The sequence below is a fragment of the Coenobita brevimanus genome, chromosome 29 (genome assembly GCF_032717465.1).
Source record: "Coenobita brevimanus isolate Jiangsu-jjx chromosome 29, ASM3271746v2, whole genome shotgun sequence".
Taxonomy (NCBI): Eukaryota; Metazoa; Arthropoda; class Malacostraca; order Decapoda; family Coenobitidae; genus Coenobita; species Coenobita brevimanus.
Window position 1 is genome coordinate 23,631,551 of NC_136982.1, and position 144,179 is coordinate 23,775,729.

Below are 144,179 nucleotides of genomic sequence, written 5' to 3' on the forward strand. Positions count from 1 at the left end.
GCCGGAGAACCTGTACCTCCCGCTTCAGTTCGAGAAGCTCTTTCTTTAATTCAAGGTATTTCCTCTCGAAACTTGCAATGGGGACATAACTCTCCGTAGAGGAAGCCATCACACACAAATTCACACAGGTATATCACAGATCACTACAACACACTAACAACACTGTCACAGGTCACTAGCACAACACTATCAGGTCGCTAGTACAACATTATCACAGGTCACTACTCAATAGCACAACACTATCTCAGGTCACTAGCACGTCTGAGCAGACTGACCTCACGAGAGCGACTGAGCAGACTGACCTCACGAGTGACTTTTTATTCTTGCTGCGGTCAGACGATTTGATTCAGCTTACAGAGAACCTTAGTTAAGTCCAAGTGCTCTCAGTAATACGGCATTTTATTCTTGCTGCCACCGGACGATATTTACTCAGTTTAGGGGAAACCTCTGGTTGTGATGAGGTAGCTAGTTGCTATCATTCCCTTCAGTGCGGTAACTACTTAATTCTTGCTACTGCCAGACGATTATTTTCAAGTAAGCCCTCTGCTAGTGATGACACAGAAACAATCCCCATTAACGCCTAAAGTACGATGACTTTTTACATGTGGGAGCACCAGCACCTCTAGGAGCGGTCTGGTCCGTCAGTTGCACCTACAGTTTTCACATGCAATGCTGTTCACTCTAACGAACTCCCATGTGGTGCTTCACGTTAGCTCCAGCCCCCAAGCTGTTTCACATGCAAGTTGCTTCTCTCTAGTGAAGGCCCACATATTGCTTCACTCTCTCCCAAAGGATATTGACACGAAAAGTGCAACACGGTGCTTCACATTAGCCAAACGTGCGTGTGGATAGCACTTCTGTGTTAGTACCGCAGCATTACTATATTCAGCGGAAGGGACGCTTCTGTTAGTGAAGGGGTAGAAACTATTAACTCCTTCAGTAGATGCCGCGTTTTATTTATTCTTTCCTCCGCCAGGTGATTTTATTCAGGGAAATGGATATACATTATCTCCAATAACCTATAGAAAGTTGACGTATTTTCAAATGACGCCTACTTCTGGGTTCAGCGTCTCATTCACTCACTCACCCTAGCTCATTTGTGCATATCTCGCTTCCCTCACTCACTCACTGGCTCACCTTATCTCGTTTGTGCCTTCCACTATTCCGTCACTATCTCGCTTACCCTTATTCATTCCTTGTTTCTCTCTTTCTCGTCTCGTTACCAGCCCGTCATTCATACCACCTTACTCATTCACCTACATATTGTTCATTTACCCTCACTTTCGCTTTGTCACTCATCTCTCTCACCCACACTAGCTCTCTCTCTCTCTCTCTCCCGCTACATCGTTCACGCTTCTCACTCTCCCTTTTCACCCATCACCAGCTCAGTTATCGTTGTCGCTCACTTTCTCTTCATTTTCACTTTGTTGCTCCTCTCTCACACCATACCAGTTTTTTTTTTCTCTCTCTCTCTCTCTCTCTCTCTCTCTCTCTCACACACACACACACACACACACACACACACACACACACACGTTTTCACTCTTTTTTCTCCATATTTCACCTTGCTCACACTCATTGTCACACTCATTCTCTCATTCTTTCACTTAATCACTAATTTCGTTACTCACTCACTTTCTCAATCTGTCATTCTGACTCTGTCTCAGTTAGACTTTGCCATGCACTATTGTATGCACACCATCTCTATTTTTCACCCATTCACTCAGACACTCATTCTGTCACTTATAGTCACTTATTCTTGGTCTCATTCACTCCTTTCCATACTTGTCTTACTTTCTCACTCACTAATTTGGTCAACCATGTTGTCAATCACTCACTCTGTCATACACACATTCAGTGTCTCATGCACCCGCTGCCACTCCAGTGTTGCCCCACTCAGTTACTCATCCACTCACGCCTGCAACCCCCATCATACTCATTCGCTCACTCACTCATTTACATACAGTACTTGCATGCTCTTTCTCTCACTCTATTTTGGCTTCTCATTATCAGGATTTTTTCTTCAGTTTCTTTTCGCTCCTTCCATCTTGCTTTCATCTTTTTCCCTTCTTACTATCTTTGCTGTTTTCTAGTCTTCTCCCCCCCCCCCCTCTCTATTGTCTTGCTGTTTTCTAGTCTTCTTTCCCCCCCCCCTCTCTCTCTCTCTCCACGCACTACTTTACTCTCTTGCCTCCTCCTCATACCTCTTTCACTCTCCCTCTCCACTCACCCTTGCCTCACCCTAACCCTTTCACTCTAGAGCTCTCTCGCACCCTCCCTCACACGCCACTTTTCTTCCTGTCTTTTCTCCCTTCATTTTCACAGTTTTTCCCTTCCTTTTCTCTTATTTTCCCTTTCCTCTACACCTTTTCTCCTTCCATTTTTCCATAATACCAAAGTTTCCATTCTCTTTCCTTCCCGATTCTCAGAATTCTTCTCTATCTCCCGTCCTGTCGGATTTTCTCATTGTATTTACTTTCCTACAGTTTTCGCTTTTCTATATAATATATTTTCCTTTTGGTCTTGTTCTTGTTCTTGTTCTTGTTCTTCTTCTTCCTCTTCTTCTTCTTCTTTTTTTAAATAACAGAACAGAGGAAGGAAAAAAAAATCCATGCACCAGATTACGTGTGTCCTCTGTTCATAAAATATCTGTAACAGACTTCAACAGCAGTAGGTTGAAGTTTGGAGGAAAACAACTCTGGGGAAGAGAGTTCCAGAGAGATGCAGTTCGGGGAATGAAAGAATTCTGATAGGCAGAAGTTCTGCAGTATGGCTGAGTGACATTCCAGTCATGAGCGCTGCCAGCTCCCCGTGTAGCACGAGGGAAGGCATGGAGAGGTGGCACCATGGACGCAACTTCGTCTGAGCATTTGCTATTGAAACATCCGTAAAATAACGCAAGGGAGGCAACATTCCTTCTTACTTGCAGGGGAAGTAGTTTATTAGTAATAGCAGGGTTATCAATAATTCTAAGCTTTGTTCTGAAATTTGTCTACTTGTTTTAATGCAACCTCTCCACATCCACTCCACAAGGGTGAGCAGTATTCGAGCTGAGAGCGCACATCTCATAAATTATAACTAACTGCTCGTCAGTGAAGAAGTTACGGACTCTGTACAATAATCCAAGTTTCTTTGAGGCGGTTTTAGCAAGTAACCTAACAGGAGAGGTCCAGCTGAGGGCATTGTTATGCGAGATGCCGAGAATTTTAATACTTTTGGAAATGGGAATATTTGTAGCATTGAAGGTAATATACGATTCTGGCAATACCTGTCGATTAGTAAATTGTATATATTTAATTTTACTAGCATTAAATGAGAAGGTTATTTTGTCCCCATTCACTGATCGTGGATGTCTTGATTTAAAGACATGGCTGTACTGAGTTGAGAGTTAGAGATATCGGACTTTGTAAATGGATGTCTGAGTGTGAATGAACTATGAAGTGTTGAGTCATCTGCATATGAATGGATGGGACTGTGGGTGACAGATAAGAGATCATTAATATGAACGAGGAACAGGGTTGGTGCCAGAACTGATCCCTGCGGCACGCCGGCGTTAACTGAGTGGAAAGTGGAATATACATCATCTACTTTTACTCTTATTTTTCTATTACTGAGATATGAGGAAATCAAAGGAACAAAAGAGTTTAGTCCATAGCCAGGGAGTTTGGACAACAGAGAACGGTGCCACACTCTGTCGAAAGCTTTACAAAAATCCAGGGCTACTGCATGAGTTTCACCATGTGTTGGTCAACTGATTGATGGATGGTATGAGTACGGAGATTGAGTTTGTCAATGGTGAATCTTGGCGAAAACCATATTGTCTATCACTAATTAAGTTGTTGGATTCAAGATGTTTAACTATGTGCTTATTAATTACAGTTTCAAAAACCTTACCAAGAGAAGATGTGACAGCTATTGGTCTGTAATCAGAGAGGTCAGAGGAACTTCCTTTCTTTGGAATTGGGTGGATATTGGGTTCCTTCCATGAATTAGGGAATGAAGAAGTACGTATGCACAGTCTGAATAATTTTGCAAGAACAGAGGCAAGTTCTGGGGACACTTTTTCAAAACAATTGGCGGAATTCCATCTGGGCTTGGAGCTTTGTTGGTAGGTAAATTGTCTAGGATGGATTCCACGTACAGCTGGCCGCACTCCCGCGAGGGCCACAGCGTTGTCAACGCTGGCCAAGATATTGACTCTGAAACACTAGTAGAGAGATGCGTTCGAAGCATCCACAGCCAGGAAGAGAGAGTCGTACAGAGAGAGTTTGGGGGGGAGGAAGGGGGTTTGAGGAGAGTGGGGGGATACCTATGCAAGAGAGGTGAGGGATAACGTCTGAAACAGATGAGTGGAAGGCTGGAAGCTATATATAATAAAAATCTACAATACCTGGTAACAAATCATATATTTTAATACCTTTATTGTCAAGTTATTACCGCTGTGAAAAGTGGCACAGTTAATGCTTGGAAACCATAAAGCATAATGCTAATGAATATAGCAAATGTGAATCCTTAATACTGCATGCGGTAATTGCTGACACCCCTAGCACACACCTCCGTATCCTCCTTATCAAGCGTTTCCTAACACCCGACAACAAACACCGCATTTAGGGATGCTGTATCACTCTTTTACCTTACTATTTTTTCTACATTCTGATTAATGATACTAAACGCTAAATGCTATAGTCAGATTTTGCTATGTAAAAATTTACATAGTACGAGATAGGCAGAGGCACGGACACGATGGCAACAGATGGTTGTTTGTAAAAATGAAATTATGGGCGTCTTGACCAATGAGGCTTTAAACAATTTGTGATCTCTCTCTCTCTCGCTCTCTCTCTCTCTCTCTCTCTCTCTATCTATCTATCTATCTATCTATCTATATATATATATATATATATATATATATATATATATATATATATATATATATATATATATATATATATTTAATCTGCTATCATGTGAAGGTGAATGGGAGCCCTGATAACTCCACGATGCGATGACGCAAAGATGCGATTTTAAACTGCTTGTTACGTAACGCTAGATATGGGCGATGTTGATATGTGCCAGTGGTGTCAGCAGCTGCCACATTCCGGATGAAGTTACTTACATTTGTTACATGTGATTAATAAACAGCATTCTGATTCATTATTTTCAGGCAGTTTTTGTCTGTATTTTACAGCGTCCATTGCTTGGAAACGACAATAAAATAAAATACGATTAAAGTCTACAATTATGAATCTTGATCGGTTGTCTTTGTTTTGCAGTATAATATTTAAAGTTGATCTTTTTACTTTTCATGATGGCAAAAGTAACACCGAAAAAAAAAAAATTTCTTTTAATATTACACTTTTCTGTCGCCTCAACAATCGTCATATCTCGCCTCGTGTACAGGCACCCACCTACCCACCTCAAACCCGCTCCCTCCCTCAGTCCTGTGAATGCTTCGATCAGAGCTCACTACTAATGATTCGCGGTTACTATCTCGGCCAGCGTTGCCAACACTAAGGTGGCCCTCGCGGGAGTGCGGCCAACTGTACCTTGTCTGTATTCTCCCCCTCCTCCCCCTCCTCCTCCTCCTCCTGGACATCATTTTTATCATTATCTTCATGGCCATCATCTTCATCAACATCGTTATCATAATCATTCATTCTCTCTTTCTTTCTCTGTCTGTCTGTCTCACACACACACACACACACACACACACACACACACACACACACACACACACACACACACACACACACACACACACACACACACACACACACACACACACACACACACACACACACACACACACACACACACACACACACACACACACACACACATTCCTAAATCGCAGTTTTCCTTCTGTGTCACCTTCCTCCCCATGGTTCCCCTCTACTTCCCCACATTATTTCCTCTTCGTTCACCCTTTATTACTTTTATTCTTGCCGTTTATACTATTTTCAGAGTTCAGATCACTGGAGAGGTAACGCAGACCGGATATTAGCACAGAACAGGGCCATATTTTTTGGCAGCAGGATCAAGTGGGCAGAAAACATAAACAGCCGACATGAATAACCCGACACAGCATTTAATTCATTTGTATTCAGTGAGGCTTATACATGACAATTTTAAGCCCTTTGCTTCTGGGTATATAAATGCAGTTATATATTTGTGATGGATGGTAAATGAGTACCAATGTGTATGGAGTGTGGAATGGTGTGAAGGCATTGTGTGGATAACAAGTGTTATCGTAGGTGTCTCTGTACCTCATTGTTGATGCAGCCTGAGGTGCCTGTGTGTAGGTGGATGAGTTTTGCCTTCTTTGGGGGGATATCAGAGATCATACCAGAGTGCTGATACTGAGATGCCAGTGTTGCTCCAGCGAGTGTGATAGTATCTCAGAAATGATCTACAGTATGTGATGTGAGTAAAGGAAATCTTTGACTCCAGGCCAGACACCTTAATGTGGTCATAGCAATCAGGTACATCATGGTTCGATAAGCTATCTGATAATGATTCCGGGATGAAGTAGGACAGAATGTGAATAGTTGTGTGAGAAGTCTGACCGCCCCCCTCGTTGTCCCAGGTGTAAGTCTTCTTCAGTAGAGACGGGCTTCCTTAGTTAAACAATGTCTGGGTAAGATGTGCCAAATGGTTCCCGAGTGTACGGCTCTTCGTTTTCGTTGATGGACTCACTGGACGATGACACAGATGAATCGCGAGACAAGATTCCCTTTTCTAAGCTTATAGTGTCAATATGTATACTTCTATAACCCCAGGTGTGGTGGTGAAATATAGGTTAGGAAACTGGAATGCACACACTGTATTCAGGAATACCGTATAGACTTGATGGCTTCGACTGAAGGGAGGACTGGTAGAAGCCCGGATGAAATTAGATCTAAAGTGAACTGAGATCATCCACGTATTTCTGTCTCACTTCTCGGGTCATATGCTGCGTATCTGTCGGCGCCCTGTTTTATTCACACCATCACACTTCTTATATTCTATTCTCTTTCCTTAAAGTTTTCCTTTTTATTCACTGACTTTTTCCATTAATTCTCTATTCATCTTCATTTATATCCATCTTCTGTTTCCTTTTTCCTTCTTTTCTTTCCTTCACTGGCTCTATATTTTCATCTCTCCCTTCTCTGCTATTCTTTCTCTTGCCACTTTCTCTCATCCCCCATTCACCCTTCCTTCCCTCTCTCTTTTTTTACAGTTTTCTTCTGCCTTCTCTGTTTTTGTGTTTGATTTCATTCTTCTCTCTTTCCCCTCCATTTCGTTGTTCGTCTCCCTGTCATTTTTATTTCTTTGTTCTTCCGCCTTCACCCTCTCTCTCTCTCTCACTGATGGGAGTGTAACTATTAGGAACAGGTTTCAGGTTCGTGAAGATAAAGTGCAGGATAAGCCTAGCCTCATGCTTGTCGCGATTCACTCACTAGGCACCAGGAGGAGTTTTGTGTTTACGGTTCTGGGAGTGTTTTTATTTTCCTCTGTGCAGGATACAGGACGTGACTATGAGAGTTGATGAGTTATTCAGCAACACTTTAGAGGATTCGATCTGCCACTGTAGTAGGAACGAACACCGTAGCTTCAGGCAGGTCAGAATAGATACTTAGGAGGCATGGGGACCTTTTCAGGATGACTGGGGAAAGTCGTGGGAAGTTTGTTATCTGTGGTTTGTTGCCAAGGTTTGACGCAGGTTCTGTGATCATCAGCAGAATGACAGGAATCAACAGTAGGCTAGGAGGTCTGTATAGGAAGGAGGGTGTGATGTTTGTGGATGTTTGGGACAATTTTTGTCATGACAGGAACTTGTATTGTCGAGACAGGGTTCACTTCAACACGATGGGAAAAATTAGAATTGGTAGGGTTCTGGATGACATGTATGTTTTAGAAAGTCAGATGTGGAAAGATGGACAGTGAATGGCACAGCTGTTAGCAGTTCAGTCAATGAGGCTAATGGTGGCAGGGTAAGTGAGGTGAGGACAGAGCATCAGGTGTCAGATAGACATGACCTCACCTCAAGTACGGGTGGACAATCGGGATTTCCTTGGGGGGAGGGGTTGTCACATCAGTTGTTCGTATGAGTGTTGTAATCTCAATTGAAGATTTAATCGATTAAACGGGGCTAATTTTTATGTCAGCAGTATAAGACCCAACTGTAATATCATGTACACTCGCAATCCCTAATCTCTGACCCGCCTCAGAGGCAGGGAGAATGGACTCAGGGGTCTTTGTATCTGACGTGTCATGAGCTGCAAAGTACAAACGAACACACCGAGCATGGAGCAGGGGAGGTTCGAAGTTCGAGCAGCTTTGATTCACCATGTGGGTAGGATGTTGGTATAACTGTTACTGTCTTTCCATAGTAGTTTATCATAAATGTTTCTTATTGATGATAATATACAAAATTTCTCAGCATTAATCACTTGACTTTATATTTACTGTTATGATCATACCAAGTTAAGTCATTGATCAAAACAATGATTACAGTAGTGTTATGCGACATTGTTTTTGTATAATATGACCATTACTAGATTATTTTAACTAATACTATAACTATATACTCATACAAAATGGCAATTCTTTTCACAACCCTTCAGTGTGCTAAAGATTTTTTATTAGGACTCATTCAGTGAGATGCAAGCCCTGGTCACCGTGTGTTTATCCCTCACTTGTTATCCGACTTAATACCACATCTATTATTAGCAGTCCCAGACCTCCATCGACCACTACCACAACCCGTTAGTGTGAAAGGGTTCATCAATTCTCCATAAAGTGTTAGGCCTACTTTCCGTTTCAAATGTTGCTTTGTTAATATTTCGTAAGACTAAACTGATTTACAAGTTAAGAAGGGAAAAAAGTTCACAATCTTATCTCACTTAATCATATTTATAATGCCTCTCACTGACAGGCAAGATAAAATGGGTGTAGGACATGCACACACAACTTTAGATGCCCTCCAGGTCCCTGAATATCTGCTTTCCTGGACACGGTAGGCAAACATATTTTGAGTTAAAGAAACACAGATGGATCCGGAGTTGATCTCACCACTCAAGGATAGTCGGACTTCAGTCTACACTCAGCTCGTGTAATGGTAAATTCTATACTTTGTTTCATCTCCTCTGATCAACGAGTGGAGATACGGCACCATCGAATTGCCAGTTCGTTGACTTGTTGGTATAAACATTTAAATTAACACTTCATTAATTTAATTGTATTATTCTAGGATGAAAAGAAAAATCTTATTATTTCATATATGCAAATCATGGTCATCTGCGTCGACGATACAACACACACACAAGAAAGAACAATCCAAATCAAACTCAACTATCTTCAAACGTAACGAGCATCAACATTCCAGTCATTTGTGTCTCCCCATTTTACTTAGATGAATAGATATCTACCTTCAGACTACTCTTAAAAAGTATTCTAATATTTAGTGAATGGAAATGGCATGAGTATTGTTATAATATAGGCAGAAATACGAGGTGAACTTGCAATGCAATGTTTTCCATTTTACAAAATACCCCAATACCTTTAGTCAGATGAGATGAAACAGACAGTAACAACTCACTCATCTTACTCGTGTAGCTAATGTAAAATAATAATGGAAAAATATTACGTATGGTGTCATTTACCAATAAATTAACGAAAATTACACATTCACTTCGTTTACTATGTGGTCACGTTCCAGCTTGTCTGCCAAACTGCATTTTATGTCTTCTTCCTGCCTGCCTGCCTTTTGCCTGCCTTCTGCTTTCCTGCCTGCCTGCCTGCCTTTTGCCTGCCTTCTGCTTTCCTGCCTGCCTGCCCTCCTTCTGCCTGCCTGCCTTTATCAGTGAGTTGGTAAAGAAATTTTATTTGATAACTCGATGTTGCTGTGCAATAGGCTATGGATTGCCCACATACACTATTTGTTAAGTAATATCTGTGTGCTCCACTGTTGTTCATATCCTCCCCTCCCTAACTACTTCCTTTGCCCATTCGTATCTCTGATGTGTGTATGGCTGTCCCTTTTTGTTGCTCGGTAACAGAATAACGAAAATTACACAATCATTTCTTTCCCTTTGTGGTCACGTTCCAGCTTGTCTGCCAACCTGCATTTTATCCCTGACTGTCTGCTTGCCTGCCTGCCTGCCTTTTGCCTGCCTGCCTGTCTCCCTGCCTCTATCAGTGAGTTGGTAAAAATTTGTATTTGATAACTCGATGTTACTGTGTAAAAGACTATGGATTGGCTACATAGACTATTTAAGTAATATCTGTGTGCTCCACTGGTGTTCATATCCTCCCTCCACTACCTACTTCCTTTGCCCATTCGTATCTCTGAGTTGTTGCTTGGTAGACGTCAGAGACTGACTTGAATCATTGTTAGTTCTACTAGCCAACTAAGCGCCCTCCGGCGCTGTCTCCTAGATTGTGCAGGCTGCGCATGCCTGGGAAATATTTATAAAAAGACAACAAATATTACACCTTGGACTGATATTGGACTCCAATGTGAGCAACAAACATCTCCCTGGGCCTGTCATGAAAGTTTGGCCCCACTTGACCTTTTATGGTAATCATTCTCCAATTGACAGTGCAGCTAAAGTTGAGCATTAAAAAATTGTGTAGAACGTTGCGTAATACTACAGTGTTTGTGCATGGTAATTATAGTGGCAAAAAAGGAAAAAGTCAAGTTTTTTTAAGCATGAATGTTTTAATCCTGAAGGGGGAAACAAATTTATATTCTGAGGCAGAGAATTAGTTCAAGGTTTATATATTGTTTGGTAACATTATTTGGACGACTGTTATTTAAGTTTAATACGGAATGTGTATTAGATCTGGTAAACAATTACTAGGTATTAATTTAGTCTTTTATTTCTAGGTATGGAAGCCAGGCCACGTGGTCGTGCCCGGGCAGCGAGGACACGGGCCAATCGGCCAGAGGTCATAATGAATAGAACTTTGATAGTAGGTTATCACGCAGCAGGGAAGGGGATAAGGGAGATAAGTCGGTTAATGGGCATCTCAAGAGCGACAGTGCGACTGTGGTTTAGGAGATGTGAGGAAGAGGGTCACGTGTTAACCAGACCTCGACCAGGAGACCATGTGTTACCACCAATGAGGACGACGAAAGGCTGCGAAGGGAAGTAGAGAGAAACCTTAAGATAACGGCAGTCACCCTGACGAGAGAAGTAGAGCTACCTTGTCACGTAGTAACTACCAGGCGACGGCTGTCGGAGGCAGGGTTGCGCTGTCATATCCCTGCCCGAAAGGAGACGTTGACTGAAGCAAACAAACAAGGTTGGCTGAGGTTTGCTCAGACTTATGCCAGGGTAGGCGGAGAATTCTGGAAATCGATGATCTTTAGTGATGAAAAGTGTTTCTCGTCTGTGTCTGCTCAAGGTCGCCACTGCTGGAGGTTGAGAAATACCAGATTTTCTCCCATAAACATTGCAGAAAGGACGAGAAGCGGGAGAGTGGCAGTTTCCGTTCATGGCTGGATGTGGTGGGAGGGACCAGGTGAACTGGTCACCATTGAAGGTAACCTGGATTCCCAGCAATACATAAACATTCTAGAGACCTCCTTCCTACCTTCTGTGCGAGCTTACGCTATTCCTGAGCCCCAGCCTATATACTTTGTCCAGGACAGGTCACCCATCCACACAAGTCATGCAGTCAGCAATTGGTTTAATGCACACCCAGAAATTGTTTTAATTGACTGGCCATCAAAGGGGTGCGACTGCAACCCAATAGAAAATCTATGGGCACTGATGGTTCAGGAGTGGGAGGTAGAGCAGAAGACGAAGGAAGCAGTGGAGAGAAAGACCAGGGAAGTATGGGAGGGATCCGGCGAAGGGTGGACCTCTGTAGCAAACTTGTTGATTCTATTCCAAGAAGACTACAAGAGGTTATTGAGGCTGAGGGAGGTTGGACCAGGTATTAGAAACCTTTAATATAGGAGACAGGAAATGATGAAAATGTATGAATTTCTGTTGTGGTTACTATTACATATGGTTTTGTAAAGGATGACAGTGATAGCTATTTTGCCTTTTTTTGTTTGAAAATTTTGTGTGCTCTATATTTCTCTAATTACATTCAATAAACTGTTATTCACCATGCTTGACACATTTTGTCACCCAAACTAATCTGAAATAAAAGAGGAAAACCTAAATGAACGGTCAATGTGTTGATAATGCCATTAAATCCTCGGCTTGGATTATGAATCCACGTGTGAGCTTATATTCCAAAACTAAGATGAATGGTTTGAAATTTAAGTTCTGTTAAAATTGCAGCCTACTTAAATCTCGTATGAAGGAAAAAAAACACAGTAGGGAAGGAGAGACAGTTGAGAAAGTAAAGTTGAGTGGCTGGCTATACGTTGTCATCCTCAGAACTAATCGACACATAGCCCGAAATGCTTCAGTATAAGAGTCAGTGTATTAGTTGTGCGTGGATGTCCTACACCCATTTCATCTTGCCTGTCAATGAGAGGCATTATAAATATGATTAAGTGAGATAAGATTGTGAACTTTTTTCCCTTCTTAACTTGTAAATCAGTTTAGTCTTACGAAATATTAACAAAGCAACATTTGAAACGGAAAGTCCTAACACTTTAAGGAGAATTGATGAACCCTTTCACACTAACGGAGTTGTGCCCGACAGAAAAACAATGTAAACACAAGAAGTTTGCTGGTAGTGGTCGATGGAGGTCTGGGACTGCTAATAATAGATGTGGTATTAAGTCGGATAACAAGTGAGGGATAAACACACGGTGACCAGGGCTTGCATCTCACTGAATGAGTCCTAATAAAAAATCTTTAGCTTTTACTGAAGGGTTGTGAAAGAATTGCCATTTTGTATGAGTATATAGTTATAGTATTAGTTAAAATAATCTAGTAATGGTCATATTATACAAAAACAATGTCGCATAACACTACTGTAATCATTGTTTTGATCAATGACTTAACTTGGTATGATCATAACAGTAAATATAAAGTCAAGTGATTAATGCTGAGAAATTTTGTATATTATCATCAATAAGAAACATTTATGATAAACTACTATGGAAAGACAGTAACAGTTATACCAACATCCTACCCACATGGTGAATCAAAGCTGCTCCAACTTCGAACCTCCCCTGCTCCATGCTCGGTGTGTTCGTTTGTACGTTGCAGCTCATGACACGTCAGATACAAAGACCCCTGAGTCCATTCTCCCTGCCTTTGAGGCGGGTCAGAGATTAGGGATTGCGAGTGTACGTGAATGTGAGAAGTACTATTTCAAAGTGAGACGAATTAATTACTCATGAAGTTGCCACAAATCTCAACATGATTATGATTACAGTATCATGATTTTTTACTTGTGTTCTTCCAACAAGGTCCAAATATCGCTTCCATACGTTGGAGCTGGTATCACAATACAGCAACTTTTTTACTTCCATGCTCAGGCGGTGGCTGAATCGGTAGAGGGGTGGCCTGCAGTCCTAATGGAACCAGGATCGAATCCCGGCTGGGGCAGGGAACAGTTTCAGGATTTGAATGTCCTAAAAACAGACTTTCCTGATCTACCAGATAACCTGCTGACATGTCGTAAAAATACCCCCGCTAATGCCAGTACACCAATCCTGCATGAGACAGTCCTGGCATGTATTCAATATGGATGGTGGGTGTTAGCGCCGAAGTGGTGACATGTGGAGGTGTAGGAGGACTACTGGGCATTGGGATAGGTCACAGTCCCAGAGAAATAGGCTCTGAAGCCTTTGCCCAGGGTCGGGCACTTAAAAATATATATATATATATATATATATATATATATATATATATATATATATATATATATATATATATATATATATATATATATATATATATATATATATATATATATATATATATATATATATATATATATATATATATATATATATATATATATATATATATATAGATATATATATATATATATATATATATATATATATATAGATATATATATATATATATATATATATATATATATATATATATATATATATATATATATATATATATATATATATATATATATATATATATATATATATATATATATTTCTTGTTACTGTTTTCAATGAACCAGCGACCTATCTTCCCTGTTGTACCCTTTCAAGCATTTCACCCTTTAAACTTCCATCCTTACTCATCACTCTACCCAAATACATGAATGCACTCACATTTTCAATTTCCTCGCAATCCAGCTTCACTGTGCAGTCAGTGACAATTTTAGTACAGCAGATATCATAAAAATTGTGCACAAGTTGATAAAAGCATGGAATTTCCCACATTACATCTTTAGGTCCAAGAGATCATTTTCAGATAAGGAACCACCTTGAGGGTCTAATCCTGTGACCTTGGGTGACCTTCAAATTCTAGGTCAGAGAAACATTATATTAGGGTAAGAGGTGTATCTCTCATGGCTGTTATCTTTTACATAATCTTGATAACTTATTAAAAAACACCCAGTCTTCTCTTGGTTGTAGTTCTCAAGGTGACCTTGAATGAACTTTAAAGGTCAAGTTCAATGTCATACTGATATTCAGTGTAGAGAAGGAAGCTTGGCTATGATAACATGGAGATAAAATGCAATATTTTATTTGGTGTTGGAACTTCGATGACCTTGCAGGGTTAATATCAACTACCAAGGTCAAGGTCACAGTTTTATCAGCAAAGCAGTAGCATAAGTCTTCAGTTGTCATAACAGTTCCCTGAACATGCACACAGGGACGTGCATCTAAGTTCTGCTTTGGAGCATCTACATTGTCCAATGCAGGATGTTTTACAACTTCAGTGAATCAGTTCATAGCAGGACTGTGATGCCTGGGGAAGTCTTGACCAACGTGGCTTCCATCCAACTTTGTCCTTGACCCAGCCACAGTCCACTGTATCTGGCAGCTGCTTTACAGGATCAGTGGCCTTGATCCAGATTTGACCTTGCAGACTGGCACACTTGGTGTGTTCCTGTAGAGCTGCCTTTGTGGGAAGAATGTTCTGTCCAGTCCTTGATTTTCTGGTGAACATCTCCTTCCTTGCTGCGTTGATGTCAAGCAACTCACTTGTCCTGTCATACATAATGGCGCGGCCACACTGCAGGGAAACTTGCTTTGGTGCATGTCCGAAGCACTGCCCAAGTCATGGTCGGGTTCATGTTCGACAGATTTCGTTTGGACGTTCAAACCCCCGGACATGTTTCGAGACTATGCAGTGTGGACATTACTTGGCCGGGAACAAGCGTGCGAGCAACCCACTTGTGAGACCATTCCCTACTAGAGCAGAAGTAGTACACTGCGTTGCTATGGAGTGACCACGGGACCTGGTACTCCGCTTAATTGATTTGTACCATGCTAATCCTACACTATGGGATCCTACCAACCCGAATTATAAAGACAGAAACAAGAAAAGTGATGCATGGAAAGCAATAAGTGCCGAAATAAGTGTGGACAGAGTAGACGTGGTAAAAAAAATTGAAACATTAGTTGGACAATTTCGAAGGGAAGTAAAGAAAATGAAGGCTAAATCTGGAGCTGGAAGTGATGAAGTGTACAAGGGCAACTGGTTTGCCTTTAACAGCTTGAAGTTCTTATTGGACAAAATGAAACCAAGGGAAACATTAGATGCTGGAATTAAGGTAAGTAACATGCAATATACCACTAATATTTATTACACATTTGTGTTTACCTCATACATTAATGTTGATACATCATAATTAATTATGTATATGAATGTATACTGTATACATACAAAGAAAAACAACATTCAACAGAAATACTTATAAGCAATAATTAATGTCTCTTCATGTAAATTAATTAAGGGAACGTGATACACATCCACATGTATAAAGTGGAATAAAAAACAAATTGTAAATTGATATTTTAACTCACTTGTTAAGCTGCACAAGGAGTTGGTAAAGTAAAATTCTAATATAGTAGTGTATGTAGGGAAATGCGCTGTAAATTGGCATTGATGTCTATGCAAACCGATCTTGCCAGAATACATGACCTTCATTGGAGACAAAATATTCTTTAAATTCATGGCGAATATCGTGCCCAATAAGGATATCACCCGGATTAATTGCTACGTAGTCCCTCACAGCTGTGTCAGATGAGTATAATCTCCATGCCCCGTTAATTATGGTTGCAGTATCTAAATCCTCCATATCATATGTACCAGGTGGATTATATGCCATTCTTGACGTTTCCCCTTTCCTGAGGAAATTATGCAAATGAACGCATGCCATTGTAACATTCTTTGCTTTGTCAGATGAGAGGGGAATAGGCTTGTCAAACACTCGAAAAGCAGCTGCTAATATTCCAAATACATTCTCAACTATACGCCTTGCCCTGCTTAACCGATAATTGAATGCTCTTTCGCCAGATCCCTTATCATGCTGCCCAGGATATGGTTTCATTAAGTTCTCTGATAAGGGAAATGCATCGTCGCCTGACACGTCCTTCTGACGACCAGGTAGTGGTTGTGGTGTAGGTAGGTTCAATGTACCGCTAGTAAGTGCTCGGCCGAATTCTGTATTGGCAAACACTCCACCATCAGAAATACGCCCTTGACAACCAACATTTGCATACATGAAATTGTAGGATGCATCAACTACGGCAAAGAGAACTATGCTAAAGTAACCTTTGTAATTAAAGAAATCACTCCCACTGTGTGGTGGACATCGTATGCTGATGTGTTTACCATCTACTGCAGCAACACAATGAGGGAAGTTCCACTTGTTACGAAATCCCCTCTCAGCTTTGCGCCACTCCTCCGACGAATCAGGGAGCTGAAATAATTTGTAATAAAGGAAATGAATGTTATTAATTGCATATAATAATTCTGGTCGACTAAACATATTAATTGTAGCCGTGAATACGTTTTGCGTACAGCCATGGCTGATAGTCCTTGACCAGGTGGTGGTGGTAGTGGGGAGTGGAAGATCAACTTGTTCGAGCACTCTGTTTACTATTCACTGTGGCTCTCCACCACCACCACCACCTGGTCAAGGACTATCAGCCATGGCTGTACGTTATATTTTACACAGCTAAAAATTATGTGGAAAAGTAAGTATATAGTCTTCTGTGTGTCCCGCTTGGCCAACGATGACTGACACTATTACTCTATCTCTCGCTCTTAATCTTTCTCACACTCTCCCTCTCGGAAGCTATTACAGGTAGTCCATTCCGAAGCGACAATCCGCCCGCTTGAGGCCAGCTAACCGCACCCACATCTCTCAAACGTCACCATGTATTCATAACAATATCAATTATACTTCGCATACCGTTGTTAATGCTTGCTACGTGCCCATTGCAGAGTACTGGTGAGGAAACTTCTACGCATAGTCACAGTGATGTGGCTACACGGGATGACCAGAATAATGTCACTACAGACGTGGATCAAGTGGATCAAGGAACCAGCATTAGAAGTAATAGGGAAGAATTGGTCGCCGGTATTTCACAGCCACCCAGGCGCTCTATCCCTAAACGAAAGCACGAGGACATGGTAATGGAAGCGTACACAGTTATGAAATCCTTGCAGGAAAAAAAAGTACGAGATGAATACCAATCCTTCGGTGACCTAGTGGCCTATAAAGTTAGAAAACTAAGTACACCACATGCTAGGAACAAGGTACAGAATATGATTCTAAATATACTGTTTCAAGCAGAGGAAGATATATATGATGATCCTTGAGGCGTTTACGACCATTCACAGCCATGTTCTAGTTTGGGACAATCACAAAATCCTGACCATGATACTCATTTATACTCCATGCAGTAGTCAAATATGAAAACAAATCTATAAACGCCATCATTCGAAATGCTTATCATGTATATAAACTATTACATAGTACGATAAAATAGAATTTTTTTTAAGTGATATACACCAACAGGATTAAAATATCTGTTTACCTTACAAAATTAAGGTATTATTATAAAATATACATTGTATTTACTTTTCACCAGCTGATTTGTTTGCCTTAATTATTTCTATGCAAATGTTCAGTCGCAATCAAAAATTTTTATTCAGGCCTTGTAGGGATGCCAGTTGGCACATTACATTCATTCTGGATAAATTACGGTTTAGTTTGGGTAGGTTAAGTTTCGCAACATTAATGGAAGACTCAACAATATACTCTGACAGATATGGGCCATGAATTAAATTGTGTTGGTACTTATTTTTGATTGCTACTGTACACGATTGTAGTGATATATGTAATAATGACCATTATAATAATAAACAATAAAACGTATCTGTAATTATTCCTTACCTTCACATAATCACTTAGTGCACTAATTAGTGCTAAGCAAACTTCGGGAACAATTGAAGATATTGATTGTTTAGAGATCTTGAACATGCGGCTGAGACTACAGTATGAATCCCCACTTGCCAAATACCGTAGCGTTACAAGCAACCGATCTGTGGGTGTTACTGCCTTCCTCATAACAGTGTCTTGTTTCGTAAGAGTGTTACCTACTTTACCAAGTAGCACCTCAAAATCTGTTGAACACATACGGACGAAGTTTCTAAATGACCCACTGTCCTTGATTTGTTCAGGCAATAAATCTTCGTCTTCAAAAACCATCTCCTTGTACAACAACTCCCTGTGTTCAGTACCCAACTTGAATGATGGCCGCACCCAGAATCGGCGACGCCGTTTGTGTTTGTAGCCACATATTATCACTGTAGCAGCCGCTGCTAAGATGTCTTCCTCCTCTGACATGTCGACAGTAACTGCCAGCTGTGCCCTCGTGTGGACAGTCATAAGTTTTGGACATGTCCGAAGCAGTGCTCAAACAATTTTCAAAATTAACTCGGGACAGTATGCCCGGTTCATGTTTTGGGCTTGTTCCGATTCATGAACGTGGCATGTTATAGACATGCACCAGGTCCATGTTTTGTGCAATGTTTGGGTGGCCGTGTGGCCGCGGCCTTTGGATGACAAATCTCTCGATAAGGGACTCTCCTTTCTCAGAGAAGTTCTGTGTGTTGCTCAGCTCATGAAAGGCCTCAGTAGCCTCGGGGTAGACGTTCCATGTATCCCAAGCCGTCTTCTTCCCTATTCCAATGAATGCCGAGGTTGTGTCACAACCTGTGACTGCATGAGAGGTAGCACATCAGATTTCTGAGGCCCCAGTGCACGAGAGATCTCATGAACAGCTATGAACCGGAAATTTGAGCTTGTTTCAAATGCCACTCACATCTCCTCAGGATTGAGGACGTCTGTATGGGCTACTGCGATGGCCACAACATCTGTATCCACTGTACAGGTAACTACCTTGGCACATCCCTTGCTGATAGACTCTGCCCCATGCACAAAGATGCGGCTGTCGGCTTTTTCATGGAAGCGAGGAGCCAGGCCTGTTAGATCTGCCGTTGTCAATGAGCACACAACTGACTCGGCTAGAGTAGCATACACTTCTTTTCTCTCTACTGCTGCAAGTTTCACTATTTGCTCTTACAGAAATGTGAAGAATTCATTCTTGTTCTCATCCACATGTAAAAATTCTTCCACTTGTTCGGGAGCCTTGATGAAGGCAGAACTCTTCGCCGGGTGCCTAAGCCTCTTCTTTCTCTCGTAAAAGCTTTCAGGCTATTAGAGATATATACATCCCAAATGATGTCTAGTCGGCTGCAGGTCTGGAGCTGTGAGGCTATGTGGGGAGCAAACACCTGCTCAAGATAGTCCTGGAAAGTGCTTGCTGTGCCAGTATTGAGCATCTGCACCACTACAGAACCATCCAGCACTTTGACATCGACGTCAGGGGCATTACAGGAGGTAGTGTTGTCTCCACGTTCCAAGCATTTCAAGAGAGCTGCCTTATTTGCAGGTCGGAGCATGCCTGACTGTGACAGTGATGGTAGGACTGCACTGTTCTCATGTGTGGAGAACTCTGGAAAACAGATTGCAATCATTTTTCAGTGAGTCCAACTGCAATTTTCCTTTTGATGGTGACTTCTTTGGTGGATCATGGTCATTGTCGTCAACAGTTGAACATTATCACCTGTGACACTGTCCATGCTGCTAATGTAGCTTTTGCACTAATTTCTGCTTCCTTCATGAAGCTTGCACCATTGAGGATCATGCTAACTGAAGCAAGGAGGGAACTTGGTATATCATCTTGGCCCTTCTGGAAGGAACCATTGAAGGAGTAAGCCTAGTTGAATATATCTCTCCGAACAAACAGAGCTGCTTTTGCCAAATGGACTGATTCGGTGTCGTAGTTACAGGCTTTTCTAAGGGCCCCTCCTATGTCTTTGTTGAACGTTAGGAGGATATCTCTACCTTCTGGATGTTCAGGAAGGTCAGGCAGTGCATCCAAGAGCCTCTTGTTCAGCCGCGTGCTGTGGGGTGCGATCTGCTGTGTCCACAACACCGAGTTGTTTTCGCCTAAGCTGGTACAGTTTGACAAGATCAGCCAACTTAGACAGGTGCAATTTCATCCTCACGTGCATATCCCATATAACTCACCAGTTCAGCAAAGGCAATGCTGCGCAGATGGTAATCTGCACTTTCTTCCGGGCCTGAAGCTGCCTCATAACTTCTGTGTCTGTTGTAGAAGCGGGCAAGACATTCTGCATGGTACTTTGCCTCTAATGCAATCATGTCACCACCAGCAAGTTTGGTCAGAAGGGATGTATCCTGCAGATCTCTTGCATATTCACTTACCCGACCATCTACATCATACGCTGAAGCTTCGTGAAGAACACCTTCTTCATCTAAGATATCACAGAAGAAACAGACTGGCCCTTTCTCCTAGGGTTTGAGATTTATCTCTGACTGGAAAGTCTGCCACTTAAGGGAGAGTAAGCTGGTGGAGCTACATTCTCCAGAGGTTGCTTTTCATTCTCGGCCCGGTGGAATTTGGTCTTGTTGACTTTAGCACGACAGGACTTGTGCCAAATGGCCTGGTGCTCTGCCGTTGTGGATGCTGAGCCAGAACCGTCATCTACTGTAGTCTACTGAAATCAATTTGAAGAAGCAAACAATCCTTTTGTTGCAACTCTAGCAAGTCTTTTGCCAAGGCTGAGTAACCAGTGCCTCTGGTTTCTGGGTTCTTATATCTGCCTGGATATACCGTGGGTTCCCCAGTGTCAGACTGGCACAGTACACACAGTCCCCAGTCAATGACGGAAGTCTCTTGGTGCTTTGCTCCTTTTGGCTGTGAACTGTTTAGAAACAGAAATCGCTTCAATGACATGATGACAACCTGGCAATGTCCAACTCTTACTTGAAAGCATGGGGTTCTAGGAGCAGAAAACTTGTAATAACTGTCCACAATAGCATCTATGTCCCTACACCAAACTGTAGAAAAAATATGATTGTTATATATAACACAAACATTCCGATTCTCATGAGAATTATTATATCTCGTCACTGGGTTGAGCAACTGAACTGAACTGAACTGAACTAACAATGGGAACTTCTTCCATGTGCCTAAAAACAAAAACCAGAAAGTTGCCAGCTCAGTCAAAGTCGCCAATTTCTAGGGCAAGATTAGGCTATAACACGTTAATTCCATAACAAACTGAGAGCACATTGTGTGATTATATGACAACACATATAATTATCATTCCCATGACATCATACATGGTACAGCAGTACTCTAAATAATGCAGAACTTTACGGAGAAAAAAGGTTCCTTCCCGGAAATGATAAATACACCGAATATCAGTATGACCTTGACCTTGACCTTTAAGGTTCATTTAAGGTCACCTTGAGAACTACAACCAAGAGAAGACTAGGTGTTTTTCAATACGTTACCAAGATTATATAGGAGATAACAGTCATGATAGAGACACCTCTTACCCTAAAATAATGTTACTCTTGACCTAGAATTTGAAGGTCCCCCAGGGTCACAGGATTAGACCCTCAATTGGTTCCCTATCTGAAAATGATCTCTTGGCCCTGAAGATAAAATTTGGGAAATTCCATGCTTTTATCACCTTGTGCACAATTCTTATGATATCTGCGCTTAACGACTGTACTATTTCATATAAACGCACAGAAAACGAAGATGATGATACCGAATATTTTAAATTACTGTACAACGGCAACCAAGGCCAATATACTGAGTGGGCCCTGACGGCAACATACTGATCTGGAAAGCTCAATATACTGAGTGGGCCCTGACGGCAACATACTGATCTGGAAAGCTCAATATACTGAGTGGGCCCTGACGGCAACATACTGATCTGGAAAGCTGAACGAGACTATGAAGCAGAAATTCTCATGAAGCAAAGACGAACTCTATGAGATTTTTTGTTTATATAAAGAAAAAGAAAAATGTAAAAGACAGCATGGACCATCTGCTGAACTCGGAAGACGATTTCGTTCATGATAACCAGACATTAGCAACAATATTGAACGACTCCTTCCACAGTGTTTTCACAAAAGAAAATAGAGTAATCATTCCCATCCCACAGTCGGTTTTCTCAGGACCAAAAGGTTATAAATTATCAATCAAGGAAGTGACATGCAGAAATGAATATTTATTTATCGTCAGGAAGTCGACCGAAACAAATCAACAGGCCCAGAAAAGATCTATCCTCTCATACCGCGTGAATATTACAGTCTTGCCTATAACGAAAATATTCAATAAATCATTAATTGAATGTACTGTAGAGTACCTAATCAATCGCAGTTCGCTAATATATCACTTGTCATTTAAGAAGGCGATTAAAGATGACTCACAAATTACTGCCCAGTATGCCTAATCTCAGTATAAAGTAAACCCGTAGGAAGAAGAAAAACTGTTATAGTTTAAAATTACTGTGTTCCTCAACAAGTATAATCGTATCAGAGATAATCAGCAAAGTATCGTAATAAAACATGTCTTACAATTCGTTTTTTTTTTTTTTTTTTACAGACATACACGATAACTGGTACTGAAAAAACACCGTCAGATGTCATCTACCTAGATTTCCATTACGCGTTTAAAAGGCCACCCATCTACAGTAAGACTTCTAGAAACCCAAGGCCTTAGTAACAAATTAATTTCATGGTTTGGTGACCAGTTAACAAGCAGCTAGACGGAACAAGCGAAGGGTGAGTTGATGAGAGGAAGAGCTGGAGCTCCCGATTCATCAGCCCTCGGGGCTAGCTTCTGACCATCCCCTTTTGTTGAACTTTATCAGTGTTTGAGTAACACAGAGAGGCCGGCAAGCTCTCCAATACATTTTCCTCTACCTGTTAACACGAAACTACATGCACATTACACACTACACTTATTCCAAATTTAATAAAAAATTGCATTTCATCAAGCCTCAGAGCCTCTGAGGACCATCAAAGCCCCCACCATCCGCCCCTCTCCTAGTCACGACCAAACGAGATGTCTGGAACCACTGTCTGATTCACTTCCTTATTTCTGCAACATTCGTGGCCTTTCCTCTAACTTTTTTCTCTGTTGAACACCACCTCTCCTCCTCTAAACCTCACCTTCTCTTCTTCACTGAGACAGCTGTCTGAGTACACAACAACATATCTTGCTCTCGTGTTCCTGAACTTGATTCTTTTGCATTCTCTAATCTCTGGGGTCGGCTATTCTGTCATTCCCTTAATTCTACTGACTATGAAAAATTCTTAGACTAAAGATGGAACACATCCTATTTGTTTTTCCTTTCTCTGAAACCTCCATTCTAGGTGATTTCAATGTTCACCACCACTTTTGGCTCTCCTCTCCTTTCACTGATCCACCTGGTAAACAAGCCTACATCTTTGCTATTCTTAATGACATAGAACAGGTTATTCAAAACCCTACCCGTATCTCTGACTGCCTTGGAGAGACTTCCAACATACTTGACCTCTTCCTTACAACAAATCCTTCTGCTTAAGCTGTTAATCTTTCCTCTCTATTGAGTTCCTCTCGTCACAACCTTATCACATTAACCTGTCCTGTTGCTCCAGTAAGGCTTGTGGACCCTCCCAAGAAGCAGTATTGTGTGTGTGTGTGTGTGTCCGACTCTGGGCATAGGCTTCACAGCCTGCTCTCAAGGCCCAGTAGTCCTCCTACATACCATACACCTCTACATACCATGTCGTGGCACTTCAGAGCTGCTGATTGGGATGCCCTCAGGCAGTACTTTTTTTTTTTTTTTTTTTTCCCTGGAATGAATATTGCTTCCGTGGCCAAGAGCATTCTGAGTGTGCCTTGCAAATTATGGGGGCTATTCTCTCAGCCATGGAAGCAAATATTCCTCTCTCATATCCTGTGACTAATGCAAACAAAACTTGGTTTAATCACGTTTGTTCTAATGCCGTCTACAATAAGGAAAAGGCCTACAAAAGGTTCTGGAGTCAACCCATCCCCGAATCTCATCTTTTTCATGTTTCAGCCCGGAATCATGCTCTACTAAGAATAATTTCATTCACACTAGATGCTCGAAACTTTCCAACTCAGATTCTTCCTGCTCCTCCTGGCACCTTGCCAAAATCTTTCTAACAACTTTCCCTCATCATCCGTCCCTCCTCTTCTCCACTCTGATGATTCTGTAGCTATTTCTTCTATTGATAGGGAAGACCTCTTCGCTCAGATTTTCTTCTCCAGTTCCACCTTAGGCGATTCCAGTGCTGTCCCTCCATCACTTCCCTCCCTTGACTTCCTCACGGCTGACATTAAAATTTCTTTAACTATTGTATTTCCTGCCATCACTGGCTTCAATACTAACAAGGCATATGGGCCTGATGGAGTCCCTCCTGTTGTCCTCAAGAATTGTGCTTCTGTGCTTACTCCCTGCCTAGGTAAACTCGCCTTTGTCTATCAATTGCACCTTTCCCTCTAGCTGGAAGTATGCTCTCAGTCAGCCTGTCTCAAAGAAGGGTGATCATTCCCAGTCTTCTATCACCCAACTACTGTAACGTTCTGCTTTCCAAAAGTTTTAGAGTTTATTTTTAACAAAAAAAAAAAAAAAAAAAAACTAATGCACCTTTCCTATCACAACCTTCTTTCCGATCGTCAGCATGGATTCCGCCGCGAAAGCTCCACTGGCGATCTTCTCTCCTTCCTTCCAGACTACATGTCATCCTTCTTTCGGGACTTTGGCGAAAGCTTTGCCATTGCAATTGACATCTCGAAGGCTTTCGATCGGGTCTTGCATAAATATTTAATTTCCAAACTGCCCTCTTACGGTTTCTATTCTTTTATCTGTGCCTTCTTCTCTAGCTTCCTTTCTGGCCGTTCTATAGCTGCTGTTGTAGACGGCCACCGTTCTTCTCCTAGAGCTATCAATAGTGGTGTTTCTCAGGGCTCTGTGCTATCACCAACTCTCTTCCATCTTTTCACCACTGACTTTCTAAGCTGTACATCGAACCCCATCCCCTCATACAAGGATGACTCCACCCTTCACCTTTCCACTTGCTTCCTGCAGCGTCCATCTCAGCAGTTACTTCAACAAACAAAGGATGAGGCTATAGAACACCTATTGTCTGACTTGGCTCATATCTCTGATTGAAATAAAAGTAATCTCGTATTTAATGCATCAAAAATTCGGTTCTTACATCTTTCAACCCGACAAAATCTTTCGCCGGAGTATCCTCTACTTCTTAACAATATCCAAACTCAATCTGGCATCATTTTTAAACATACTTGGGGTTTCATTCTCTTGGAATTTATCTTGGAAAAGATTGTTACTTTTCTTGTAAAATCTGCTTCAAAGACATTAGGTGTCCTAGGCCGACTTCGTGCCTTTTTTACCCCTGCGCAGTTGTTGACATACATGGGTTTTATTCGCCCCTGTGAAGGGTACGACTCTCATGTGTGGAGAGGCTCCCCACATACATCTCTTCTCAACACTGTGGAATCAAAGGCTTTTCATCTCAGTAACTCTCCTCCTCTTACTGGCTCCCTTCAACCTCTGATTCTTCGCTGCACTATTGCATCTTCAGCTCTTTTCTGTCGCTACTTCAATGGCCACTGTTCATCTGACCTGTCTGCCTGCATTCCTCCACCACTACGGCGGGAGAATAGCAGCCGTCTAGCAACAAACTCTCATCACTTTTCTGTCCAACTCTCTAATGTAACTGTTACCCCAAGCCCTTCATGTACGCTGCAGGTCAACTCTGGAACTGTCTCGCTGTCTGTATTTCCTACTGTCCATATTCTCCAGTCTTTCAAACACAGTGTGTCCATGCATCTCAAAATGAATGGATCTTGAACTTGGCTCTAACTTGTTTTTTTTTCTTGGAGGGAACAATATTGCAAACTCTTGGCTGTTGGTTCCATCGTCCTTGCATTAAAAAAGAAAGAAGTTCTTCCAGGGACATTTCTAGGACCAATTCTTTTCACTAGTTATATCAATGATCTACAAAGTAGACTGAATCTATGTATAACGACCTGGATAAGTTAATAAACTGGAGTGGAAAATAACATTTTTTTAAAAATAACGAAGAAAAAACATGAATAAAAAAAAAGATCCATACACCAGATTACTGGTGTCCTTTGTTCATAAAATATCTGTAACAGACTTGAACAGCTGTGGGTTGAAATTTGGGGGGAAACAACTCTGGGGAAGTGAGTTCCAGAGAGACGCAGTTCGGGGAATGAAAGAATTCTGATTGGCAGAAGTTATGCAATTTGGCTGTGACATTCCAGTCATGAGCGCTACCAGATGCCCGTGTAGCACGAGGGAGGGCATGGAGAAGTGGCACCATCGACGCAACTTCGTCTGAGCACTTGCCCTAAAAATATCTGCAAAATAATGCAAGAGAGGCAACAATCCTTCTTACTTGCGGGGGAGGTAGTTTATTTTTGTAATGGCAGGGTTGCTAATAATTCTAACAGCTTTGTTCTGAATTTGTCTACTGTACTTGTTTTAATGCAACCTCTCCACATCCATTCCACAAGGGTGAGCAATATTCAAGGTGAGAGCGCACATGAATCTTATAAATTACAGCTAACTACTCATCAGCGAAGAAGTTACGGACTCTGTACAATAATCCGAGTTTCTTTTAGGCGGTTTTAGCAAGTGATCTAACATGAGAGGTCCAGGTAAGGGCATTGTTAAGTGAGAATTTCAATACTTTTGGAGATGGGAATATTAGTAGCACTGAAGGTAATGTACGAATCTGGCAATATCTGTCTATTAGTAAATTATATCTATTTTGTTTTACTATCATTAAATGAGACAAGGTTGTTCTGTCCCCATTCACTGATCGTAAATAGGTCTTGATTTATGGAGATGGCTGTACTGAGTGGAGGTAGAGATATTAGACTTTGTAATGTAGATAAATGTAAGGCAATGCACTTCAGTGACAAAAACATTATATATGATTACAGCATGATCGCTACCACACTGACATTAGTACAAGACGATGAATATTGAAGAATTAGTATCAGTAACGACCTTAAAAACTACAAACAAGGAAAAAAAAGTAACAAGGCAAAAAAAGTGATCGGGTTCGTCACAAGGAACTTCAAAAATATAATATCCGATGTAATCTCTAAGCTTTATACTTCGTTAGTTAAACCACATCTAGAATACTGTGTACCGCACTGGTACCCAAACCTTGCTATGGATGAAAATACACCCAAGAGAGCGCCGCACAGTCTCGACAATGATCCCATCGATGTGAAACTTACCCAACGAAAAGCGAATATAGAGTTCAAATCTCTCTCTCTCTCTCTCTCTCTCTCTCTCTCTCTCAAAAAAAAAAAAAAAAAAAAAAAAAGAGAGAGAGAGAGAACTAATACTATCACCGGTATTAAAAGTTTTTATCAAATTCAGCGACGGTAGATATGATAATCTGTTCGAAATTTTGAATGATACTGTGACCAGAAATAATGGAATGAAACTCAAAAGCAAGAGATACAGCACCAACATAGGGAAAAATTACTTTAATATTCGCGTAGCGGACCATGAAATAAGTCACCAGCAACAGTAGTAAGTGCAAAAACTACCGATACGTTAAAAATTCTGCTTGACAAATATTCCAAGACTGTGGGCTATTCTAACAGTGTTGTTTATTTCCAGGTTGAACTGTATGCTGACGACAGAGAAACATTTGCTTAATACTGAGAATATTCGGCTGTTTGTTCTTTCTTTTACAGATCTGTGTATTAGAGATTACACCGTGCATAGTTATTCCTTTGCCTCTCCTATAGATATTTTCATGTTAGTTCTTTTAGACAAGCATAGTGTCTTTTCTATTGTTTTCCTGCTTCTTACACGTTGGTTAGATCTTAGCAGAATTATTTTTTTAAAATCCAACAAAAAGCCTCGTCATGGGCCAATAGATCTCCATTTATCTGTACTTACCCCCCTTACTCTCTCTCTCTCTTTCTCTCTCATTTTTTTGCCTTTCTTCCTCTGCCATCTTGATATCCACTTTCGATTTTTTTTTTCTCGCTTTCTCATTCTCTTTGTTTATCATTCGCTTTGCATTCTCATTCTCTCATTCTCTCTCTCAGTTTCTCTCTGTTTTGAATCTTATTCCCTGCTTTCTCTTCCTGCTACAATAATATTTTCATCGTCTGTCTGTCTGTCTGTCTGTCTGTGTTTGTCTGTTTGTCTCTGTCTGTCTGTCTGTCTTTCTGTCTGCCTGTGTCTCTCTCATCCATCCATCTATCTATCTATCTATATACTTGTCTTTCATCCTGTTTTCCCTATTATTCTTGTTTCTATAATTACTCGTTTCCTTCTCTCTCCCTGCCTGCCTCCCTCCCTCCCTACCTCTCCTATTATTCTTCCCCCCCTCTCTTTCCCTCCTTTCCCCCTTCCCTTACCTATCCTTCACCCTCCTTCTTCTTCTGATTATTGTCCTCCCTTTCCTTCCCAGCTTCCGTTGTGGGGTGGTGTATGAGATCTCTTGTCCCTCACATCACCAACCCCACAACACGTTACTGTACAGCTTGACAGGTATAGGCACTGTAACGCCTCATTTTTCTTATAATATTGTACTGTCAAACCTTTTATCACATTACAACCCATCACCCACAGCCTTAAAGCATCGCACTCAACCTCACAGTGCCTCACGTCTCTACAGATATGGCTACTGTAACACCTCATATTAATTTATATCCTCAAAATGTCAACCTCGCATCACTTTACAACCCTCTTGTCACAAAATTACAGCACCTCACACAATCTCATAGCATTTGATTTCACAACTTTAAACTGTAACACTTCGTAATCTTAATAATTCTGTGTATCTCATCTCACATCACCTCACGGCCTCAGTCTCACGATCACACTGCAACTCACAACCTCACACCCACAACCTCACAACCACACTGCAGCTCACAATATCACAACTTTCCAAAATACTGACATATCTACACCGTATCACCTCACATCACCGTAAAACCACACAGCATAACACCATACATCATCTCACAACCACACAGCACTTCAGAGTTCATCGTCTCCCTCCCTCCTCTCTATATCAGTCCTCTTCTTCCCCCTTCCTCTTTCTGTCTCCTTTTACCCTCTTTTTCTCTCCCTGTCTCCTCTCTTTCTCCTTCCTCCTCTCAACCTTCCTTTCTCCATCTTCCTCCTCCCACCTTCTCTCCTCTCTGCCTCCTTGTCTTCCTTTCCTCTTCCACATTATGAGGAAGAATGGACCGTTTTCATTTCATTTCTCTCTCCTTACTTTTCCACTCCCATTCTCCCTCTTTACCCCTCTCCTTTTTGACATTTTTACTTTTTTTCTACTTTCCTGTCTTCCTTTCGTCATTCTTCCTCCCTTTCCTTCTTCCTTTCTTATTTCTTTCCTTTCGTCCGCCTCTCATTCTTCAACCTTCCTCTCTTCCTCTACTCCAATTTTTTTTTCCCTCGGTCCGTCCTTCTCTTCATCTTCTTTATCCCCTCCTTTCTTCCTTCTTCCTCCCTCCATCCTTCCTTCCTTGTCCATTCATCCCTTCTTCTCCTCTTCCTCATCCTCCTTCTCTCTCTCTCTCTCTCTTTCTCTATCTCTTCCTCACAACCAGACTAAGGTGGACACATTATGAGGAAGGATGCACCACTCTCATATCAACCCATCCTCCCTACATCCCTCTTTCCCAAGTCTTTCCATATTATTTTTTTACTTTCCTCTCTCCCTCTTTTTCTTTCCTTTCATTCTTCTTCCTACTACTTTCTCTCTCCAGTTTCTCCTTGACTCTCTTTTTTGCCTCTTTCTTTTCCCTCTTTTATCAATTTTCTTTCTCCTCTCCTTCCTTCTACAGTCCGATATTTCTTTCCTCCTCCTCTTTCTTTCTTTCTCTCCTCCGTTTTCTCAACCCTCTCTTTCCATTTCTTTCTTTGTCCTCTCCTTTTTTCTTCCTTCCTCTCTGCCCTCCTCCTCCAGTTCATCCTTATTTCACACTCTACGTCCATCCTCTTACCCCTAACTGTCTTTTCTTCCTTCCTTCTTTCCTTCTCTACTTCTTTTTTCCTCCCTCCCTCACTCCCTTTTCTCTTCACTGCCTCAGTTAATCGCTTGTCTCTGTTTTCTCCAACAAGGAGAGTATGTTTTTTTCCCCTTTTTGTTTCATTGTTTGTCTGTTCGCAGGATGACTCAAAAACTAAATGAGGGATGGAGCAAATTTGGTCGGTAGATAGCCCATGCTCCAGGGAACAACCGATTAACTTTTGATACCGACCCGAATTGTATTACAGATTCTGCATCCGAAAAACACTTTTTGCGAAACCCTAATCACTGATGAGAAAACTTAACCAATTATGAAGAGTGGTTTGGAAATTAAGTTTCCCTTGTCGGAGAGATGCGCTCCACTGAGTGCCCTCTAGTTTTTTTTATTTTTTTATTCTCGCTCTTTCTATGTCATTTTTTTCTTCCTTCCCTCTCTCTCCTTTCTTCCACGTTCCTTCTTGCTTCATTCCTCTGTTTCTCTCCTCCTCTCTCTTCCTCACAGACAGACTATGGTGGACACATTATGAGGAAGGATGGACCATTTCCCTCTCAGTTCTTCCCCTCTACATCCCTCCTTCCTCTCACCCTCTTCCTCCCCCCCTCTCTCTCGTTTTCTTTATTTCTGCAAACTTCCATTTTTTACTTAAAGTTTCCTCCATCTCTAACTTGCACCATCTGTTTTCCTTTCTTCCTCTTCCGTCTCACATTATTTTTTCTCTATCCTTCTCGTTCATTCTTCTTCACCATCTTTTTTGTTTTGTTTTTACAGAGGAATGCGAAAGGTGTTGAGATTATTATGTACATGGACAGACAGACAGACAGACAGACAGACAAAACAGACAGACAGATAGGTATACAGAGACAGATAAATAGATATGTGGATGGATAGTCATTTTGCTTGGTTGTATAGTGGTTTAAAGCGCTGCTCAGGTGGAGATGGATAGGCTGAAGATAAGATGAACGTAGGCTGAAGATAGGATGAAGGTAGGATGGCGATGGATAGGATCCCAAAGTAGTAAAAACACAACCTCATATGGACAGAACGCAAGACATTCCCTCTGATTCGTCAACATCTGCAATTACCTTGTCGACACGGAACACATTCATATAAAATATTTCTTTGGTGTGTAAATATACTGCGAAGGTGAAACATGGCGCGCTGACGCCGTAGAATTGTTGTGTTATGTATTTCAGTATTCTTCAATTGGACTTCATGTCTGCGGGGGGAGGGGGGGGAGGGAGGTAAAGACCATCCAATAAACTCACTTTGAGATTTTGTTGGGTTGGGCAGAAGAGTCGCGCTCAGTACCATCATAAGCCGGAGTAGTATGTCTTACATTTTGAAACAACGAAACGTATGAAAAAAAAAAAAGTAACATCAATAGTGATACCTGGCAAATAATTTAATCAGGATGGCATGAAGAAAGAATACTACGCAATATATAAGGTAAAAAACTAATTGAGAAATATTCTTCAGAAAAATGTGAAATGCAGCAGCGCTCCTTGTGAAAGCATCGGTCACCTGTGTGTGTGTGTGTGTGTGTGTGTGTGTGTGTGTGTGTGTGTGTGTGTGTGTGTGTGTGTGTTTAACCCATTGGATCCCAAGGGTGCTGGGCGAGGCATGGCACTGGGTGGGTACTAAGCGTACCGCCCTCCACTTATCGGCTCATAGTCGCGAAGCTCATAAGTCCCAACGCGGGGGTTCCCTACTCTATAAAGACATGAAAAATCCCAGTCTTGTCCAATATTCCGGACACCGGGCTCCAATGGGTTAAAGAGGCTGATAGGTTTGCCAGTCATTAACCCATTGGATCCCAGGGGTGCTGGGCTAGGCATGGCACTGGGTGGGTACTAAGCGTACCGCCCTCCGCCTATCGGCTCATAGTCGCGAAGCTCATAGGTCCCTACCCGGGGGTTCCCTATTCTATAAAGACTTGAAAAATCCCAGTCCTGTCCAGTATTCCGGACACCGGGCTCCAATGGGTTATATATATATAGATAGATAGATAGATAGACAAAGATAGATGGATAGATAGATATACTGATCGAGTGTACAGCTCCGTTCAGAAGTTCGTACTACACCCAAAGTGGAAGGCACAAGCCTCGGTCAGCTCTTCTGGACGACATGTTAATACGCCGAACCGCTCGCCACCACAGACAGAGCAGCAAGTACCGGAACAGTTTCAGTCACACGACGAATGCGAAAATTGAGATGAAACGGATATTTATACAGATATTGGCATTATTACATATTAATGAAGGAAATACGTGGACATTATGCGGTTGTGATGAAAATATGTATACAAGTAATAAGTTACAATACACAAATAGAGGGAAATGAAGAACTCTGATATGAATCAATAAGTGATTTGTGAGATGACTTTTCTGCCAATGAAACACACACACACACACACACACACACACACACACACACACACACACACACACAAACACACACAAACACACGCACACACAAACACACACAAACACAAACTCATAAGAACAACAACAGTAGCAACAACAGCCACCACCACCACAATCTCCGCCACTTGCCACCCACCACAACCACCCATCACCACCAACGCCGCCGCCGCCACCGCCCACCACCACCGCCGCCACCCACCAACACCCACAATCCACCATCACCGCCGCCGCCGCCGCAACCACCGTCCACCACCACCGACGCATTAACAAATCGCATACTTGTGGAGGAAAAGACATTGCAATAGTTTACTTCATCCGTCCTGTTTGTGTGGGAAGGCCAAGGAACACATTATATTTATTACGTGTGAGTAATCTTGCATCTAATAGGAGATGGATAGTATATAAGCATAATTATACGGAAGTTTTCAGACAAAAAAGACAATTTTATTTTTATTTCTATTTTATAGTCAACAATATATATATATATATATATATATATATATATATATATATATATATATATATATATATATATATATATATATATATATATATATTGTTACGGAACAGAGAAAGATAATGTACACTTTAAGTGAGAATACTAAAAATCACTACTGTCCCGTAAAATTCCAGGTTCAAAACAAAGAGTTAGGTAAAATTACAAGTTAAAGTTTAATGTTCAAACTAACAACAAAACATTCAGGACTCATAGGGATAATGTAATGGCAAAAACAGGTTAAATATATGGTTAACTGCAATAGCCTCTATTAACATGAAATTAGCAAGGGTAAATTTACCTAAGTCAGCCCTGATAAAATGAAAATACACTGGGTAATGCTCAGTTAATGCAAGATAAATTATTACAGATACAAACTATTATCAAAAATGACTGACAATAAGAACTTTACATGAATTACAAAAAATCCTCACTAGGCCTAAGAATCAACCTTATGCTACACAGTACAAGAAAAAAAATGCAACAACAGTTATACTCAAATTACACAGCTGCTAGATGGTTGGAGACTTCTGGAGCACTCACAATAATAATAAGAGTACAGGGGAGGACAGAGATGTGAACAAAATGAGGAGTAGATCTAAGTGGCAATGATGCAGAGACTGAGCTCATTATATAGGGGCCGGCAGAGCTTGATACAACTTGTAAGAAGGACGCGCAAATGAAGCCATGGGGACAAAGAGTTGACAATCCCGCTCTAAACAGAAAGGACGACTTACTCTACTATAACGGTAGAAGGGGGGGACTGAGGCAGAACACGCTCGTGATCAAACATGCAGCATACTGTGCGTTAAAATTACACAAAGGATGATGAAATCATAGGCTATGTAACAATATATATATATATATATATATATATATATATATATATATATATATATATATATATATGACAAAAAAGACAATTTTATTTTTTCTATTTTATAGTCAACAATATATATATATATATATATATATATATATATATATATATATATATATATATATATATATATATATATATATATATATATATATATACGAGTATAATCTGTATTATACCATAGGGGTATTTGCCTTCTTAGTGTGACTGGTAAAATATATGGTAGAATACTCATTGACAGGGTGAGGCATATGACAGAGGAGCTAGTTGGAGAAGAACAAGGGGGATTTAGGAAGGGAAAAGGGTGTGTAGATCAGATATTTGTTCTAAGATGTTTAGTGGAGAAGTATCTAGAGAAGGGAAGGAAAGTGTACGCTGCCTTCATGGACTTGGAGAAAGCTTATGACAGAATAGATAGGAAAGGTATGTGGAAGGTATTAAGAATATATGGAGTGGAGGGGAAATTGTTGAGTGCTGTGAAGAGTATGTACGAGGGAGCTAGGGCTACGGTGCGAGTGGATGGAGAGCTGAGTGAGTTCTTTGATCTCAGTGTGGGACTGAAACAGGGGTGTGTAATGTCTCCATGGCTGTTTAATATATATATGGATGGGGTCGTAAAGGAGGTACAAGGTAGGGCAGTGGATGTCGGGGTGGCCCTAATGAATGAGGGTGAGATTTGGAAGCTTCCGGTGTTGCTGTTTGCTGATGATACAGTATTGTTGAGTGAAGATGAATGGGAGTTGCAAGGTTTGGTGAATGAATTTGGGACAGTGTGTAGGAGGAGGAAGCTGAAAGTTAATGTAAACAAAAGTAAAGTTATGGTGTTTGAGAGGAATGAAGTCACAGAGTGTGCAGTGAGGTTGGATGGTGAGGATATGGAGAATGTGAGTGCATTCAAGTACTTGGGTAGTGTGATGAGTAAGGATGGAACTTTGGGGGATGAAGTACGTGAAAGGGTACAGCAGGGAAGGAAGGTTGTTGGCACACTGAAAGCAGTGATGAGAAATAGGGAGGTGAGTATGGAAGTTAAGAAGTCACTGCATGATGGTATTGTGATCCCTACCCTGACGTATGGAAGCGAGGCGTGGACCTTGCAAGAGGGGAACAAGTCAAGAGTGAGAGCAGTGGAAATGAGTTACTTGAGAGGAGCATGTGGAGTGACATGGAGGGACAGGTTGACGAATGAAGAAGTGAAGGAACGTTGTGGGGTAGATGTGGATGTGGTTGAAAAGATTAGGAGAAATACACTGAGGTGGTTTGGACATGTGGAGAGGATGGAGAATGAAAGACTGACTAAGAGGGTGTATGTAGGTGAGGTGGAGGGAGGGAGAGGGAGGGGTAGACCGAGGATGAGGTGGAGGGATGGAGTTGAGAGGTATATGAGGGAGGGGGGGTGAGTTGGGGGGAGGGGAGTCAAATGGTGGGTGACAGAGTGACTTGGAGGCGTTTTGTCTGCGGCCACCCTTTGCGGGATTAGGGCGTCGGGCTATAGATAGATAGATAGATAGATATCTATCTATATTATTTCTATATCTGTCTCTATACCATATCTAATTATCTATATCATATCTATATCTACATCTTTATTATATCTATCTATCTATCTATCTATCTATAATATATCGTCTGTTGTAACTATTATATCTATCTATTGTGTCTATTATATCTATCTATCTATCTATCTATCTATCTATATATATATATATATATATATATATATATATATATATATATATATATATATGCATACATATCCTTAATATAATAACTGTTTCCCAACTTTTCACATCAATATCGGGTCCAGCCTCCCTCTTTCTCAATCACTGCTTGCAACCTATCAGGCATGGAGCTTACAAGGCCACGGATGAAGTGTTTGCGCCGCCAAAGTTCCTGCTGGGCGTTTACGTGGTCGAGATCATTTCTTGTCCTCTCGTCTCCTGGCTGCCAGGTATTAACCATGTCAGCCCAAATATGTTACATTTAGATTGGCCCCTTTGGCGGGCCAGTCTGAGAGGTGAAGTGTGTCTTGTCTCTGAAACCACTGCCGCACTACGCGTGCGGTGTGGATGAGGCACCGGTCATGCATGGAAATTACAGGTCCATCTTGGAACGGGAAACCCTTTGCACGTAGAGATGGCAGGGAACGTTCCTCCATGATATGGACACATTGGTCAGCAGTAAAACGCCTCTCGATGCTGAACCCAGGCCTTGTAGAGTCAGGTATCCCCAGATGTTACAGGTAACGTGACCCGATCGTGCCTCCTCACAGATGTCGATCCTCTCGCATCTGCATGCGAAATGTTTTCTTTTTTTTGTATTGTTGCAGCCATTAGACAGAATACTAGTTGATGACATGCCCCTCCAACCTTATTTTATTTAGAACTGATCACAGTTTTTCTCAGCACTAATGTCTTTATACAAAGAAAACAGGGGCAACGTGTAGAAGGACTCATATCTTTTTCCAGGACAGTATGAACAGAATAAGACCAAAACAAGGGATCCTGATTATTTTCGATGCCTGGTCATATTGCCTTTAAAAGGCTGGAAATCAAGGACGGAGGGGTATGCAGACTGCGGAAGACAGCTTCATTATTGACCTATTCCATAGGTGAAAGTCTGAATATCGGTTAATTATTGTAACAGCGAGGTGAACAGAAAACAGATGACTGCAACGAAGACAATGCCTTGAGGGAGGGAATAACAGTACGGAATTTTAGCAGTAATAAAAATGGTAATATCATATACCTAGCGTTGTTTCTTCTCCAGCAGTGAACCCTACCATGCGAGGTGGAGGAGAAACATTTCTCATCAGTGAAGATGACTCGCGACCAAAAGTCTAGATTCTTCTGAAAGTAGCATTGAGCAAAGGCTAACCTCCCCTCTCTATGTTGTTGTATCAGGCTTTCCATCATTGCTAGAATTCTATAGTGTATACCAGCGTCATGCAGCCTTCGCCTGACAGTCAGCGCGGACACCTCTAACTGAAGACTGTCCCTTATGGCCACCGCGATCGTAAGAGGTGTTTCCCCTGCTGCTGCAACAATAGCAGCATCTCCAGCCTGGGTGGTTCTTCGAGAGGCTCCCGTCCTTTCTAACATGAAAGTATTCTCTATTAGTAAATATGGCACTAATAAAAATCAACGCCGAAAGTCTAGTTTGGGAAAACATTACAAGTATGTATACTTGTGCTGAAATATATTGTATGATATGAAAATACTGTTACAAGGGCAACAGTTGTACTAAACAAACTGCTGCCTATAAAGATAGTGGCGTAGCGAGACTAAATGCAGCTCAAGGCCGGATGTCCTAGTTTCACCCCATCACTGCACGGGACAGCCCTGCAGAGGCGATTGCTTGACCGTGGTTCAAGGCTCTGCTTGGCCAGACAGACCAGGGTTACACAACTACAACAACAATATCTACATCAAGAAATGGGAATTGAAGTCTCGTTCTTAGATTGACTAGGACTGATTTGTATGTGACCATCATAAATCAAAAACCTGTCAGTTCCATCCAAAGAAACGTAAACACAAATATCCATTTCATTGAGATGCCTGGACGCACAGCGTTCGAAATAATGTGGCACTATGCACTGGAAAAAGACATCCTAAGACATTTCAGCAATTAACTAGTATACAAGAAAGGCAGATTACTAGTTAACAGATGCATCACAGAGCGGGTGAGAGGATGGGGCAAGGCTAGTGCCTCGTTTCAGTCGTAATGGGGGAGAGAGACAAACAGAGAATTCGGAGGAACAGTGGTGTGTGTGTGTGTGTGTGTGTGTGTGTGTGTATAGAGGGAGAGAGAGAGAGAGACAGGGATGGCCCGAGGAGTATGTGATTGGGGGGGAGGGTAAGGACAATTTTGACCAATTTGATCCGTTTGGCGTTACGGTTTGACCAACTAAATAGATGAAAACAAACCAAATTTATGAGAAAGTATTTTTTATTGTAACAGACTTACAGTATTTCCTGGAAAGTAATTTATTTACTGGTGACAAATTTAAACAATCTCTCATTCTGGATTTCTGGTGCATATAGACACAACTTAATTCAAAATTGCACTACTGTTCACTGATTTTCAGTCATACAGTGAGAGATACAAGATGCTTAAACTTACTACTTAAAAAAAAAAATAACATACACATACACAAATCACACTTGGTAAGTCAAATAAGGAAAAAGGTGAAAAACGAATGTTGAGTCAACTTGAAGTGAATGTGGATAATGGATTAATAAGGATTGAGCAGTAACAACCTGTATATAGAGTGTGTGTAATGATAATGGCTTTTAGAATTTTATTCATGTTTTCATTAGTTTCCACCAATTTGCAGTTTTTTTGAAGATCTAACTGATCAGTTAGGTCACTTTCACAAGCTAGAACCATCAGATAATGTAAGGTTTTTTCTTTGGTTCGGTTTCGCAAATAGGCCTGTTTTTAAAAGCTTAAGCCTGCTAAATGACCTCGATTTATGACCAACTCAGTAATTCTTTGACCAACACAAAACACACACTGGGGGGGGGGAACCCCCCTCTCCCGGTCGGGCCATCCCTGGAGAGAGAGAGAGAGAGAGAGAGAGAGAGAGACCGAAGGGAGTCAGCAGAGTTAAGGAGACGAACAAAGCCTAAAGAATAAGTCCAGTATGCATCAAAATCATTATTATAGATCACTTTCATCAAGATGCAAAATTATTTCCAAAGATCATATGAATACGTGAGACAGTTAATTGTTGTAGCTCAGTACCCATCTCACCCTTGCAATTTCAGGTTGCATCACCGCCATCCAAAAATAAACAAACGAACACTACACAGAGTATCTCAGCAACATACCCCCTTCTCCACCCAATAATACAAATCACAGATCACCCAACACTACAAATCACAGACATACAGTGCATAAACACAGCCATTAGCCACCACAGCCATCCAAACCCATCAGTCAAACAGCATCCTTCGTGAACCACCACCAGACATACACTCATCAACCCTACCCAGAAAGACACGAACACACCTATACTCATTTTTTTTTTAAATTGAGGCGAAGATGCACTTGACAGGTTGGTGATGATTGGCTGAATGCAACATGTCCGAATAAAATCCTCGTATTCAAATAATTACCAGGTAATGTCACATTACTTGGTAATTATTTGAAATACACCTATGTTACTCGGACATGTCGCATTCAGCCAGTCATCATCAACCTGTCAAGTGCATCTTCGTCTTAAAAAAAAAAAAAAAAAAAAATAAAAAAAACAGTATAGTCAGACTGCGATGTGGTCACCACTGTTCCCTGCTACGGTTCCGACACAAAATACAACTCAAAAACAAGTTACTTTGCCCACACTGCAAGGCAACCCCCCACACCACAACACATTCATTCACCACATGCACATCACTATTGCAACACAGTCTTTAAATATAACCTCAAAGACTTTTGGAAACGACGGGTAGAAGCTTCTGATTTCCATTGGGATCGCAACGAGATGAACCTGGGGTTGCAACAACAACAACTACAACATCCAAACCTCCGCCGACTTTCAAACTCGACTTTACTTTTTCACCACATCATCAAGATCCATTCTCTCTTCATGACCACACCAACTGTATATCATTATATGTTATCAATAAGCCTCCTCACACCAACAATTTTTCAGTTCCTATTATTCTCCATTCTCTCTTCATGACCACACCAACTGTTTATGTTATCAATAAAGCTCCTCACACCATCAATTTCTCAGTTCCTGTTATTCATTATTTAACCCACTTTGCACACGCCACATATTCCAAAACTGTCCCATTTCCAGTGCCATTACTCCATAGTTTTTGTCCTTATGCCATACAAAGAGTTTGATTACACACTCACACCAACACCCAAACACACCCATAGCCAGACACACTCACACCCAGACACAAACACATACACACACATACACACATACCCACACCCACAAATCCTACACCCACACACCCACACCCATACCCACAGCCCCACAACTCACCCATATCCCCCCCCACAGGCCTACACCCCCACACCCCCATACTCCCCCACTCCCCCCCCCCACTCCCACAACCCCCCCCCACACACACACTGTGTGGACAATGCATCACTGAACCGAAGTCTGATATTTTGTGAAAGATCAAGACAAGGTTCAGCAAACATTGGCTGGGAAAGTATCACTGAACATTATATATTGCATGTAAATCACGACTTTATTAGGCTTAATGAATATTCGGATGTGAGGTGTGTGAACGTGAAAAAAGCAACAGAAGAGGCGAAGTGAACATCGGCCACCGTGCGTGGCCACTCCCGCTGGCTCTGGCAGCCACTAATAATTGTGGATGTAGTGTAGGGGATATTTGGCCATGAAAATAATGCATAATAATTACTATTTTTACACCTGTTGCACGTCAAAAAGTAAAATGGGAACGTTGACTACAATACTCAGGATGTAATTTGCCACTCTCACAAAAACTGATGCTCGAGAAGATTGCAACCCCGCTCCCACCCCTTTTACTACGCCAGTCCACTGTATAAAGCTGTTTTCACTGACATCTTCCACAGGGACCGAAAACTAGTTTTAGTTTCTATTAGCACTGGAATATAACGGGGAGCTACTGTTCACAATTATTCATTACCATATCATTACAGTATTGCAAAAGACTTATGACTTACGTTGGTCCTGAAGGTTGGCATTCTCCTCCCATCTCTTTATCCACTTCATCACAGTTTTTGTAGTGAGGTCAAGTTGATGCGCTGTTGCCCTGATGGAAAAGCCATCATCACATAGCGCGAAAAATTTGACCTCTGAGCATTAATTTCTCGTCTCGCCGATTTATGTCAACTTGGTGGGGCACGTGATGGTGCTGATTTCACCTCTGAGCAGAGGATAGCCAAAACACCTCGGTGGAACACCCCCTCCCACACCCCACAGAGAGAGAGAGAGAGAGAGAGAGAGAGAGAGAGAGAGAGACCGACGGTTACGTAGAGGAAACATCATGTTTGCTACTTCTTCTTAAAACACATGATTTCCATTATTCCTTAGACTCCACCAATCGTCTTCATCTACTTTTGAGTATGAACATGAATTTTAGCTGTTCAGATACATCGTAAATGTTTGAATATCTTGGCTGCATACACATTATTTTTGGCTGCTTAGATTTTCCTTGAAACGGTAGAACTGTTCATAAATACTGAGCTAAGATGGTTAGTTGAAAAACTCCCCGTGTCTAGGGATTAAGACATGCGATAACTCCCTAACTCGCATAATCATATTGATTCATAGCCGAGCTTCTAATATTGTTATGGGCTTTTCTTGTTATTTTATTTCTTTTAAGCCGGGCGAATATAAACATACTTTCATCATTTAATCAGCAGTAAGATTGACTGATATATGTATGAAAATAAAATTCTCATTTCATATAACAGTCGGTGAGCGAATGACACTGCTTTGATACTAGCCAAAGTCTGGTTGCTCATGGGAGGTCCGAAGCTGTAACCTGTCGTCCGGGAAGGATGGGCAGAGACTAGCGCCTTCCACGCTGGGTGTAGTACGAACTTCTGAACGGAGCTGCACAAAATGAAAGAGTCACTGAGTTACTTCTGTTGCCCTTATGCCACGCCAGGCTTCCTTCAGCGGAATAAAATCGTCTGGAGTTAGCCATACGTGATGATGAGAGTACTATTAGAAGGTCAGTCTTTGCTCCCTGCACAATTACAATATCAAAACCTTCCAGCCACATATGGGAGTTTCGAATCCTTGCGTGCAAGACAAGGCTTCTACTTGGACTGATGCCTTTAACTGCAAGACCACGGAGTCAGGTTTTCTCCAATCACATAGATTTTGCTATAAATTTTGTAGCTGAAATTTCAAGCTGGATTTCACTGCCGATTTATTAGCTGGATTATCAAAGCGGATTTCAATGCGGATTTTCTAGGTGCATTATTATGCTGGATTTTGTAGACTGATATCCAAATTGTAATATGTCGGCTGGATTTTAAAACTAAATTCTATTAATTTTTAGAGCAGGATTTATGGCTATACTTTTGTGCCGGATTTATGGCTGAATTTTAGTCCGGGTTTTTGGATACAAGACAGTGCTTGATTTATATCTGCATTTTATTGTCGGTTTTATTGCTATATTTTAGTGGCTGATTTATGGTTGTATTTTAGGGCCGTATTATGGCTGTATTTTAATGTTGGATTTATGGCTGTATTTTTGGGATGGATTTATGGTTGTATTTTAGGGCTGGATTAATTATTTTATTTTAGGGCTGGATTTGTGGCTGCATTTTATCTTTGGATTTATGGCTGATATTTGTGACTGGATTTTAGAGCTGGATTTAAATGATTTTTATGTTCGGACTTATGGCTATAATTTACCGCCGGATTTGATAGCATTTTAATGGTGGATGTAATAGGATTTTATCGCCGAATATAGAATCATTTTATTGGTGCTGCGTTTAAAAGCTAATTCGCATGACCGAAGTATATTTGTATCAATTTATATAGCGTGATTTAACAGCCGGATTTATGGATGTACTGTATTGCTGGATTATGTAGCCGGATTAACAATAAATTAGGTGAAATATATGAAGTACTGTATGATACAAACAACTTGGGTATCATGAAGGGGGTAAACGTTTGTATTGAAACTTTCTTCTCATTTTGCTCCTCTTTTCCTCGCTCTTTAGTTTTTTTCTTTTTTTTTTTAACGCTCTCTCCATGGATTTCCTTCCACTTCTCTCTCTCTCTCTCTCTCCTTTATCCACTCTTTTTTTACGTCTTGTTCTTCCCTGCCTCTTTTCAGTTTCTCATTCTTTCCTTTTGCTCTCTCCCCCCCTTCTTCCCCTTTCCCTATCCGCTTTTCCTTCTCTCTTTCCCTCTCTTAGTTCCTTCCTATCTTTTGTCCTCTTATTTTTTTTTTTTTTTTATCGTTCTAAATATTTTCACCCGAGTTGAAAACATTCCATATGCATTTGTGTGTGTGTGTGTGTGTGTGTGTGTGTGTGTGTGTGTGTGTGTGCGTGTGTGTGTGTGAGAGAGAGAGAGAGAGAGAGAGATAGGTTACATGGGAATTAGGGACATTATACTCAAAATATGGTGTTCTGGTATGGTGTTAGTATGTTGTGTAGGTGAGATGTTACTATTTGCTTACACTGAGGGTCAGTTGGAGACTAACACCGCAACATACAATCTTCCTGCGTATTTATGGATATAACAAAATATGGTGTTCTGGTATGATTTTAGTCAGTGTTGTAGGTGAGATCTTGGTGTGTTCTGGTATGGTGATAGTATGTGTAGATGATATGTCTATCGTCGGTTGTATTGTGTTTCAGCAGGGGACTCGTCTTACCATAACACGTCCCTACATGTTGTGGTTGTGGACATGTAGAACTTTTATTTATTTATTTTTTACTTTGGTGTGTACGTGCGTTTGGCAACCCTTCGACACCCATTTTGAAAATCGTAGCTGTCTCTCTTTCTCTCTCTCTCTCTCTCTCTCTCTCTCTCTCACCGAACCATCACGAAAACATGCCAGTGAACATTACACGATGCGACAGACATTCCTGACAACAGTAATGATAGTGGGTACTGAAGCTCATGTAGTAATGTGTCAGTGCGTTTTGGAACCTGTCTACAGGCTTGTCAATGGACCAATGGACAGCAGAAACAGGCACGTGTCCTTGCATTCATAGTCTGAAGCACGAGAAAGAAAAATAAAAATTGGTAAAGTAAAAAAAAAAAAATAGTCAGAATTCCTAGGGGAGTGCAGGATGGTCTCTACACGGCTGCAGTAGAGTGACATAGTTTTTGCAAATTGCCATGATGATTCACAAATATAAAAGAAAATCATAGAACCCGTAAATCTGTTTACTTGTATGGTTTAACTTTTGACCCTATAGAACTCACTGAAAGACCTAAAAAAAAAAGAAAAATGGATGGTGATAAAGGTGTATGGGTTTTGCTCATGTTTGAAGGGACCTGGTGAAGCAGTGAAAGAATGGCACCAAACTGAAAATTATTTGGAAGAAAGAAGAAAGAATGGAAGAAAAATAGAACAAATACGGTAGATTTCCTCATTAGCTTCTTCTGTCCCTGGGTTCTCCCCGAAGGTAAAATGATATTGTCTGTCCATAAGAAAAATATAATAAAAGATACCCTCCCCCAGCTGAAGAAATTATTAGACTTCCTCTAGCCTAGTTAGCCAGAGGAAGGGCATTTCTTAACTAATTAGTACCAGGCGTTTTTTTTTTTTTTATATATACTATTCATGACACTGTCAGAGTCTTGTATTTATCTTTGAGAAACCCTGTCGTAGTGAAGGGATTAATGGAGATTATGTCTAACCAAATGCGCTTGAGAGGTCAGTCCTAAGATAAATAAAGTGATCCCGCAGTGGGAAAACGAAAATGCAAACAATGCAGAGTATACTTGTGACAGTCGCACCCATACCTGCAGTACTGTACGGGGAAAGAATTGATTGCATTTGCTGGGAAGGAGGAGGGGCGAACCATAAGCACCCATTCTCTGTATACTCTGGGTCGAGTGAAGATCTAATAATGTGCAAAATTTCGTGTGCCTACGTAAAAACTATGACATTGTCCCTCCTGGGAGCAGTTCCCCCGTGAGAGGTGTCCATCGGAGGTCCCACCCAGCCTAAAACATAACCTGGGTAAGCTCCTACCAATGTGCAACACCTCGAATTCTCAGGTTAAAAACTACGGCGGTACGTAATGACTGTCGGGAACCAGTGGCCGAACCCACCCCCTTGAGGACGAACTTCAGTGAGTCCACCCTTTCCAAATCGCGTCTCAGGTGGATATCTATTAATTTGTAAAATTTCATGTTCATGACAAAAACTTCGGCCCAGCATAACTGCTTGCTCCAAGACCACCGGGGGCTGCCTCCAATGTAGGGGGACGGCCCTCGGCGGTTCCACAATGTTTGTAACCTGGCTTGAGCGAAGCTGTCATTATACAAAAGTATGTTTCCCTAGGTTAAAAACAGCCCTTGTGTAACGGTTTGTCCCGACAGCGAAATTTTTTTTCCTGCCCAGTTCCGTCACTTTGCACATATGGCAACGTTGCCCTGTGTTTAGTTTGGCAACGCCGCGCAGCAGTGAGCCATATCGGATGCCAGGTTTAGTATTCATCACAATTATTTACTTTTTTTATGCTTGACTATAAATATATTACCTGACTATCTATATTTTACATGGATTGAAAGAATAATAGAGACATAGAGGTCATATAGTTTTCGCTGCCTTAGCTTAAATAAATATAAAAAGGGGCCATACCACTGTCTTTACTTCGTCACTCGTCTGCTGAGAGAGAGAGAGAGAGAGAGAGAAGATACTCTCTACACTTTGCTAAAATTAGTTATATGTTGATTTAATGAAAATGCGGTACGTCTTAGGGGTGGTACATGACTGCTCGTTGAGAACACTTATCAGTAACATATGTTGTAGGACTATACTACTTTCCCTGTCATTTCTTGTCATTGCTCCCAGACGTACGATTCAATCAGCTGTGTTTACAATCGGCAATGGCGCATCACTGGGTCAGTTGCACAGACTGTCTGAGATTATTCACGAACAACAAAGTAGACCCTTAATATGACAACAATAATTGCTTATTTTCCAATCATTATTTTACATTCAGTCCCTCACTGAAGATCAGCAAATGTGTTCCCAGCCCAATGCTATTACCAAATAGAATATATTGAGTTTATTTTTTTAATTCCTTGTTTCTCTTGATTTACTTATTTTGCACACAGTGGTCTATAATGTCTCATGTCTGACCCAATGCCTGTCATCAGCACATGGGAAATAGCATATGGTGCCTGGTGGTGTTTAATATTTAATAAAGATTATACCGTAACAAATAAAGCTTTGCATTTCATCAAATACAAAAACCCTTCAAGCATACTTAACATGAAATAAAGGACATGAGCACATGAAAATAATCTGAAATGTAACCTGACATATGATTTTACTAATATACCTAAGAAAAACAAGAAAATAATCTGAAATCTAACCTGACAAATGATTTTACTAATATACCTAAGAAAAACAAGAAAATAATCTGAAATCTAACCTGACATATATACCTAAGAAAATGTCTAATGAAACATTGATATTCAGGCATCATTGATACCAATATTTCCCAGCTTGCAGCAGAAATTACCAAGGTTAACCCTTAAGAATGATCATGAAAAGCGTTTTAGGTGATAAAATATTATGGGTCATTAACCTCTCTCTCTCTCTCTCTCTCTCTCTCTCTCTCTCTCTCATGTAAACACAGCTGATTGAATCGTACGTCTGGGAGCAATGACAAGAAATGACAGGTAAAGTAGTATAGGCCTACAACATATGTTACTGATAAGTGTTCTCAACGAACAGTCATGTACCACCCCTAAGACGTACCGCATTTTCATTAAATCAACATATAACTAATTTTAGCAAAGTGTAGAGAGTATCTTCCTTGCATACTCACTTTTTATTGATGACCCTGCATGTTATTATTTTATACTGTTTCAAGCTCTCTCTCTCTCTCTCTCTCTCTCTCTCTCTCTCTCTCTCAGCAGACGAGTGACGAAGTAAAGACAGTGGTATGGCCCCTTTTTATATTTATTTAAGCTAAGGCAGCGAAAACTATATGACCTATGGCTCACTGCTGCGCGGCGTTGCCAAACTAAACACAGGGCAACGTTGCCATATGTGCAAAGTGACGGAACTGGGCAGGAAAAAAAATTTCGCGTCCCGCCATGCCTGAAACCTGATCCGGGGGAAGTTCTACGAATAGGCAAATTTTCCTTTTCTTAACATTCCTTTCATAAGTTCTGGACCTTATTCTTCAAGAAAGTACAGTAATTCAATGAGTGAAAGAAAGGATTAGTCACAATGACTATATTTGGGAGCCCCTGAGAGAGAGTTAGGGGACACTAGAAAGGGAGAAAAGTCAGGGTTGCAGGAGAAAGAAAAGAAAAAGTTGTCCTAGTCCCAGAGATGTTGAATATATTTGGCTTTATAATTGATGTAAAAAATGGCGGCCATCTGTATCCCTGATATTTACACAATTTCGAGGAGGGTCGTATGTCAGTGTCCGGGCGACTGCTGGGCCCTCTGTATCTGTTCGAGAGAGAGAGAGAGAGAGAGAGAGAGAGAGAGAGAGAGAGCTAGTAAGACAGAATTAAAGAGAAGGAAACAGACAGAGACAGAGGGGAGGACAAAAAAGGGAATGAGGATAGGAAATCTGAAGTAAAATAAAAAGCCTGAAAGAAAAAGTGACGGGGATGAGAGAGAGAGAGAGAGAGAGAGAGAGAGAGAGAGAGAGAGAGAGAGAGCACAGAATTTCTCTTTTTCAGCACAAGGACATAGCTCTCCCTCATCCTAAGGCCACGACTCAAAGGTACAGTTTCGGTCAATTATTCGTGTACAGCCTCCAGGTTGCCTCAGAACCTAATTACCTAATCTGTATTAACCTCTTCAAACAGGTGACTTTTTTTGGGGGGGGGCTTTTTCTTCTCATCTCCAGACTATTTGCTTTATTTTAGGGCAGATCTTTTGTCGTGAAGGAGTCAACGAACCATATCTAACTTCTCTCTTTCTCTCTCTCCTAAGCTGACTAAAATCGTCTGTAGGTGGCAAATCGTCTGTAGATGGTTAACTACAACAGTACGATGATGTTATTTTATTCTGGTTACCACAGAATTATTATTTTTTTTTTTAGGCAACATCTCTAAGAAATGAGTTAATAAAGGCTGCATCTTACATCTCGATATCAAAACGCCTCTCTTAAGCTAAATAAAATCGTCTGGTAGAGGCTAAAAGAGAACATAAAATACGTCATGGCAGTAAAGGGATTTAATTAACCCGTGATATTCAAGCAGGCTGGAAGCGCTGTAATCTAGCTTCATTAGTTCGGATTAATGACTACAGCTTTAAATGAACCTTCACTAGGAGAGGTTCAACCTGCAGATGAATTGAATCCCTTCAGTCAGAATTACGTGCTTTATGTTCTGCCTTTGCTGCTCCCAGGCGATTTCATATTAGTTCGTGGAGTTTTTTCACGTTTGTGTGTGTGAGGGGAGGTGTCGCGTTCATTAACCCCTTCAGTACGACGGGTCTTACCTAAGTCACATAAAACTGTCTGGAGGTGGTAAGGATAAAAATACATCATCGCAGTAAGATTCATCGTCAAGAGGTAGCGAGAAGAAAACTACAGTTACCGCAACGAATAACTTGAAGGACACTATTTCAAATGCCCTCCACTACCACAGTTCTCTCCAGAGTTGTATGAAATCGTCTGGGGGTTGCAAGGATAAAACAAACTGGACATAATTTCACGGATGGAGTTCATGTTCATGATTTATGGACAGTCAAAAATAAAAACTGACATAATACTACACCTCTTTTGTTTCTCACTTCCCTCGGCTGGCTAATGTTGCAGACCTGAGAGAGGCTTATGTATCTCTGCCCATATATGCTGCTCTTTCATATGATGCGCCAGAGATGGAAGTGACAGGCAGACCTTAAGGGGAAGTAGACTGAAATAGACGAATTTTTATCCCTGGCTGTATATTTGCGGTCAAAAATCCAATCACACATCCGGGGTTCCTAAATAATGAGGTTAGATTACACCCCTTCCAACCCGCCTGAATATCAAGGGTTAGTTTGCAATGCTTCATTACACCCGCACTAGTGAAATGAGGGCCTGTGTTATGGTTTACTGGATATGTGTGTGTGTGTGTGTGTGTGTGTGTGTGTGTGTGTGTGTGTGTGTGTGTGAATTTTCATGTCTTTTCTTCCATGGCCCCTTGACTAAGAGGACGTACTATATTTAGTTCTTTGTTCTTTCACACGATTTTAATTACTAAAGAAAATCATCCATTAATGAAAGAGTTAATAAAGGATATATCAAGTCATCTTTACCATGTATTGACTTACATTTAAAGCATACTATAATCGCCTGGTTATAGCAAGAATAAAAGGACGTCACTGATGGAAAGGAGTTAAATCTTTCCTCTCCTCTGCCTTTTACTCTCCTTTTTTTCCTTACTTCTTTTTTCCAATTTCCCCCCCATTCCCTTCATGATAATTTTTTTAAATTACCTTCTAATTTCCACTTTCTTTCTTCTTTCCAGTCCTCCCTCTTTTCCTCCGATCTGCTTTTTACCTCCTTTGTTTCTTTCTTCCTCTTCTCTCTTCTTCATCCTTTCTTTTTACTCTTTGTTTCATCTTTTATTTTATGTATCCATTTTCTTCTCAGTCTTCTCTCCTTCCCTCGTCGGTCCCTCCTTCCTTTCTTCCTTCCTTCCTTCCCTCCCTTCTTCCTTTCTTTTTTTTTTTTTCCCCTAACATCCCTAGTTAACTTCCTTCAATCGTGCCTTTTATGTTTTACTTTCGATGTTCCTTCTTTTCTACACTTTCTCTTTCGCATCGTTACATTTTCTACGCCTTTTAAAATTCTCTCGCACTATTCCTAGTACTTACTTCTTTTTTTTTTCTTCTCTTCTTTCCACCTTTTACATTCCTGGTTCTTTTTTTCCTTCCGTTTCTCAGTGTATCATTTCCCACTCATACAGTTTACATTTCATATTTTCCTTTCCCGTCTCTTTCCTTTCTTTCCTCCTGCTCTCCTTTCTACCTCTGTGCTCTCTCTCTCTCTCTCTCTCTCTCTCACCTACTGCTGCCCATCTTTCTCCACTTTTTTTCCTTCCTTCCTTCTTACTTTTCTCCTTCCTTCTTTCCTTCCTTCTCACCTACCTCCCTTCTCCTCCTCTTTTCCTTCCTTCCTTCTTACTTACTTTTCACCTTCCTTCATTTCTTCCTCTTCACCCATCCCGCCCCTTCTTTCCTTCCTCCCTTCTCACCTAACTCATCTATCCTCCTCTTTTCCTTCTTTCCTTCTCTCCTGTCTCTGTTTCCTCTTTCTTTCCTTCCTTACTCACTTGTCGATTTCTTCGCTCTCTTCTTTCCTTCCCTCTCACCCACTGACTTCAATAACCGAAATATGAAAGAATTCCCTTTTTCCCTTGTGTCACTCACACCTTTACCTTTTTCTCAAGCCTTCCTCTTTCTTCGGTTCATTCATTTTTATTTTGTCTTGGTCTTCCCTTCTTTATTCGAGCCTCAATCTCTTTCAATCTCCCTTCTTTTAACTTTTTTATTATTTCCATTTTCCTGCCTATAAAATCTTCCTCCTTTCACTTCTTTCTCTCTTCCGTGTGGGTGTGTGTGTGTGTGTGTGTGTGTGTGTGTGAAAGAGAGAGAGAGAGAGAGAGAGCATCAGATTCCCATCACCTTTATAACTTGACTACATTAGACAAGTAGGCTGCTGTAGCTACACCTATACACACTCATGTGTACTTTTGGATATATACGCACGCACCTACTGTATGTGTGTACACATATGTGCGGCTCAAGTCTGTTTACTTTTAGCATTATACACTTACGTACAGTACATACACACTCATATGTTAAGGCAAGCATTTAGACCTGCCATGGAAGCTGTCAGTGATAACTAGTGCAGTTATACTGGTGATATCAGCTGCTCACACTTGGCAGAGCAAAGCAGATTAGGTCAGCCAACGGGTCAGGGGCTACCGCTACATCCCTCTTCTTCCCTGATAACAGGTGACGATCCAATTTGGTTTTCAAAATGCTGATGGTGGTATTTTTGACCACGTATTCAGGTGGTCTGTTCCACTCCTTGATCACACCTTGAGTGAAAAAATATTAAGTACTATCAAGGTTACATATATTTCCTTTGAGTTTGAGGCTGTTCCTACGTGTTGACGTCTGAGGCAAAAATGAAAAGCTCTACTATGTTTACTTTATCAAATCCTTCCATATTCTTAGAACATTTTTAAGCAGGGCTTCATAAGGGAAAACAAGTCTGAGTCTCTTTTTCTCTCATTACAGGGCTTGTTATGAAGGGAAGATATTGTGTTGATCGATACAACACAGATTGTAGTCTTGCAACGTTTTTATATAGGAAGGAGAATGAAAACTACCCAGCATGCTCCAGATGTGACCACACTAGGCTCGTGTAAAATGAAGTTGTGATATCCTTGCTTTTAGATTCGCAACTTCTACTGACGAATTCAAGCATCCTTTTTACCTCTTGGCGACTCATACGCTGCTGTGAGTATACTAGAAAAAAAAAAAATATTGTCAAGAAGTAGGAATGGCAAAAGTGCACAGATAAGGGATGAAAAAAACACAAAAACAAGACAGCATTCAGGATGGGAGGAAATTTGGAGACCTAAATCCATTACTACATTCCACACTATAGCCACAAACTTGTAGCTGGTGGAATGTAGTATAGTAATGGGTATAGGTCCCCGAATCTCCTCCCATCCTAAATGCTCTCTTGTTTCTGCGTTTTTTTCATCTCTTATCTGTGCACGTTTGCCATTCTTACTTCTTAAACATTCATTTTTTTTTTTTGGACGTATAATTATGCCTAAAACAAGTGATAGATTTGGATTGTTACGTGCATAGCCTACTGAAAGACGAAAACGAAGGTGTCTTCCCGTGAAATGAAGTGTTTTGGTACGTTCTTTAACTGCAGGCGAGCTGTAGCTAACCAATGTTGAGCACAATGGCGTACTTACGGGCGACCGAGATGCTGTTTTCAGGCTTTAACTCGTGAAGCATAGCCTGAATGCTTTTCTAAACAAGAAAAAAAAAATCTACACCTGAGAAGCAGCGTCCTGGTGTATAGTATACTCGCGTATGCCTTTTTGTTGGAGTTATGACTGATGAAGAAGAAAGAACAAAATCGATAATTTTGCGGTTCAATTTTGCAACACCTACTAAGGTTAGCAAGACTCTGTCAATAGTTTTGCACTTGAACTAAGCTTTGCGACCGTTTTCGCGCGAATGCTCATATACCCTATAGTTACCTGACGCCAGTTTGAACCTGCGCCATACCTACTTAAGGAGTGTTACCGCACTCCGTGATGAGATCTTTTAACACTGTTACTCCTTAAATTTTTACATTATTGGTCTCTCAGTTTTCTGGCCAAGCATGCTATATTCAAAATTTTTTGTTTCGACTTCCCATCACTAAAACCTGACATTTGTATGTAAAATGGCATTTGCCATACTGTCGATAATCCATTACTTTTGTAAAGATATTCTGTCCTCTCATAGAACAGCATCACCAGTTTAAGTATCAACTGCAAATTGAGATATAAGGTTGTGAAGGCTCACATCAATGTCATTTATGTTCATTACAAGAAGTATAGGCCAGAAAATTTATCTTTGTGGCACTCAGCTATCCACTGGGACCCAATCAGATGATTCTAATAACTACTCTTTCTTCCATTACAAAAACCATACTAGCACATAATAACAGTAAAACCTAAAGCTCCTACTCTAAGCATGAGTTTGCTATAGGGCATCTTTTCAAAAGCTTTCTAGAAGTCAGGTAATTCTTGGAATTTATTGACGTCGTAAAAGTGGAAAAATTATAGAAAAATCTAATAAATTTGTAAGACAATCTTCTTTTAGATCTGTACCGGGATCCCTAATTAGCTTATTCATCTGCAAGTGGTCAACGAAGATTTCTTTTACGATAGCTTCTTGTATCCTATGCACAACAGAAGTTAGACTGCGTTCTCAGCTATGCTCAGGTTATTTACGGTCTTGCAGTCGGGTGACATTTGCCATCATTTAATATTTAGGCAAGTTAAAAATATATGATAATTGAAGATATGGGATAAATTCTTAGCTATATTATACTTCACTACATTGAAGACTTTGGGGTAAAACTGGTCTGGTTCTGGGATTTTGCATTTATTTACTGAAATATCCTTTTTTACTGATCATGAATTTATGCAAATTTTAATACCGGACTATTTAAGTTACCGATTTCAGAGGTAAGGACTTTGCTAACGATATAAGACTGAGGCAATTTCGGCATTATCAATTGTTAATCATTTTTCTTTGCTAATGGGCCAAGAAAGCATTTTAAATGCTTCTTGTTGCCTACACAGCTATAAAATGTTTTCGGGTTCCTGCAGCTTTTGCTCTACTGATCTGGTACTGTCGCTTTGCCAGACAGATTAACTTTTTGACCTTTCTCCTTGCTCAGTGGTACTGCATAGTATCAGCTTGATTATTACTGTATTTTTAAACTTTTTGAAGATTTCATTTTCTTATGGCTTGGGTAATGTTTTAAAACCACGAAGGTTTATTGTCTGATGACTTTTTTTTCTTAGACACGGGTATGTATTTTCTCTGATGCCTCATAAATTTTGCTAAAAACCATTCCATTTATCGTCTACGAAGGTCTTATTGCTTAATCTAATTTTATCTATGACATTATTCAAGCTAACAGTCTGCTTGATGGAAATTTGAGCTCTGAATATTTTGCTTTGGTCATGTGTTGTAGACGCATTTCATGTCTAACATTATGACTCGATGTATTTAACTGTTCACCTAGGAAAATGTCATGGATCAAATGATCTTGGGACGATATCACCAGATGCAATAATTGTCTCCGCAAGGTGATGAAGAAAACTATCCTTTATTAAGTGCAGCCTTCTGTCAGATTCCTTTTATAATCCCGTATGATAATTCTAGTTAATGGATGAAATATTAAAGTCTATATTTTCTGGACTCTACGTTATTTAATGCGTCAGTTAGGCTATTATATATCTCAATAGTACCAGCTAAAGACTGGCTGGGCCACGATAAACTACTTTATAATTCAGAGCAGTTGATTTAGCCCTGATGTTCATGCCATGTTCCGTTTTCATATTATTTTGTGTATGATATAGACTTGGAGAGGGGTTACATGCACATCCGTCTCAGTGACATAGTCTATCGAGAGAAAGAAAGAGAGAGAGAGAGGGGGGGGGGAGGGAAAGACTGGGGAGTAAATGTTGCTTCCTAGAAAGTTACATGCTACATAAGAGTTACACAAATTATACAGAACTTTCTGGGTAGTATGATTTTAATGAGAGAGAGAGAGAGAGAGAGAGAGAGAGAGAGAGAGAGAGAGAGAGAGAGAGAGACTGGGGAGTAAATGTTGCTTCCTTGAAAGTTACTTGCTACATAGGAGTTACACAGATTATACAGAACTTTCTAGGTAGTATGATTTTAATGAGAGAGAGAGAGAGAGAGAGAGAGAGAGAGAGAGAGAGAGAGAGAGAGAGAGAGAGAGAGAGAGAGAGAGGATGTAAGAAGGGAAGGTGGGTTCCTGGTTGCTGTGAATTACTAGCAGATAGTGTCGGGGTCCAGCTGCTGTGCTAGACCCGTCCCTCCCCCTCTCTACCTGGAGAGAGGGGAGAAATGAAGAGAAGGAAGGAGGGAAGAAGGAAATGGGAGGCAGAAGGAGAGAAGAGAGAAAGGGAACGAGAGAAAAGGAAAGGAAGGTGTATGAAGAAGGGGAGGGGGAAGAGAAGATGAAAGGAACAGAGGAAGAGGAAGAAAATGTGAGGAACGAAAGAACGAAAAGAGTGTGAGGAAAAAAAGGAAAACTAGAAAGTTAAGGAAAAGGAACAGTGTGAGAAGAGGAGGAAGAACGAGGAAAAGAAAGAAAACGGAGAAGGTAAAGAAAGGGATATGGAAAGTGGGAGCGGGGAGGAGGAGGTAGGAGAAGGTGGGAGGAAGGAGAAAGAAATGGAAAGAGAAAATGAGAGAAAAGGAGGGATACAGAAAGGGAGATAGAAAGTAGGAGAAACGGGAGAGAAGAGAGGAAGACAAAGTAGGAGGAAAACGGGGTGTAAGAGAGAGACAATGAATAGGAAAAAGGAGGACGCAGAAGAAGGAGAGAAGAGGAAAAGAAAAAGACGGGAATAGGAAGAGAGGGACAAGGAAAAGAGAGAACGCGTGTGGAAAGAAGGGAAAAAGAGAACACGTGAGGAAAATTGGGAGATGGAGACCAAGGATAAAGGAAATGAAAGGGACTGAAGAAAGGAAATGAGGGGGACTGGAAGAAAAGGGACGAGAGGGAAGAAAGAGAATGTGCTAAGAAAGGGGAGAGAGAGAGAGAGAGAGAGAGAGAGAGAGAGAGAGAGAGAGAGAGAGAGAGAGAGAGAGAGAGAGACAGTGGGGTACTTAGAGAGGCGTATTCTAAGTGGCTTTGGAGATCTTTCAATACCTCTTCCTTAGTGATTAAATCTGCACATTATAGCTCAATCTTCTCTTGTATGATACCGATGCAAACTATGTCGATAAGATCATGTAAAATCAGTATACAAGAGAATGATAAATGAATAACATGCAAAATAACAGTAACGGAACAGGCGTTACAACCCCTCCTATGCCACTAAAATACGCCTCTTAATAAGAGGAGTATAACGCTATTAGCACACAGCAGATGGGTCTTTCGTTTATCTTTCATTAATATGCATTATACGAAAACGGTAAAAAGAAATACTTTGCATAACTGAAATACATAAAGAAAAATTAAAAAGAAAGACAGAAAGTGGTAGAAGGCATGCGAAGACTGAGAAATAAACCATAATGGGAAAGCTTCATAGCTTATCTAAGTACAAGAGTCTGTAGTGAAGAGATAATATTACAACCATTATCATAGGCTTACGGGATGGGGGTTCTGGTAGGGTCTGCCGTTTCCAAGGACTTGGATTTTTTTTTTTTTTTTTTTTTTTACAAAAGCTGATTTTTCAGGGCGGATCCTTCTTATGGTGTTAGTGCTTTCATAAGAAATTGTGAATGATGCTATTAGAAACCTTACATTATTAAAGAGAAATTGTCCTTAATTTGTAAGGGTAAATTGATTTCACTGTCTTCGTTTTTTCCTTATACTTATTTATTGTTCACTACCAGTTTTTGTGTGAATGCAAATAATGATCATGAGAATTTAAGATTATAACCTACTTACACATATTATTTTTATATATACTCATATTTTGTGTGCTATGCATGCTTATCAGTAATTATTTAGAGATGAGGGCAACTTCGAGCATTTTCAAGGGAAATTCTTTCCGCCTTCTCTAGTGAAATGGTAGCTTGTACGCTTATAGTCATTATTACAGTACGGTACACAAATTGCTTTGCAGTCCTTTACTGTGCAGACTAAACTGGGTGAGTGTTGCATACCTATTTATGTAGTTAACGGTTAATAGTGTATCCATCCCTTACAGAGGAGTAGACTGTAGCACCAGTCGAGCAGGGCAGTACTCCCGAGGTGGATGGAAAGCTGATGACAGGGAGTGCTGGAGCTCCCGTTTCATCAGCCCTCAGGACTAGTTCCTGACCATCCCCTTTGCTGAACTTTTTCAGCGTCTCAGTTACACAGAGAGTAGGCCAGCATGCTCTCCAGTACAAATTTCTCTATCTTCACCAAACTACATGCACAGTACACACTACACTTCCTATTCAAAATTCACCAAAAATGGCGTCGATTCATCAAGCCTCGGAGTCCCCAGGGGGGGGGGGGACCATAAATGCCCCCGCCATCTGCCCCTCTCCCGGTGACGACCCGAGGTGCCTGGAACCACTGTCTGACTCACTTCTTTTTCATTTCTGCAACATCCGCGGCCTTTCATCTAACTTTCGCTCTGTTGAGCACCACCTCTCCTCCTCTAAACCTCACCTTCTTTTTCTAACGGAGACTCAGCTGTCTGAGGCAACTGACAGCAAACCCTTTTCTGTATCCTACTTTCTCTATATTCATTTCAAAGCCAAAGGTGGCAGTTGTGTATACATACGCAACGACTTATCTTGCTCTCGTGTTCCTGAACTTGATTCTTCTGAATTCTCCACACTCTGGCTTCGGCTTTACTGTCATTCTCTGACTAAATATATCTGTGCTGTTTACTTATCCCCTAATTCTACTGACTATCAAAAATTCTTCGACTATCTTACTTCTACGATGGAACACATTCTGTCCATATCTCCTTTCTCTGAAATCTCCATTCTTGGATATTTCAATGTTCACCACCACCTTTGGCTCTCCTCTCCTTTCACGGATCCACCTGGTGAACAAGCCTACATTTTTTCTATCCTTAATGACCTAGAGCAGCTTGTACAGCACCCTACCCGTATCCCTGACCGCCTTGGAGAGAGCTCCAACATACTTGACCTCTTCCTCACAACTAATCCTTCTGCTTACTCTGTTAATCTTTTCTCTCCGTTGGGCTCCTCTGATCACAACCTTATTACCTTAACCTGTCCTATCACTCCGGTACGGCCTGTGGACCCTTCAGGGAAACGTCGTCTGTGGCATTTTGGAGCAGCAGACTGGGAGGCCCTCAGGCAGTACTTCTTTGATTTTCCCTGGAATGATTATTGCTTCCATGGCCGTGAGCCATCTGAGTGTGCCTTGCGCATTACGGAGGTTATTCTCTCAGGCATGGAAGCATACATTCCTTTCTCATTTCCTCGCACAGACTTTCTCCTCCAATTCCACCTTAGACGATTCCGGTGCTGTTCCTCCATCTCTTCCCCCCTCTGACTTCCTCATGGGCGACATTAAAATTTCTTCAGTTGATGTATTTTCTGCCATCACTGGCCTCAGTACCAACAAGGCATATGGGCCTGATGGGGTCCCTCCTGTTGTTCTGAAGAACTGTGCTTCTGTGCTTACACCCTGCCTAGGCAAACTCTTTCGCCTTTGTCTGTCAACTTGTACCTTTCCTTCTTGCTGGAAGTTTGCTCTCATTCAGCCAGTCCCAAAGAAGGGTGACCACTCCCAACCCTCCAACTATCGTCCAATTGCTTTAACGTCCTGTATTTCAAAAGGTTTCTAGTCAATTCTTAATAGAAAAATTTTAAGGCATCTTTCCTATCACAACCTTTCCGATCGTCAGTATGGGTTACGTCAGGGACGCTCCACTGGCGATCTTCTCACCTACCTTTCAGACTCCTGGTCATCCTCCTTTCGGGACTTTGGCGAAAGCTTTGCTGTTGCACTTGACATCTCAAAGGCTTTCGATCGAGTCTGGCATAAATCTTTAGTTTCCAAACTGCCCTCCTACGGTTTCTATCCTTCTATCTGTGCCTTCATTGCTAGCTTCCTTTCTGGTTGTTCTATAGCCGCTGTTGTAGACGGTCATCGTTCTTCTCCTAGATCTATCAACAGTGGTGTTCCTCAGGGCTCTGTCCTATCACCAACTCTCTTCCTTTTATTCATCAATGATCTTCTAAGCTGTACATCTAACCCAATCCACTCATACGCTGATGACTCCACCCTTCACCTTTCCATTCGGTTCCCGCAACACCCATCTCAACAGTTACTTCAACAAGCAAGGGATGAGGCTATGGCACACCTAATGTCTGACTTGGCTCGTATCTCTGACTGGGGTAAAAATAATATGGTCTTTAATGCATCTAAGACTCAGTTCTTACACCTATCAACCCGACAAAATCTTCCACAGGTATACTCACTAATGTTTAATAATATTCAGCTTAATCCTGCATCATCCTTGAACATGCTTGGGGTTTCATTTACTCGGGACTTATCTTGGAAAGATCATATTACATCTCTTGTAAAATCTGCTTCCAAGAGATTGGGTGTGCTAAGCCGACTCCGCTCTTTCTTTACCCCTGCACGATTGTTGACTCTTATACAGGGGTTTTATCCGCCCCTGTGTGGAGTACAACTCTCATGTGTGGGGAGGCTCCCCACATACAGCTCTTCTGAATAGGGTGGAGTCAAAGGCTTTTCATCTCATTAACTCTCCTCCTCTTACTGACTCCCTTCAACCTCTGTCTCTTCGCCGCACTGTTGCATCTTTATCTCTTTTCTATCGCTACTTTAATGGTCACTGTTCCTTTGAACTGTCTGCTTGCATTCCTCCACCTCTACGACGGGCGCGTAGCACCCGTCTGGCAGCAAACTCTCATCCCTTTTCTGTCCAACTCTCTAATGCAAGAGTTAACCGTTACTCTCAGTCTTTCATTTATGCAACAGGTCAGCTCTGGAACTGTCTCCCTCTGTCTGTATTTCCTGCTGCCTATGATCTCCAGTCTTTCAAACGCAGTGTGTCCAGGCATCTCAAAATGATCGGATCTTGAATTTGGCTCTATTGTATTTTGTTTTTCTCTTGGAGGGAACTGTTACTGCGGGCTCATGGCCTTTGGTTCCTTCTTCCTCGCATAAAAAAAAAAAAACTTGGAAATCTAAATCAGTAGAAAATTTTTAATGGACATGATAATATGTTAGTTGATAAACACTTCATAAATATACTGGACGATTATACACTTCAGTTAAGAACTATAAATAAATAAATATTAGCTGGGATATTATACAGTAGGTCTGAGCAAGATCCACAGAAAACAAGAAAAATAATTCAACTCTAAAACAGCAACCATCTATTTCATTGCAGGAGAAGGCAGAATAAAAGAGGCAGTGGTGTAGGATTTTCTTGCAAAGAACATTGTTAAATTCTGCAGTGTAACTGACAGAAGAGCATGGATTGTCATTAGACTATGCAAAAAAGACACCTTAAGAGTAATACAAGTATATGCGCTGAATTCTCAAAGCACAGATGAAGAAATAGAACAATTCTATGATAACATCTCCCCGATGATGGAAGAATAGATCAGATATACTCATGGGTGATTTTAATGCAAAAATCAGCAAATCGGAAAACAGAGTAACATGTACGGGAATATTCAAAGCAGAAGAGACAAATGGGAAATGGGAAATGGTGGTAAATTTTGCTGAAATGTATAACATAAGAATAATGAACACATTCTTCTACAAAAAATCAGGAAGAAACCTGACCTGAAGAAACCCAAATGGAGAAACAAAGAATGAAACCGCATCTGTTAAGGCAGATAAAAACAGTTAACAACAGTTATCAACAAGGTAAATATAGAAAGTGACCACAGAATGGTGGATTGCACAGCGATTCGATTTCAGAAGTGAAAGAAAGAAGATGATCAATAATAAGATTTGCTCAATAAGAGTAAGCGAAAACAAAGTTGCCATCAGTCAGAAATAAAGAACAGATTTCAGGCTCTGTTTTGCTAAGTGTGACATGAGTGGCAGGCTAACAAAAGTGTAAAGGAAATCAATGGAGGTAGTAGGGAAATCAAATACAACCAAACCCAATGAGTATTCAAAAATAGTCCTAGAGCTCATGAAAAGAAAGATTTTTTTTTTTTTTTGTCCTATTCTGGGTATAGGCTTCACAGCCTGCTCGTAAGGCCCAATAGTCGTCATACATACCATACACCTCTACATGTCAAAGAAAGAAAGATGAAATAGAAAGAGGATAATTAAATAAGCTTATGAACAAGAGACAGACAAGAAAAACGAAAGAGAAACAAAGCTTAGATCAAAGAAACCATGAAAAAAGGAAAAAGTCTACAACAGGTCTAAAGCGAAATGGCACTAGGAAAGCAACAAATTACATGACAAAGACAAAAATGGTGGGCATTAAATGCAGAGAAAATGTGGTGAAGAAAGTTGAAAAATTTTACAATGAACTGTATGCATCATTTTATAATGAACTGTATGCATACAATGAACTGTACGCTAACTTTTCGTTTGACACAAGTGTATGCCAGAGGTATAACAAGACAAAGTAAAGATTTCTCTTTAAAGTATGCAAAAGAGGGAAGTCCCCAGGAGAAGATAGAACAGTAGCAGATTTACTGTCGGATGCAGAAGCAGAAGTTCAAAACCGGTTCGCCAAACACGGTGTAATGCCATAATTATTTTGCTTTACAAGAAATGTGACTCAAAAGATCTAAGTAACTGTTGACCCATTATATTATTACCATTTATATACAAACTCTTCATTGAAGTCCTTAGGAACAGAATTACAACAAATCTGAATAAAAAGGACAGTCTCGTGAGAAGTCAGGATTCTGAAGCGGGCATTCGACTACTAATCATGTACACACAGTGAGTTAGCAAAGTGAGAAAACTACAGAAATCATTATTGTGATTAGGTTTTGTTGATTACGAAAAGGCTTTCGACTCAGTGGGGCACACAGAAATTATAAATTCATCACTGGAACAAGAAGCAAATGAGAACTGTGTACTTGAAAGCATATATAATGAAACAAAAGCATTCGGAAGCAGAATGCTAATCGCCCGCCAGAATATGCTGTTGGCCAAGTCCAAGATTTTGGCCATATATTTATACCCTGAAGTTTCATGTTGATAGCTCAAGCCGTTTATGAGACATAATGGTGCTAAAGGCTGGCGATAAACACCAGCTGACATTGGGTCAGCCATTTTGGTGACGTTGACGTTGACCCTGAGTACCCATTTTCGAACTCGGCCGAGATTTTGGCTATATCTTGATACCCTGAAGTTTTCATGTTGATAGCTAAAGCCATTCATGAGATATAATGGGAACAGATTAGCACACACACACACACACACACACACACACACACACACACACACACACACACACACACAGGCAGGCAAAAACATTATCGTTCCGCTTTCTAAAGGCGGGCGAAAACGAGGGAACTGCCACAGTTATGTTACATAACGACTCTGACAAAATTTAAAATGAGAAAGGCCTGTATCAGGAAGGTACAATTTCACCAAAATCATTAGCAGTATGCCCAGAAAGTTTTCAGAACATTAGATTGGCCAAAGGAGTAAACATAGAGAAAACTTAAACCATTTAAGATTAGCAGTTGACATTGTCTTCATCTCAGACAGCAAATGTAATGCAAGTAATGCTGTGATCTAGATAAAGTCTCAAAGCAGGGTTAAATATGAACAAGAGTAAAACCAGTTGTAATCCATGTACACCAAAGGGCGTAATCAAAATTAACGAAGAAACTCTTGAAGTTCAGAAGCAGAGTAACTTGGGGCAAATACTAAAACTAACAAAAGACCATGATAACGAAATAAAAAGACGCATTACATTTGGATGGAAAGCTTTCCATATACATGGAGACATCATGAAACGTAGCTTGCCAGTTTGCATGAAACGAAAAGTTTATAACGAATGTATAACCTCAGCTATGATGAACGGTTGAGAGTCCTAGAAAATGACAAAATCGATGGAAAACCAACTAATCCGTTCTCAATGAGCAATGGAAAGGTCAGTGGTGGGAATATCATTACGAGACAGAAAAAGATCAACTTGTGTGAGAGAACGGACTAAAGTCAAAGACATTACTGAAATTATAAATGAACAGAAATGGAGGTGGATTGGACAGGTCATGTAGAAGGTATAAGGGGTAACCGGTGCAGCATGAGGCTGACTGACTGGACTCCAAGAGATTGTAAGCGCAGTAGAAAAAAGGCCACATAGATGGTGACGAGCTGAAATAAAGAAGTCTGAAGGCAAAACCTGTCACAGATTGTCTCAGTCAAGGAATTCGTGGAGAAGGCTGCAGGAGGTGTTTGTTGAGCAGTGAACCTGCAATGGCTGACACTGATTATATATATATATATATATATATATATATATATATATATATATATATATATATATATATATATATATATATATATATGTATATATATATATATATATATATATATATATATATATATATATATATATATATATATATACAGTATATATATATATATATATATATATATATATATATATATATATATATATATATTGTATATTGTTACGTCCACTCCCCACACTGCCACAGGCTCCAACAGCAGTAGTACAGTATAGGAAGGACGTTGCCCAGTGAGCTATTCTTTCTATGGTCAGCATTAAGGTGTACAGTACACAAGATCAGCTGAGGCGAAAATAAACACTGGATCCTTAAAGTTCACTGTCTTTATTTTCCAAATAATTCTATTTAATGCTTTCCAACTTCTCTTCACTATTCTCACAACCACTGGAGCTATACACACTTTACTGATTGCAATTACACTTAAAGTTTAACAACACTTTACAGTTGTTACACTTAATGCTTGACAACACTTCAAAGTTTTTCACAAGTACTGAAAATAATCTTCACTGACACTAATTACACTTAATGCTTGCCAGCAACACTTCACAATCTGAACCAAAACCGACTGAACTTCACTGAAAACCAACTGAACTTCACTAAAACTGACCTGAAACCCAACTAAAACTGCCCTAGTCTCTCCCCATCTTTATATAGGCTTGCATTTCTCTCGAAACTTCGAGTGTACTCTCGCGGGCAACAGTTGTCAATTCAGAGACAACCAAAACATGTGAAGAGTTATCTTACATAACACTAAATCATTTACTATACGACCTTAAATTACATAATTTAAGAAGCAATCACGTAAATAAAACATTATAAAGAAAAAGAGCACAAAAATTAATGCATAACTTACTAAATAACTACCCTCACAAACAACATGCAAAATGGCAACTCTGACTCTTACCGATACCGGAACCAGCCTACCGTAAACATCGGGAAACATCGAGATGCTTCTCGAGCACCTAACTGGCAAATCTCGCTTCTTAACACTACCCCCTACCTAGTTCTTTGTCGTCCCGACAAAACTACACAATATATGCAAATGCAATTAATCCTAGTGAAACATCTAACTATACACATAAATAATCCTTCAGCTTATCAGGTCTTTTTCTATTCCACTTCCGACGACATTCTTGGTCCTCCACACAGTCCACTCCTCAAGGAATGTCTTGGTCCTCTTCTTGATTCATTTCTTCTCTTGGGGAACAGTCATCATCCTCTTGCACTTCAGCTCCTTGGTCCTCCTCAACATCCTTGGCTGCGGGAGAGCACGATTCCTCGGAGATGTCCCAGCTGTACTGTCCTGGCCCATGGTCCTGCCACAGACGGTTCACGTGTACCACTTTTGGCCAAGACTTCCTGCCTCCCCGAATCCGATACGTTACGTCTGATAGGCAGTCCAACACCGTGTAAGGCCCGTCCCATGGGCTCTGCAGCTTCGGTGACTGTCCCTTCTTTCGCTGAGGATTGTATAACCAAACTTGGTCACCATCCTTGAAGCTCACGTCACTTGCCTTGGCATCATACTTGCGCTTCATCACCTCTCCTGAAAACTTGAGGGCTCCCCCCACTTGATGATGTATCTCAGCCAGCCTTTCCTGAAGGTGCTTCGCATAGCCGGTGGTGTCTGCAGGCAGCTCTTCACCAGGTGGTCTTCCCATTAACAAGTCAATGGGTAAATGTAACTCGTGGCACAACATCAGTTTTGCAGGAGAGTAGCCAGCAGCCTCATGGGATGCAGACAGATATGCCATCAGCAAAGCAGGTAATTTCTGGTCCCATTCTATTTGTCCATCAATGCAGTACTTGGCCAGTTCTTGTCCCAGGGTCCAGTTGAATTTCTCCATCATCCCATCTGACTGTGGCCTTAGTGGGGTCTTCTGGTCTTCTTGATCCTCAGTAACTTCCAGCATTCATGAAACACAGCAGACTCGAAGTTTCTACCCTGGTCTGAATATAGCTCTTGTGGTATCCCAAAATGACAGAAAAACTGATCAACCAACACCTGAGCAACAGTCACAGCCTCTTGATCAGGGATAGCATAGGCTTCTGGCCACTTTGTGAAGTAGTCCAAGGCGACATATATATACCGGCTTCCTCTCTCCATGAGTGGCAAAGGTCCAGCAATGTCCACTGTGACTCTTTCCATCAGTGCACGCACTTGGTACGGCTGGAGAGGGGTGCAACCACGTTTCTTGGGTCCCTTCTTGGCACCGCACACATCACAGGCCCGGCACCACTCTTCAAAATCCTGACGCATGCCAATCCAACAGAACCTCTGTCGCAGCCAGCTTAGAGTTTTCTTCACTCCCAGGTGCCCACTAGTGTTCTAGTTATGGGACTCATCCAAGATTTTGGACTTCATCTTCTTCGAAACCACCAGGTTGACAATACTTGTTGAGGCCATCGGGTGTCTCCCACTTGTGCTCCAGTAGTCCATTGTTCAAATGAAAAGGTCCCACTGACTCCAGTAGCTCTTGGTTACAGGGCTTAACCTGGAAACTTCTTCCCAAGATGGTCGCACTGTACTCTGCTGCAGCCACTCTAGCACTGGTTGTTAATCTGCATCCTCCATCTGCATCCTCTTCAGGTCTCCATCTGATGCTGGCCCTGTCATTGCAGTACGGTTGCATTTCTTACTGTGATCTTCCTTTTTACTACACTGCCAGCACTCTGGATCACAAGGCCGATGACTCAGGCTGTCAGCATTGCCATGTACCCGCCCAGGACGGTGTTGCACCTCATAATTGTGCTGGTCTAGCGTCCAGAGCCAGCGTACCAGTCGTCCTTTTGCATTCTTCAGCATTTTCAGCCACTTGAGTGTCGCATGGTCTGTTCTGATGATGAAGTTTGACCCGTACAGGTACGGATGGAAGAAGTCAAGGCTCTTCATCACTGCCAAAGTTCCTTACGGGTCACACAATAGTTCCCGTCCAGGGGGCTGAGCTGTTTGCTGTAATATGCAATCACATACTCCTTGTCATCCTTTTTCTGTGACAGGACTCCACCAATACCATGGTCACTAGCATCACAGTCCAAGATAAATGGCTAATTCTGGTCTGGGTACGGCAATACCGGAGAGCTTGCCAATGCATGCTTGAGTTCGTCGAAGGCTTTCTGAGCCTCTGCTGTCCATGCAAACTTCTGCCTTTTTCCGAACAGCTTGTGAAGAGGTGCAGCTATCGTTGCAATGTCTTTGACAAAACGCCAATAGTAGGTGCACAAGCCCAGGAAACTCCATAGCTCTCTCACACAAGTTGGAACTGGCCGGTTTTCCACAGCTGCCACCTTCTCTGGGTCAGTACAGAAGTCGCTGTCACCTACAATGTGTCCCAGGTATTGTACTTTCTTCTGAAACAAGTAGCATTTCTTGGGGTTCAGCTTGAGATGCGCTGCTTGGATCCTGTTCAACACCTCCGACAGCCTCTCGAGCTCCTGGTCAAAAATCTGTCCAAACACAATTACATCGTCCAGATAGATCAGAGCCGTCTGCCAGTGCAGGCCTTGAAGTGCGCAGTCCATGAGGCGTTCAAAAGTAGCTGGAGCATTGCATAGGCCAAATGGCATTACTTTAAACTGCCATAAACCCAGCTCGTATGAAAAGGCTGCTTTTTGTCCTTCTCTGCAACCTTGACCTGGTGGTATCCCGCCTTCGTGTCTAGGTTGGAGAACCACTTAGCACCTGACAGAGCATCCAGGGTGTCATCAATTCTTGGCAAGGGGTATGCATCCTTCACTGTCACTTTATTCAGGGCTCAATAGTCTATACAGCACCTTACTGAGCCATCCTTTTTCCTTACCAGAACCACTGCTGATGCCCATGGACTACTGGACTTTTCTATAACTCCTTGACTGTGGAGATTCTCCATCACCTTCTCCATTTCTTGCTGTTGGGTTGGCGCCATCCTCCGCGTTGGCTGTTTGACCCATTGACTGCGCTGTATCATATATGATATCTGAGTCCAAATGGCTCTGGCTGCGGCTGTAATATATATGATTTCCTGGTTTCAAAAATTCTGCCATCAGAAATGGCATGAAATAAATCTGCTAGCAACTCATGGCATCCTACAGAATATTGCCATACATAGATCATGCATTTTTACAAGGAGCAGAGCTCAGCTCAGTTACCTACAAAATGACGAAGGTAATGATATGAAGTCTTCTCCATGCCGCTGCTAACAGTAGCCCAAGCAAATACTGGATGAAATCTCTGGATGAGTGTGGTGATGATAGTGATACGTTGTTAGATGATGAAGGTGATGGTTCAGATCTGATTTACACCTTATCTGATCGTAGGATTGACAGTGATGACACAGTGCAACCATAACACATCGTTCGCCTGGCACCACCACACAGGGAATATTTATTACTTCACAGACCTGTTTCAGGGGTTATTTTTTTGTTTGCTATATTGTGTTATATACCATTATACTCGGGATTTTTTTCTCTATCTTTTGACAATATTATTCTTTTTCTAATATTGTTCTGTAAATATTTGAAAACTGCCGCTCATGGAATGTACATGTAAACAAATACTGATGCAGTGAATGGGTTAATCGGGTGGTGATCCCTGGTGTCTATACTATGCTCCACCAGATCAGTGCACCCCAGGTCTAGGTCTCCCATGGAAAAGACATCAGCATATTCCATCAGCAGCTGTCTCAGCTTCAGCACTTGTGAACCATCCAGGCATTGGCAACTCCTTAAGAAGGGGTCTTGTAGGTGGTCTGGCACGTACCCATCTTCCTTGCCTATGCTCCTTTTACAGGCCTTCCTCCGATGCCACTCAGGGTCCGCTATCTGGCACAGTCCCACAATTTCTCCCTTGTTGATCTTCTGTGGCTCATGGGAGAAACTGCCACCACAACTGACACTTCACCTGCACCTGTTTCCACCAGCGTTCTCCCCACCGTCACTCCGGTCTTCGTCTTGCACCATACATCAGGCTCCACTAAACTACACAGCTGCCAAAACAGCCACTCACCTTACACTGGAGCAACAGTTCTGATTTTGGGGGTATCACTGTAGTGCAGAGCGCCCTCACCTCACCACCTGAACTGGTACGTTTCACTGCTGTGATGGGAACCGACCTTCCCTGAACCTTCAGTTTTATGAAGCAGAAGTCCAGCCCACATCCCATGGACATAAGGTACTCCAGACCCAGAAGGCAAGGATCCTCCATGTCAGCCACGTAAACTGGTAGAGTAGTCTCTTGCCCTGCCACTTCAGTTTGGACATCCAGGGGTCCCCTCAATTCTGCGCAGTGCCCAGTTACACCGCACAGTTGTTCTGATGACTCAGGCAAATACCGATGATGTAACACATGTCTCACAAAAGTCTGCTCTGAGGCCGAATCAATCGCCAGGGAACACTTCTTTCCGTCTATCCTTCCATCTATTCGAACACTGTCGATTGCCGTCCTCTTGCATTTTCTCAGTGGTGGGGCTACTTGGGAAAAGCTGGCTGGTGGTTTCCCCTTCACACCAGCCTCCACTAGTTTTCCACTTCTTTCTGGTCTTTTGCAACCTTCTTCTTGTCATCCTTTTTCTTCTTTGGACACTCGGAACTGGTGTCCCACCTCAATACATGTCATGTTCAACACTCTCGGAACTGGTGTCCCACCTCAATACATGTCATGTTCAACACACTCGGAACTGGTGTCCCACCTCAATACATGTTCAACACAAGTGAATATTTCCTTACACTGCTCTGTTCTTGCTCCTTCCATTTGTGACAATCTTCCTTCTTGTCCTCCGACTTCCCGCAGAACCAGCAGCCTCCTCCGGTCTTCTCCTATTCCCTCTTCCACTTGTAGCAGTCCTCTTATCTGTCCTGGCTTTTCACAGTAATGTACTAGCAACATCCCTCAAATTTTTCCTTTTCACATACCTGTCCCTTCCTTGCCCTGAATCCTGCACTACGACCTGCCTGAAAGGTGGATGTACTGGACCTGACAGAACTAAAATTCTGGAGCCCTGGCTAGCGCTTCTTGCATGCTTCTTGGTTGTGCCTGCTTCACTTGCATTTTCAACTTTGCACTATCAAGAGCATCGATGAACTAGTCCCTCAGTAGAATAGCCAACAGGTTAGGTGCTGCTCCAGGGTAGGCTATGCCTTGTATGCCATACTCTCCAGGTCATGAGCAAGCTGCTGTAGGGATTCTCCTCGAGCCCGTACACAGCTCCAGAATCTTGCTCTGTAAAACTCAGTTTGGTACATGGTCCCATATCTGGGTTCCAGCACTTCTACTAGGGACTGGTAACTGTTCCTTTCCATCACTGACATCTGGCCCAGAATTTCCATTGCGGCACTCTTAAGGCTAGTAGCAGGCTGCACTGCCCTCTGCCTATCATCCCAACCATTCTGATCTGCAAGTAACTCAAATTGTGCACGGTTAGCTTCCCATGATACTCTACCATCAAATTCCTGAGGTTTCTTCTTAACTGGACCCCCCTTATAGCCATGCACTTCACTGGTTTGGGGCCTAAAAACGGGCATCATAATTAAGGCCAGGACTTAAAACTTCTGCATTCTGATTATCCAACCCTGTAATGCTACCTTTGGATGCATGGAATCCGTCAAGATTCACCATACACTGTCCATTCCCTTCATATGCTCCCTGTACTCAGGGAGGCTCAGCAAGGCAATATTTCTCTACAAGCTCAATTTTCTCATTAATTATCTTCACATGGTCAACTACATGCTTCAACTGGTTATCTACATGCTGTCTGCACTCTATCACAATTCCCCCACTAAGCTTTAGCTGGTTGTCTACATGCTGTCTGCACTCTGTTACTATTCCCTCACTAATCTTCAGCTGGTTGTCCACAAGCTGTTTGCACTCCGTCACTATTTCCTCATTAATTGCCTTCAACTGGTCATCTACATGCTGTTTACACTCCATCACATTATTGCTTACCTCATACTTCTGTTGCTCTAGCTTGGCATCTACTTCCTCCTTAAACTATTGCTGTTCTTCCTTCATTTCCCCCATGAAAGCATGTAGCTGTCCTTGCATTCACAGCTGTAATTCCCTCTGTTGCTCATGTAATGCCTCCTGAAGCTGTTCATAACGTTCTTTCTATTCTTTGTTCTGTACCTGCAATTGTTCTTTGATTTCGTTCCTGAGCTCTTTCTGTTCTTCACTTTGGACCTGTAGTCTTTCATTCTGTGCTTGTATCTGGACACTTTGTGCTTGTAATTGTTCTTGGAGTTTTTCACTCTGTGCCTGCATTAGCATCATGGTTGTCGCCAGGGAAATTTCCTCCTCATGGCCAGTTCGAGATCTTGTCTTCACACTTTCTGCTTCCATGTCGAATATTAGACTCATTGCAGCCTTAAATAATCCCACACTCCTGACACCAGTGTTACGTCCACTCCCTACACTGCCACAGGCTCCAACAGCAGTAGTACAGTACAGGAAGGACGATGCCCAGTGAGTTGTTCTTCCTATGGTCAACCTTAAGATGTACAGTACACAAGATCAGCTGAGGCGAAAATAAACACTGGTTCCTTGAAGTTCAGTCTTTGTTTTCCAAATAATTCTATTTAATGCTTTCGAACTTCTCTTCACTATTCTCACACCCACTGGAGCTAAACACACTTTACTGATTGCAATTACACTTAATGTTTAACAACACTTTACAGTTGTTACAATTACACTTAATGTTTAACAACACTTTACAGTTGTTACACTTAATGCTTGACAACACTTCACAGTTTTTCATAAGTACTGAAAATAATCTTCACTGACATTAATTACACTTAATGCTTGCCAGCAACACTTCACAAACTGAACCAAAACCGACTGAACTTCACTGAAAACCAACTAAACTTCACTCAAACTGACCTGAAGCCTGACTAAAACTGCCCTAGTCTCTCCCCATCTTTATATAGGCTTGCATTACTCTCGAAACTTCGAGTTTACTCTCAACGGGCAACAGTTGCCAATTCAGAGACAACCAAAACATGTAAAGAGTTTTCTTACATTACATAACATTCTAAATCATTTACTATACGACCTTAAATTACATAATTTAACAAGCAATCACTTAAATAAAACATTATAAAGAAAATGAACACAAAAATTAATGCATAACTTACAATATAACTACCCTCACAAACAACACGCAAACTGGCAACTCTGACTCTTACCGATACCGGTGTCATATGCACGGAGTGACTTTATGCTGGAAGTTACCGTTCCCTTCTCTATTAAACCTAAACTAACCAAACTTAACCAAACCTAACCTAACCTTAACCTAACCTTATCCTAGATCACCTAACCTAAATAAACCTAAATTAAACTAATCTTAATTCACGAAATGAGTAATTTGATAATCTGCCTCTAACAAACACATATATCTTTATTTATATATATCCATATATCGACCTATAGTTACCTACAGGTTGATAAGACATCCAACTATCTTCCTGACGTATTTCATACCATGTTGTTGATAAATGGCACAAAATTTGAGATAACATGCGGATACTTTCAAAACAGAAGCTAAACGGCCACTCGGCGCATGCGCACTGAGCGGAACGGTGTCTTCCAGCATAAGTCACTCCGTGCATACGACACCGGAACCAGCCTACCGTAAACATCGGGAAACATCGAGAAGCTTCTCGAGCACCTAACTGGCAAATCTCGCTTCTTTATAATATATATATATATATATATATATATATATAATATATATATATATATATATTGTTAGAGTCTATGATTTCATCATCCTTTGTATAATTCTAACGTAGTGTACAGTATGCTGGATGTTTGATCACGATTCGCCTCGTGGCTTCCATAGTGACCAAGCTTCCGTGTTCTACCTCACTCCCCCTTCTCCTCCATTATAGTAGAGTAAGTCGTTCTTTCTGTTGTTCAGAGCAGGATTGTCAACTCTTTGTCCCCTATGGCTTCATTTGCGCGTCCTTCTTACAAGTTGTATCAAGCTCTACCGGCCCCTATATAATGAGCTCAGTCTTTGCATTAATTGCCACTTAGATCTACTCCTCATTTTGTTCACATCTCTGTCCTCCCCTGTACAGTTGTTATTATTTTTGTGAGTGCTCAGGAAGTCTCCAACCATCTAGCTGCTGTGTAATTTGAGTATAAGTGTTATTACATTTTTTCTTGTACTGTATAGCATGGGGTGTTCATTCGTGGGCCTGGTGAGGTTTTTGTGATTCATGTGGGCATATGGAGAGAATGGATAATGAGTGATTGGTGAAAAAGATAACTAGATCTGATGTGAGAGGTGTAAGACTGAGAGGAAGACCACGAATAGGATGGATGGACAGTGTGAAGAGAGCGCTGGATGCGAGAGGGATGTCCGTTGAGCAAGGAAGAATGGCTGTGCGTGACAGAAATAAATGGAGAGAAATTGTGAATGAATAAGTGATGACGCAGCCCTGAGGGGATATTCTCCCGCATTTGGTCTGATCAGCTAGTCAGGTCAGGTGCGGGTAAGGGGATGGGTCTGTTATGATGTGGCAGGGGTAAACCAGTTCTGCTGTCGGGCCCTGCTGTGGATGTCACTGCTTGCATTGCACAGTTGACCCTTGTGCGGTGTGATGCGGTGAGGATCTGTCCGTTCTCCCCTTTGGGGCTAAGATGCGAATGAATGTGTTTGAATGGATGAGTAAATGGAGAGTGAGTCGTCCTGTCTCGGCTACCTCCCTTTCCTTGGGGGAAGCAGCCTAGGTATATAGATAGATAGATAGATGTGGAGTTTTTGATGTCAGCCATTGTTAATAATATTTTGTATCTGTAATAATATATCTTGCATTAACTGAGCAATATCCGGTTTTCTCATTGTATCAGGGCTGACTTAGATAAATTTACTCTTGCTAATTTCGTGTTAATAGAGGCTATTGCAGTTAACCATATATTTAACCTGTTTTTTGCCATTACATTATCCTTATGAGTCCTGAATGTTTAGTTGTTAGTTTGAGCATTAAACTTTAACTTGTAATTTTACCTAACTCTTTTGTTTTGAACCTGGAACTTTGTGGGACAGTAGTGATTTTTAGTATTCTCACTTGAAGTGTTCATTATCTCTCTCTGTTCCGTAACATAAATTTGGCGACCTCTTATCAGGATATTCATGATATTATCATAAGGATATTGCTTGATATTTTGTGACTGTGATTTATTCATGATGTCTACTATTACTAATCTTGAAGCCCAAGATTTTTTTGTCAAATGTGCAAACAGTGTGTGATGTAGAAAACAGAACAAAGAATGAACTTAAGCTTGTTGCTCAACAATTGGGAATTGCTGTTCGCTCTTATCATTCTAAAGATCAAATTGTTGACATGATTAATGAAAGCTTGTTTAATGTAACTCCTCCAGATGAGCAAACGCAGATTGAAATAGCTAAGTTACAGCTAGCCCTGCAGGAGGCTCGTGCTAAGGAGGCTGAATCTCAGGCTCGTATTCAGGAGGCACAGGCACAAATTGAAATTGCTAGGATTCAGGCAGACCATGAGTATCGCATGAAACAAGGCGGAACTGGATCATCTAGCTCTGATGATTTTGATGTGGCTAAAAATGTTAAACTTGTCCCTCCTTTTAATGAATCTGATTTAACAAAGTATTTTCAGTTGTTTGAGAGGGTAGCTACAGTTTTTAATTGGCCCAAAAAGTATTGGCCAGTACTCCTTCAAACTGTTCTCACCGGTAAAGCTCAAGTAACTTAATGCCTCAGGATCAATCTGATAATTATGATGTAGTTAAGAGCTTGATTCTTAAGGCCTATGAGCTTGTTCCTGAAGCCTATAGAGTAAAATTTAGGACAACTTATAAGCAAGATAAGCAATCCCATGTTGAGTATGCAAAAATCAAAGAAGATCTGTTAGAGCAGTGGTTAAATTCTAAGAATGTAAATTCTGATTTTGATAAATTTAAGCAGATGATTTTGCTGGAGGACTTCAAAAGGTGTATTAATAATGATGTAAGCCTATATCTTGATGAGAAAAGAATAGATAATTGTCTGATGCTGCAGTTTTAGCTGATGAATGTGTTCTCACTCACAAGAGATATTCTAAAGAGAAAAGGAAAGCTGAGAGTACGTTGCCTCTACTCAGAGTACAGGTAACAGGAAAGAGAATAAAGATGATGTTTCTCAGGAAGTAAATACCAGCTTCACCTCTAGATTTCAGAAAAGTAAATGTACTTATTGTAGTAAGCTTGGTCATACTACGGAGAAATGTTTCAGGAGACAGCGTGATGTGAACAAAAAGGAGTCTTTAAATATTCAGTCAATTGGTCTAGTGTCCACCCTTGAGAGTTCCCAGAATTCTTTAACCGAGTTAACTGAACCTGCTTTGAGGGGTAAATTACATTCTCATGATGGAGCTCCTCTTTTGAGCAGTAACCTGGGTGACACTCTCAAGAGTTCATGTGCTAATATCCTGTCTGATGTTTTTGTCAGTCCTCTGGAGAGTAATAACAGGAAATCAGTTAAAATATATCGTGATACAGGTGCTTGCCAATCCCTTATGCTGACCAGTGTTCTAGGCTCTAATGTTAATTCCTCTGTTGAAACTGTAATCTTACAAGGTGTAGGGAATAATTACTTCTCTGTCCCTCTGTGCAGAGTGAATTTAGAGTCTGGTTTTGTTAATGGTTCCGTTATGGTTGGGTTGGTTGAGACACTACCAATGTCAGGTGTAACTTTCTTACTTGGAAATGATATTGGTGGAAGTCAAGAGTGTCCAGCTCCTCAGTTGTCTAGTGAGCCAGTGACTGCGACCCAGGATTGTGATGTCCCTGATGTGTTCTCTGCATGTGCTGTCACCAGGGCTAAGTCTAAAGTTACTGGTGACTAAGAGGATAATGATGATGATGATGTTATCCTAGCTGACACTTTTCTTGCTAATTTGGACCACTCACCAGATGAGGCAGCACCCCGTAGTGTTGATAATTTGTCTCGTCAAGAGTTGGTTGAGTTGCAGGTTGCTGACCCTGAGTTGAAAGGTCTAGCTAACTCTGCTTGCAGTGAGGAAGAGTCAGCTGGTGCTTCTACTTGTTATTATATAAAGTCAGGAGTACTTATGAGAAAGTGGAGACCCCCAACAGCATCAGCCGACTGTGAATGGGAGGTTGTACATCAAGTTGTCATCCCTCGTGTTTGTAGGCAGGATATCATTAGAGTGGCTCATGATTCCAGTTTGGCAGGACACCTTGGAGTGAGGAAGACTGTGGCAGGCATTTTGAAACACTTCTACTGGCCAGGTATCTTCAGAGATGTTTCCTGGTATTGTTAGTCTTGTCACACCTGTCAAGTTGTGGGGAAGTGTAATCAGACCGAAAAGGTTGCACCTCTACTTCCCATTCCTCCTTTTGAGGCGCCATTCACCCGTGTGTTGGTGGATATTGTGGGCCCTCTTCCTAAGACTTCAGGATTTTCTTATGTGTTGACCCTGATTGATATGGCTACTCGTTATCCTGAAGCGTGGAAATATCTCAGCAAAGAACGTGGTTAAGGAAATGCTAGGGTTCTTCACAAATTTTGGTCTGCCCAAGGAGGTACAGTCAGACCGGGGAAGTAATTTCATGTCAAATGTTTTCAAGCAGTCTCTGAAAGAGTTGGGCATCACCCAGATCACGTCTTCAGCTTACCATCCCCAGACCCAAGGAGCGTTGGAGAGATATCATCAAACACTCAAATCGATGCTCAGGAAATACTGTTTGGAACATCAGAAAGACTGAGATAAAGTTCTTCCATTCGTTGTATTTGCTGCAAGAGAATCTCCAAATGAATCACTGGGCTTCTCTCCTTTTGAACTACTGTTTGGCCATGAAGTAAGAGAACCCCTTAAGCTACTCAAGGAATGCTGGCTGTCGGAGGAAGATGACGTCAACCTGCTGGAGTATGTGATGAAGTTCAAAGAATGGCTGTCCACTGCTTTACAGCTGGCGAGAGAGAATTTAGGAGTTGCTCAGGAGAAGATGAAGACTTGTATGAAAAGAAGTCCAGGTTACGCCACTTTCAGCCAGGAGACCAGGTTTTGATTCTGCTACCGGTGCATGGGCAACCTCTTCAAGCCAAGTTTAGTGGTCCTTATTTCGTGGAGAAGAAACTCAGTGATGTCAACTATGTCATCGCCACACCAGATCGTATAAAGAACAAGCAACTTTGTCACATCAACATACTAAAGTTATATCACAGGCGGGACGAAAATAACCCAGTCTGCACTGTAGCTGTTCCACCCGAGTCTGCAAGTGAAGTTCTCCCATGCAGCATGAGCCTGAGCGATAGTTTGGGGAAGAATCCTGATATCACGAATGATCTCCAGACTAAACTTTCTCATCTAGCTCCCGAGGAAAGGCAGGAATTTTCGGCATTACTGCAGGAGTACCCGCAAGTGTTCCGTGCCACTCCAGGAAGAACCATTGTGTTGATGCATGATGTCGATGTTGGAGACGGAAAGCCAATTAAACTACCTCCTTACCGTGTGAACCCAGTGAAAGTTCCTTTCATCCAGAAGGAGCTTGGCTACCTGTTGGACCACAAGATGATTGAGCCCTGTCAGAGCGAGTGGAGTTCTCCTGTGACTCTACTCCCTAAGCCAGGTGGGTCACAGAGGCTTTGCATCGACTACAGACGTGTTAATCAGATAACCAAAACAGACACTTATCCTCTCCCTCGCGTGGAAGATTGCATAGACAAGATCGGAAAGGCTAGGTACATAAGTAAGTTTGATGTGTTAAGGGATACTGGCAAGTACCTATGACTGAACGTGCTAGAGAGATCTCATGTTTTGTAACACTAGGAAAGACTTTTGCATATTCTGTAATGCCATATGGTATGAAGAATGCACCAGCCACATTTCAGAAGCTCATGAATGTTGTAACAGAGGGTTTGGCATGGTGTGTTGTTTATATTGATGATGTATTAATCTTCAGTGACACCTGGAAAGATCACCTATGCCATGTCAGTAAATTTCTTGAGCTTTTGGTTCAGGCTAATCTTGTAGCGAATATATCAAAGTGTGAGTTTGGTCAAGCTAAAGTTCAGTACCTTGGGTACGTAATTGGTGATGGACATGTTGCATCAGCAGCAGCTAGGGTTCAGGTTATAAGTGATCTTCCCAGACCTAAAAGTAGGAAAGAGCTACAAAGATTTTTGGGAATGGTAGGTTATTACAGATTTGTTCTTAACTTTTCAATTCTTGCATCATCACTTACAGACCTACTGAAAAAGGGAGTTATATTTGTCTGGACCGATAACTGTGAATCCTCTTTCAGCAAACTTAAAGCTATGCTATTAAGTCAGCCAGTGCTCGCTACTCCAAATTTTGCTAAGCCTTTTAAGATGGCTGTTGATGCAAGTGATACAGGAGCTGGGGCTGTTTTGCTGCAAGAGGATGATCAGTAAGAAGTTCACTCCACCTCAAAATAACTACTCAACTATTGAGAAAGAGCTTTTGGCCTTGATTTTGGGTTTACAGCATTTTTCATTTTATTTGTGTTCTGGTTTTGACCCCATAGTCATTTATACCTATCATAACCCACTGAAATTCCTTAGTAAGTTTAAAGATAAAAATCAGAGATTGACAAGATGGAATCTACTTCTTTAGGAGTATTAATTAGACATACAACATGTCAAGGGGAAAGAAAATGTTATTGCAGATTGCTTATCTAGACTTTAAACAGATTGTTTTAGAGTAATAAGAAATTTCCTTTGTAAGTCGTTCTTTCTGTTGTTCAGAGCAGGATTGTCAACTCTTTGTCCTCTATGGCTTCATTTGCGCGTCCTTCTTACAAGTTGTATCAAGCTCTGCCGGCCCCTATATAATGAGCTCAGTCTCTGCTTTAATTGCCACTTAGATCTACTCCTCATTTTGTTCACATCTCTGTCCTCCCCTGTACAGTTGTTATTATTTTTGTGAGTGCTCAGGAAGTCTACAACCATCTAGCTGTTGTGTAATTTGAGTATAAGTGTGGTTGGATTTTTTTCTTGTACTGTATAGCATAAGGTGTTAATTCGTAGGCCTGGTAAGGTTTTTGTGATTTATGTAGAGTTTTTGATGTCAGCCATTATTTTTAATATTTTGTATCTGTAATAATATATCTTGCATTAACTGAGCATTATCTAGTTTTCTCATTTTATCAGGGCTGACATATAAATTTACTCTTGCTAATTTCGTGTTAATAGAGGCTATTGCAGTTCTATCTATCTATCTATCTATCTATAGCCCGACGCCCTAATCCCGCAAAGGGTGGCCGCAGACAAAACGCCTCCAAGTCACTCTGTCACCCACCATTTGACTCCCCTCCCCCCAACTCACCCCCCCCTCCCTCATATACCTCTCAACTCCATCCCTCCACCTCATCCTCGGTCTACCCCTCCCTCTCCCTCCCTCCACCTCACCTACATACACCCTCTTGGTCAGTCTTTCATTCTCCATTCTCTCCACATGTTCAAACCACCTCAGTGTATTTCTCCTAATCTCTTCAACCACATCCACATCTACCCCACAATATTCCTTCACTTCTTCATTCGTCAACCTGTCCCTCCACGTCACTCCACATGCTCCTCTCAAGTAACTCATTTCCACTGCTCTCACTCTTGACTTGTTCCCTTCTTGCAAGGTCCACGCCTCGCTTCCATACGTCAGGGTAGGGATCACAATACCATCATGCAGTGACTTCTTAACTTCCATACTCACCTCCCTATTTCTCATCACTGCTTTCAGTGTACCAACAACCTTTCTTCCCTGCTGTACCCTTTCACGTACTTCATCCCCCAAAGTTCCATCCTTACTCATCACACTACCCAAGTACTTGAATGCACTCACATTCTCCATATCCTCACCATCCAACCTCACTGCACACTCTGTGACTTCATTCCTCTCAAACACCATAACTTTACTTTTGTTTACATTAACTTTCAGCTTCCTCCTCCTACACACTGTCCCAAATTCATTCACCAGACCTTGCAACTCCCATTCATCTTCACTCAACAATACTGTATCATCAGCAAACAGCAACACCGGAAGCTTCCAAATCTCACCCTCATTCATTAGGGCCACCCCCACATCCACTTCCCTACCTTGCACCTCCTTTACAACCCCATCCATATATTTATATTAAACAGCCATGGAGACATCACACACCCCTGTTTCAGTCCCACATTGAGATCAAAGAACTCACTCAGCTCACCATCCACTCGCACCGTAGCCCTAGCTCCCTCGTACATACTCTTCACAGCACTCAACAATTTCCCCTCCACTCCATATATTCTTAATACCTTCCACATACCTTGCCTATCTATTCTGTCATAAGCTTTCTCCAAGTCCATGAAGGCGGCATACACTTTCCTTCCCTTCTCTAGATACTTCTCCACTAAACATCTTAGAACAAATATCTGATCTACACACCCTTTTCCCTTCCTAAATCCCCCTTGTTCTTCTCCAACTAGCTCCTCTGTCATATGCCTAACCCTATCAATGAGTATTCTACCATATATTTTACCAGTCACACTAAGAAGGCAAATACCCCTATGGTTATCACATACTTCTCTCTCCCCTTTTCCTTTGTACAGAGGAACAATTATACCTGATTTCCAGTCCTCTGGAACCCTTCCCTCTTCCCAAGCCAATCTACACAACTATTGCAGTTAACCATATATTTAACCTGTTTTTTGGCATTACATTATCCTTATGAGTCCTGAATGTTTAGTTGTTAGTTTGAGGAATAAACTTTAACTTGCAATTTTACCTAACTCTTTTGTTTTGAACCTGGAACTTTGCGGGACACTAGTGATTTTAGTATTCTCACTTGAAGTGTTCATTATCTCTCTCTGTTCCGTAACAAGATATATATATATATATATATATATATATATATATATATATATATATATATATATATATATATATATATATATATATATATATATATATATATATATTCTCTTGGATCTTATCTAATCTCATTCTAGGGTGGGAAAAGAGTTTGGGATGATTATAACGATAATATTTCTTACATTTAAGTCGCAGTCAAAGATTCACAATTTAAATACACTAGAAAGCTCGTGGGAATCAACTCACTCCCTACCGTAACCGTGTTCGAAGGTGAATAGAACACGTATTAGATTGTTGCTTTGGCGTCTGGTGGTTTCCACCTGTATTTTGGTAATTCCGCGGCCTCCATTTTACACCTTCCGGGTAATAAAATAGTGTTAAAGTTTGGAATCTCCAGATAATGAGCTAAGGTATTAACACAGAAGGTTTCAAGGTAAGCACCTCAGAAATAAGGTCGTGAGGGCGCGGAGACGAGCTTTGGTAAAAAGAGAGAGAAAACACTCATTCCAGAAGAAAACAAGATAAGAAAAAAGGGCGCACAAAGGGATTAAAACAACCGCTCCCACCAACTGCGTCTAAGGACCGAATATTTGACTGTGCTCTGTGCCATTGACCTTCGACAGATTACTCTCAAAGTTGAAAATTACTTCATTCGCGCCCAACCCTTGACCCCTCCATCAAATTTGATTCAGATAAGATTAAAAATGTTTGCGTTGGCTGTCCAATTACATTGACCTTTGACCTTTCCTTGTAAACTTGACATCTGACTGATTGTTGTGAAAACTGATATTCTTTTCATGATTAATTTGAACCCTTCCACAATGTTTATTCTACTTCGGATTATAATTGTTTAAGTTGACTTTGCCATGTGACCCTGACGTTTGACTGTTGTCAGAATTAATCTCGTCATCCTTGGCTGACTCTTAACGCATCCAAGTCTGGGTCAGATCAGATATAACATCAATCTGACGTTTCCCTGTGACCTTAGTTTTGACCTTTCCCTGTGACCTTGGTTTTGACCTTTCCCTGTGACCTTGGTCTTGACCTTTCCCTGTGACCTTGGTTTTGACCTTTTCCTGTGTTTGACCTTTCCCTGTGATCTTGGTTTTGACCTTTCCCTGTGACCTTGGTTTTAGCCTTTCCCTGTGATCTTGGTTTTGGCCTTTCCCTGTGACATTCGTTTTGACCTTTCCCTGTGATCATGGGTTTGACCTTTCCCTGTGATCTTAGTTTCACCTTTTCCTGTGAGCTTATTTTTTACCTTTCCTTGTGACCCTGACCTCTTGACTGGTTGTTCTCAAAGTCGATTCCCTTTATTCTTGCAATATCCTCAACTTTTCCACAAAGTTTGGTCTCAGTCGGATAAAACAGCTTAAGTTGACCTTGTCATGCGACCTTGCCCTTTGACCTGTTGTTTAAAAACAAGACTCGCTCCCTGGCTGATCCCAAACCCTTTCATCAAGTTTGGCTAAAACTGGATCAAAGCCGAGTTATTTTGTCAAGAAGGACGAGCACGCACGCACACACACACACACACACAGACACACACACACACACACACACAGACACACACACACACACACACACACACACACACACACACACACACACACACACACACACACACACAGAGGCCACTTAGAACATTGCACCTGCTCTTGCTCCGTGAGCGCAGGTGTTAAAATGTAAAAACATCTTTCTGGAATATAAGTGCCAATTCCTTCACTTCTGTAAGCACATGGTAACCATTACATTATGTTCCTAACTTCACCTCAACATATGCATGGTAACGATTACATAATCCTTCTTTCACTTCCACAAGTTCTTGGTAACGACTAAGTATAGTGGTAATATGCCCTCCTTCACTTTTATAAAAATATGGTGACGACTGAATACAAGTAAAATTCCTTCCTTTCCCTTAACTTTTACAAACACATGGCGACGACTGTATAACTTTCCTTCCTTCAACTCTACAAACACATGGTAACGACTAATACTGGTGATATTCCTTCCGCCACTTCTATAGACACATGTTAAGGAGTGCACAATATTCCTTCTTTTAATCTTATTAACGGATGGTAATGACTATGATACTCTTTCTTTCACTTCTGCAAACACCTGGTAATAACTTCAAAATATTCGTCTCATCACGTGTAAGGTTAAAGCACGTAACAACTTCACACGCGTTGTTTTTTCCTTCTTTAGCTTAGCTTTTTTTACCTTTCAATTCAAAAGAAGGGCATCACAGAATTTTCTCATATTTCCTTTCAGTTACCATACATTACCTAACTACATTTCTTCACATACGTGACTATATTTACACCAAAGTCATTATACCGACATCATTTCGCGTAATTCTTTCCTTCTCTTACCCACTTTCACTCACCTACCTACCTACATCCATACTTTACCTACCAACCTACCTACTTCCCTGCATGCCTACCTACCAGGACATCAGCATCTTGACGTGTAATCATTTTCTTTACTCATTTAGCTACCTTCCCACATGAACTTTATAACATTCTGCCTGTAATTCCTTTCTTCGCTCACCTAACTACCTACCTACCTACCTACATGGGCATAAAATTTCACATAACATCTTCATACCTACCACTCGTACCTACAACCCTATAAGAACATCTAAACAGTCTCTGCAGTTCCTTCCTTCACTTATCCATTTACTCAACTGCATCTCTTCACTTAGGTTACCTATCTACCTGCCCACTTGACAGAGGCATTATTATTTTTGTATTAGTTCACGTCTGTACTAACTATCCAAACTAACAAGGTATAAATGACCTTGTGTAACTCCTTAATTTGTGCATTTCTTAAATGTACAGTCGTCAGCACAAATTTGCTGCAAGCCTGCTCGTATGATGTAGGTCGTTTTGTCTGGCAACGGTGTATGGGAATTAGTTGCCACATAAGCTCTTTTACGCTCTAAAGACGTGTTTGTAAGAAATAGTACTGTAAATCGCCCAGAATGCAATATTCTTTATATCTGAATAGCAAAATAATGTGCTAAAGACGACAGAAGAATGTTGTGAAATTATGAAACTTCCGCTTTCTCCCCCGTACCCCTCCCGATGACCCTCTCCAGCCTACCTCTCACCACACCTCCCTTGCTCTCCGGCATTTCCACTCCCCTCTCTCCCCACCCTGTCAACCTTATATTATCCACGGCGCTGCTATGCAGCATCGTTCTGGCAGCTCCTGCACTGTCGTTGGACCCCAAGTGTATAGGCACATGCCTTTCCTTGGATTCATCCAGCGCCATGGAGAGTGGGGGCTAGCTGCATGGGTAACAGCCAGACTCTCAAATGGTTCTACCCAGGCCCTGCACATTGGAGAGGCCACTCCAGCTTCGCAGTCACCAGTGGAGAAACAACACGGGAAGCAGCAGTTTACCGGTGATAAGCCACAGCTTGATTGACGAAGAGCTAGGCGCCAGGGGCTGCTTCCGACGGTGGGAGAGGCTATCGTGCCTCACTGGACAGCTACTGCCTGCCTCAAGCTGGGCAGCCTCCAGTCAATAAGGTGTTGCCCCATCACAGTTCGACTGCCCTGTAGGGTGCGCAGGGCTAAGGTAAACACTGAAAATCGAACTGTAAAATATGCACCAGGCAAAAACAAAAGAAAAATAAAGAAACATGCTCTAAAGTTGGGCACTCGGAACGTCAGGACAATGACACCAGGACTGACGGGTAATCTGGAAGAGGTGAGTAATGTACGGAAGACGGCAATCATCAACAGGGAGCTGTACAAACTGCAACTCGACATCGTTGCCCTGCAAGAGACCAGATTACTGGACTCAGGCTCTGTCAGGGCCAACCATTGGAAGGATCCAGAGAAAGAGGAGTAGGCTTTGCAGTGAGGAATAGCCTACTAGGATCTATTGTTCCACCTCAACATGGCTCTGACCTTATCTTGTCCCTGCAGCTACAAACACCTGCTGGTCCAGTCACTTTTATCAGTGCCTACACACCAACGATGGCATCCACACCCAAGGCAAAAGACCAGTTCTATAATGAATTGGATACAGCTATCAATACCATCCCTCAAGCTGAGCAAGTCTTCATCATGGGAGACTTTAATGCTAGGGTGGGAGCTGACCGTGACTCATGGCCAGACAGCCTGGAACATTTTGGAGTGGGGAGAATGAATGAAAATGGACAACGGCTGCTTGAGCTTTGCAGTTACCATAATGTGTGTCACCAACACCTACTTCAACACCAAGCCAGGAAGATAAACCGCTGAAAAAGTGAAGGCTGGCCACGCATCGACACCACTAAGACGCGTGACCCAAACAAAGTGAGGGATTTCGTGCAAGCCTTAGAAGAGGCTTTTGCAGGCCAGGCCAGTGGCGACGTGTGCGAGAGATGGGAGAGCTACAGAGACACTGTCTACACCACTGCCACAACCACCTTTGGCAGAAAATTCAACAAGATGGCCGACTGGTTTGAGGCACACTCAGATGAGATGTTACCAGTCATCGAGGAGAAGCGGCATGCTCTTGCTGCTTACAAAAACAACCCAAGTTGGGAAAACCTAGAGAACCTACAAACAACACGTAGCACTGTACAACGAACTGCACGACAGTGCACCAACAATTTCTGGACCCAGCTTTGCTCTCAGATACAGAGTGCTGCAGACACCGGCAACATCAGGGGGATGTTCAATGGCATCAAACAAGCACTGGAACCTCCAAAGAAGAAGACTGCCCCTCTAAAAACATCAACTGGGGAGATCATTCAAGACCGGGAGAAGCAGATGGACCGATGGGTTGAACATTATTCAGAATTGTATGCCAGAGAGAACAAGGTCAGTGAGGAAGCTCTGAATGCCGTCGAAATGCTGCCTGTGATGGAGGAGTTAGACAGCGAGCCAACCCGAGAGGAGCTGGATGAGGCACTAAAGGCACTTGCATCTGGTAAGGCGCCTGGGAAGGATGGCATACCTGCAGAGGTTCTGAATTGCGGTGGAGAACAAAGTGACGAGCTGCACAAGATCCTCTGCATGTGCTGGAGAGAGAAAGCCGTTCCACAGGACATGCGTGATGCTAACATTGTACTCTCTATAAGAACAAAGGCGACAGGAGCGACTGTAACACCTATCGCGGCATATCTCTGCTAAGCGTCCCTGGCAAGGTGTTTGCCAGGGTGGCACTGGAGAGACTGCAGGTGCTCGCTGAGAGAGTGTACCCAGAGTTGCAATGCGGCTTTAGGAGTGAAAGATCGACCATTGACATGGTGTTCTCCCTAAGACAGCTACAGGAGAAATGCCACAAGCAGCACCAACTACTCTTTGTTGCATTCATAGACCTGACAAAAGCTTTCGATCTTGTCAGTCGCGACGGCCTTTTCAAGATACTGGCCAAGATTGGTTGTCCACCAACTCTGCTCAGCTTTATAAAATCCTTTCATGATGAAATGAAAAATACAGTAAATTTTGGTGGAACAACATCAGATCCCTTCAACTTGTGCAGTGGTGTGAAACAAGGCTGTGTACTTGCCCCAACCCTCTTTGGAATCTTCTTTGCTGTCCTGCTGAAACACGCCTTTGGAACCTCTACCGAAGGCATCTACCTCCATAGTAGATCTGATGGAAGGCTCTTTAACCTCTCCAGGCTGAGCGCGAAAACAAAAGTAAGACTGACATGTCTGCGAGACTTTCTTTTCGCCGATGCTGCTGCCATTACTGCACACTCGGCAGATGATCTCCAAAAGCTCATCGACAGGTTCAGCTCGGCCTATAGGGACTTCGGACTTACCATCAGCCTGAAGAAAACTCAAGTCTTGGGGCATGACGTGGATACCCCTCCTAACATCAAAATAGCCAATCAAGAACTTGAGGTTGTCCATGATTTTGTATGTTTGGGATCTACCATCTCTGACACCCTCTCATTAGACACAGATAAATAGACGTATCGGCAGGGCATCCAATACCATGTCTGGTCTAACAACGAGGGTGTGGACAAATAAAAAACTGACAGAACACACCAAGGTCCAAGTCTACATGGCCTGTGTGGTAAGCACACTACTTTATGCCAGTGAGTCTTGGACCTTGCACTCCCACCAGGAATGACGGCTAAACATCTTTCACATGCGCTGCCTCAGACGCATTCTCGGCATTACTTGGAAGGATAGGATAACGAACAACACTATCCTAAAAAGAGCAGGCATCCCCAGCATGTTCACCACCCTTAAACAGTGGCGCATGCGTTGGCTTGGACACACTGTCCACATGGAAGATGGGAGAATACCCAAAGACCTTCTTTACTGCAAGCTTGTGCAAGGAAGGCGCCTCCGAGGAAGACCTCAACTGCGATATAAGGATGTCTGCAAAAGAGACCTGAAAGCCCTTAACATCAATACAAACACTTGGGAAGCCGTCACTACAGACAAAGCTTCTTGGAAGCAGGCGGTGAAGAACGGAACTACCTGCTTCGAGGGATCAGTCAGGGAGCAGTCCGAAGTAAAGCGGCAGCAGAGGAGAGCTCGCAGGCAGACAAACCAGCCTGCCTCCGTATATATCTTCCCCCATCGGGGAAAGGACTGCCATGCCAATATTGGCCTGATCAGCCACACCAAACGTTGTTCTGAACATAACTCCTAGATGTGCAACCCATAGTCTCCCGAGACTAAAGGTGCCAACTACTAATCGACGTAATAAACCACACTCTTCTCTACTTCTTGTCTATTCCTTTAACCTTTATGTTTCTCTACATTTGTGAGATTCTTGCCATGCCACAGTCCTTTTCTCCCACTCTTTATTTCAAACATGATGCAGCAGTTCGAAACATTATGGTTGTGATACTGCTTCATGAATCACTGAACAGTATGAGGAGAAAGGGAGCATTTTCCGTGGAAAGGGAGAGATAAGTAGGAGGAATGGGCGCGAATGTTTGTTTATTTCCGCCTACTGAAACAATAGCCACCGACTGCCAGGTTCACTCAAAAAAAAAAAAAAAAAAAAGAATACATCACAGGAACGAGACCTCAAACGTTTCTGTATCTAGCTGCTGTTGACAGTGACGAGGGGTGGAGAAAAGAATAAAAACTGGATCATAAGGAATGGGAAGGAGACAGGGAGGGTGAGAATGGGACTTGAACAGGAAGGAATATTGATAAATTATTAACCTTGGATAGTTAGTTTTATTAAAGTATTGCGAGCATTTTGAGAACAGGACGGGCTGGGTTTAGTAAACAGTCAAGAGAACTGCAATGCACCAGTCGGGTTAGTGCCGTGGATAAATGAGTGAAGGTAGAGAGGGTGGGGAGAGGAGAAAGTGAAGAGACATGAACGTGAGTGGGGGGTAGGAGGGAGAGGAGGAGTGGGGAGACATCAGGAGTAAGGGGGAGAGAGGGGAAGGGAGCTTAGACACGGCTATAACGAGGAATACCAGAATATTAGGCTCGTACTTCGTTCCATAACATTCTTCTGTCAGCTCTTGCACTTTTTTGTAAAATACGGAATACAGAATATTGTACTCTAGGCAGTCTCTAGTACCACTTCTAAAAACACGTCGTTAAAGTGTATAAATGTTTGTTTGGCAGCTTTAGTCTATTTGACTGACCTGTACAGCTGAGATGTATGGGGCAAGTAGGATGTGTTTGATACGCGGCTGCAGATTGGCCGACGATTATGTCATTGAAGTAAATGCAGGCATGTGTTGTTGTGCAACATGCGGACGTAGGTGTGCTTGTTTGTTTGTTAAAGATTTCCCCTTCTATTAAATGGAAGGGGCCGGGCCATGTGTTAGCCCAGTCAGTGGATTTAGGCATAGATCAGTAAGGGGTAGATACTGCCGGAGCAGTCTCTTGACTGGTAAAAATATATATATGCACATATACACGTATATGTGCATATTCACACACACATGGACACACACAGACACACACTCATACACACATGTATACTTGCATGTCGATGGACATGCATGTTAGGTGGGAGGGGGGGCAGAGCGTACCACCTCAGTCAATATTGGGAGAGGGACCGTGGCTACAACATAGGCTGCAGCGTTTCGTAGACAGTTAATGGATCTGGCTGCATCATGGGTTCTGGGAATATCTGGGTTCGGAAGAGGTCTTTTCCTGATGCGTGAGGTGGCTGGGCATTTGAGGAGGTAGTGCAGGAGGGGGTAGAGTGTAGCCGCTTGACAGTGCTGACATTCAGATTCTGGTGCTTCGTCATCGTCGATGATTTCGCTGCAGCATTTATATCCCAGGCGAAGGCGGTGCAGACGAGTGAGCATGGTAAGGTTGGAGCTAGTGATAGGTGGTAGTGGCTTGTAGCGTGTGGCAAGTGCATACCATCTAGCAGAGGGGGAGCGTAGTTCGACATAAAGGCGGTGGTCATCTTTATTTAATCTGGCTGCCCTTTCTCTAATGCCTTGCTTGACTTGGCTTAGGCTTGTCATGATAACAAAATCGATGTTCGGTCTTTCTAGGGCGTGTTTTGCTGTAAGGTCTGCCTTCTCGTTACCCACGATGCCTACATGACTTGGGATCCAATTTATAATAATCGATCCTCCAGCATTGCAGATACCTTGTGAGGTGGTGAGAATGTCATGGATTAAGTGAATGTTGTCTTTGTGAGTGTGTTGGTGAAGAGTATGAATAGCCGAAGCAGAGTCCGTGTGTATGATAGTGGGAGTAGTGGGGTTGTGCTCTAGGGCATCAGAGAGGGCAGCTAATATGGCTGCCAGCTCGGCCTGGAGGGTGGAGGCACCATCTGTGACACGGAAGCCAAAAGATCTGTCCCCACACACAAAAGCTCCTCCAGCTTTGGTTGGTGTGACAGAACCGTCGGTGTAGTATGTATTGGACCGTGGGATTGTGTGGGTGGCAATTTGTCTGAGGCCCTCTTGACGCAGCAATTGGGTGGGCGTTTGTTTTTTGGGTAGTGTGTGCGTGAGAATGAGCGTGAATGGGGGTGGACTCCAAGGAGGCTGGGGGATGAAGTTGGTGGCAGGTGTGTTATTGGCTTGTGTTATAAAGTTGTCTAATTCATAGGTGTGGATAGCTCGAGCTACATTATGAACCCAGCTATTTGTGAGTAAGTCCTGGTGGAGGCTGGCTGCTGCTGTGAGCCGTGGCAATAGGGGAAGGGGGGAAGAGTTGTGGGCTAGTTTGGCTGCTAGGCCCGCCACCCTTGCTTGTATGCGAAGGTGTAAGGATTCGAGGTGACATTCCATGCGGAGATTGCATAGTCTGGTCCACATGGGTGCACCAGTCATGGTGCGCATGGCACTGTTCTGGATGACTTCCAGTTTAGTCAGTTGTGGCTCATCAAGGGACGGTAGTACTGGCGCTGCATAGTCCACTATTGCTCTTATGGTCTGGATGTAAAATAGACGGAGGACTTTGTATGAGGCACCCCTTCCCTTTCCTGCCAAGGATCGCAGAGCATTGAGGCGAAGCTTTGTTCTTTCTCGGAGGTGGTTGACCTCAGTCCGGAAAGAAAGTTTGGAGTCGAAGATAATTCCCAGGTACTTGTGTGTGGGAACATAATCGATGGCTGTGTCACCGAGGTGGAGTTTGTCTTTCGGTGGGTTTATGAGGAAGGGAAGAGCCTTGGTTTTATTTGGGTTGATTTTGAGTCCCAGTTCTGTACATTTTAGGTGGAGTCTTGTCAGAGCCCTCTGGGCTTTTGCATGATATGGGCCACCATGGACTACCAGAGTAATATCGTCAGCATAACAGAGGAGTCGGGCTCCAGGGCCTAGATCCACCTGTAGGAGGCAGTTGATTAGGGCGTTAAAAAGCGTGGGGCTGAGAATGCTGCCCTGTGGGGTTCCGTTGATGTGGCGGTGTTCTGATGATGTGTGCCCCTGAAATCGTACTGCTGCCCGTCGGCCCTGAAAGAAGCTCTCAAGCCAGCACAGGAGGCGACCTTTGACTCCCTTGCTTGCTAGGGTTGCCAGGATAGCCTTCGGGCATGCCAACTCGAAGGCCTTTTCGAGGTCTATAAAAATGGCCAGGCCTCTTCCTCCACGCAACTCCGAGAGGAAGGAGCTCAGGCACTCAGCCGTTCCCCTGCCTCTGGTGTATGCAAAGATGTGACTGTGGGGTGATGGCAGAATCCAGTTGAGGCGCTGGAGCACCATCCTCTCAACAGTTTTGCTCAAGCAGCTGAGAAGGGAGATGGGTCTAAAGGCTGTGGGATCAGGTGGTTTGGGGATGGGGTGAATGGTGGCAGTCTTCCATTGCTCAGGGACTTTGCCCATAGACCAGGAGTGATTCAATAGGTCTAGGAAGGCGGATCTTGCTGTAGGCCCAGCGTGTGTAAGCATGGAATAGGTGATACCATCTGGGCCTGGGGCAGTGTCAGTGCTTGTTTTCAAGGCTTGATCAAGCTCATGCATCGTGAATAGATGATCAGAGTCAGCTGGGGTGGCCTTGCACATGTTTATAAGATCCGTCCTGGTCTGGTTTAGGGTTTCTTGCTTATGTCTGGTGTCGTCTGGAAGCTGTGTAGGGGAGGTCCTCTGGGCAAATGTAGCTGCCAGTCTTTCAGCCTCTCCCTGTGGGTCGGGGTGAGAGGGGGGACGAGGTGGCAACGGATTGGAAACAGCTCTCAATTTTTTCCAAATGCTTCCCAGTCTTGAATGAGCACCAAGGGACTGGCACCACTCCAGCCATTTTTGCTCCTTTATGTCTGTTTTCTCTGCTGTAGAATGCCTGACGACGGCCTGGAGGTAGGCTAGGCTATTAGTTGTTGGGTTGGTTCTATGGTTCTTCTTGGCTCTGTTAAGGCGTCTGTTTAGTTCCTTCACCCTGTCACAGTAGAACCAGTGGTCTGTATGGTAAGCCTTTGGGGGAGCAGTTTTTGGGATAGAGGAGCCTGCTGCTGCACTAAAGGCATCTGTGAGGAGGGCAGCATGTTCCTCTAGATTTACTGTAGCGTTAAATGCTGCTGTCTCTTCCAGTGTGGTAGTGAATTTAGGCCAGTCTGCCCTCTTAGTATTCCATCGTGGTGGCGGCCCAGTAGGCGTGGGGAGTGGGGCAACACTGATGGTGGTTAGTATGGCATGGTGGTCTGACGTAAGGGTGGGATGGAGCCTCCAGGTAGTGAGGGGGGCTAGGCCGGAAGACACAAAAGAGAGGTCTAGCCTGCCTCCACGGACGTGTGTTGGGGTGGCTGGGTCGTTAAGAAGTATGAGCTCTGGCACCTCCTCCAGTAGTGCAGAGACATGGCATCCAGCTGCATTCGTGGGGGATCTAGAGCCTAAGCTGGGATGATGGGCATTAAGATCGCCACCAATGAAGAGCTGGTTAGTAGTGGAGAGAGTGGCAACCTCCCCAAGGTTAATGTCTGCTGTAGGGTGACGGTAAATATTATATATTTGTAGGTGACCATCTGCCAGGGTTATGTCAACTCCTTGTACCTCAACACCTTCGCCACAGTCTGGTGGCGGATCAATAGCTGTGGCAGGTATATGGCTCCGAACGAGTATGGCACAGCCTCTGGGGCCGCCTGGAGTGCTGGGGAGGAGGAAGGTGGTGAAGCCTCGCAAACGGAGCTGCCTGTTTGGTTTTAGGAGTGTTTCTTGGAGGAGGAGGATGTCTAAATGGTCTCTATGGGCTGCCTCTTCTAGTAGGAGGCGTTTGGGAGTAATCCCATAGACGTTCCACTGTAAAATGTGGAGTGCTTGTGTGTGTGTGGGTTGTCTGTGAGGAAATGTGTGTGTTAGTCGTCCATGTCTGTGTGCGTTGGGATGGGGGATCGTGATCTCCTCCTGTGTGTGTTGGTGTCCGTGTGTGGTGGTGCTGGGGACAGCTGGTGTGCTTTGTCTTGCTGTATGTCTGTGGTGTTGGCATGGCTGCGTGACTGTTGGTGAGGTGTTCGTAGGCGGTCTTGAGACTGTTTGCGTGAACGTGAGCGGCTCTGACGTTCCTCTTTTCCCTTCTGTTTGCTGTGTTGTGTGTGAGTAGGAGCTGTGGGAGGGGTTGTGGGTGGCGGTGGCATCTCTGTTTGTGTTGGCTGTGGGCTGTGTGCAAACCGGTCCAGGGATTTGTGTACGAACGAGTGAATTCCCTCTGGGCTGGGGATAGGCATGCCTAGCTCCTTTCCCATCCATGTGGTGATATGGTCGGCTATTTGCTGAGCAAAGCAGGCCAGTTGGTCCCTGTTCAGAATGACATATCCTGGAGGTAGTATGGGAGCTGGTGGAGGAGTTTGCGTGGCGGCATCTGGCACTGTTTGAGTCGAGATGGTGTGGACTGTCGGACGTGTTGGTGGAGGCGGTTGTGCTGTGGTGTGTGATGTGGCAGTGGGAGTGGGTCTGGATGGAGGTGGTGGAACTGCTGGAGGTGTCTGTTGGCTTGGAGGTAGAGGGGGGAACTCTTCTGGGGCCGGTGGTTGCCGTATTGTGGACTGTGGTGTGCGTTGTTGTCCCCATGTGAAGGTCCCTGGTGGTGCTGGTGTCACTGTGGTCCTTGCCTGGAGCCAACGGTGCTCTCTCACTATGCCCTTCTGCACTAGGTCTTTGCGAGCTGGGCATAGTTTGTTCCAGGCATGGTGAGGGAGCTGGCAGTTGGGGCATTTTGGCTGAACCGGCTGCTTGGCCTTTAACTTGGTGATGCACTCCTCTGTGGCATGACGACCGCTGCACACAGCGCATGTTGGGGCGAGTGCATCGTGACTGGTGGTGCCCGTAGCGCTGGCAATTGAAGCACCTGAGAGGTTCTGGGGTGTATGGGCGGATAGTGTAGGTGCCCCATGACTGTAGGTCGAGTGCTGTTGGGATGGGGCCTCTGAGGGTGACTAGCACCTGCCTGGTGGGGGCTCCCCCTACCTCGCATCTCGTGGCTTCCTCCACTTGGATATTGTTTTTTATGGCTTGCAGGGGAAAATTTGTCGGGTAATTTTGGAGGATAACTTTTCTGGTGGACAGGTTGGGGTCAAGTTTTTTCAGGCTGATGGGTTTGCCTGCCACAGAGGTGAGAGAGTCTAAGGCACGAAAGGTGTCTTTATCGAGAGGAACCAGGATCGTGTTTTGGTTCCTTGTTGCTTCCAATTTAAACTTGAGATGAGGCATCTCTGTCTCCAAGGCAATCACAGTGTCATAAGGGGTGGGGAAGGCATCATTGTTGGTGATGAGGAATGCAGGAGGCTTTGGGGGGGGAAGAGGGAGTGTACTGGTAGTGTTAGGTGGCTGAGGAAGGTGCTGGGAAGTTGAACGTGTGTTTGTGGGTGTGGCGTGGCGGTCTGTATTGCAGGAGGATGTGGCTGGCTCATTAGCAAGGTTGGTAGTTCTTTTACTATTTTTCTTTCTCTGTACGACTGTGAAGCCGTCATCATCAGTCATCGTGTCCGTGGTCGTGGTGGCAGGGGCCTGGGTAGCATCGGTCTTGGAAGTCAAGGTGTCAGGAGGAGTCAACTTGGCGTCCTTGCTGGAGAGGTCTGAGTCAGTGGGAGAGACATCTTCGGTATCCATGTTCAGGAAGAGATCATCAGCACCGTATTCTGGCCCTGTTATTCGTGGCCTTTTGCAGTGAGACTTAGGCTTGGTGCCTGTAGGTGCTGGAGGTGAACACGAGTCACCACTCGGGTCAGGATCAAGTGCAGGATCCGGCGCACTCATGGTAAAAAAAAAAAAAAAAAAAGAAAAAAAAAAGGCTCATATATATATGTATCTGTAAGCTATATATATATATATGTACCGGAGTATTTATTTATTTAAATGTTATTCCATTCCTCTTCCTAGCATACACACATGTACATACTCATACACACATGTATACCTAAAATATACACGAATATATGAGCATGAACCAATGTATATACCTTAAAAGAGCAACGAAAGAAACAAGAAAATAAATAAATTATCAGCTGCTAATCCGGCGGTTCCCTACAGTGCCGGGGGCCTAAACTCCCCGCCCTCTAAAGGGCGCCGTGAGAGTACCCCAACACTGCCCCGTGAGGGACTTACCTAACCCTAGCCCTAACAGAAAGCCTACCCTTGCCGCCTCCTATAACCAGGCCTCTAAGGCCCCCCTTCATGGAAATACCCTACGGTATCCCTTCAGGGTTCGGCGTCGTACTACGGCAGGGACTCTAAGTGGCAGCCGGAAAAACAGCTGATAACACAAAAAAAAACACAAGAGCACACAAGACTGGTGAAAAGCACCGGATCTCGTAAAAGAGAGAAAAACAGACTGTGAAAGTCTAGGGAGAGTTCTAGCCACTGTTCAGGATCTGGGGAAGAGATGTTCACGCTACGAGAGCTGGGCCAGAACTGAAGAGCAGGATGCGTAGGTGTGCGCCATGGGTGGATATTATAGCACAACATGCGGACGTAGGTGTACATCGTGCGTGGATGTAGTGCATCAGACGGACGTGGATGTACACCTTTGGTGGATAATTTAAATCAAACGTCACTGATCGTTTTACGAAACTTTATAATCAGCTTTAATTTTCTTTGGTAACAGTAAACTTTTAAAGCTAATTCTGACCTTTTTAGCTTCGGAAATTAGTCCATATTTAATCTGGCAGCTTGTAATGAAGGCAGTTTAAAAATATAAATATGTGTTAAAATATGAAGAGGTGTAGATTTAAATCATCGGCGGCCAGTCAGTAGCATCTCAGCTGCACAGGTCAGTCAAATAGACTATAGTCCCCTTACACCGTTGCCAGACAAAAGGACTCACATCACACAAATGGACTTGCAGCGAATTTATGCTAACGACTGTACATACCTACCTAGTTATAAGAGCTTCCGAACATTTAGTGTAGCTGCTTCCTCTGTTTACCTAACAGTCAACCTACGAGGAAATCGTAATATCTTCTCCCTAAATTCCCTTACTCTACTACCTATCTATGTCATAACATCCTGATGTGTAATTCCTTCTTGCATCTGATTGCATTTTCTCCCTTTCTTACCCACCTACCTAACTATCTAATACAAGAATATCATAACAATCTTCTTGTGCAGTTCTTCCATCACTTAACTTTCCCAGCTACCGATGTAGGCATCATAACATCATCTTGTGTTATTTCTTCACTCACCTAACTGCCTACCTACTTACGCAACACCTTCATGTGCAAGTAGTCTTTCCTTCGCATAGCTAATTACCTATCTAACTACTAAGGCATCTTAACATCTCTTGCAATTATTCCTTCCTGCACATATCCACCTATCTACCTTCCCACAATCACACCTGTCTGTCTGTCTATCTATCTATCAATCTATTGCCAGTCGCCTTAATCTCTTATACAGGGTGGCCACAAACAAATAGCCTCCACGTCACCCTGTCCCCCGCCATTTCACTGCCCTGCTCCCATTTCACAACCCCCACTCTCATATACCTCTCCACTCCATTCCTCCATCTCAACCTTGGTCTTCCCCTCCTTCTCACCCCCTCCAACTAACTCACATACACTCTCCTCTTCAGTCTCTCACTCTCTATCCTATCCACATGGCCAAACCACCTCAGTGTGTTTCTCCTAATGCTTCCTATCACATCCACATCCACACCACAACGCTCCTTCACATCCTCATTTGTCAGTCTGTCTCTCCATGTGACTCCACAGGCTCCTTTCAAAAAACTCATTTCCACTGCTCTCACTCTTGACTTGTGTCCCTCCAACAACATCCAAGCTTCACTTCCATACGTCAGAGTTGGTATCACAATGCTGTCCATGTAATAACTTTTTCACTTCCATGCTCACTTCCCTGTTTCTTTCAAAGAACCAGCAACTTTTCTTCCTTGCTGTACCCTTTCAAGCACTTCACCCTCCAAACTTCCATCCTTACTCATCACACTCCCCATGTACTTAAACGTACTCACATTTTCCATTTCCTCATCATCCAACCTCACTGTACATTAACTGACTTCATCTCTCCCGAAGACCATAACTTTACTCTTCCCTACATTCACCTTTAAATTCCGTCTCTTACACACCCTCCCAAACTCATCCACCAAGCCTTGCAGCTCCCCTTCACCTTCACTTAACAACACAGTATCATCTGCAAACAACAGTGCAGGTAGTCCAAACACTGTCCTCTCTCATTAGGGCCACTCCAACATCCACTGCCCTACCTTGTATCTCTTTTATAACCCCATCCATATACAGATTACACAACCATGGAAACATAACACATCCCTGTTTCAACCCAACCTTCAAATAGAAAAACTCACTCAGTTCACTACCCACACGCACCGCAGCCTTAGCACCCTCATACATACTCTTCACAGAATTCAGCAACATCCCATCTACTCCATATATTCTTAATACTTTCCACAGTCCTTTTCTATCCACCCTGCTTTCTCCAAATCCATGAAGGCCGCACACAACTTCTTTCCCTTCTCTAGACACTTTTCCACTAAAGATCTAAGAATGAATATCTGATTTACACAACCTCTTCTCTTCCTAAAGCCTCCCTGTTCTTCTCCAACTAATTCCTCTGTTATTTCCCTAACTCTGTCAATAAGTATCCTACCGTATACTTTTCCTATTACAATAAGAAGACAAATGCTCCTATGATTAACACACCCTCCTTTTCCCCCTTCCCTACTTTGACTTTCTTCATTGCTTCCACAACTTCCATCCTACTGATTCATTCCTGTTTTCTCACCTTCCTCCTTCTCCCAGCTATTCCCCAACCATTTATACTCGCATTACTTTCATTCTCTGTGTTCAATAATTCATTAAAGTGTTCTCTCCATCTGCTCACTTTTTCTACCTTCTCAACTGGTAATCTCCCATTTTTATCTTTCACTCCCCTACTAACTTTATTGCCACCCTGTCTGACTCTCTTTACCTCATTCCAGAACATTTTCTTACATTCCCTCCATTTTGCACTCAAATTCCTTCCAAATTCCTCATCTACTCTCTTCCTACTCTCTCTTACTAATCTTTTCACCTCTCACTTCCTTTCTACATATCTCTCTCTTCCGTCTCTCAACTTCTTCCACGCCCCTATTTCTCATCCATTCATTACATGCTTTCTTCTTTTGTGCCACAGCCTGTCTCACCTCTTCATTCCACCATGCTTTTCCTTTCACCCCACACACCACCTCACATGCTGCAGATATTTCCTCTGTGAATATCTTGCACACAACTTCCACGTCCCCCATCTGCTCCAGTTCACATTTACCCATTCGTTCCTCCACTTCTCTCTTATATTCTGCCTTTTTTTTCACCCTCTTGTAACCTTTCCTCTCTTCTTACATCTACTCCTCCTCCCATCCTTCCATTCTTCTTTATCTCCATTTTACTTGGACCTTGATTCTAACCACCACCAAGTGGTGGTGAGAAAGTCCACTCCCCCAACCTCTGTAAGCTCTTGCATCCATTACAAATGTTCGCATCCTTTCATCCACACACACATAATCAATCATTGCCTTCCTTTCATTCAGTTCACCATCCACCTTTCTCATCACTTGTCATGTATACCTGTGGATCATTTTGTGCCTGAACAGGCACCAACCCCTTCCCGGCACAAATGTCCACTAAAGCACTGTCATTCTCATTTATCTCAGCAGGCATACCCCACTTACCAACTACTCCATCCACCTTCACATTTCCTACTTTACCATTCATATCACCAGTCAAAAACACTCTCTCATTCCTTTTAAACTTTTCCATGCACACGTCCACATTTGTCCAGAACTCTTCTCTCACTCTGCTTGCACGATTTTGCATTGGCGCATACTCGCACACAATTGCCCACACTTGTAGTCCAACTTTCAGTCTTACCCACACAATCCTTGAGCCAGCTGATCCATATTCTCTTATATTCTCCTTCCATTTGTTACTCACAACAATACACACTCCTTCTTTTGCCGTCTCATTCTCACCTACTCCTGCACATATACCCCAACCATACTCCCATTCTCTCACACTCTCACTTCTCCATTTAGTTCCAGTTAATCCACATACATCCACTTTTGCACCCTCAAGCACCTGGACAATCTCTCTTTCACCTCTTCATTTGCACCCCTTACATTGCAGGTCGCCATCCGTATCATGTCCTTTGTACGGTGCTTAGTCATCATCTTTTGGTTAGTCCTGGTCTGAGGCTTTTTGTTCGTATTTTTAGTTAGTTGCTTTCTGGGGAGGGGCACTACAGGAACATTATAGCATCTTATTGTATAGCCTAAGTCTTGCTTCACTTACCAGACTACCTACCAGACTAGAAGAGTATCATAATCTACCTTATAAGTCCTTCTTTCCTTTATCTATAACATCATCTCGTGTAATTCCTTCTTTCACCCACCTGCTTAAACTACAAGGACATCGTAACATCTTGAAATACACAGTTCTTCAATTATGTACTGTACCAACTACATGGTGCAGGGGGGTGGGGGTGAGGCCTTCAAGCCGGGGACCAGGTAACACCTCTGCCCGGTTAAACAAGCTTCCCCCACTCTCTTCCTGCCCTCCCATTCGAGGGAGGTGGACTGCAAAAGAACAACAACCCCAGCCTGCAGTCTACCGGAGTCTTGTCCAGATACGCCTTGGGCCACAATGATAAGAACATGGGCATCATGCGGTAACATGTTTATAAACTCGAGCATGCGAAGGTGTAAACAAGCCCCAAATTTTTGTGGCCATTTATGGAAGATGTGTCATTGTCAAAATTTAATATAATTATATTGTGCCCCACATTACAGTGGGTAGTAAACAGCGATACAGGAAAGTTTGACATATTCTGCCATTATCACTTGCCTCAGAAATTATTGCCAAAATCTGTAAATTTGTCCACATCTTCGCGCTGTTACTTTTAGTGACATGGACCTGTAATTCCTTCCTTCACTTACCGGTATGTTTTAATTGCTCCTTCGTCGCCAGGATCCCTTCTATGTCACTCTGACGCCCACTCCTCACACAGGTCTTGATTCCACTTCCCTTCTTCCTGTTATTCTCTTCACAACGCAAAAAAAACACAGAAAAAAAAAAATACTGACACGCAATGACCTGGCTCAGTGGGCAAGGGAAGCTGGTCACTCTAACAGCCTACCAGCAGCAGCCCATAGTCGCCGTGCACGTGCCACAAGTTTTTCGATTTATTGATCAATTAATTAAACATATTGTAAAGACCAGTGCTACTCTAGTCAGTCCTGTCTCTGTACTCTCATATTTTCATCTTTACAGTCTACCTTACTTTGGCTAGAGTAATTTGGAGTTACTTAACAAAATTACTTTGTGAAATTAATTGCCAGCAACCAAATACACATTTCATGCCTTCATAGGACTCTCCCCCACTTAGTCTATGATGCCAAATCTCATTAATAATGCTCTCTAATTACATGCTTCAAATGACACCTACAGCCCTAATTGTGACATTAAGAGCGTTTCATTCATGTGTTCTTCAGATAATCCCAGGAAAAGTGTTGAATAAAAAGTACACTTGGGAACATTAATTAGGTTATTTCTAGACCACACACAGCAACACACACCCAGTCGTCTAAATCTCATGCATCTTAAAGCTATCCCCGCCTCTCCTGCCCCTCCCTCCCTCCATCACCCCCTCCCCTACTACCTTGCCCCCTTCACTCCTCCCTTAATCTCCTCCATCTTCCCCTCCCCCATCCTCTCCTCTCATCCATCATTTTCCCACCTCCCCAGCCCAGCCCCTTCACCCTCTTCTCCTCTCCTCTCCTCCCTCCCAAAAGCTACGTCTGTGCAGTACCACTCTTATGACCCTGACGATTCAAATGCAGCGCGTTTAAATGCTGCATGGTTAATAATTATTAAATATCCGGCGAATGTACATGCAAAAGGAATAAATGGGATTACTGAGCATCTCCAGATGCAGATAAGTTACCATTGACATAATCTAACCCCTTCATGAGTGGATAAGTTTCATAAGTTTTCTGGGCTATGACGCGTGGGCTTTTTTCCCCTCCCCCCTGGCTGCTGCTTTCTCCAAAAATGTGTATTCTCTGCTTATTTTTACCACTCAAACATATTTATTTTGCCACAAAACCCAATAATCGTCGATGTTTGACCTACACGATAAGCATAACAAACAAACACATTATCCGTATGTTGGGCCCTCGGAATAAACATTCGGTGAGATTTCACTTCCCCAAAAGTCGAATGTATACTAACCAATCTCTAAATGTTATGCCATCAATCGAAAGAGAATTTTATTAGCTTTCGAATGGAGGGGGTCCCAGTTTGGTCCTCAAGTAATAAGTGAAAAAGTAAAACACATTTTTGACAGAAAACTTTTTTATTCGGGGAGGGTTTGTGAAGAACTTTTCTCGGCGCCGTTGTTTTTATTTCATCATCCTATGCACATTTTCATTCTCTTTCATTTCAGTAAAGAACGGTGATCCTGGGCCTCATAGTTTTCTAGAAAATTGCAAAAAACTATGGAGTATTTTCCCGCACGCTGACCTGCCATCAACCGTACTCTCTTAAGTTATTTACCCGTAGCGCACTAACACTTTTATGCTTGCCGGCTATGCTTGCTTTGGTTTTATACCAACAACTATTTTATATAATTACTTCTGTTTTGTTTTTAGTCCTCTCAGAAACCATACATGAACACTAAGCCTGTTGCTCGCAACTGAAACTGAAGCTGTACATACTTATTTTCCTGTCATTTGTGTTGAGGTAAATAACAAAATATATGTATATGTAAATATACTGACATAAATAGAGGTAAATAGGTAAATAACAAAAGAATATCACGTACTTCTCCAATTGTGATGATCTTCCTGCAGGACCTGATCGGTTGGAAGGTGAGGAGTTTTGTACTGTGTGTGTGTGTGTGTGTGTGCTCCACTTGTGAAGGTATCGCTCGGTATGGTACCGGTCGAAACAATCACCCATGCAAAGCGGCACATCACATACAGGACACATGTTCCTTGTGTCCTTCCTCACCCCTAACTTGAAGCACAAGATACACCTGAGCCTCTTCTTGTCAGGGATCCTCGCCTTGTGGTGGCCCAGAGTGTGATCCAACCCCACGTCATCGTCAGTCCCCCTGCGATGCTTGCTTGGATACCTTCGTGCTCTGTGGTCCTGTCTTGCGGGAGCTGCAGGCCCAGGCACGGGTTCTCCCAACAGACCAGCAACTGGAGGTTGTGGTGGTTCTGGCACCCCTGGTGGGCCTCCTGCAGGTGGTGCTCGTGATGATGGTGGCATCTATGATGGCCCTGCTTCTGGTGGTGCTAGTGTAGGGTCTCCTGCAGGCTGTGCTGGTGCTGGTGGTGGCTGGGCCCATCCTGGCATTGGTGGTTATGCCTGCTGGGTGCTAGGTGATGCTGGTGCTGGCCGCCAGGTAGGTAGGTCTGAGATGTGGTGGAGTGTGTGTCCAGATGCAGGCGAGTCCTCTTCGTGAAAATGCAGAAGATCGTAGATGATCTGCTCCACAAATTCCAGGAGAGTTACTTGTGTGTGTCTGTACTTCTTAAACAAGGCAAACGTGTTCAACAGTGCTATTTGGATGAAGTAGAATGTGATTTTCTTCGTCCACTTGACAGTTTGACGTTGGATGGGGTAGTACTGGACCATCTGATCGAAATGATCCATCCCACCCATACCTGTTTTACTCCTTCACAACGACGGGCTTGTGAACGACCTTCTCCATGAAGGTTGTCCGCCCATCATTACCCCGCACCTTCCCTTGAACCCTCTTCGGAATGGTGTCCGCAGTGTGGAAGGTGGACACCATGTTCACAATGCGCTTGTCCCTCCACAGTAGGACTAGCACATTGTCCTTGTGCCTGTACGCCATGCGCCCCTCAGGCAGGGTCTTAGCCCTGGTGATGGTCTGCAGCTGGTGTGGCGCTCTTCTAGGCAGCCGTAGGGTCCCATACATGGAAAATCCTGCAGTGAAGAGTCGTTTGCACAGGGCTACAGAATTGTAATAGTTGTCCATGAACAACTTAAAGCCCTGGTCCTTCAACGGTTCCATGAGGCCCAAAAAGGTGTTCTGGAGGGTACGCTGCACCTCCGTGTAGACCTCAAGATTCCAGGTGTAGCCCGAGGACGACTCAGCCAGCATGTACATCTTGATGGAATATTGGTTGGGCTTCTGGGAGTTATAGATGCAGAACGACATCCAGCCCTTCCACCCCAGAGAGCCCTCATCCAGGCTGAGCTGCTCCTTGGGTAGGTACACTGACTTGAACCGCTGAAGGAGGTACTCCGTGACCGTGCAACCGTGAATGAGCCGATCTTGGTTGTCCCAGGGAATGGCAAGCGAGTTGAAGGCGTGGAAGTGCTTCAGGATGGCGTTGAAGTGCCTTCCATTCATCACCTGCCAGACCCAAGGGTAGTCGTGCAGCTCGGACCTCCGCCAGTAGTGCCTGATGGTCGGCATTTGCACGACCCCCATGAAAAGGTATAACCCCAGGAACCTGGCCATCCCCTCTTCATTGCAGGAGAACCAGGCATCCAGCTGAGTCCCCAGGAATGTGGCGTACCGGTTGATTTCCACAGTGAGGTATGACAACAACTCCCGTGTGAAAAAGAGCTGGAAGAACTGCAGGGGAGTTGTTGGAATATCCACCTGGATCCCTGGGGAGCCAGTGAACTGCCCGTGGTTCAGCGTGAACGGGCCACTGGTCCACCCAAGATTCTCTTCTGTGGAGGTGGCGGCGGAGGCAGCGAGTCGGCCTGTCGACACCCTTCGGCCTGCCCTCCAACCCCTTGGACGTCCCCCATGTCCAGGCAGCAGACCACGGCGCCCTTGTCTGGGAGGGGACGCCTCAGACAAGGACAAGGACGAGACAGAGGGCTCTGGGGACACCAGTCTCCCCGGCCTGGCTGGCGAGGATGTCACCGTAGCATCCTGCAAGGCAGAAGTGGGTGGAGAGGCCATCACAAGGAACGATGGCCCTGCTTCTGGTGACACTGGCTCACTAAGGGGGGCAGAGGTGCCTGGAGATTGGGAGCCAACAAAGAGAACGGTGGGACTGGCAGGTCCTAGAGGTGGGGAGGGTTCTCTGGTGAAGCCGGCCGATGATGATGGTGTGGTTTTCTACAATGGAAGGCGGTAGGGCAGCTCAACTTGCTGACCGGATGGTTGCAGCTCAACCTCCCCCACCCCAGAACGGTCATTCTCCATGTTGCTACCTCATCGAGGATCTCATGCCACTCGTGTGGTTCCAACCTGCGTTTCATCTTTGCAAGACTGTTGTCGTTGCAAGCCAACTGGAGAATAAATTGCTGTCAGAGGGATTGTGGACCCTGTGGCTGTCCAGTGCTGTAGTAGGAGTGTGAGCTGAAATAAAGGAGTCAAGATATTTTATTCACAGCCAACCAAGAACTAGGCTTAGCACTGGCACAACGCAAGGGTTCATGATATTCATGTATGTCCTTGAAAAACATCGTCTCCTATACCTGACTTAGCACAGGTAGGGGCAGCTAGCACGTGGTTACCTCTTTCATTTTCTTTGCACATTACACATAACCAAATCTATCATTTTTATGATACACGGTACATTTCACCAGTAACATGTAAGTGGACATGTTCTGTAGGCCGTTACCTGTGCACTAAGGTGTAGCAGATGGTGTTTCCCTTATGAGAACACACTGCAGTAGTCAGTCTTTCACTGTCTTTACACATAAAACATAACTCAATCTATCACTTTGTATGAGTCAAGATATTTTATTCACTTGGCTCAATACTGTCACAACGCAAGGGTTCATGATATACGTGAATGTCCTGGCAAAACATCATCTCCTACACCTGACAGTGCACAGGTAGGGGCCACTAGCATGTGATTACCTCTTTCAGTATCTTTGCACATTACACATAATCAAATCTATCATTTTTATGAGATACACAGTACATTTCACCAGTAACATGTAAATGGACGTGTTCTGTAGGCCATTACCTGTGCACTAAGGTGTAGCAGACGGTGTTTCCCTTACGAAAACTCACTGCAGTAATCAGTCTTTCACTGTCTTTACACATAAAACATAACTCAAACTATCACTTTGTATGAGTCAAGATATTTTATTCACAGCCAGCCAAGAACTTGGCTCAACACCGGCACAACGCAAGGGTTCATGATATACATGTATGTCCTTGAAAAACATCATCTCCTTTTCCTGAATTAGTGCACAGGCATGGGCCACTAGCACGTGGTTACCTCTTTCAGTATCTTTGCACATTACACATAACAAAATCTATCATTTTTATGAGATACACAATACATTTCACCAGTAACATGTAAATGGACGTGTTCCGTAGGCCGCTACCTGTGCACTAAGGTGTAGCAGGCTGTGTTTCCCTTACAAGATAACGAGCACATGGGTCCGTTTTTCACTGTCTTTTCACATAAAACTTTGCCAAATATATCAATACATGGGATACACAGTATATTTCGCCCTCCCCCCCAAAAATGTAAATGCACGTGTTCCTAACCTCCTGTTGCATTTCGCTACCTTTGTGCTAGTTCAGGTGTACGACACACACACTTCATTACGAGCACGTGGCTCAGTGTTTCACGTTATTGCGACCTAATCTATCAATATATGAGTATATTTCACCAATAAAATGAAAATGCACGTCCTACGTAGGTCAGTTACGTGGCCCATACCTGGCCAGCAACGTGTAGCAGACAATGAATTCTAGAGGAGCACGTGGTTCACTTTCACTTTCTTTTCACATAAACAAATAACAAAATATATCGCTGTATGAGATACATAGTATATTTCACCAATAAAATGTAAATTACTTGTTCCTAACCTCGCATTGCATGTCAATACCTTTGTGCTAACTCAGATGTACGAGACGAACTCTTCCCTACGAGCAATTGGGTCAGTCATTTACTGTCTTTCACGTAAAACATAACCAAATCTATCAATATATGAGATAAACAGTATATTACACCACAGCAAGTACAAGTACGTGGCCCTTACCTATCCATTAAGGTGTAGCAGATGATGTTTCCCCTACCTGAAGACGCTGCAGTGTTTACGATTTTATTTCACAATGCACATAATCAAATCGATCATTTTATGAGACATACAGTATATTTCACCACAACAGTACCTGAAGGTACTCTGTATGTCACATCTGCAATGCCTAAGGTATCACAGACGATATTTTCTGATGAGCACGTGGTGCAGTGTTTATGTTCATCCACACAAGAATACGATAAACATATCAATAACACTCATGCTTTATTTCACACAGAAAGCATACAGAATAAATATAACAATATGATAAAATCAAATATCCCTATAAACCTCCTCTATTTTATCTCCTCCTGACAACGTCATGCCATGCTTGTGACTCCTGCCCTAGCCAATATTTCATCACATACACTCATTGCTCTATACTCCTATCTGTTGCACAATAACACTATCCACCATATATCAGCATAAAACAAGGACTTCATCAACACCTTGGCAAATATTCCATTCAAGACAACACCGTGTAGTCAGGCGGTTTCCCGCCTCCCACTGCTAAACATTTCACCATGTCCTTCCTTACTGGCTATTAGACACTATATTCACCTGATTCACTGTCACTATTATTCAATGGATGAATACTCATATTGTGTGCAGGGTAGAGGGAGTAGGGTAGGCCTAGCACAATCTTTATTGGGCCAATGGCTGATAACGGCCAGGAATGATTCACCAAAACCTAATTCCCTATTGCGAACACCAAATCTAATCACAATAGTGCCCAAAAAGTACACACAAGCACTATTGTTATAGTGGAATATGATGCTCGTTCCGGAATGGGGTAAATAGAGTGCAATTTAAATGCCCAGCCGCGCGCTACCTTCTCCCTTGACAGCGGATGTGGAACTAATCAACCTGGCTGGGCTGCCATGTGTCTCGGGCTCCGAAGTTGCCAAGTCATTACTTTTGATGAGAGGTGTGGGAACTACGATGCATCCAAATATGACACCGATCACCCAAAAACTTTTTCTCTGACTATGATTTTTATGCTTTTATGACGACAAAAGCGTCATCGAGTATAGTCGCAGACACGCCCCAAATGACGACAAATGCATCATCGCATGCGAAGGGGTTGATCAGTATCTGTTTTCACCTTCCCTCTTTCTCCCCCTTTCCTTTTCACCACCCTCTCCTTCATTTCCACTGCCTTTTCCCCTTCCCCTCCCCTCACCTCTCTTTTTGCTTAAAAATGTGAAATCTCTCTCTCTCTCTCTCTCTCTCTCTCCTTACCATATCACACACTTTTCACACCTCACTTTCCACATAATACCACACCACACACTGTGACACGGTGCAACAAAACACACTACTGCATCCCAAGCTGCCACACCACGCATTGTCATACCTCATAGTAATGCACCATGCCACACTACTCACTGCCACACCATACCACGCCACTCACTGCTGCACCATATCACACCACTGACTGCTGCACCATACCACACCAATCACTGCCACATTACACGCTCATACCTCTTCCTTCCTCACCATACCACACTACAGAGTACGGCACAACCATAAATGACACGGCCACACCTCATTCTCTTATACTATACCAAACTACTCACTGCCACACCACACCATACCACTCACTACTACACCATACCACACCACTCATTGCCACAAACCATAACACTCTGCCACACAATACCTTGCCACCCACTGCCACACCATATGATACCACTCACTGTTACACAGTAGGCTACCATATCAATCACTGCCACACCATACCATACCACTCACTGCCACACCATACCACACCACACCACTCGCTGTGAAACAATACCATACCACTCACTGCCACACCATACTATACCATTTACTGCCATGCCATACCATACCATACCATTCACTGCTACACCATACCATAGCACTCACTGTCACACCATACCACACCACTCACTACCACACTTTACCGTACAACTCACTGCCACACCATACCATACCACTCACAGCCACACTACACATTGTTATACCTATTACAGTGCTTCCTCACCATACCACACAACAGACTACAACACACAACCACACCTCACACAGCCACATTTCATACTACTGCACTATACCATACCACTCACTGCCACACAGGACTGTATCTTTCACTGCCACACCATACCACACCACTCACTGCCACACAATACCACACCATTCACTGCCACACAATACCATCCCACTCACTGCCACACAATACCATACCACTTTCTGCCACACCAGACCACACCACTAACTGCCACATCATTCCACACTACTCACTGCCACACTGTACGACACCACTCTGTCACACCATGTCACATCACTCACTGTTACACCATACCATACCACTCATTGTCACACCATACCATAACACTCACTGCCACACCAGACCACACCACTAACAGCCACATCATATTACATCACTCACTGTCACACTACACACTTCCATATCTCTTACTTCCTCACCTACAACACACAATCACACTTCACAGCCACACTTCATATTACTACACTATGCTAAATTATCCACTGCCACACAATACCACACTACACTATCGCACCTCACACCGTCAGACTTCATGTCATCATACCACACCACTCACTGCAACAGCCTTACAACCTCTTGAAAAGTTCCAAAAACGCAGTAATGAGACTCATCCTGGGCTGCCCTGGCTCAACCAGAATTGTTAACATGCAACTTGAACTCAACTTTCCACCACTAGTTGAGAGAATATACTCCGTGGTTACGTACTTTAGCGTTAAGTGCCTGCATTATCCTCACCTTTCTCCCCACTATCACATCATTCGGACTTTCCTTGATCCCACTGCACCAAGGCCCCTGCTTCGCAGTGGTGGCCGCACACTAGTTGATATTGTTTGTTCAAACGTCCGATGGCTAAACATCAACCTACCGGTGCTCGTTGAGGAGGTGGATTATGGCATTCCACCTTGGCAAACCCCTGTGCCTGCTATCTCATACACTCCGGCCTCCAAGACTGACCTGCTTCAACTTCAGAAACACCTAGCTTTGGAGACCATCACCGGCTGTCATCTTCCCTCCCTTCGGCCCACCATATCTGCACTGATGGCTTTCTGCAGGAGGATGGCAGTGCTGGCTGTGCTGTATTTTCCCCAAGTCTGGACCTACCTCAAGGGGGCTGGTTGGGCTGTCGACTGCCAACCTCTTCGAGCTCTACCTATTGCAAACTACATGGACTCTTGGATGCAGTTACTTTATTAATACAGACGAACAACAGCAGCTTGATCATCTGTGACTCACAGCCGGCTCTCCATGCCCTCTTCTCTTCCAGGCCTGCATATCAACACCTCGTTATGCAGTTACTCAGTCAATCGGCCACTGCCCGCAATCGTTCGCTGGTGGTGCACTTTCTGTGGATTCCCTCTCATATTGGTCTCACAACCAACAACACCGCTGACCTCCTTGCAAGGACCACCTGTGGACTGGATCCGCCCACTGTGGATGCCACTAATGCCTCCCCCATTTGCTACAAGCAGATAATACGCAGAGCAGCCTGCTCCCCTATTCTCCACTGTAGAAATGCTGAGCGGGCTCACAGTGTGTCTATCCAACATTATGACCACTTTCTTTCTCGTCCCCATAGATATCATCGCAGTGGTCTTATGGTTCGTCGACATAAAACGTGGTGTGTGCCCGCCTCAGACTGGGCTACCGACCTGTATGGCAGGTGGGTGGGGCGGGCAATGCATCTCATTTCTCCTCCTGTAATCTGTGTGACGCACCCAATGCCAACACCTTTGACCATTATTGCCTGCAATGTCCACTTGTCTCTGATTTAATACCACACGGACTCACATTAGTAGACACTTGTAAACATTTGTTGGAAGATGATGACCCAGATGTTATTCTCATGCGTCATCCACACTTTGGTGGGTGTTAATTTGTTATAGCTCGACAGTATGTCTTGCGTGGCATGAGTTCCCCTGTACTCACCTCACATATGGCCGCATGGCACTGTAATAGGTTTGTTGCCTTGGGGCGTAATAAATTAATCAAATCAAATTAACCACTTACTGCTACACTATACGACACCACTCACCGCTGAGCTATACCACACCACTCTGCCACGCTATACCACACCATTCATTGCACACTTCACACTGCGACACGATACAACATTTCACACTACCACACCATGTCACACCTCACCTAACCACACCATACCACACCACACACTGACACACCAAAACACACCTCACCCAACCACACCATACCACACCTCACATTGCTTCATTATATCACACTATACATTGCCACATTTCATTATATCACACTATACATTGCCACACCATACCATATCACTTGAATGTTCATTGTACCACATCTCACACTTCACGCTACCTCACCATACCACACTTCCAACTGCCACTCCATACCACACCCCACTCTACCACATCATTCTACACCTCACACTGTCACCTCATACTATACCATACCTTACATTGCTACACCATACCACATTTCATACTGCCACACCATACCACATCTTATACCACCACACTATACCACATCACTCGCTAGCACACCATACCACACCTTACACGCACACAATACCGCACTTCTCACTACCACGTCACACCACTCAGTGCAACACCATATCATATCTCACAATGCCACACCATACTACAGCTCACACATCACACTGTACCACACCTCACACTGCTACACCTACCACACCTCACACTACCACGTCACATCACTCAGTACAACACTATGGGACATCTCACACTGCCGCACCATGCCACACCTCACCTTGCCACACCAAACCACGCCTCACACTACCACATCACATCACTCAGTACAACACCATACCACATCTCACACTGCCACACCATATCCCATCTAGCTCACATCATCACACCATACCACAACTTACACTGCCACACAGTACCACATTTCACATTGTCACGTCACACCACTCATTGCAACACCACATCACATCTCACACGGCCACACCATACCGCACTTCACACTGCCACACCATATCACACTTCAAACTGCCAGAACATACCAGACCTCACACTGCCACATCATACCATACCTCACACTGTCACGCCATACCACACCTCACACTGCCACAACATACCACATCACACTGCGATACCATGCCACATTGCACCATGCCACACCACAACACATCTCACACACACCACCACACCAACCACACCATAATCTCATCACTCGCTAGGACATCATACCACACCTCACACTGTTACTTCATACCACACATCACACTCCCACGCCACATCACTCAGTGCAACACCATACCACACCTCATACTGCCACGCCATACCATATCTCATACTGCCACGCCATACCACACTTTATGCTCCCACGTCATACCACACCTTACACTGCCACATCATACCACACCTCACAGTACCACACCATACCACACCTGAAATTGCCACGCTTTATCACACTTTACATTCCCACACCATACCACATCTTACACTACCGGTACCACACCATACCGCACCTCGCACGGGCACACAATACCACATTTTACACTCCCACACCATACCACATCTCACACTATCACACCATACCACACCTCAAACTGCCACACCATACCAAACTTCACATTGCCACAACATACCACACCTCACACTACTACACCATACCACGCCTCACACTACTATACCATACCACGCCTCACACTACCACACCATACCACACCTCGCACTCCTACACGATACCATATCTCACAGTACCACTCCTAGACGTGTCATGCAAGTCAAAAATGCCCCAAAACACAATGGTAACCCTTGAAAGCGAATGTTTGCGAGCAAATGCATAACATTCCCAAAAATCGCTTCTTATGTGTAAATGCATACCATACAGTAATGTTTATCTGCTTGCATGTATAATTCATGTGAGAAGAACAACAGAATAGAACAAACAGGTTAGAGGGCAAGTTGGAGTCAAACTTGTTCCTTACAGTAATCGCGTTTTGAGCCGTACAGAACACATGCCTTTACTGGGATGGTTGTTGGTTGTTTTGGAGTTTGGTGGTTCCGAGTTTGTCTGCACGTGGCTATGCGTCCCTTCTTTTACACTTTTTGGCCTATAAAATAATTGTAAAGACGTAAATAGAAATTTATGATTAGATGTCCTGAAAGACGAGGCCAAAATACGTGCGTAGTTCAGTTAGTTTCAGGCTAATCGACCCAAAAATACAGGCGTGAAGGTGTGGCAATGAATGTTGGTAAGAAGAACGAGAACAAAAAGAAATATGTAAAACGACGCATTTTCCCTTTGCGTAATGAAATGAGAAAAAATTTTAGTAAAACGTTATGTATTATTTCTCTGACAGAAGTGCCTCCCTTGTATTTTCATATTATCACTTGACAGTGTGTTTTAATCTCCAGCAAGACACGCGGAAAATGGAGAATATATTCTTTTGAAGGCAAAGTACCTTATTCTGCACTTTTTGCCCCAGGACATACATGACCAACAGAGTCTCTCTCTCTCTCTCTCTCTCTCTCTCTCTCTCTCTCTCTCTCTCTCTCTCTCTCTCTCAGGTAAATAAGTCAACAAGGGTAAGGTACAACGACTTCGCACGTTTGGAATTTACGAAATGAAATAACAAAACACACACACACACACACACACACACACACACACACACACACACACACACACACACACACACAGATAAAATTGCCACCGGAATTTGCCGCAACCTTTACCGGCATCACTGGACGGCAAAAGTGATATGAACAGGTGTTAAGTCAGGTCAGGTGGGTTTCTTGACCGATGCAGAGTCAATATTATGAAACAGGTGCGAAATCTGGCTTCGAAAAATTGCTAGAACACCGAGTAGGGGGCAAAATACTGAAGGAAAAAAAAATGTAAATGTTCGTACGCTTGTGTAGTTGGTGTTGGTCACAAGGTGAAGAAATGTATAATATTTTTGAAATATAAGTGGACGCTATAGGCCAGGTGTTCTAGCGGTAGAACGCTCACTTCTGGGGTGAAAGCTGTGTGAATTAAGCCACATGGTTGGAACCCCCACGAGCCGACTGGGATTTTTATACATCAAGTAGGTTATAGTGTTGTCAGGGGCGTAGATCATTCCTTTCTCATATCCTTTGACTAATGCAAGAAAGCCTTAGATTAATCATGCTTCTTCTAATGCTGTACGCAACAAGGAGAGGGCCTATAAAAGGTACCAGAGCCAACCCACCTCTGAATCACATTTTGCTTTATGTTTCTGCCCGCAATCGTGCTAAGTCTGTTGTTCGCTCTGCTAAAAATTATTTCATCCGTACTAAAAGCTCTCAACTCTCCAACTTGAATTCTTCCCGCTCCTTCTGGCACCTTGCCAAAAACCTTTCTAACAACTTTACCTCATCATCCTTCCCTCCTCTCTTCTACTCTGACGGTTCTGTAGTTATTTCTTCTACAGATAAAGCAGATCTCTTCACTCAGACTTTCTCCTCCAGTTCCACCTTAGACGATTCCGATGCTATTCCCTCTTCACTTCCCCCTTCTGACTTCCCCATGGCTGGCATTAACATTTCCTCAACTGATGTATTTTCTGCCATCACTGGCCTCAATACTAACAGGGCATATGGGCCTGAAGGAGTCCCTCCTGTTGTTCTCAAGAACTGTGCTTCTGTGCTTACCCCTCCCTAGGCAAACTCTTTCGTCTTTGTCTATCAACTTGTACCTTTCCTTCTTGCTGGAAGTTTACTCTCATTCAGCCAGTCCCAAAGAAGGATGACCATTCCCAACCCTCTAACTATCGTCCAATTGCTTTAACATCTTGTATCTCAAAAGTTTTCGAGTCAGTTCTTAATAGAAAATTTTTAAAGCATCTTTCCTATCACAACCTTCTTTCCGATCGTCAGTATGGGTTCCGTTAGGGACGCTCCACTGGCGATCTTTTCACCTACCTTTCAGACTCCTGGTCATCCTCCTTTCGGGACTTTGGCGAAAGCTTTGCCATTGCACTTGACATCTCAAAGGCTTTCGATCGAGTCTGGCATAAATCTTTAAATTCCAAACAGCCCTCTTACGGTTTCTATCCTTCTATCTGTGCCTTCATCTCTAGCTTCCTTTCTGGTCGTTCTATAGCCGCTGTTGTAGACGGCCATCGTTCTTCTCCTAGATCTATCAACAGTGGTGTTCCTCAGGGCTCTGTCCTTTCACCAACTCTCTTCCTTGTATTCATCAATGACCTAAGCTGTACATCTAACCCTATCCACTCGTATGCTGATGATTCCACCCTTCACCTTTCCATTCGATTCCCGCAACGTCCATCTCAGCAGTTGCTTCAACAAACAAAGGATGAGGCTATGGTACACCTAATGTCTGACTTGGTTCATATTTGTGACTGGGATAAAAATAATCTGTTTTTTAATGCATCAAAGACTCAGTTCTTACACCTATCAACCCGACAAAATCTTCTACAGGAGTACCCACTAATGTTTAATAATATTCAGCTTAATCCTGTATCATCCTTGAACATATTTGGGGTTTCATTCACTCGGGACTTATTTTTGAAAGATCATATTACATCTCTTGTAAAATCTGCTTCCAAGAGATTAGGTGTGCTAAGCCAACTCCGTTCCTTTTTTACCCCTGCGCAATTGTTGACTATACAGGGGTTTTATCCGCCCCTGTGTGGAGTACGATTCTCATGTGTGGGGAGGTTCTCCATATACAGCTCTTCTCAACAGGGTGGAGTCAAACGCTTTTCATCTGATTAACTCTCCTCCTCTTACTGACTCCCTTCAACCTCTGTCTCTTCGCCGCTCTGTTGCATCTTTATCTCTTTTCTATCGCTACTTCAATGGTCGCTGCTTCTCTGAACTGTCTGCACTGTCTGAACTGTCCACCTCTATGACGGGCGCTTAGCACCCGTCTAGTAGCGAACTCTCATCCCTTTTCTGTCCAACTCTCTAATGCAAGAGTTAACCGTTACTCCCAGTCCTTCATTTATGCAACAGGTCAACTCTGGAACTGTCTCCCTCTGTTTGTATTTCCTGCTTCCTATGATCTGCAGTCTTTCAAACGCAGTGTGTCCAGGCATCTCGAAATGATCGGATCTTGAATTTGGCTCTCTCTTGTATTTTGTTCTTATCTTGGAAGGAACAGTTTTTGCGGGCTCTTGGCCTTTGATTCCTTCTTCCTAGCATTAAAATAAATAAATAAATAAAAAAAATCCTACCGTTAAGTGATCTGGACTACAGTGACTTAGGCTCGGGTTCATTTTGACAGTATTTGAAAATCATTCTACTATGGCTTATGACTTCAGTTTTAGTACTCTGAAATGGAAGTTATATAATTATTGATTCTGTCTAAAACAAAGGGTGTACTGTGTTGAGGTTCAACGAGCTGGTGGTTATTTTATCGTTGTATCTACTAAGCAATATGATACCGTAAGCCCTCCCATGAACCAACGACCGGTTACTGGTACAGTATGTCACTACTGGGCTGCAGGTAGCGTCCATAAAATATAATCTGTAGTGGTAAAAACCATGTGAAAATACAGTGAATAATGAGATCAGTTTACCTGAAAAAAGAAGGATGTTGGTTTGTGATAGTGCTATGGAAAGCTAGCACTGAGTGAGTGTAGTATCACTGATGAGTACGGTTCTCTTGAGACGGCAGTGATGAACAGACAGCAAGCAAAGGCGACCGCTTTCTACACCAGAGCTCATGGGGCACAAGCAGATGTTATGTTTTGGGCGGCTGTTCATGTGTTTGTGTTAACAAAATAACTCATTTCTATCCAGCTATAACCAAGCTCTGTGGAAGTGTGGATGGACAACCCATAAGGAAACCTGTTGATTTTTTAGGAGAATAAGTCAAAGGTTAAAGTCGCAGGGGTAGGTCAAATGTTGACAGCGATATCAACTTAAAGGTTTTATTTAATCTAGATAGAACTTGGGAATCATACAGGACAATACAAAAATTAAACGATTCAGTCTTGAGGACAGCCAGCCAAAGGTGAAGATCATACAACAAGGGCAATGTTCGACCCGTGTGTGGAAAAAGGAACTCGTTTTGAGAACAATAAGCCAAAGGTCAAGGTCATAAGGCAAGGTCAAGGTTCAACCCGTGTTTACAGTATGTGCTTGATAACAAATTAACTTAAGATCGGCTCCAGTTTTTGGCAAACAGTGAAAATGTTGAAGGTCAGCTAGGAAGTAAACCTACTACTGTTTTTAGAACGATAGGTCAAAGATAAAGATCATAGAGCAAGGTCAGTTTCAACTGTTTTTACCCAAATTAGACCCAGCTTGTCTGAAGATAAGGCAAGAATAAAAGGATTCGATTTTAAGAACAATTAGTTAAATGTCAAGATCACAGGGAATGGTTAAAGGCCAAGGTCCCGAAGCAAGGTCAGTTCAAAGAGTTTTCACCTGATTCGAGTCAGACTTGGTGGAAGTGTTAAAGGTCAGGCAATAACAAAAGAAGCCAATTTTGAGAACAGTTAGTCAAAGGTCAAGGTTACAGGCAAGGTCGAAGTATGATCCGTGTGCTGTGATCAAAATACCGATAATTAAAACAGTTTTGATCTGAAATTGGTCAAACTGGATGGATGTGTTGAGGATCACCTAAAAGGCTGACCTATTGTTTTTTAGAACAACAGATCAAAGATCAAGATCACATGGCAAGGTCAACTTAAACAGTGTTTATCTGATGTAGAGTGAATTTTGTAGAAGATTTCACGTTAATACAAGGACACAAAGATTCGAATATGAGGACAATCAGCTAAAATTCTAGGTCACAGGGAAAAGTCAACTGTCAAGGTCGCTAGGTAAAGTCAACTAAAAGAGCTTTGGACTAATCTGAAAAAAAAAAAAAAAAAAAAATGATGTAAAGGTTGGTGATTAGGCAAGAATGTCTATCGAAGGTCAGTTTTATAATCTAATGCTCGATGCGGGTGTTGCACTCTCTGATAGTTTGCCCTTTTTTTAATATTTCTTTTCTTTCCTTGTTTCTTTTTATCTGAGGATGTGCGGGAAGCTTAATCACAGATATTTCTGTGGAATGGAATAAACTCTGATTTTCCTTCCTATCTCTTTTAACTTTTCTTCACATGATTCCACAACCAACCCTCCCTTTTATCTACCTCACACCCACCAGAGGGGTGTGCCTTCCGGTCAGGGAACCTCTAAACTAAGAGAACCTTCTTGTCACGTAGTCAAGGACTTTATTTCCCTTGAGAAAGAGAGAGAGAGAGAGAGAGAGAGAGAGAGAGAGAGAGAGAGAGAGGAATTTTCTCCGTATTTCTTCTTCATAACATTTCATGAATCGCCGTTATTTGTTCATTTTCCTTTACTCAGTGTTTGGTGGTTGTGCCTCTGGACATAAGGTTTACATTCTGCTTATTATTGTTGCTGTTATTCCATTCCTTTTAGTATTGTCACGTCTTAATACCCGTCCCCGCGAGGAAGGGGCTCGGGGACGGGTATTGTTTTCAATCGGTTTGTCTGCTTGCTTGTTTGTCTGTCTGTTAACACCTTTACGCAAAAACTACTGACGGGACTTTAAATAAAACTACAGATATGATGGGCTATGACCTTCTGATCGCCTGATTAAATTTTGGGCCAAATTGGTCAAGGCTCAGGCTGTGGGCCCAAAAAATGTTAAAAAACGGGTTCGGGTAAAAATCGTTTCTTTCGCCATAACTCCTTTTAACTTCGTCATATCGACATGAAACCAAAACGTAAAGGTGCATCTTTCAAATCTGCATCTTATAACATGTCTCATTACATCAAAGGGGTCATCCCCCAGTTAGCGATAAGGGAGGGTCAATGTCAGGTGGGTCGAGCCTAAAATTTCAGATGGGCATAAAATCGTCAATTTTCACACGATATACTCCAAATTTGATGTGATATCTTTGACTAGATATCCTGTTGTGTTTATATGTCAGCACTAAAATGACTGCCGGGGACGGGTTCGCTGTGCCTTGGCACCGCTTCTTGTTGTAGTTGTTACATAGCCTATGATTTCATCATCCTTTGTATAATTCTAACGTACAGTATGCTGCATCTTTCATCACGATTTGCCTCGTGACCAGGCTTGCGTGTTCTACCTCACTCTCCCCTTCTCCCCCTTATAGTAAAGTCGTTCATTCTGTTGTTCAGAGCAGGATTGTCAACTCTTTGTCCCCTATGGCTTCATTTGCGCGTCCTTCTTACAAGTTGTATCAAGCTCTGCCAGCCCCTATATAATGAGCTCAGTCCCTGCATTAATTGCGACTTAGATCTACTCCTCATTTTATTGACATCTCTGTCCTCCCCTGTATAGTGTATTTTTCTGAGTGCTGTATACTTTGAGTGTAAGTGTTGTTACCATTTTTCTTGTACTGTATGGCCTAAGGCGTTAATTCGTAGGCCTGGTAAGGTTTTTGTGATTCATGTAGAGTTTTGGTGTCAGCCATTATTAATAATATTTTGTATCTGTAATAATATATCTTGCTTTAACTGAGCATTATCCGGTTTTCTCATTTATCAGGGCTGACTTAGATAAATTTGCTCTTGCTAAATTTATGTTAATAGAGGCTATTGCAGTTAACCATATATGTAACCTGTTTTGCCATTACATTATCCTTATGAGTCCTGAATGTTTAGTTGTTAGTTTGTGCATTAAACTTTAACTTGTAATTTTACCTAGCTCTTTTGTTTTGAACCTGGAACTTTGCGGGACAGTAGTGATTTCAGTATTCTCATTTGAAGTGTTCATTATCTCTCTCTGTTCCGTAACATAAATTTGGCGACCTCTTATCAGGATATTCAGGATATTATCATAAGGATATTGCTTGTTATTTTGTGACTGTGATTTATTCATGATGTCTACTATTACTACTCTTGATGAAGCCAAAGATATTTTGTCAAATGTGCAAACAGTGTGTGATGTAGAAAACAGAACAAAGAAAGAACTTAAGCTTGTTGCTCAACAATTGGGAATTGCTGTTTGCTCTCATCATTCTAAAGATCAAATTGTTGACATGATTAATAAAAGCTTGTTTAATGTAATTCCACCAGATGAGCAAACGCAGATTGAATAGCTAAGTTACAGCTAGCCCTGCAGGAGGCTCGTGCTAAGGAGGCTGAGTTTCAGGCTCGTGCTAAGGAGGCTGAGGCTAAAGAGGCTGAGTCTCAGGCTCGTATTCAGGAGGCACAGGCACAGGCTCAGGCACAAATTGAACTTGCTAGGATTCAGGCAGACCATGAGTATCGCATGAAACAAGGTGGAACTGGATCAACTAGCTCTGATGATTTTGATGTGGCTAAAAATGTTAAACTTGTCCCTCCTTTTAATGAATCTGATTTAACAAAGTATTTTCAGTTGTTTGAGAGGGTAGCTACAGGTTTTAATTGGCCCAAAAAGTATTGGCCAGTACTCCTACAGAGTGTTCTCACCGGAAAAGCTCAAGTAACTTATGCATCTTTGCCTCAGGATCAATCTGATAATTATGATGTAGTTAAGAGCTTGATTCTTAAGGCCTATGAGCTTGTTCCTGAAGCCTATAGAGTAAAATTTAGGAAAATTATAAGGAAGATAAGCAATCCCATGTTGAGTATGCAAAAATCAAAGATCTGTTAGAGCAGTGGTTAAATTCTAAGAATGTAAATTCTGATTTTGATAAATTTAAGCAGATGATTTTGCTGGAGGACTTCAAATGGTGTATTAATAAAGATGTAAGCCTATATCTTGATGAGAAAAGAATAGATAATTTATCTGATGAATATGTTCTCACTCACAAGAGATATTCTAAAGAAAAAAGGAAAGCTGAGAGTAAGTACGTTGCCTCTACACAGAGTACAGGTAACAGGAAAGAGAATAAAGATGATGTTTCTCAGGAAGTAAATACCAGCTTCACCTCTAGATTTCAGAAAAGTAAATGTACTTATTGTAGTAAGCTTGGTCATACTACTGAGAAATGTTTCAGGAGACAGCTTGATGTGAACAAAAAGGAGTCTTTAAATATTCAGTCAATTGGTCTAGTGTCCACCCTTGAGAGTTCCCAGAATTCTTTAACCGAGTTAACTGAACCTGCTTTGAGGGTTAAATTAAATTCTCATGATGAAGCTCCTCTTTTGAGCAGTAACGTGGGTGACACTCTCAAGAGTTCATGTGCTAATTTCCTGTCTGATGGCTTTGTCAGTCCTCTGGACAGTAATGACAGGAAATCAGTTAAAATATAACGTGATACAGGTGCTTGCCAATCCCTTATGCTGACCAGTGTTCTAGGTTCTAATGTTAATTCCTCTGATGAAACTGTAATCTTACAAGGTGTAGGGAATAATTACTTCTCTGTCCCTCTGTGCAGAGTGAATTTAGAGTCTGGTTTTGTTAATGGTTCCGTTATGGTTGGGTTGGTTGAGACACTCCCAATGTCAGGTGTAACTTGCTTACTTGGAAATGATATTGGTGGAAGTCAAGTGTGTCCAGCTCCTCAGTTGTCTAGTGAACCAGTGACTGCAACCCAGGACTGTGATATCCCTGATGTGTTCTCTGCATGTGCTGTCACCAGGGCTAAGTCTAAAGTTACTGGTGACTTAGAGGATAATGATGATGATGTTATCCTAGCTGACACTTTTCTTGCTAATTTGGACCACTCACCAGATGAGGCAGTACCCCGTAGTGTTGATAATTTGTCTCATCAAGAGTTGGTTGAGTTGCAGGTTGCTGACCCTGAGTTGAAAACTCTGCTTGCAGTGAGGAAGAGTCAGCTGGTGCTTCTATTTGTTATTATATAAAGTCAGGAGTACTTATGAGAAAGTGGAGACCCCCAACAGCATCAGCCGACTGTGAATGGGAGGTCGTGCATCAAGTTGTCATCCCTCGTGTTTGTAGGCAGGATATCATTAGAGTGGCTCATGATTCCAGTTTGGCAGGACACCTTGGAGTGAGGAAGACTGTGGCACGCACTTGTATCTTCAGAGATGTTTCCTGGTATTGTAAGTCTTGTCACACCTGTCAAGTTGTGGGGAAGTGTAATCAGACCGAAATGGTTTCACCACTAGTTCTCTTTCCTCCTTTTGAGGTGCCATTCACCTGTGTGTTGGTGGATATTGTGGGCCCTCTTCCTAAGACTTCCTCAGGATTTTCTTATGTGTTGACCCTGATTGATATGGCTACTCGTTATCCTGAAGCCATTCCACTTAGAAATATCTCAGCAAAGAACGTGGTTAAGGAAATGCTTGGGTTCTTCACCAAGTTTGGTCTGCTCAAGGAGGTACAGTCAGACCGGGGATGTAATTTCATATCAAATGTTTTCAAGCAGTCTCTGAAAGAGTTGGGCATCACCCAGATCAGGTCTTCAGCTTACCATCCCCAGACCCAAGGAGCGTTGGAGAGATATCATCAAACACTCAAATCGATGCTCAGGAAATACTGTTTGGAACATCAGAAAGATTGGGATAAAGGTCTTCCATTCGTTGTATTTGCCGCAAGAGAATCTCCAAATGAATCACTGGGCTTCTCACCCTGTGAACTACTGTTTGGCCATGAAGTAAGAGGACCTCTTAAGCTACTCAAGGAATGCTGGCTGTCGGAGGAAGATGACGTCAACCTGCTGGAGTATGTGATGAAGTTCAAAGAACGGCTGTCCACTGCTTTACAGCTGGCAAGAGAGAATTTAGGAGCTGCTGAGGAGAAGATGAAGACTTGGTATGATAAGAAGTCCAGGTTACGCCACTTTCAGCCAGGAGACCAGGTTTTGATTCTGCTACCGGTGCATGGGCAACCTCTTCAAGCCAAGTTTAGTGGTCCTCATTTCGTGGAGAAGAAACTCAGTGATGTCAACTATGTCATCACCACACCAGATCGTAGAAAGAACAAGCAACTTTGTCACATCAACATGCTAAAGTTATATCACAGGCGGGACGAAAATAACCCAGTCTGCACTGTAGCTGTTCCACCCGAGTTTGCAAGTGAAGCTCTCCCATGCAGTATGAGCCTGAGTGATAGTTTGGGGAGGAATCCTGATATGAATGATCTCCAGACTAAGCTTTCTCATCTAGCTCCCGAGGAAAGGCAGGAGTTTTCGGCATTACTGCAGGAGTACCCGCAAGTGTTCCGTGCCACTCCAGGAAGAACCATTGTGTTGATGCATGATGTCGATGTTGGAGATGCAAAGCCAATTAAACTGCCTCCTTACCGTGTGAACCCAGTGAAAGTTCCTTTCATCCAGTAGGAGCTTGGCTACCTGTTGGACCACAAGATGATTGAGCCCTGTCAGAGCGAGTGGAGTTCTCCTGTCACTCTAGTCCCTAAGCCAGGTGGGTCACAGCGGCTTTGCATCGACTACAGACGTGTAAATCAGATAACCAAAACAGACACTTACCCTCTCCCTCGCGTGGAAGATTGCATAGACAAGATCGGAAAGGCTAGGTACATAAGTAAGTTTGATTTGTTAAAGGGATACTGGCAAGTACCTATGACTGAACGTGCTAGGGAGATCTCATGTTTTGTAACACTAGGAAAGATTTTTGCATGTTCTGTAATGCCATATGGTATGAAGAATGCACCAGCCACTTTTCAGAAGCTCATGAATGTTGTAACAGAGGGTTTGGCAGGGTGTGTTGTTTATATTGATGTATTAATCTTCAGTGACAACTGGAAAGATCACCTATGCCATGTCAGTAAATTTCTTGAGCTTTTGGTTCAGGCTAATCTTGTAGCTATTTTATCAAAGTGTGAGTTTGGTCAAGCCAAAGTTCAGTACCTTGTGTACGTAATTGGTGATGGACACGTTGCACCACCAGGAGCTAAGGTTCAGGTTATAAGTGATCTTCCCAGACCTAAAAGTAGGAAAGAGCTACAAAGATTTTTGGGAATGGTAGGTCATTACAGGAGATTTGTTCTTAACTTTTCAATTCTTGTATCACCACTTACAGACCTACTGAAAAAGGGAGTTAAATTTGTCTTGACCGATAACTGTGAATCCTCTTTCAACAAACTTAAAGTTATCCTATTAAGTCAGCCAGTGCTCGCTACTCCAAATTTTGCTAAGCCTTTTAAGATGGCTGTTGACGCAAGTGATACAGGAGCTGAGGCTGTTTTGCTGCAAGAGGATGATCAGGGTATTGAACACCTTGTAAGAAGTAAGAAGTTCACTCATCTTCAAAAGAACTACTCAACTATTGAGAAAGAGCTTTTGGCCTTGATTTTGGGGTTACAGCATTTTTCATTTTATTTGTGTTCTGGTTTTGACCCCATAGTCATTTATACCGATCATAACCCACTGAAATTCCTTAGTAAGTTTAAAGATAAAAATCAGAGATTGAAAAGATGGAGTCTACTTCTTCAGGAGTATTCATTAGACATACAACATGTCAAGGGGAAAGAAAATGTTATTGCAGATTGCTTATCTAGACTTTAGACAGATTGTTTTAGAGTAATAAGAAATTTCCTTTGTAAATTTCTTTTTCTTTGTGGGGAGGTGTTACATAGCCTATGATTTCATCATCCTTTGTATAATTCTAACGTACAGTATGGTGCATGTTTGATCACGATTCGCCTCGTGGCTTCCATAGTGACCAGGCTTGCGTGTTCTACCTCACTCCCCCCTTCTCCCCCTTAAGTCGTTCTTTCTGTTGTTCAGAGCAGGATTGTCAACTCTTTGTCCCTTATGGCTTCATTTGCGCGTCCTTCTTACTAGTTATATCAAGCTCTGCCGGCCCCTATATAATGAGCTCAGTATCTTCATTAATAGCCACTTAGATTTACTCCTCATTTTGTTCACATCTCTGTCCTCCCCTGTATAGTGTATTTTTGTGAGTGCTCAGGAAGTCTCCAACCATCTAGCTGCTGTATAATTTGAGTATAAGTGTTGTTACCATTTTTCTTGTACTGTATGGCCTAAGGCGTTAATTCGTAGGCCTGGTAAGGTTTTTGTGATTCATGTAGAGTTTTGGTGTCAGCCATTATTAATAACATTTTGTATCTGTAATAATATATCTTGCTTTAACTGAGCATTATCCGGTTTTCTCATTTATCAGGGCTGACTTAGATAAATTTGCTCTTGCTAAATTCATTTTAATAGAGGCTATTGCAGTTAACGATATATGTAACCTGTTTTGCTATTACATTATCCTTATGAGTCCTGAATGTTTAGTTGTTAGTTTGTGCATTAAACTTTAACTTGTAATTTTACCTAGCTCTTTTGTTTTGAACCTGGAACTTTGCAGGACAGTGGTGATTTTAGTATTCTCACTTGACGTGTTCATTATCTCTCTCTGTTCCGTAACATAGTTTATACCTGCTGTGATGACGTCTTACGTTTGTTCATGCTACCTTAAGATTTATCTAGCTTAAGAAAGACCTTTTGTATTGGAGGGGTTGACAGTGAGTGCATCTTATCTCTCCGGTAGTTTGAAAAATTTCTTCTGAAAAGAAAAAAGTCGTCTAAAGCGCCGAAAACAGCACTTAATCTTCTCGTGCCGACGGGGCAACATTACCATCACTTATGATGTTTTTCTCTTGCTTGAAGAGAACTAACCAGCTGACTGCAAGGCTTTTCCTGCAAATGAACAATACTGCATGGTGGAACAGACAATGGGTTATAGGCACGTGATCTGACTTTTTTCTTTTTCTATTATACGACAGTGTGAAATAAAAGAAGTGAATATTTCCAGATTTCTTTGATGCGTCTCATGGTCGTGCGTTTTCTCATAGATTAAATGAGCTACCCCTGACTATTTTATATATAGCAGGAAGTGAGTCATTCGTACAGTACCATTGATCTTTTCAGCGTCTGTCGAAAAAATGTTAGTGTCCTTATTTCAGCAAACGCCAGACGATTTTATTCAGCTGAGTGTGTTAATTTATGGAGATCAAGACGAACAAAAGTGTAATTTTAATTATTATATAATTTCAACCAACACACACACACACACACACACACATACACACACACAATTTCTGAACAACGTAACCTTCTGCAAAAACAACTTCATGACATAAGTAACAAACAAAGGGCTGACATTTACTGCAGACATACAGGAAAAGCTTACAGTAGAGATGCTTTCACACGTTGTACCTAAGCCAATTTGCCACTTCAGCATCACAACGTATTTCTGTATTATATTCTTATTACGGTTTTATTCAGCGTAAAAAAGGAGCTCTCGTATTCCAGAAGTTAATGGAGATTTTGTCTGATCGATTCAGGCCTACACGTCACTCTTAAGCTTTATAAATATCGTTCGGAAGTAGACAGAAAAAATGTGGGAAAAAAATACGTCACAATACTGAAGGGCATGACACTCAAGCATCTAAAACTCACTCTCACCTGGATAAATTCGTCTACCTTAAGTTGGAGTGGAATATTAGAGTTGTCCCGACCGTGAGGGAGTAAATGGTCCCGGTGTTAGTATTCAGGCTGCTATGACTCCCTCGGCTGAATGAAATCGTCTTGTGTTAGCTACTATAAAATAAAACAAGTGACCGTATGAGTTTTTGAAGCAAGCGGCTGGAGAGAGAGAGAGAGAGAGAGAGAGAGAGAGAGAGAGAGAGAGAGAAATAAAACCTGTGGTAAATTCTAAACCTGCCAGCGAAATTTTAAGAAGCAAATGTCAGTAGACAAAAGAAAAGAGGAATCAGAGATCAGGTCGAGTATAAAAGGCAAGTAAAACAATGATTCTCTTTCTCTCTCTCTCTCTCTCTCTCTCTCTCTCAGTGCAGACTCCGGGTGTGGTGAATAAAGCATGGACTGGCGTCTTCCTTAGGTAGATGCCAGGCAGCAGAATATCCGGGAGAGCAAGGGGATGGACGTCAAGTTAAGAAACATACAAATATTGCTCACCAAGAAGGCAAAGCTGAATAAAGAATGGACTACAATCTTCCTTGGTGAGACGTCACCTGGGAGAGGAAGATGGGTGCTAATTTTATAGGTATACAAATATTCCTCACAAAGAGAGACGAGGTGAGGATGAGTAGTTGTATATTATCCTCTTTGAGATGTCGGACTCCGAGGCTAGGCTACCGACGTCTCGTTCAGTTAATCCCTTCACTTCAATGACGTATCTTTATTTTTTCTTGCCACTTCCAGACGAGTTTATTTAGCTTAGTGAGAGAAATCAGGTTGTCAAGGGATAATATAGACTGCCTCCAACCCAGATACTATACTCGGTTTCTCTAGATATAACAAAACCACCTGGAGATGACACAAATGAAATCAGAAATATATAATTAAAATAAAGGGAATAATCCTTTGCGTAAGGCAGGACGTCACATAGATAAAATTAATCTGCCTACCACCAGACAATTTTATTCAAGAGAGGAAGACCCCAGCAACACAAAATTTTTAAATCGATCTCAGTTAAATGCGATTGACATACCCCTCTACAGTAATGGCAATACACGATCGAAAACCCTTTAGCGGCGTCTTGTGGATCTGGGGTGGGATTCTCAGACATACCTAAGACGGTTCCTGTGTTGTAACCTGGATTTGTTTTGGCAGGAAGAACTGAAGACATGGAAGGTTTCTACTGTTTTCTTTTTGTGGCCTTCCATCCAAAACAGATGACAGGTACAGCAATTTTCCTCTCGTAACCAGGATTTGTTTTTGACGAAAGAAAGCAAGGCAGGGAATAATATTAATGTCGTTGATCATCCTGGAAAAACCAAACTGAGATACGACTGGGAGTCCAGCGTAAATACCTTTGAGAATCCTATCCCGACTGGCGCTCTTAAACCGCCTTCACCACCAAAATATAAGCGATTCGGGAGAGAGCATAAATCTTAAAATAACAGATGAGAGGGGGGACAGTGACTGAATACAGAAAAAAGAAACTCAGGAGTGTGAATGAACTATCTTAGGAACCTAACTAACTCAACCTACCAACTAAATCTGCCCTAACCTAAATAGAAAAAAAATAAGGTCAGATGTGTGGCTGGGCTTCCCCTTCCACATGCCCTAAGCTCCTCATGACTCACTAAGGGTACAAGACATATACGGCAGGACAGGGGCTGATGACTGAATGACACCTGAAGAATATTATCAAAAGCGTACGGTAATTTAAGGCGTGTGAGAGGCCTTCCCTATGCCGAATAAAATGGTCTGATAGTAGCAGGAATATACTGTTACTATATAAAGTCATCGCAGCAGAAGGATTAAAAGTAACTGTGTTTGTGTGTGTGTGTGTGTGTGTGTGTGTGTGAGAGAGAGAGAGAGAGAGAGAGAGAGAGTAGTGATAAATGGAAAGAGAAAGTCAGCAGTGATCTTCCACATGCCCTAAGGCTTTCATAGCTCGCCAAGGGAACAAAACGTTTAGTACAGGGGCAGGTGCCACAGTGAACTAGACAAGCCTGTCAGAAGCTGAGTAAGATTGTTTGGTGGTATGAAGAATGAACTAAAAAAAAAAAAAATTCAATGTGAGGAAAGGATTCAAATCAAATTGTTAATAGGAACATAAAAAAAGAAAGAAAGAAGGCTAAACTCCTGACGGCAAGCGTCCACAACACGTAAGAACCTACTGACTAACCAAGGCAACAACTCTTACAGGACAGGTTGGAAGCGGGGGTAGGGGGAAAACTAACACCTGACTGACAAGGATACTTGTGGACCATCTGGGGAAGAACATGAAGGGGAGGTGAAAAACGAGTGAATAACAAGTACAGTATGTCGAATGAAAACCAAAGAAACAGGACGTGTAGGGTTGTGGAAGGGGAGTGAAATATGACATTAACGATAGGGCTATTTCTTGAATAACCCAATAGGAAGACGTACAGCACAGGAACATATAAGAAAATGCTTGAAACGTCTCACATGAATAATCAAGACAATAAAGGATACACATAAGAGTAGAAAGTAGGTAAAATAACGCCTTAATAACAAAAACGGCCCCCCAGTAACCAGGGGAACAAGATGTAATGAACGAGGGACGTAGAAAAATAGCAACTTCTGACTGACCAGGCTGTCCTATGAATAAACTAGACAGCAAGACGTAAAGGACAGAGGAAGAAGGGGTAGCGCATGAATAGCAGCGGGGAAGTCTCATGAATAGCCTAAGGATATAACGCACAGGGCAGGTAAGGAGGAGGGGTGAAAAAACGCGAAATTGGCAAAGATACCTCATGAATAACCAACCAAGTCAACAAAAATGTACAATACAAAAAAAAAAAAAAGTATCGTAAAGGTGTCGTGATATCCAAATTTATTAATATAGCTCGTCATGCCCCCAAAAGATTAATTTATCATCATCAAAATATACGTATAATAGCAATACCGACTGGACAATATCTCAAACAAGCGATCTGTTTCATCATTATGAAGGTAGGTTTGCCCATGTGTTGAACAAATCATAAGGCAATTTCCAATAACCATTGTCCGTGGCGTCAGATTGTATTGAGCCAAGCGTTCACCGAATTAAATTGTCGAGTGTACAGGACATGACAAGGAGGTTTAAAATAAAGCGTGACTAACAAGGATGTTATATGAGTAACCTATGGATAAGATGCAGTGGAAAAAGGATGAAGGAAATATTACAACGAGTGACTGAATAACCAAAGGACAAGACGTAAGGGACGGAGGATATTGACAAGGCTATCACAAATATCCAAGGGAACAAGGCTAACGGCCAGGGTAGAACTTTGAAAGAGAAATAACACTTACTGACAAACACAGATCATGAATAACGAAGGGAAAAAGACGTCAAGGACAGGGGAGTGAAAATAAAGCCTGGCTGAATATCTTAAGGGCAAAATGTGCAAGAGAAGACGAAGTGACATAATGTGTGAATGACAAGAACACCGCATGAATAAGCAGTGGAACAAAGACGTACTCTTGTTAGCCACAGTTTCTCCTCGCTTTCTTAAGACCTTATATATATATATATATATATATATATATATATATATATATATATATATATATATATATATATATATATATATATATATATATACGGAGCCTCTGTGGTACAGTGGGTAAAGTGTGCGTGTTCGTACACTGAAGAACGAGGGTTCGCGCCCCGCCAGGGTAATAAACTTTGGGAGCGTTCTTCAGGCCACGTAATACATTGGCGGACACAAAGGGTGCTGTGGTTGAACTAGTGTCGTGTACTATAAAGTATGTTCGCACCCAGTCGGCTTGCGAGGGCCGATTACACTTGGTTCACAGACTACACACACATCCAAAGCCAGTCCAACACTACAGTTATACTTACAAGCACTTCTCACCCTACATACAATCTCTACTAGACAGCCTAAGCCACTTGGTAGAGATACATTGGCTGTATCGTCCCAACGTCGGTCGGGATAGACCGGTCCTGCAGTGGACACTCAAACGGCTAATGAGATGATATATATATATATATATATATATATATATATATATATATATATATAAATAGTCAGTCGTCTCTAACCTTCTGGGCCCGAGCGTAAGCTGGGCTCGAACCAGAAGTACCATCCAATTTCACAGTCGCTCCGAATGGCTTTCGGGAGCGTATCATCATGGGGACGTCTGCCTGTGTTCAGACGGTAGGGTTGGTAGTTCTGGCCAGCCAAAACATAACTGTAGTAAACTGTTGGCCAGAACAGACAACTCACCCAGCACCTATTTATAGAAACTGTCTAGAAATTCCAGTGCGGTGAATGTGATAAGTTGTTTGGCTGGAAAATCCACCTCACCCATCTCCTACTAAGATCATCAAGAGTGGAGAAATTCGTCTAGAGGTAGGAAAAATAAAGAATAAACTATATCATCGGAATGAAGAGGTTAGCTAACGCTAACTTCGCCTCGCGTTTACTTGAAGCAACGGAAATGAAGGTGAAATGTGACCAATGCTGAGTGTTGTAAGAAAGGCGTAAGTAAAAATAATTATAGAAAAATAATAAGTGTATGATAACGTCTAGTGGTGATGTAATGGTTTGGTTTACAAGTGTGATAAAAGATAAATGCAGTCAGATTTTTTTTTTTTTTAATAACAGAACAGAGGAAGGAAAAACAAATGAATATAAGAAAAAATAATCCATACACCAGATTACTGGTGTCCTCTGTTCATAAAATATCTGTAACAGTTAGACTTAAACAGCTGTGGGTTGAAGTTTGGAGGGAAACAACTCTGGGGAAGCGAGTTCCAGAGAGATGCAGTTCGTGGAATGAAAGAATTCTGATAGGCAGAAGTTATGCAGTATGGCTGAGTGACATTCCAGTCATGAACGCTACCAGATGCCCGTGTAACACGAGGGAAGGCATGGAGAGGTGGCGCTATGGACGCAACTTCGTCTGAGCATTTGCCATAAAAATATCCGTACAATAATGCAAGGGAGGCAACATTCATTCTTACTTGCAGGGGAGGTAGTTTATTTGTAATGGCAGGGTTGTTAATAACTCTAACAGCTTTGTTCTGAATTTTGTCTAGTTGTTTTAATGCAACCTCTCCACATCCATTCCACAAGGGTGAGCAATATTCAAGCTGAGAGCACACATGACTCTTAAAAATTATAGCCAACTGCTCGTCAGTGAAGAAGTTACGGACTCTGTACAATAATTCGGGTTTCTTTTAGTCGGTTTTAGCAAGTGATCTAACATGAGAGGTCTAGCTGAGGGCATTGTTAAGTGAGACGCCGAGAATTTCAATACTTTTGGAGATGGGAATATTAGTAGCATTGAAGGTAATATACAAATCTGGCAGTATCTGTTAGTAAACTGTGTATATTTTGTTTTACTAGCGTTAAATGGGACAAGGTTGTTTTGTCCCCATTCACTGATCTTAGATAGGTCTTGATTTAAGGAGATGTCTGTACTAAGTTGAGAGGTAGAGATATTAGACTTTGTAAATGGGTGTCTGATTGTGAATGAACTATGTAGTGTTGAGTCATCTGCATATGAGTGGATGGGATTGTGGGTGACAGATAAGAGATCATTAATATGAACGAGGAATAGGGTTGGCGCCAGAACTGATCCCTACAGCACACCGGTGTTAATTGAGTGGAAGTTGGAATATACATCATCTACTTTTATTCTTATTTTCCTGTCACTGAGATACGAAGGAAATCAAAGGAACAAAAGACGTTACTTCGAAGCCTACTGGAGGCTCCACAACAGACGACCCGAAGGAATATAACAATCGTTACCCGATACATAATTTAAAAAAAAAAAATTTGTATCACATGCGCGATGTAATAATGCTGATGGAATTAACACACTATGCATGGGAATGGCATCAGAAGGCTGGTTGGGGACGACTGTGAAAGCGAAAACATGTGTTCGAGCAAGTCAGAGTGGTGGACAGAGGCTGTCCCTGCCCCTGTTCACGCAGCTGTACAACTGGAGGACCTGGAAGAACTGATTATCTATCTTCCTGACCCTCCATGCAGTCGATAGGCATTAGTCCTAAGTCATTTTGTTCCACTCTCGTGGGAGTGGGGAGTAGATAGAGAGCAAAAGCTGACTCAGGACTGTACAGGACAAGACTAAATGACGTATTGTTGGCCAAGGAGGCTCCCTGACACCTCTTTTCTACCAGCGTATCTCCGCAAATGGCTCGTTAATACTTTCTTGTACAGTACCAGTGCAAAGGGAATCCGAATTAGAATGTTAAAAATGTCATACAATAGAAAAATGTGGTATACTCGAAAAGAATACATTGCTAGGAAGGATATGCAAAAAATCCGATTATGACGAGAGTGTGGGACTACAGCGTGAATGACGGAGCATGCCATCAAATTGGATATATATATATATATATATATATATATATATATATATATATATATATATATATATATATATATATATATATATATATATATATATATATATATATATATATATATATATATATATATATATATATATATATATATATATATATATATATATATATATATATATATATATTTGTGTTCGATTGTTTGTGTGTGTGTGTGTGTGTGTGTGTGTGTTCCTTTTCTTCAAGAAAGCAATACTAAGCTAACTAAATCTGTCAGGTGGTTGTAAGAATAAACTACATATAAACGTCATCATACAGCTAAGGATAATATTGAAACAAAAGAAAATACGTGACGTACCAAATGCACTAATTCTTTTGGCTGGAGGACAATTTTATTCGGACAGTTTTATTCAGGCGAGGAAAGATATCTGGAGCTTGCCTGGTTTGATACAACCGTCATTAACCTGTTAATAACACGAGCTCTCTCGTAGGCTGAATAAAACGATCTGTCAGCAGCAAAGATCCAAATAATGATGAAGTGGTGGGGTAGAAACTGCTAAGACAACGAAAGACTTTAACCATTTCAGATTTACTCTTGCCACTACCAGACATTACAAGGGAATGACTTCTCGTACTGACGGATGTACTGAAAGTGTAACCCTCCAGTACAAACACTCTTCTAGGATGAACAAAATCGTCTGGGCTTATAAATTGACAACGACGTCTTCGGACTGAAAGGATTTTATCTTTTCAGTTCGATAACTTCATATTAATTTTATTCTTGCTATTTACAGACGATTTTATTCACCCTAGGAGAGACTTTTCTCATTGTAAAGCTCTGATATAATATTTATTAACTTAGTATTATGTAAAGCCTTTCCCGAGTTGAATAAATTTATCTGGAAGTGCCTTGACGAGATTAAAATGAGTCCTCGAAATAAGGACTTTAACTCTAAGAGTGTGAATTACTACCTATCTATCTATCTATTGCCAAACGCCTCAATCCCGTAAGGGGTGGCCACTAGTAAATCGCCTCCATGTCGCCCTGTCCAACGCCATTTCACTGCCTTGCTCCTAGCTTGCAACCCCTTCTCTCATATACCTCTCCACTCCATCCCTCCATCTCATCCTCGGCCTCCCCCTGCCTCTCCCTTCTTCCACCTCACCCGCATACACTTTCCTCGTTAGTCTCTCGCTCTCCATCCTCTCCACATGGCCAAACCACCCCAATACAGCTTCCCAATCCACCCACCACCACCACCACATCCATATCCACACCACAACGCTCCCCCATCCTCCACCCGCCAGCCCTTCCCCCCCCCTCCCACGCAACTCCACACACTCCTCTCAAATAACTCATTTCCTACTTATAATTTATTTTAGCCAAATTCAGACTATCTTACTATGCTAAAGAGAAATCTACGGCACTAAAATGGTAACCTGTCACAGTTAACACTTTGGGCAAGAAACAAGACAGAGGATACCTGCGACAGTCGTACCCAGCAATGCTGTTTTCCAAGGGGAAAGAAATTATTTACGGGAAGGGTTACTCCTGGAGGTCCTAGCCTGGCTAAAACCTGGTCTGGGTGGAGGTCTATTACTGTGCAAACTATTGTTTTACTAAACAGAAAAAAAAAAAAAAAAAAAAATCTACGGCCGTGCATGCCGACGTTGCCCGGGACCAGCAGGAGCACCTCTGCCTAAAATTTGGTTCAGGTAGAGGTCTACCATGGTGCAATAATTCCTTTCCTTAACACCTTCACCTCATACTTTTATTTTTTTTTTATATGAGGAAGAAGGAACCAAAGTCAATGAGTCCGCAAAATTGTTCCTTCCAAAACAAAATACAAGAGAGAGCCAAATACAAGATCTAATCATTTCGAGATGCCTGGACACACAGCGTTTGAAAGACTGGAGATCATAGGAGGCAGGAAATACAGACAGAGGGAGACAGTTCCAGAGTTGACCTGTTGCATAAATGAAGGACTGGGAGCAACGGTTAACTCATGCATTAGAGATTTGGACAGAAAAGAGGTGAGAGTTTGCTGCTAGACGGGTGCTACGCGCCCGTCGTAGAAGTCGAGGAATGCATGCAGACAGTTCAGAGGAACAGTGACCATTGAAGTAGCGATAGAAAAGAGATAAAGATGCAACACTGTGACGAAGAGACAGAGGTTGAAGGGAGTCAGTAAGAGAGGGAGAGTTAATGAGACGAAAAGCCTTTGACTCCACCTTATTGAGAAGAGCTGTATGTGGGGAGCCTCCCCACACGTGAGAGTTGTACTCCACACAGGGGCGGATAAAACCCCTGTATAGAGTCAACAATTGTGCAGGGGTAAAGAAGGAACGGAGTTGACTTAGCACACCCAATCGCTTGGAAGCAGATTTTACAAGAGATGTAATATGATCTTTCCAAGACAAGTCCCGAGCAAATGAAACCCCAAGCATATTCAACGATGATGCAGGATTAAGTTGAGTATTATTAAACATGTGTGTATACCTGTGGAAGATTTTGTCGGGTTGATAAGTGCAAAAACTGAGTCTTTGATGCATTAAAAACAACCATATTATTTTGACCCCAGTCAGAGATACGAGCCAAGTCAGACATTAGGTGTGCCATAGCCTCATCCCTTGCCTGTTGAAGTAACTGCTGAGATGGACGTTGTGGGAATCGAATGGAAAGGTGAAGGGTGGAGTCATCAGCGTATGAGTGGATAGGGTTAGATGTACAGCTTAGAAGGTCATTGATGAATAAAAGGAAGAGAGTTGGTGATAGGACAGAGCCCTGAGGAACACCACTGTTAATAGATCTAGGAGAAGAACGATAGCTGTCTACAACAGCGGCTATAGAACGACCAGAAAGGAAGCTAGAGATGAAGGCACAGATAGAAGGAGAGAAACCGTAGGAGGGCAGTTTGGAAATTAAAGATTTATGCCAGACTCGATCGAAAGCCTTTGAGATGTCAAGTGCAATGGCAAAGCTTTCGCCAAAGTCCCGAAAGGAGGATGACCAGGAGTCTGAAAGGTAGTTTTTTTTTTTTTTTTTTTTTTTGTCCGACTCTGGGCATAGGCTTCACAGCCTGCTCTCGAGGCCCAGTAGTCCTCTTACATACCATACACCTCTCTACATGTCACCACTTCGGCGCTAACACCCACCGTCCATATTGAATACATGCTAGGGCTGTCTCATACAGAACTGGTGTATTGGTATTAGCTGGGGTATTTTTATGACATGCCAGCGGGTCATCTGGTAGTTCAGGAAAGTCTGCTTTTATGAAATTCAAATCCTTAAACTGTTCCCTGCCCCAGCCGGGATTCGAACCTGGGTCCATCAGGACTGCAGGCCTCCTCTCTACCGATTCAGCCACCGCCTCCCCCCAGACGAATTTATTCACCCTAGGAGAGACTTTTCTCATTGTAAAGCTCTGATATAATATTTATTAACTTAGTATTATGATAAGCCTTTCCCGAGTTGAATAAATTTATCTGGAAGTGCCAGACTCGATCGAAAGCCTTTGAGATGTCAAGTGAAATGGCAAAGCTTTCGCCAAGGTCCCGAAAGGAGGATGACCAAGAGTCTGAAAGGTAGGTGAGAAGATCGCCAGTGGAGTGTTGCTGACAGAACCCATACTGATGATCAGAAAAAAAGTTATGATAGGAGAGATGCTTCAAAATTTTTCTGTTAAGAACAGACTCAATAACTTTAGAGACACAGGATGTTAAAGCAATTGGATGATAGTTAGAGGGTTGGGAATGGTCATCCTTCTTTGGGACTGGCTGGATGAGAACAAATTTCCAACAAGAAGGAAAGGTACAAGTTGATAGACAAAGACGAAAGAGTTTGCCTAGGGAGGGTGTAAGCACAGAAGCACAATTTTTGAGGACAACAGGAGGGATTCCATCAGCCCCATATGCCTTGATAGCATTGAGGCCAGTGATGGCAGAAAATACATCAGCTGAAGAAATTTTAATGTCAGCCATGAGGAAGTTAGAGGGGGGAAGTGATGGAGGAACAGCACTGGAATCGTCTAAGGTGGAATTGGAGGAGAAAGTCTGAGTGAAGAGATCCGCTTTATCAGTAGAAGAAATAGCTACAGATCCATCAGAGTAGAAAAGAGGAGGGAAGGATGATGAGGCAAAGTTGTTAGAAAGGTTTTTGGCAAGGTGCCAGAAGGAGCGGGAAAAATTCGAGTTGGAGAGTTGAGAGCATTTAGTATGGATGAAATAATTTTTAGCAGTGAGAAGAACAGATTTAGCACGATTGCAGGCAGAAACATAAAAAAAGATGTGATTCAAGGGTAGGTTGGCTCCGGTACCTTTTATAGGCCCTCTCATTGTTGCGGACAGCATTAGAACAAGCGCAATTAAACCAAGGCTTTCTTGCATTAGACAAAGGATATGAGAAAGGAATGTATGCTTCCATGCCTGAGAGAATAACCTCCGTAATGAGCAAACCACACTCAGATGGCTCCCAGCCATGGAAGCAATAATCATTCCAGGGAAAATCATAGAAGTACTGTCTGAGGGCCTTGCAATCTGCAGCTCCAAAGTGCCACAGTCGCCGTTTCTTTGGAGGGTCCAAAGGCCGTACCAGGGCAATAGGACAGATTAAGATAAGGTTGTGATTGGAGGAGCCCAACGGAAAGAAAAGATTAACAGTGTAAGCAGAATGATGAGATCAAGTATGTTAGAGCTCTCTCCAAGGCGGTCAGGGATACAGGTAGGTTGCTGTACAAGCTGCTCTAGGTCATTAAGGATAGAGAAGTTGTAGGATTGTTCACCAGGTGGATCAGTGAAAGGAGAGGAGAGCCAAAGGCGGTGATGAACATTGAAATCTCCTAAAATGAAGATTTCAGAGAAAGGAGAGATGGATAGAATGTGTTCCATCGTAGAAGTAAGATAGTCGAAGAACTTTTGATAGTCAGTAGAATTAGGGGATAAGTAAATAGCATAGATATATTTAGTCAGAGAATGACAGGAAAGCCAAAGCCAGAAAGTAGAAAATTCAGAAGAATCAAGTTCAGGAACACGAGAGCAAGATAAGTCGTTGTGTACATATACACAACAGCCACCTTTGGCTTTGAAATGAGTATAGAGAAAGCAGGAGGATACAGAAAAGGGTTTGCTGTCAGTTGCCTCAGACAAGCTGAGTCTCGGTTAAAAAAAGAAGGTGAGGTTTAGACGAGGAGAGGTGATGTTCAACAGAGAGAAAGAGGAAAGGCCACGAATGTTGCAGAAATGAAGAAGATGTGAGTCAGACAGAGGTTCCAGGCAACTCATAGAGTCGGCACCGGGAGAGAGGCGGATGATAGGGGCGTTTGTGTTCCCCCCCTCCTGGGGACTCCATGGCAAGGTCTAAGTTCTACATTTTTTGAAAAGGAAGCGTAGTGTGTACTGTGCACGTGGTTTGGTGTTGACAGTTAGAGAAACTTGTATTAGAAAGCATGCTGGCCTACTCTCTGTGTTACTGAAACACTGAAAAAGTTCAACATAGGGGAATGGTTGGGAACTACTCCCGAGGGCTGATGAAACGGGAGCTCCAGCTCTCCCTGTCATCCTCCCTGTTGTGTATATGTATGCAACAACATATCTTTCTTTCATTTTCCTGAACTTGATTCTTCTGAATTCTCTAATCTCTGGCATCTGCTATCCTGTCCTTCTCTGGCTAAATATATCTGTGCCGTTTACTTATCCCCTAATTCTACTGACTGAAAAATTCTTCGACTATCTTATTTCTTAGATGGAACTCATCCTATCAATATCTTCTTTCTCTGAAATCTCTGTTCTAAGTGATTTCAATGTTTACTACCACCTTTGGCTCTCCTCTCCTTTCACTGATCCACCTGGTGAAGAAGCCTACATCTACCGTTAATGACCTAGAGCAGTTTGTACAATACCCTACAAGTATCGCTGACCACCATGGAGAGAGTTCCAACATACCTGACTTCTTCCTGACAACTAATCCTTCTGCTCATGCTGTTAATCTTTTCTGTCCATTGGACTCCTCCAATCATAACTTTATCACCTTAACCTGTGCTATTGCTCAATTCAGGCTTGTGGACCCTACCAAGAAGTGGCGGTTGTTGCACTTTGGGGTTGCTGATTGGGAGACTCTCAGGCAGTACTTCTTTGATTTTCCCTGGAGTGATTATTACATCCAAGGCTGAGAGCCATCTGAATGTGCCTCGCACATTACAGAGGTTATTTTCTCGGGCAAAGAAGCATACACTCCCTTCTGTTATGCTACGGCTAATGCAAAAAAAAAAAAAAAAGGGTTTATTCATGCTTGTTCAAATGCTGTCACACAAGAAGGAGAGGACGTACAAAAGGTGCCAGAGCCAACCCATCCATGAATCTCATCTCTTTAATGTTTCTGCCCTGAAATGTGCTAAGTCTGTTCTTCGCTCTGCTAAAAATAATTTCATCCATACTAAATGCTCTCAACTCTCCAACCCCAATTCTTCCTGCTCCTCCTTGCACCTTGCCAAAACCTTGCTTACACCTTTACCTCATCCTTCCCTCCTCTTTCTTATCCTGATGGTTCTGTAGCTATTTCTTCTACTGATAACACAGAGCTCATCTCTCAGCCTTTCGCCTCCAATTTCATCCTAGATGATTCCGGTGCTCTCCCTCCATCTCTTCCCCCCTCTGACTTCCTCATGGCTGACATCATAATTTTTTCAACTGATGTATTTTCTACAGTCACTGGCCTCAATACTGATAAGGCATATTAGCCTGTAGGGGTCACTCCTGTTGTCCTCAAGAACTGTGCTTCTGTGCTTACACCCCTGCCTAGGCAAATTCTTTCGCCTTTGTCTATGAACTTGTACCTTTCCTTCTTGCTGGAAGTTTGCTCTCATTCAGCCTGTCCCAAAGAAGGGTTACCATTCCCAGCCCTATAACTATTGTCCAATTGATTTAACATCCTGTATTTCAAAATTTTTTGAATGAATTAACAAATTTTTTTTTAAAGCACCTTTCCTATCAGAAACTTCTTTCTATTCATCAGTATGGGTTCCCCCAGGGACGCTCCACTGGCAATCTTCTCACCTACCTTTGAGACTCCTGGCGATCCTCCTTTTGGGACTGTGGCGAAAGCTTTGCCATTGCCCTTGACATCTCAAAGGCATTCGATCGAGTCTGGCATAAATCTTTAATTTCCAGACTATCCTCTAACTGTTTCTATCCTTCTATCTGTACCTTCATCTCTAGTTTCCTTTCTGGTCGTTCTATAGCTGCTGCTGTAGACGGCCACTGTTCTTCTCTTAGAGCTGTCAATAGTGGTATTTCTCAGGGTTCTGTTCTGTTACCAAGTCTCTCCCTTCTATTTATCACTGACCTTCTGACCTGTACATCTAACCCTATCCACTCACACGCTGATGCCTCCACGCTTCACCTTTCCATCTGCTTTCTGCAGCATCCACCTCAGCAGTGACTTCAACAATCAAAAGGATGAGGATGTGGCAGACCCAATGTCTGACTTGGCTTATATCTCTGATTGAAGTAAAAGTAATCTTGTTTTCAGTGCTTCAGAAACTCAGTTATTACATATTTCAACTCGTCAAAATATTCCTCAGGAGTATCCTCTAATTTTTAACATCATCCAACTCGGTCCTGCATGATCTCTAAACATACTTTGGGTTTCATTCTCCCGAGATTTATCTTGGAAAGATCATATGACCTCACTTGTAAGATATGCTTCAAAGATTATTAGGTGTGTTAAGCCAACTCCGTGCTTTCTTTACCCCTGCACAGTTTTTGCTTTTATACACGGGTTTTATTCATCCCTGTGTAGTGCACAACTCTCATATGAGTGGAGGCTCCCTACATGCAGTTCTTTTCGACATGGTGAAGTCAAAGACTTTTCATCTCTTTGACTCTCATGCTCTTACTGGCTCCCATCAACCTCCGTCTCTTTGCTGCACTGTTGCATCTTTCTCTCTTTTCTGTCGCTGCTTCAATGGTCACTGCTTCTCTGAACTGTCTGCTAGCATACCTCCATCATTACGGCGGGCGTAGCACCTGTCTGTTGACAATCTCGCATCCCTTTTCTGACCAACTCTCTAACGCATGAGTTAACCGTTACTACCAGTCCTTCATGTATGCAGCAGGTCAACTCTGAAACAGTCTTTATCTGTATTTCCTGCTGTCTACGACCTCCAGTCTTTCAACCGCAGTATGTCCAGGCATCTAGGATTGAACAGATATTGAATTTGGCTCTCTTTTATAAATTCATTTATTTATTTTTGGTGGGAACAAACTTCCGGGCTTCTGGCCTTTGGTTCCTTCTTCCATGCATATAAAAAAAAAAAAAACTTACTAGTTTTTAAATGTTGGGAAAGAAGTACCTTGCCAAAGTTGCCGTTTCATAGATCATGAGGCTATAGTGTTTTCTGTGCTACCAGATCTTCTTTAACAACGCCCAATAGCCCACGGCTTAATCAACGCTACTTTCACGTTCTCTGAGTGTGGTCTTGTGCACAGGAGTAATAATTAAGAATTCATCTGCAGCAGGAGATCGTACATCGTCAAACGGAACCACTGCCTTTGAGGTCAGCACTGAGTGAGAGGGTTGGGGTGGGAGAAGCTAGATTAAATTAGCTTAGAATTAAATAGGTTGGACAAATTAGCTAAAATCAGTTTAGTTTCAATTATCTTGCAACTGTTCCATCACAAACCTAGAACTATTTTTCCTTGTACCTGAAGGCTTTTGGACCAGGTTCTCATATTCTTCAACCCCTCCCATACTAGCGGAGAAATAGTAAAACAAAGTCAAAACGGCAAAAAGAGAATTAGGAAGATCTCTAAGGAGCTCTGGAAGGACTGTGAAGGGTGAACTAGGAAAAAATAGAAAAGTAATCCGTGTTCTAACAATTACTGTTATATCCTCAAACACTACTAGAACAATAATTATGTACTAAATTTAGCCTACGTTATTTGGTCTTACACTGTTCTAACTTTTTTCTGTTGGAATGATCATAACAGAAGGTTATATCATTAAATGCTTATACCGGATTTCTCTGTTGAACGTATCTTATTTTTAAACTGGCCTGCATCTTCAAATGTAGTTAGTTCGTTATTGGAATGAAGTGAATGTGCGTCCATCTCAGCAGTTACTTCAACAAACAAGGGATGAGGCTATGGCACACCTAATGTCTGACTTGGCTCGTATCTCTGACTGGGGTCAAAATAATCTGGTTGTTTTTAATGCATCAAAGACTCAGTTTTTACAGCTATCAACCAGACAAAATCTTCCACAGGTATACCCACTAATGTTTAATAATATTCAGCTTAATCCTGCATAATCGTTGAACATGCTTGGGGTTTCATTTACTCGGGACTTATCTTGGAAAGATCATATTACATCTCTTGTAAAATCTGCTTCCAAGAGATTGGGTGTGCTAAGCTGACTCCGTTCCTTCTTTACCCCTGCACAATTATTGACTCTATACAGGGGTTTTATCCGCCCCTGCGTGGAGTATAACTCTCATGTGTGGGGAGGCACCCCACACAGCTCTTCTCAATAGGGTGGAGTCAAAGGCTTTTCGTCTCATTAACTCTCCCCTTCTTATTGACTCCATTCAACCTCTGTCTCTTCGCCGCACTGTTGCATCTTTATCTCTTTTCTATCGCTACTTCAATGGTCACTGTTCCTATGAACTGTCTGCATGCATTCCTCCACCTCTACGACGGGCGCGTAGCACCCGTCTAGCAGCAAACTCTCACCCCTTTTCTGTCCAACCCTCTAATGCAAGAGTTAACCGTTACTCCCAGTCCTTCATTTATGCAACAGGTCAGCTCTGGAACTGTCTTCCTCTGTCTGTATTTCCTGCTTCCTATGATCTCCAGTCTTTCAAACGCAGTGTGTCCTGACATCTCGAAATGATCGGATCTTGAATTTGGCTCTCTCTTGTATTTTGTTTTTCTCTTGGAAGGAACAGTTCTGCGGGCTGGTTGCCTTTGGTTCCTTCTTCCTCACATAAAAAAAAAAAATCTTATGCTATTCCTAAGTTGTGTATTAACAGAGCAATGTTGGTTATGTAGATCATGCTCTGCATATTGTCCTTCACTACATGAAGAAAATGTAATCTGTTTTGCAATTTTCATGACATGTCTTACTCAGTGCAGGCCCTGCCACACAAATTAGTATCAGTCCATATAATTCTTAGTCTCGATATTAAAGGAATCATTATGAACAGATCTTGAATTTGGTTCTGTTATCTTGTTTATTTATCTTGGAGGAACAATCTTCCGGGCACCTGGGTTTTGGTTCCCTCTTTCTTGGATAAAAAAAAATAAAATAAAACTAGTAACTGCCATTACATATTGTATGGATAATCTGACTTAGCCACGCCTTATTTTAAGCCATTGCTCCACAGCTGTTTTTACTTCATGACATTATTTTTGCTGAAGTCTTGTGGCACACCTAATAAATATTTGTCATGATATGTGTCATAATTGCATAAAGTTATTTTTACCTTTGCTAACAAATCATGAAATGGAACAATTGCTAGGTGTACAGTACCGCGTATTTAAAATGATGTAACAAAAATTTCCTCAGATAAACTCAGCTAGTTTTACAGAGACAGGTTATTAACTGAACATGTAAAGCAACATTTGTATTTTGAGAACAATAAATAACAATTTTCACTGAGACATTCCATAATAAATATAAATCAAAATGTTTTTCCCAGAAAATAAATAAATGTAATACTATCGTCAATAATTAATGAGAAAATTGTACCTGTTTTGAGGCACACATGTCTGGTTCTGTTATAGAAAGACCCACAAGGAAGTTCTTTGTCTAACGATTTCAGATATCTCTTTTTGTTCTTTATAGTGTACGCTAAACTATGTTTGGGGTTATGATCACACTTGATCCACAAGTTGCTCTCGTTCCTTTAAGGAGAGATAACAGACTAATGTTTCAGCGAAGCAAAAGGACGACGAACCCAGTTGCACTGTTTTTTGTAAGAGTTCAACGTCAAGAGAAATTCTTACAATAATAGCACTAAGACACATCAGCAGCTAGTGCGCCTACATGTGCAACAGTCTTAGGGTCCGATACACATCTCGCTAAATAACTCATGCATGCCCTACAAAGCGTTATACCCTTGTCCGAATGAGACAGTTCCTGACGACGGTTGCGTAAGTAACCTACTCGTATTACTGGTTTATGTGAAAGTGAATGGTTAACGCTGATACATCCGTTTACTTATTTCCAATAATAACATATCTATTATGTTTATTTATATAATAATTATTACCCATAATTATTGTATTTTCTTAAGTGGGGGAAGGTAATTTATTACGGCACACTGGGAAACTTTTCAGCGGCACACCAGTGTGCCGCCAGCACTGCTTTGCTGGTGAGAACTGACAGCAGATCTCTCACTGCTGGCGAAGAAAGCACTTACAGCAATTTGCTAACAATTTTCAACTTCCTGGCGCACCGTGTCTGCGATTCTGTGATTGGCTTATTATAAAAATTCGAACCTTTGCTCTAAGTCCCCGAATTGAGCCATGATTTTGTATAGATAGACAAGCCCAGTATTTGAGATGGACCCGACTAACCTGTGCGCTTGAACTAACCTAAGACCGTGTCAGGTTTGGCTGTACAGTATTATTAAATAATAAAAAAAAAAAGACATACACAGTCATTAATGGTACACCTGTAACTTCCTCTATCAACAAAGTTAGACGAGATTAAGTGTTTACCCTTGTTTGTTTGTCTGTCTGTCTGTGGACAGCATAACCAAAAAGTTGTAATTGCATTTCATAGATGGATCAAGTGGATCAAGGAAGAGTTGATTAGGCTTTGAACTGGATCTGAATGCGGGTGCGGAAAAAAACTAGTAATCACTCAGAGAGCGCATACCTCCGCCGATGCCGTTGCCATTAAAAAGGATTCGGATCCGCCCCAAAATTTAATTAATTCTTTCTTGGTCCATGGCCCACCTTTCCACAGAATTTCATTCAAATTCATTGAGAACTTTTGTAGATATTGTGCGGGATACTCCGGATCCTGATCCGCCCCCAAATTTAATAATTTCTTTCTTGGCCCATGGCTCACCCTTTCACAAAATGTTATTAAAATCCATTCACAGCTTTTGAGTAATCTTGCTAACAGAGAGACAAACAAACAAACGAACTGGAAAGCACACAGCGAGCACAAATGCCATTAAAAAGGATTCGGATCCGGATCGTGGATATAGGATCCGGATCCGGATCCGGATCCGTCCCAAAATTTAATCAATTCTTTCTTGGTCCATGGCCCACCATTCCATAACATTTCATTGAAATTCATCGAGAACTTTTGGAGATATTGTGCGGGAAACTCTGGATCCGTGCCCCCAAAGTTAATCATTTCTTCCTTGGCCCATGGCCCACCCTTTCACAAAATTTCGTCAAAATCCGTTCATAGCTTTTTGAGTAAAGTTACTAACAGATAGACAGGCAAACAAACAAACAAACGCCAGCAAAAACATAATCTTCTTGGTGGAGGTAATTATGAATTTTAGTGGCGTCAAGAGGAGGCATGCCTTCTCGGATCTGTTATGAGGGCACGCTAAGACCATAGAATGACTTACCTCGGCAAGCACGTTCAATGGAGGTTAGTTTATAAATCGCAAATTATATTGGCGTTGGCGAATATATACGCTCCTTCAGTGCTTTCTAGTTGTTAGATGTGGTCAGTCTGCATTCCACATCACGGACGACAATCAGCAACAGTACCGAAAGGCCAGACAAGTTCTATCATCTCATGCTTCCGAAATTATTGTCAGATACTGGAGGCCTTTCTACACATTCACGTATTCAGTTTTAATTAAACGGCCTTGAGTGTCAATCAGTTACGTAGTGCAGCACACGATAAATAAATATCAGCTTCTGTTTCTTACCACCAGGCGATTTTATTCAGCCTTAGGAAACACATCTTACACGAAATAATAATTAGAGAAAAAATAAATAAACAAGTAAAGAAAGGACTAAAAAAAAAAAAAGCGTGTCGTTGGTTTTGTTTGTGTGTTAGATCCAGGGATCTGAAGGTTGGGTGGTGCGTGAAGCGTGAATAATTGTGGCCATTTCACCAGGCATGCTGTTCGACAGTACATCCTTTTTGCTGTCCTCTTTCTTTTTAGGCATATTTTTGTACCATCTGTAGGTGGGAATAAAGGTGATGATGATGATGATGATGATGATGACGATGATGATGATGATGATGATGATGATGATGATGATGGGGAGGAGGAGAAACGGAGGAAGGAAGGACAACATATCGAAGAGGTTAAAAATTACTTCCAATAACCCGTTGAACTAATTCTTGTTGCAACCAAATTTTATTCATTCTAGGAAGAGATCATACTGTAGGGTTAAACGGCAAATATACCTTGTCTACAGCCAACTGAAGGGCATATCCAGGACTGTCGCGAGGGGAGGTGTCCACAGTAGTGCATTTACTCTAACCTGACAAAGATCCCTGACTCCTTTCAGTTTGGCTCATGGCCAAGTGTAGTTACACCAGAGGGAGGATTTCTGCCTAGTAACTAAAGGTTCATGCATTTTACTGCAGCCACGACTTAGTACTCAAGGTGTGGGAATGGACCAGTTTCATCGGATGAAAACAAACCGACTACAGGTTAACATCCCTTACCCAGATTTTTTTTTATGCAAACAAGAAGGAACCAAAGGCCGCGAGCCCGCAATTGTTGTTCCTTCCAAGAGAAAAACAATATACAAGAGAGAGCCAAATTCAAGACCCGATCATTTTGAGACGCCTGGACACACTGCGTTTGAAAGACTGGAGATCATAGGAAGCAGGAAACACAGACAGAGGGAGACAGTTCCAGAGTTGACATATTGCATAAATGAAGGACTGGGAGTAACGGTTAACTCTTACATTAGAGAGTTGGACAGAAAAGGGATTTTTTTTTTTTATGCGAGGAAGAAGGAACCAAAGGCCATGAGCCAGCAATAAGAGTTCCCTCCAAGAGAAAAACAAAATACAAGAGAGAGCCAAATTCAAGATCCATTCATTTCGAGATGCCTGGACACACTGCGTTTGAAAGACTGGAGATCATAGGCAGCAGGAAATACAGACAGAGGGAGACAGTTCCAGAGTTGACCTGTTGCATAAATGAAGGACTGGGAGTAACGGTTAACTCTTGCATTAGAGAGGTGGACAGAAAAGGGATGAGAGTTTGCTGCGAGACGGGTGCTACGCGCCCGTCGTGGAGGTGGAGGAATGCATGCAGACAGTTCAGAGGAGCAGTGACCATTAAAGCAGCGA